Source organism: Falco cherrug, chromosome 12, assembly GCF_023634085.1.
Source record: "Falco cherrug isolate bFalChe1 chromosome 12, bFalChe1.pri, whole genome shotgun sequence".
NCBI lineage: Eukaryota > Metazoa > Chordata > Aves > Falconiformes > Falconidae > Falco > Falco cherrug.
In genome coordinates this window covers 1,582,804-1,726,982 of record NC_073708.1, presented here as the reverse complement: position 1 = coordinate 1,726,982, position 144,179 = coordinate 1,582,804, and the positions used below count along the sequence as shown (strand labels likewise).

At 39.7% G+C, this 144,179-nt stretch overlaps 3 protein-coding genes and 1 long non-coding RNA gene across 13 annotated transcripts; all 4 read right to left on the bottom strand.

The window, feature by feature from the left end:
- Window positions 1-55,722: 55,722 nt before the first annotated feature.
- Window positions 55,723-69,198, bottom strand: LOC114016086 (uncharacterized). Its single transcript, XR_003560368.2, has 3 exons — window positions 68,976-69,198; window positions 59,360-59,452; window positions 55,723-55,897 (listed from the first exon to the last, which is right to left on the bottom strand). It is a non-coding gene; the product is annotated as an uncharacterized LOC114016086 (long non-coding RNA).
- A 3,279-nt stretch (window positions 69,199-72,477) lies between these two features.
- Window positions 72,478-90,630, bottom strand: F13B (coagulation factor XIII B chain). 3 transcript variants are annotated; one of them, XM_027806586.2, is made up of 12 exons: window positions 89,595-90,630; window positions 87,673-87,873; window positions 86,973-87,158; window positions 86,368-86,544; window positions 86,058-86,234; window positions 84,193-84,372; window positions 83,762-83,860; window positions 81,854-82,036; window positions 79,813-80,016; window positions 79,116-79,298; window positions 78,164-78,405; window positions 72,478-72,496 (listed from the first exon to the last, which is right to left on the bottom strand). In XM_027806586.2, the coding sequence occupies exons 1-11, from the start codon at window positions 89,674-89,676 to the stop codon at window positions 78,194-78,196; spliced, it is 1,884 nt and encodes a 627-aa protein (XP_027662387.1). In that variant the 5' UTR covers window positions 89,677-90,630; the 3' UTR covers window positions 72,478-72,496; window positions 78,164-78,193. The 3 variants fall into 3 exon arrangements, with proteins under 3 accessions (XP_027662387.1, XP_027662385.1, XP_027662384.1); XM_027806584.2 differs by lacking the exon at window positions 72,478-72,496 and adding an exon at window positions 77,203-77,684; XM_027806583.2 differs by lacking the exon at window positions 72,478-72,496 and having other exon boundaries at window positions 77,203-78,405.
- Window positions 90,631-90,768: 138 nt separating this feature from the next.
- On the bottom strand, window positions 90,769-121,252 carry ASPM (assembly factor for spindle microtubules). Of its 7 annotated transcripts, none has more exons than XM_055724296.1 (29): window positions 120,879-121,252; window positions 119,304-119,447; window positions 117,616-118,927; window positions 115,603-115,704; window positions 114,742-114,888; window positions 113,638-113,883; window positions 113,413-113,480; window positions 112,732-112,873; window positions 112,523-112,653; window positions 111,663-111,838; window positions 111,417-111,562; window positions 111,251-111,336; window positions 109,818-110,033; window positions 108,721-108,937; window positions 108,489-108,634; window positions 108,250-108,378; window positions 106,680-106,874; window positions 101,261-105,886; window positions 99,669-99,818; window positions 99,178-99,344; window positions 98,095-98,254; window positions 97,364-97,573; window positions 96,687-96,836; window positions 94,640-94,831; window positions 94,010-94,202; window positions 93,393-93,547; window positions 92,325-92,501; window positions 91,179-91,351; window positions 90,769-91,099 (listed from the first exon to the last, which is right to left on the bottom strand). In XM_055724296.1, exons 1-29 carry the CDS (start codon window positions 121,173-121,175, stop codon window positions 90,994-90,996), a joined length of 10,359 nt encoding a protein of 3,452 aa, XP_055580271.1. In that variant the 5' UTR covers window positions 121,176-121,252; the 3' UTR covers window positions 90,769-90,993. The 7 variants fall into 7 exon arrangements, with proteins under 7 accessions (XP_055580271.1, XP_055580273.1, XP_055580274.1 ...); XM_055724298.1 differs by having other exon boundaries at window positions 97,397-97,573; XM_055724299.1 differs by having other exon boundaries at window positions 97,457-97,573.
- A 494-nt stretch (window positions 121,253-121,746) lies between these two features.
- Window positions 121,747-142,349, bottom strand: ZBTB41 (zinc finger and BTB domain containing 41). Of its 2 annotated transcripts, none has more exons than XM_055724697.1 (11): window positions 142,185-142,349; window positions 140,458-141,690; window positions 138,256-138,463; window positions 137,474-137,543; window positions 134,917-135,064; window positions 134,088-134,217; window positions 132,206-132,301; window positions 131,576-131,682; window positions 130,022-130,127; window positions 128,947-129,035; window positions 121,747-127,752 (listed from the first exon to the last, which is right to left on the bottom strand). In XM_055724697.1, the coding sequence occupies exons 2-11, from the start codon at window positions 141,575-141,577 to the stop codon at window positions 127,109-127,111; spliced, it is 2,718 nt and encodes a 905-aa protein (XP_055580672.1). In that variant the 5' UTR covers window positions 141,578-141,690; window positions 142,185-142,349; the 3' UTR covers window positions 121,747-127,108. The 2 variants fall into 2 exon arrangements, with proteins under 2 accessions (XP_055580672.1, XP_005440149.1); XM_005440092.4 differs by lacking the exon at window positions 142,185-142,349 and adding an exon at window positions 141,834-142,041.
- Window positions 142,350-144,179: the final 1,830 nt, after the last annotated feature.

Sequence of the window (144,179 nt, the reverse complement as noted above, 5' to 3'; positions counted from 1 at the left end):
GTCAGAATAAGACCATGATATTACACTTCATTGAATATGCTATTTTATTGATAGGGTTTACCATATATATTTGACATGAAATTTCCTTTTACATAAATGGGAGTCTCTTCCCCCTTTTGCTCTCATATTCTACAAATAGAGCACATATGAGAAACTACTAATTATAAATTTTAAAAAATACTTTCCCTCCATATTTTCAAAACCCAGAATAATCTCAATGGCTTGTATGAATTTGTCTTATCATCATTTGAAATTAATTTTTAATGTGATCTCTAAGGACAAGAAGCGACATAAGGTGATTTATTGCATACATTCTAAACTAACCGTCACATGAAAGGGAGGAGGGGGTGATTTTCTCAACCCCTAGTGTTTGATCTGTCTGTCGGCACCCCAGGAAAGTGGAGACCCTTGTGCCTGACCAGTCTGTCAGTGTCCAGTTATAGGGACCCTCCACTGAATAGTCCTGCTGGATCCGAGGGCGAGTCACAGACTTGTTCAGGGAAACGCACCAACAGCACAAGGGGGACCCCTCAGCGGTTCTTGGTTCCCATGTTCACGCTTGGTTCCCAAGCCCACTTGGTTCAGATATGTTACCTGCTGCCAGCGACTGCTAGTGCCCGCCAAGGACTAACACTAACAGTTTATGGAATAACACTCTTTATTAATATTATATCGTGACAGAATAAGGTTTGAAGATTGCCAGTGATAAATACATTGACTGCAAGCAAGCTTAAAACAATATATCTGATAACAGCTAGCATAAATTAGTCATAGAAATAGGTCATAGAACAGTCATAGAAAAAATTACCCAATAGGTGTCCCTATGCGGGAGAAGACAGGTTCAGCCCATCGACTGGTCCCAGAAGTTACTGTCGAATTTCCCCTAACTTCTCCCCTCATCTGTCCACTTCTTATACGTCATAGTACATTACATATTCATTTATCATGCACAAGATTAGTTACAAGTTTCTCGCTTCTAATGCAAATTAAGTGCATTATCCTCAGATAGCACTACTAAAGTTCTCTACTAACTATGTGTGCTCAGGTGGGGTTTTGCCCTCTTTTGGGTGGGCTATTTGAGTTGGAGGTCATGATCTCCCTCTACCACTATTTGTCCTATTTTCAACCAATTTTCTGTTGATGTCAGTGAACTGCAACACCTTGTCATCCTTTTCCTCTTATAGCCAGAACTTTCCTCACTTGAAGACTCCCGTCTGCCTAGAAATGGATGTTCATAGATAACGGTGTTCTTTTCACTATCTGTCCTTTGTTTCTCATCCTTTCCCAAGGCTGGCTACCTTGACCAGAAGTCCTTTCTAATTCATAACAATTTAGAGAGTGGGTCAGCTTGACCTGGCTTTGTGAACACTAAATCAGAGTTGGTTAATCTGGGAGTCTAGACAAGAACTGCCCCCCTTTGGACTTATTTCAGTCCAGAACTAGTCCGTTTCCACCACATTTAGGTGGAGCATCAGTCACACATGGAGGGAGATTCAGTTGGAATCTAGTCATACATATTGTTGTTGCTAACTGGTGTTGTGTACCCAGCAAGGTGTAGTAGTACTCTGGAGGCAGGTAACCGAGGTGGAGGTGTGCGTTAGTATTACAGTGAGATTATCTCATCTGCGGAAAGACATTTCACCACAATGGCTGGCTCAGCCACAGACATCTCATAGATTCTTCATGCGACAAGGGGTATGCAGCTTATCAGCTGTGGGGTGCCATCAAGTTCCCGTTCCTGCAGGGAGCATGACAGAGCCTGGCCGGCTCTCTCCACTCTGCTCCGTCCTCTGCTACTCCTATCAGTATGAGCTGAGCTGGCAGGGTGTGTGTTTCTTAGGGAGCTGTGGTGATGTAGATCCCATGCATACCAACCATCCTGAAAGCAATAGTTGTATTTTACCCTGAAAAAGGCTTTCTGCAATACTACATTTCTCTTAGGTTCCACTTTTCTCTAATTTGCCCCTCAAAATAATTTTCCCACACTAACCTTTCTGAGATTTATATTGACATATTCATTAATCATCATTTCAGGATGGCACTGAAGCAAAGTTGGATAACTCAAATAAAAAATACATTAAAATTCCCTATCTTAGGTGTTTAGTACTCTCAGTTCTAGTTGTCTTGTATTCAGCTTTCATTTTTTGAAACAATATCAAAACAATATTCTGCTAAGGTACCTCAAATGATTTGTATGGAAGACTGAATGATGGACTCAGCATAAATATCTGATTAAGTACCCTATTTCAAAGATATTTAAATACACCATAAATAATAATAAGGGGGAAATATTCATAAAAATATATAAGCATATAAACATAAATGTTTCTGAAAACATTTTTGTCATTTCTATTCTTAAGCTTAGGATTTCTTTTTTAAAAAAATTATTAATGTACATGTCTTTGCTCAGAAATTGAACTAGAGGGGAGAAAAAATAACCTACTTTTTTTTCAGGATATTAACAAAAGTTTATATTCAGTTACCATATGGGAAAAGATTGATGGATATTTTATTCTCGGAGGCAACATTTCAGTCAGACTTTCACCTGGAGTAGACCAGCATGTGTTGATTTCGATGAAGTTACATAAATTCTTCTTCTTCAGTATATAAATACTTAAAAAGACAAAGAAATCTGAAAGTTTTTATTCAGGGTTTCTGAATATGACAAAAATATCAGCATAGTGCAGAGGGCCAGCTTTCTGAGTAATACTTTGCAGACTAAATGTATGTGCATACCACAATAAAAATACGAGGCTGAGCTTCAATATTCTAATGAGTTGTTGGGGGGTTTTTCTTCAGTTTTCACATCAGTGACTTTCTGTATAATTGAGACATTGAAATGCATTTAGGAAAGGCACAAAGAGTCATGATGATTTTATTCTGTCAAGGCTAAAGAAATCCTGACTGAGCTCTTCTGACTGAATTGGTAAACAGCTCACTGAAACTCTACTTCTATGCTTGAGTGCTTTGTGTAAGAGTGGAAGGCTACTCATGAGGATACAGGTAGGCAGAAAGTAAGGCAGATGGCCTTGCAATGTGGTAGCTGGTTATGTTACCATTCCCAGCTCGTTTGCAATGCTTACTAGGGAAAGTAGACAAAATGATGCATCTTTAATGGGTAAATAATCTACAAATCTGCATCATGTGTCTTTACATTTTAAGTGTTTAACTATCCATAGTTTGTTACAAATAGAAAAAGAATGTAGTTTCATGAACAATACTCTTTTTTTTTTTTTTTGTCTGTGTGTACTTTTTTCCCTTAAAGGAACATGACGAGTACAGACTGGGTTTTTCTATTATTTAAGGAAGGAGAGTCAGAAGGAATGAGATAAAATCACTATTGCCTATTTCAAAATGATGGTTTTTTCTGCCTCAAAGGAGAATGTTCTCGAATATCCTTCAGTAGCTGGACAGTAGTTGGCATTGCTGAAGCACAAACATAGCTGTCTACTATCTGTTTATCAAAAAAGTGTACATATATGGTATGCATATCAGCATAAAATATCCTTTCTCTGTTATGTTGATACAGGAAGTAGAGTATCTATCCTGAAAAGTTATGCTCACTCACTTGTAAATCAATCATAATAATTATGCTGTGCCCATAGGCTAAGAGATTTTACTATAATACATCAAACTTTTCAGTTCTTTGTTCACTACTGAAGCTTTCTGGCTTCCATTTCCTTTCATATGTGCAGACAATATATTGCCCAGTTGAGATTTCAAGATCTCATGCGGTGAAAAGAAGTATGAAAATAAATATATATTATATCTGACATTCTATTGCAAGCACAACCCATATTGAATTACTCTAACAAAAATCCCACTCCATCCACAAATCCGAATTTTTAACTAGAGGTGAACTCCTACCATTTGATTGCATCAGAGCAGTCAAATCAGCTAGGATAAATAGCAGTTCACTTGGCACGTTGACAAGCAGAGGATGAATCTGTTGATATCCTTGGACAGCGTTGCCTGCCTCCTTGAGAAGAGGTCTGACTTAAGTCCAGTGGAAAAGATTCCATTCATAGGACAGGGAGACCATTCCACAAAGATGCCGATTCATAGCTGTCCTGAGTTTTTTACCTGCTGGCTGTCATCTCTGTTGTAAGAAGGACGGGTGAAGCTTTGTTGTTTACAGCCGCCTTATTCAATTCCTGTCAATCAGAACTGTTTGTTTCTTCAGACAATTTTGAAAACATAATTTTGGTGTCTGGATTGATGGATAAAGACTCAAAAATATTATTTACTTTTAGGTTGTTTCAGGTAATCTAGTATTTCAAGGGCAGAAGCACACAACAGAGTTATGTAATTCTAAATGTAAGTTAAGCATAACTATAAGATGTTCATAACTGTGAAGAATAATTAGTACTAATTTTACTTTAGCCTATCAAAACTTTTCACTAACTCTAAAAAAGTTTGTCCTACAATAATAGATCACTTATACTTCTTTGTCTTCTCTTATAGACCAAAACCAAGAAAGAATCCAGTTGAACAAAAGAAAGGTGCCACTATTTATTAGCAAGATATGCGACAGTTAAGCTGTCTGTTAAAGAAAAGTTATCATACGAAAGTGACTGTACATTGGTAGCAATTCTTGATTCACATTTTCAAATAGAAAACAAAAACTGGCTTTGTATGATAATGAACAGAACTATGAAATGATGTTCTTGAAAGCAAAGGCATATGTATCATGTCACAATCCTTCCCATTTTTCACAGAGATAGTGTAATGTGCACTGCAACTAATGATGAAAAGTTTAAAGGGACATACTGAGGCTAAAAAAGAGCAGCAAAATTGTTTGGACTTAGTCTGAACTAATAATGTATTCTGTGCTGCAAGTAGCAATGAAATTAATGAAAGAAATCTACTGACAACCTCCTATAATGAGTATCTCATTTTCTTGAACATGAATTTTGAAGTATTGCTTGGTTACCTAAATTCTTCAGCCTGTCTTCTGAAATTGAAGCATAAGGTGTAGAAGATTGAGATAGAGAGCAAACAACTGGAACCCCCTACACAGAATATAGGAGTTCCCAAAACAATTTAATAATATTTTGATGTATAAACAGTAGAAATTTCTCAGGGATGCATTACTTTTGTGTTTGGTAAGGAAAGCGTACTATAAATTGTGTGGCTTAAAGAAAAATTATATTAATTTTCAAAGGAAGAAATCAAACCTGCAAATACATTTTTTCCCTCTCGTGTTTTTTAGCTGTTACATTATAATAAGAGTACAGTATTTGTATCCAGGTACAGAAGCAACATCTTTGCAGATTACTTACAATGACATTTGAAAAGGCAAGGGAAGTAGAGGTAAAAATCTGTAGTGTTATAATTGCTTTAGTTTAGTTTTAGTACCCTTTTTATAAAACCTCTCTAACCTAAATATTGTCTTGTTTTAAGACAATTTAACAAGAAAAAACATATAACTGCTTTAAGGTAATGAATTCTGGTTTTAATCTGTGACTGGAAAAAATGTCCAGATTAAATTGATTCAACGCATTCAAATCTTTAAGATAGCCTCAGGTTCTAGCAAGCAAAACACTTGGAGACCATGCTGATCCACGCAAGACATTGTTAGAAGAACAAAACTGCAATAAACCAAAACTTCTCCTTAAAAGTAAGCCAGCAGAGGCAGAAGCTGTTCTCATGTTAATCTTGGTGCTTATTGTTAGTATGCCTTAGAATAATAGAAAAATTCAGGTTGGAAAGGACTTTTGGAGGTCATGTAGCCCAGATTCCTGCTCAAAGCAGAACTAACTCCATAGAGTGTGAAGCATTGCTCCACAAAAATGATGTATGGCGCTTCTGTAGCAGTTACATTTCAACATGAAAAGATGCTAAGCTGTATAAAACCTTTAAATTCAGTTGTATTTCAAAAGCCTATGGTCATATCCTTTGCCTCTGTATTATTCTATATCAAATATTCTCATTTTGCTGGTGTGATGCTGTGCTCACAAATTCCCCTTCAGTTCCTAAAATATTTTTCCTTTTTTAGATATTTTGAATAACAAAGATCCTGCAGGCAAAAACATGAGTTCAGCTATACTACCTCAACACAAGAACACTGCTACTGAGTTTCCAAGTAAATGTATGCCTGAAAATATTAAGATGTGTTCTCTAGGGAAATAAAATATAGCAAACCACATCTTAATAGCCACTGATTTTTTCTGAAAGTCTGTGCAGGATATGACTTTCACTGTTTTAGTGACATGCCTGAAGGATACTGGATTGAGGCAAGTGAAATAATTGCAGGTTGTTGTCTGTGCCCTCTTTAGCATAAAAAGGAAAGAAAGCAGGGAACAGTATAGGATGTCTGTGTAATGCCCAGTCTTTCTGCTCCTCCTGAAGGTAGCTACTGCAAGGTTCCCTTACTTTTCCCAGGACTGAATGTCCCTCCTTCCCTACTCTTAAGCTTTCCCCTCCTTTCAATAGGACCATGTTGGTGGCCAGTCCAACCATAAAATTCTGAAGCCATCCCTGTAACCCTATTTCTGCTTCAAAAGGAGAAAATCATGGAGAGTTGCTCAGTTTATTAAACCCCTTGCCAATTTCTGCTCTCCTCCTGTGCTGGTTGAAGGGGATACCAAGTCGAAGGTGCTGAGCAGGGTTTGCTGTATGGCCCGTGGCAGAACGTCTGACATTAATGGGGCTGGTTTCCCCCTCCCAGCAGCCTGCTCCTTGGGGCAGCTGCCTCGCCTGCATGTCAGCAGCCCTGGCTCTGCTGGCATGTGTTGGCAGCCTTGCAGAAGGCATTGTCTTCAAGGAGTTAGTGGCCTTAACAAGCCATGTCTGCTCAAGTACAAGCCACGTCTGCTCAAGTACAAGCCACGTTATGCCTTGCGCTTAGGGCTTGAGAAACCTGCATGTATATAATCTGTAATATATATCTTTTGGAGAGATAAACTGTATGTGGGTCAAGGGGGAGGACTGTACTGACCCTGACTGACTAACCATTGCACATTTAGGCGTCAATGATACACAAAACATCAATCTGAGCCGTCACAGGCCCATGCCATGCTGCTTGTCCATCGTGGCCTTCAGGCCGTGTTGTACCTCACAAATCCCACAGCCACGGGACTGGCCCAGCAGCTCGCTGCAAGAGGAGAGCTGCAGGCAGATCCCACCCAGTAGAGGCCCTTATGCCACTTGTGTGGCCCTGTATTTATTAACAGTGCAGCTGGAAGTTCTCTGTTCTCTGGAAGAACATTCCTTAGGAATAGCAGTGTTTTTGTAAGAAAATTGTATGATGGGTCCAATGACCAAAAAGGAGGAGGTTCCCTCTCCCATGGATGGGATCTGCACAGACTGCCATGGGAAAATCCATCTGGAGTCCATCTGATGTTGCACGAAAGCAGGATTGTCAGCATCTGGAGGGATGTAAAATTTACCCCCTATCTATATTCCTCTTCTAATTCTGCCTTATTAAAACAGCTATTTTACTGAGCCGTTTGTTGTCAGACCTTTTTATTGAGAGTCAGAAAGAACCCTGCACTGCCTCTCTCTCTCACCTCAAACCAGTCCTTCCCCTGTCCCCACCGCCCCCCCAAAGCAAACCAGCTTGTTAGCCGGGCTTGAAGTAAGTAATGCAAGCAAAATAATTTCAGATTTTAACAGTAAACAGTGTTTAAGCAACAAAAACATTTGAGTTTTTCATGAAGATCATCAGAGGGGAAAACAACAGATGCAATTCTTTGACAGTGTTTTGGAAAGATTTTTGTGTAGAAGTTCTTGTAATATTGAGACGTTGCAGAGTCAGTGATGTATTGAAAGTTTTGTTCTAAATATGTGAAGTGGCTCTATTTTCCTTTCTGGCTTCGCTGTTCCTTTCTACATAGGAGAATAAGTCTAACAGACTGAGACAAGATGGGAACGCTGAGACAGAGAAGTTGAAAGAAGGGAGTGCGAATGCTTCTTTCTTAACTGGGAGGGATTTACAGTCTCCATGTTGGATTTGCTGGAGGTTCCACACATGCATCTAAGAACATACTGTAGTTTACTTGTCATCGGATGTCACCATTTTGCTAGGTCGTACCCTTCATGGACAGTTCTAGTTTGGTCAGCACAGTGTGAATACTCATTCCAATGGCCATACAATAGGGCAGAATTCTGCTTCTGTGTAGGAAACGTGATGGTCCCCCTGTGCTCAGCACTGGTGAGGCCGCACCTCAAATACCATGTTCCATTGTGGGCCCCTCACTGCAGGAGGGACACTGAGGGGCTGGAGCGTGTCCAGGGAAGGGCAACGAGGCTGGGGAAGGGGCTGGAGCACAAGGTCTGTGAGGAGCAGCTGAGGGAACTGGGGGCGTTTAGTCTGGAGAGGAGGAGGCTCAGGGGGGACCTTCTCACTCTACAGCTGCCTGAAAGGAGGCTGTAGTGAGGTGGGGATCGGTCTCTTCTCCCAGATAACAAATGACAAGACAAGAGGAAATGGCCTCCAGTTGTGCCAGGGGAGGTTTAGATTGGATTTTAGGAAAAATTTCTTCACCAAAATTATTATCAAGCATTAGAACAGGCTGCCCAGGGAGCACTCTCCCTGGAGGTATTTAAAGACATGTAGATGTGGCGCTTGGGGACATGGTTTAGTAGTGGGTTTGGCAGTGTTAGTTTAACAGTTGGACTTGATGATCTCCATGGTCTTTTCCAAGCTGAATTATTCTATGATTGTATGAAATACATAACATTACCTAACTCTAGGTATTTTTATGAATGTTGCGTAATGATTTTGCTTCAGTAAATGTTCCGAGAATAAAGTAGAACAGTTTCAGCAGGTTAATTTGTGATTCATGCTAGAATACTGAACATAAAGTACTACAGATACTCCTTTGGAAAACTGCCCAAATAAAGCAATGTTTACTTGAAAAGAAATATTCTGTATTTCAGGAGGCTGGGCGACTTGGTAGGATTTTATACTAAGACATAATTATGGGATACCTACTCACTGGAAAAGTATCTCTTCCTGGAGACCTACCTTCCAAAAAACTAGTTTTAGTCCTCTTCTGTGTTCTGTCATGGGAAAATTTCTATTTTGAGAAACAAAACTATCCTTTTCATCTGATTTAAAAAAATATTAATAATTAAGAAATAATAACAGGAAAGATAGGAAACACCGAGGAATTTCCAAATGTTCTGTTTTCAGAATTGCACTCATGGGTATTGTTTTAAGTGATTAAAATATAAAAACAAAAGGAAGAAAAAGCAAACCCTCAGCAGCACGTTAACTTAAAAGTCAGCTTATTAAATTATTTATTTAAATGCAGCAAATGTGTACTCCTCTTGGCATTAAATGAACATTTGTTAGAAAGTTCATATTCCAGAGAACTGTTTTGTTCCTTTCTGGCTCTCATTTGCTTTCCACCGTCAACTGCTCAGTCTCTCACTTCCCATTTGTTGTTTTCTGTTGTTATTTTTTCCTATGCCTTGCATTCTACAAGCTTCTGTCCCTGCAGACATCTCCCCATATGCTTTGGTACATTCAGATCTGTTCCTTCTGGAGTGATATTTTTTTTCTTTTAATTACTTGTTATTTAGTAGCAACAAAGTGGACAACAGTAAATACTTCGAAATAAATTCTAAAAATTTTCATTAATATTAATGACCTAAAGAAGGTCTCACATCTTGGAATATTATAAATAGAACAGTGTTTTAGGAGAAGGCACATTCATATTTCATAGCTTCTCTCATTTTTATTGCTTTCTTTTCCTTTTCTGTTCTATTTATCTTTCACATTTTTTCACTCTTCTTTGCTGTTGATCTTTCTTCTTCTTTTTCTGTTTATGTCACCTTCAGGTTCTTTAACATTTTATTCAGCATTTCTTCTGCTACTTCTCTGTTTATTTGTTTCTTTTGAAATTTTCACTTTTCCCTGATTCTTTTAAATACTCATTTTTCTAGTTTCAGCCCTATCTTTTCTAACAGTCCTCTCCATAATTTTCTACTGCTTCCTTTTTTTTCCTCATTAGAGTACTTTGCTTTCGAAATATATATAAATTTGTAGTTTCCATTATAGTTCATTGCAGTTACTCTGGGCCTCATCATTTCCAGCGATACACTGGGATGTGGCTCCAAGTGCTGCAGCCAAAAAAGCAATGTTTCCACCTCTTCTTAGTTCTGCTACTTAGTACCTTACTGCAGCATGTCCCCTGTAGTATCCTGCAGCTTCTGCACATTTCGCTATAATGTGCCATATAATGATGGTAATCTTTCTCAAAGGCCAAGTCAGCTTAAATTAAGTCTTCTCTTGGACTGAACATTCACTGAAGTCTCTCTCATCTTCCTAGCAGTACCATTCTCTGTTGTGCCCAAATTCTTTGATTGTAGTTTTGATTAATGTTTGCCTGAAACTGCAGGAGACAATAGAACTTTAAGAGACAGATAAACAAGGACAGTTCACATGCAATCAAACTACATCAGGGTTTAACAGTGGAAAATTTAGGCACACATCCTTTAAAGTAAACCCCTGTTATCTTCAAATGGATCAACACAGCATCACAAAAAAGACTATTAAGAGTCCCTGAATTTTTATGCAGCCACTTCTGAGAAAGCATATGATATAGCTCTAATTGAACCAATTGAGAACAAATGCAAAGTAAATATAAGATAAAAGATGCATTACTTCATCAACACTACATTTGGAAAATAAGTCAACCTTAACTGTACAATGCTACATAGAAATAAGTTGTACATACATTATAAAACAAGATTTATTAGAATTCTAGATGTATTAAAAATCCGTATATAAATAATAATAGAGTAAAAAGTAGTAAAGAGCATTAGTTAATGAAATTGCATAGAAATTACTAGCTTTGCATATTTTATTTGTTGGTGTTTATATGATACACTGGCCAGACAAAAATAGCAATACCTATGAAAATAAATGATGCTAGGTGTAAGCACTATTAGAGTCCTTGAAGCTATTTGTTCATTTTCACAGCCTGAGAATCTAATCTTTATCTACCACTTTCATGTTTTGTTGTTGTTAAGCACATCTAATGCCACAGATTTGTGGATTTTTTAATAGTTTCTTTAAGATTAGTTTGAATTTTCATTGCACTATAAAGACATTCTGATTCCTTCCCTTTTCACCATGCATATGTGAACATACAAGTCAGGAAAAGTTTTTTGACTTCCATAATTTACACTAATGTAAAACTGTTACAAGCAGGAAAAGAAACAGCATCTGATCAGTTATCAGTCTATGTTTTAGCATATTGTCCCAGATTCATAACAGCTGCCTCTTAACTGGCCACCACAGCAAATTCTGTCACGCTGTAGACTCAATTCCACTGTTGGAAATTAGAAATAGTAACTCATGTCTGTCTATAAAATTCTCTCTCTTTTTTTTTTTAATTAAGAATACATTTACAGTGTTATCTATGTTGTTTTATCAGTAACAAGATGATGTAGGTTAGGAATCAATGGTTCGGAACAATGTATTGGGATTCTTTAAATATTTAGGAGCTATTACACACATAAAGTCTCATTTCCTTGATTTTCCAGGAACATTTTATTCTGATTTGCTTCTTTATTCTGTCTTTATTCTTTATATGAATTTATTTTCTAAGTCAGATAGTTACATAGTGCAACAAGGGGTATATGTCTTTAAAAAGACATGAAATTCTGGTATGTTTTATGTGTTAGTACACATCTTCATAGCTGGCAGTAACCTACTGTACACGCAGTTCAGGGCTGTGGGTTACAGCAGTTTGTATCAGTACTCAGTGACACGGCATTATATGCTCAGACTCTATCAACATGATACGAAAAGACAACTAAAATCTGACCCTAGACTAAATGATTTTTTAGCTCAAATGCTTCATTTCAGTAGATAAGATTACCCAGATGCACCATTGTATTGCAATCCTTTAACATATGCATTCTTTAAAAGAGGTATAGGTTTATTAGGTTTATAAAAGAACTGTTGTTTCAACTTCATGATAAATTTTGGAGACTACTCCTGCTCTGGGGAATTGTTCAAAATGTATTTTAAACTAAAAAAAGTAGAAGCAATGTATAATTTAAATTTACCTCCATGCACTCATTAACTTTGCTCCTTAAAAAGTGTGATTTTTTTTTTTTTTTATCTAACCGTCTTAGTCTTGTTTTTCTAACAATGCCTGGAGGCCTTCATCTAAAACAGTGTTTCTAATTTGCCAATGATGGGGATAACACACTATGATTCCTTCTCTGCTGCAATGAATTTACTAGAAAGAACAAAAAAAGCAAGCCACCTACCACAGAACAGCTTGGAGAGCTAACCCAGGAACAGAATTCATAATTCTTAAAAGTTACAAACACCCACCCTCTCGGGGTTCACACAGCTGTACTGTAAAGCGTCTGCTGGACATGCATGCCTTCTCCATACATTCAGTACTTGTTCAATTAGCATTCTTTTTTCAGGATCCTTGTGGAAATCTCATTGAAGAGAACTTGGAGTTTGTAATGACTTCCACAGAAGACAGATCACTGTGGATATGGATTTGAAATTGGTTTGCTTTTTCAAGCTGCTTCATCATTATTTCACATGAAAAGGAAAAGGAGAAGGTTTGCCCCAAATCCTCACATACAGAAGCTCCATTTTTTTCTCTATGGGGAGAGGCGTTCCAAATGTAATCTTGCATTTATTCACAAAAAATGCTCGCTTTGGAGGATTGGAACCAATGTTAATCATTTTTCTCTCTTTGGAATTCAATGTTTGACCTGTGAGCTTTGTGACTGGCAGGAAAAATGGACCCAGCAGCACTGAGCACTGAAAGCTTTAAGGATAAATACTGTATTTGTTTAATAAACCTTTTAACCTTTCAAACCCTAAGTTTATCAGGTGGTGACATGCTTTTTTATCTGCCAGCATAAACAATGTCACAGGAATTTAAGTCACTACTTGTGGTTGGGGGCTCATTTTACTTGCTATGAAGTACCTTGAGACTTATTAGAAGTCTCTTACCTTTTAAGGCATCTGCTATTTGATAGTGGTTCAAAATGTGCAAGTATATCTTATACATTCCTACATCATTTTGACATAATGATTTATTACTGTCTTATGTTAGTGCACACTCAACAAAGTATCATTATGGTTATCAAAAGATTAGAGTTAATTTTAAGAACAATGTGAATTTATGGAGAGGGTTATGTGCTAGAAACTGATCAAAGGATCGTCTGATGAGAGGAAATAAACATGAAGACCTCAGAATACTTTTGTATTAGAAACAACAGATTGCACCATTTTTCAGGTTTTGGCAAAATTTCACAGCTGGAATTTATCTTAGGTTTAGAAAAAGTAACAATATGTTTGTCTCTGGAATGGTGTTTTGTTTATTCAAGACTGCTGGACTGGGCTTGAAAGTAAATTTATCGATTTAGGAGAGTACAAGCAATCTTTTTTATTAGTATAAAAAGAATTAAGATTCTATAATTCTCTTCCTAATCTAAAAACATTTCAAGGCTTTTGAATCAGTCCAAATCATGGATCATGATAAATTTCTGCATGAACCACGAGTTACATCGAGTTGACCTTCACCATTAAATAAAGTCTTTTTAAAGATTTATCTTAAATAATTTTCCCTTTAAGCATCTACAATCAAGCATTTATTCTGAAATGTAGGCAGACTTTCAATTGATATTTTTATGAACTTTAAAAATGTTTTTAAGCTAATGTTAAGGGCATGTAGCAACAAAGTAATCACACCCTCCAAATCACAGAAATAATTACTTTTTTAAAGAGTACTTTGTCTTTTATAGCATAATGCCAATTATATAGTTGTGTGCACAAAGAATTAACATCAAAACTAGCTGTTAATGGAAAAAGTGAAAACTCAATATAATTAAAAGCAAATAGAGTGTGGCCTGGTGTATATAACCATAGCAAAACACACGTTTGTCAGCCTTACCCAGTTTGCAAGTTAGCAAATAGTTACCAGCCTATAAATAATGCAGGTAACAGAACTGGAAGGGAAGAAATGAATTGGTACTGATTTGAGTTCATTTTGTTACTCCTCATGTTTGTACATTTCCTTGTTTTCATAGGGATTATTAGAGAATCATAAAATCATTAACTGAATTTGCATACTCCATTAACCTAGCATTGAAACCAACATGACAGAAAGCCTTAACAGCCTTAACTGTTCAGAAATTCCATTGTCATTAAATCATATACATGTGATCCGCAGTATGGGTGGGGGAGCAAGTGAGAGACAGCAGGGCAAGATGGGAGGGGGAGAAGGGTGGTGGGGAAAGGGAGATGTCAGGTTGCCTTTGGCTCTTGTGGAGCTGGAGCACTCAAAAGCATTCATGTCTTATGCAGGACATCAGGCTGCCTCAGAAATGGCAAGGTTAAATAAAAATCAATCATTGCAATGGTATTCAATGCAAAAAATATGAATTACAAATAATCTTAATTTTTTCATGCCCATTGATATGTTGTGTGATTTGAGCATAAAGCCAATATTTGATTGCCTTAGTTTGTGACATTTGTGTATCCAGTATAAAACTGAATGTTCCTATTATTATGAGCGAGTCACCAGTGATAGCTTCTCTGCGCCTCACCTGTGAATTTCTGGTAAGCAAAAGTGCAGCTGGCAGTCAGAAAGACTCCCAAATGCTCTGGTTTGGTCCTTCCCTCAATTTAATTAACATCCAGAGAGAATGGATGATGCAAAAAGCATCACAGGCAGAGTGGAAGGCTGCAGTCCTTTGAGGTTCTCAAAGGCATTCTTATAAGAGATTTTTCAGCTGTGTAAATTGCTGTACTTTCAGGTACTTCATTAGTGCTGTGACTGCTTACAACAGCAAGAGCTGCTCTGCTTGCCTGACAGAGATTTCTTTACATGATTTATGGGCTAGTTTAATAACCACTGGCTCTTAGAATAGCATCCTCAGAATCAGAATTCTTCTGTTCCTGTAAGGAATAAAAGGTGTTTTCTAGGAGAGACAGAAACAAAAATGTTCTAACAAAAATGTATTTAGTGACACAAATAAGTCTTCTTGGCACAATTTAGGGTATTGTGATCTTTGTGAAAGCAACCCACAATAATATGGGTAAATACATATTGATTTTTTTCTGTTAATCCTACTTGCTCAATTTTACCCTATCCTTGCAAAGTAGTGTAATGTGCAATGAAAAAACATGAAATGCTACATTCACACATTCACATGCATGGTTTTTGTCAGTTAAAAGGATGAAGTATAGAGAGGATGATGATCTGCAGCTATTTCTCACAAATTTCAGATTTTCCGTTATGAAATCTAGCACCACTGAATTTTGCCAACATAGCATAACATATTCTATTCTCCTTGGGAACAGACTATGGGAAAAATTACCCAAATGAGAACAATAAGAAGCAAATTATAGCTATTCCCAAAGGAACTGTGTCAGCTGTAGGTTGTCTTCTCCCTGGTGAATACTCTGTCTCATTGGCCAGTCTCTGGATATTAGTAAATGAAAGTTTTAACATTTTTTTCCTTATTCTTCCAGTTGTTCTCTCTTTTCCCCAAAAAGCAGCTTTAAAAACCCAGGGAAAAGATCAGAAAAACACATTGCTGAGGTGTAGTAACCATATACATAGCTTTTTATTCCATATAATTTTCTAGGATCTGAGTTCAGCCAGCGCATTTTTCTTTGCCTACAAAAATCAAATGATATCAAATCAACTCTTTCTTGCAAAAATATTATTTTCCTTCTGGGTGGTTTAAATGATTGCTGAAATGACATGATGTAAAACTATTTCTATAAATAAATGGGGATAATTTATTTACTTCATATAGTAGTCAGCTTTATAGTCATGTGGAACAATGTACTTATCTCTTGGTTTAGTTCAGATATGACAGATTGATATTTACATGTAATTCTGTATGTATTTGACACATGGAGAATTTGTTGCTATGCCTAAAATTCAGTCCTGTTAGGGAGGTAACATGCATAGCATTTTGCATGCAATTGAAGTAAAAGAAAAAAGAATACATCATTAATCCTTCAGTTGGTGATAAATATTAAAAAAAAATAGCAAAAATAAATAACTCATAATCAATCATGATATACATATCAAATACACAGGATCTCTTGCCTGTGACTTCATAAATAGGAGCAAGCTAGTACGATTGCTTGTGCTAACATTGCATAAATACATAGAGAGCAACATGAGCACCATGAGCAAGTTTCTCATGCATGGAACTATCACACATTACTTTATCCCAGGAACCCAATGCTATTCATTTCATGTTTCTCACTTTTATGCATGTAACAAAGGTTATGCTCTTTTTTTATGTAACCTAAAAAATTATTACTCTTTATCAATTCTTTTCCTAAAATCACAATTCCCTGTATCACTGGGTCCTCAGAAAGTGCTAATTATTTCCACAGGTATTGCTCACGTGTGAAGATGTAGGAATGTCAGTCAGAATCAGCAGATTTGCAGTGTGGATAAGGCACTAACTGCACATACAGAAGATAGCGACGACTGAATACATTAGATTATTTTTGTGAATAGCCTGGGTAGCACATTAAAATGCATCTGTGCTGTAGAAATATATTGGACAATTGTCCTGGTTTTGGCTGGGACAGGGTTAATTTTCTGCCTAGCAGCTGGCTTGGTGCGGTGCTGGGATTTGGTGTGAGAGCCCTGCTGATAGCACACCGGTGGGTTTGGTTGTTGCCGGGTCGTGTTTATACCGAGTCAAGGACTTTTCAGTTCCTCTGGCCCTGCCAGCGAGGGGGCTGGGGGGGCACGAGGAGCTGGGAGGGGGCACAGCCAGGACAGCTGACCCGAGCTAGCCAGAGGGTGCTCCATACCATGGGACGTCATGCTGAGGGTGTGAGCTGGGGAAGAAGAAAGACGGGGGGACATCAGGCATTACGGTGTTTGTCTGCCCAAGCAACCGTTACCTGTGCTGGAGCGCTGCTTCCCTGGGGATGGCCGAACACCTGCCTGCCATGGGAAGTGGGGAATGAATCCCTTGTTTTGCTTTGCCTCTGTGTGCACAGCTTTTGCTTTACCTATTAAACCCTGACCTCAACCCACGAGTTTTCTCACTTTTACTCTTCCGTTCCTCTCCCCGTCCCACTGTGGGGGAGCGAGCTGCATGCTGCTTGGCTGCCTGCCGGGCTTAAATCACGACTACAATTCATAGATGAAAATGCCAGATTTTTATGAGCACAACATGTTTAGAAATACTTTTAAATTTCTTAGGTAATTTCATGTTAACTCACCAGGAGTGTATCCAACAGCATCTCAGTCTTGGCAGAGCTTTGTGTTGCCCTGATTGAGCCTAAAATCCCATTATGCTCATAATTATGCTTTTTTATGAGCTGTGTCTCTGATAACACTAATTACTTGCTTCCCTACAGACCAGGAAGAGGTCATAGATAGTGTCCTTCTTTGTACAGAGATGTACAGAGATGTCCATTTTTGTAAAGCAGAGCAATGGTTTTCAACATCTTCTACGCTCTAAGGCTCTTCACAATTTCTGAATAGAGGTGCCAGCTGTACAGGTATAGCAAGTTTTCTGACTGGTTTGTGGTTTCATTAGTTCTCTTTCACACACCTTTTATAAATAATCCGTGGTCCTTCTAACCCTGGGATCTAGAGATCAGAGGTGCTCTGCAGTAAGTGGCTGGCCTGCATGCTCTGTTGCAGTCGCCGCTCCTGCTTTCTTCAGAGTCACATCTATTTTGTCTTCAGCTGTATGTTCAAAGCACTACTCTAGAAAGCTGTGTTCACTCTTTTTGGTCTGCTACAATGAAATTTTAAGTACTCCAGCACTCCAAGAATAGTAGCTCGACAGAAAGGCACAAAGGCCTTCTGTTAGAACGGCATAAGGACAAACTAAACACAAGGCACTGCAGGCAGGACATCCTCCAAACACATGAGACTGGAAAAATCCCGCAAGATAAGCAATACCAAAAGGGAAGGAAACAACCCTTTTTGGGTGGGGGGCAACAGCATATAAATCCTACAGGCATGATTGAGGAAAATTGCAGAAATAAGAAGACATGCCCACTTCATTTCTGAGTTCTCTCGTCTAAGTGTCCTCCACCATGATCACCTTGACCAGTAACTAAGAACCATGAAGGATCACAGCCAAGATGGATCACTACATGGTATCAGCTCCGTGGAATTGTGCACTCACAGCTAATTGGGAACGGGACTGTTAAAGACTATTATCTTTATATACTTAACAATGACAATTAATACTGAGTAAGGCCATTTGAATGAGCTCTGCTGTAGATGCATTTAGTGAAGTTTGAAGTCTAAAGCTAGTTTTATTGGTCAGCCTTCCAAGCACACACATCACAGCTATCACTTTTTCACTGATGTATGTATATACATGCACACATATAGCATTCCAATATGGTCATAAGATATCAAATTTCTGCATGTCTTGAGAAATAAGATGCAAGGAGGAGCAAAGAACCTTTTGAATTTTTTCATCTATAAGGAAAATAAAGCATGAGTTCAAATCTGGCTAAATACTTGAGAATCTGTTTAAGAGAGATACAACGAATGCCTCTCAAAAGGCATTCATAACAAAACTTGTTATAATTTGTGGTTTGCTACAAAGCTCAGATTTTTTTTTTTACATATATTTCTCCCCCCACCCCCGATCTGGTAAGGTGGGAATGCTTATCTAAATACCAGAGTACAGCATAAATATTTCTAAAAATCCCAGTCAGATTCTGCTCTTGACCATAGATATTTGAAATTTCTGTTCTGGATGATATTTGTGGTCCTTGCAACTATGGGTACCAGTGCAATAAAATCTGCTCCTAATTAAGACACGATTACACACTTGTACAGTTGCATGCCATTTACTGCAAGTTTTTATGCAAATTTGTCAAAGGATGTTATGTGGCTGTCACCTCCAGCAGCTCCACGACCTGGGGATTCCTCTTGCCCAGCTGCTGGAGCCCAGCCCAGCATGCCTGGAGACCTACAGGTATCTCTGCCTCGGGCTGATGGATGTGGCTGTTGCTGTCCTGGTTGCAGGTTCATCCAGTAGCAAGGCTGAGCGTGCATCCCAGACACAAGCTCACACACACAGAGGACTGACCTGCTCAGCTACACAGACTGTCACAGACAAGGTGCTGCCTTCAGCAACACCCAGAAAAAACACTGCCAGGACTCATACAACGCTACATCTAAGCAGCCAAGTCCCCTTTCCCCTTCCAGATGGTCAGCACAGTGAAAGCTCACCTGTCCTCACTCCCTGGATCCCAAACCGCACGCGCGTTTGTGCATCTCCTGAGTACCAGCATGGCCTGGTACCCCTGCCTGGATCCCAGCACTCTGGCCCACAGGTCTCCTACTCACCTGTCAGCCCAGCCTGACACTCACTAGTACACAGATGAATGGGCTCACACACTTTTTTCATGGACACCCAGCTCCTGTGGGTTCTCTTGGGTACCAGCATGGACCCCTCTATCTGCCTGATACATCTTCCGGGACTCCCACACATATAAAACCTATCTCCATTTTAGGAACCCATTGAATCCCTACAGTCCTAAATCACTGACACCAGCCTAATTACTATATCTATAGTGCAGTTTCTCTCTTCAGTCTTAGGCTATTTAATACAAATTACTTAAACCAAGCAAGTAGGAAACTGGAAGTTGGGAAAATTCTAGTTACAAAATATGTGTAATTATTGCTCCTTGAAAAAAACAATTTTGAATATAGTATAGCTGCAAATAGTGATGGATGTGTTATTAACAACCATGATATTATCTGTTGTATACAGTATATGTGAAATTTTTAACTGAAGAGTTTCTGGCCAGGTATAAGAGACAGTAGGTCAAAATATTTCCTGAGAGGATGCAGACTCCCCTCCTTAGCAGCCCTCTTTGATTGCTGCCTCCTTAATGCTCCCTGAGGTTTTCTTGGAAGTTGTCAAATTTCTTAGAACTAGAGCAAAGAATTAATTTACTACATGGATATTAAAGGAACTTTTTCTTTCTGCTACACTGAGTGTTAAAACATTGAAAGGCAAGTAACTCCAGATGAAACTAATGTCTGGTAAAGGATCAACTCCTTTTTCAAGCTGACAACAAAAGGTGCTGACAGTGCTGTAGCAGCCTTTGAATAGCTTGTTCTACTGAAGATGGATTAAATCATTTGACTCAAAGAGACTATGCTGCTGGTAAATTTAGGCATAATGAAACTGCTAGAGACTTCTGGATTTAGTTTTGCTAATATAGATCTGGCTAATGCATTTGAAAGAAAAAAAAATGCAGAGCTGTTAAGTAGACAAGTGGGTTTCACTATAATGGGATTAAAAAGGAAACATTCTGATGATTTTCTGCTGGGTTGGTAGTTTCTGATCATTTAAAGAATTAGTGGAATCATATGTTTAAAATAGTGTTAGCTATGAATGCATATGGATTAATCTGAAATTATAAGTTGCACAAGAGACACATCTCACTTGTATTTAAAATGTGAATGTTTTAAAAACACTAGTGACGAAGCTTTTCCTGGAACTCAGACTCAGTAAAATGCAATTCCTAATTTTGCAGTGGAATCAGAAACCGTGAAAATAATTAGAGGACAGATTTACCAATTTAAAACACTGGAATCCTTCAAAAGAAGTATCAGCATTTATTTTCTTGACCCAAAATTTATCTAATATCATGTTTACATACTCATTTGCATCCTCATCAAATGCTCAGTAAAACTGTCATTAATGTGATCTGTGCCTTTAGTCATATTTCATTGAGTGTTTTCAACTTCATCCTGCAGAATGCCATTTCTTTCATTTCTGCAGCATGCACCTGCGTATTCACTGGGTGCCTCGTAGGAAAACTAAGGGAAATGCAGTCTCCTGGAAAAGCAGTTGCTGCTTGAGTTATAGCTTGCAGGAAAGAGATGTCAGTAAACTAAGTGATCAGCTGTGAATCTATGGCAGATGCGAGTCTGTGTTAGTTTGTGTTGCGATCTTTAGTTCTCACCTCTCTTTTGTGAACTGTGCTGATAAATATATAGGAAAAATAAGACAACTGGCCAGCACTTTGGTTTATTTATATGAGGTGAATGAAATAATATCAGATGAGATTCTAGATTACTCTATATTTAGCAAGGTGATTTTTACTAGTAGAAAGATGAAAACCAAGTACTTTTTAGTGTTGCAGTTCTATCTACAAAATATGATTTAATGAAAGAGTTCTGTATTTCTGTCCCTCTTGACTTGAGATTGATGTGACATCCTAAGTGAGATTAAAATTCAGACAGTGCCTATTACAAATAAGACCTCTTTTCAATCACTTTCAAACTTCTGGAAAGGTGAGATAATCCATTAGGGAAGAACACTTAAAATACTTTTAAAGTAATTTCATTTGGCAATTTCCTTGTATCTTAATCTGATTTTTCTCAATTTTCTATTGCACCCACCACTCCTGAAATGCTTAATTTTTTTTATATGAGCAGAGGAAAGCTCTGCTGATGAAAGACTTGAAGCTTTTAGGATACTATATTTTAATTAGAGAACCTTTATTAAATTTGATATATTGCAGAGATGATGGAATAGAATAGAATAGAATAGAATAAAAAGTTCAGTTGGAAGAGACTTATCATGACCATCTAGCCCAACCTCCTGACCACTTCAGGGCTGACCAAAAGTTAAAGCAAATTGTTAAGGGCACTGTCCAACTGTCTCTTAAACACTGACAGGCTGGGGCTACTGACCACCTCCCTGGGAGGCCGGTTCAGGGTCTGACCACCCTCTCAGTAAAGAAATGTTTCCTAACGGCCGGTCTGAACCTCAGCTGGCGCCGCTTTGAGCCATTCCCATGTGTCCTGTCGCTGGACCCCAGGGAGAAGAGCTCAGCACCTCCCTCTCCGCGCCCCCTCCTCAGGGAGCTGCAGGGAGCCAGGAGGTCGCCCCTCAGCCTCCTTCTCTCCAGCCTACACAAACACAGCGGCTGCAGCCGCTCCTCACGGGACATGCCTTCCAGCCCCTGCACCAGCTTAGTTCCCTCCTCTGGAGGCATTCAAGGACCTTCACATCCTTCTTCAACAGTGAGGCCAAGAACTGGACCCAGAGCTCAAGGTGAGGCCGCACCGATGCTAAATGCAGCGGGACAGTCACCTCCTTTGGCTGGCTGCTCATACCATGTGATGCACCCCAGGACGCAGTTTACCAGGCACCCTTCTGACTGCTATTGAGCCTGCTGTCAGCCAGCATGCCAGATCCATTTCTGCTCTCCAGCCATTCCTCTCCCAATCTATACTTGTGTCCAGCATTACGCCGTCAAAGGTCCAGAATCTGGCATTTGTTCTCATTAAATTTCAGTGACTGACAACTGCCCAATGCTTCAATTCCCCTAGATCCCTCTGCAAGATGTCTACTCCCTCAGAAGAGTTAACAGCACCTCTCAGTTTAGTATCATTAGCAAACTTGTTAGTGGTGCATTCAGCTCCTGCCTCCAGATCACTGGTAAAAATATTGAGCAGAACTGGCATTAGAATTCAGCCCTGAGGAACACTGCTGGTGGCCAGTCACCAGCCAGATGTAGCCCCATTTGCCTCTAAGCCCTGCTGTTCAGCCAGTTCTCCACGCAGCGCACTGAGTACCTGCTCATCTCACAGTTGGACAACTTGTCCAGAAGGATGCTGTGAGGAAGAGTGTCAAAACTTCCTTATTAAAATCCAGAAAAAATTACATCCATTGCCTTCCTTTCCTCTGCTAGGCAGATGACGTTATTGCAGAAGGATATCTAATTACTTCTCCTTTGTGAACCCATGTTGTCTGTGCCTGGTGGTTGCATTGTCTCTAAAATACCTTTCTGTATCACTCAGTACGACCTTTGCTATAAGTTTTCCAGGTGCTGAGGTTAAACTAACAGATCTGTAGTTACATGGCTTGTGCCTCGTGCCCTGCTTGTAACACTGACTAGCTTCCAGACAGCAGGGACCTCCCCAGACTCAAGACCTTTGGTAGATGATTGAGACAGGTCTTGCTGTAACATCCATTAGCTTATTCAGCCCTCTGGGATGAACCCCTTCAGCCTGCATGGACTGATGAACATTCAGCAGATACAGCAGGTCCCTTACAGTTTCGATGTCCACAAATGGAAAGTCACCATTCCCATACACGCGTTCCTCCAACCACTCAGAAGACCAGGCAGCCCAAGGTCTATCAGTATTACTAAAGATGCAGGCAAAAAAAGCATTGGATGTCTCCACTTTTCCTTGATAGCTGTTTGCCAAGTGGCCATCTCCATCTTCAACAAGTATCAGTCCAATGTTTTCCTTAGACCTCCTCTTGCTGTCACTGTTCTTAGAAAAGTCTTTTTTGTTGTCTGACACAACACTGGACAGTTTCAAACCTCATTGAGCTTTGGTCTTTTGTGTCTTCTTCCTGCATACGTGAACCACAGCTCTGTAACCTTCTTGTGAGGCCTGGCCTTGTGGTCAGTGGTCATAAAATTTCTTTTTCCCTCTGTGCTCCAAAAGGAGTTCTCTGTTCAGCCAAGCTTGTCTTCTCCACTGCCTGCTTCACTTGCAACAATGGTGTTTCATTACTTGGGGATTATAGAATTTAAATAAGTGGTCAGAGTTCCCAGGTCCATGACATTTGAGACAAAAATAGGATCTTGAAAATTAGATACATTACTTTCTGAGTCAATTCAGTATTTTCTGACTCATATTGGTTTATCACTGTAATACCTATTAATAATTGATTTTGTTACTCTCCAGTGTTTATGAATTTAATTAGTTTGTTAGTTAGTCATTGCAATGTAATTGGTATCAATTACAGAATGGAGTCATTAGAGCATGGAAACCTACATTGTATATTAAGTTCCTAGAGAATCCTATAGTCTCTGTTCACGACGGAACAGAAGTTCTGGCATATCTGTGGAGCTGCAAATTGAGAACCTGTGACAAACAGTACACATTTACTGTGTATATAATTTGATTATAGAACTCCATCTTTCTAAAGATAAGTAACGCATTCATAGTTTTTCCAACCACAATTTAAATAGGTAGGATTTTACTCTCAAATTAGGGCTACAGTTTGATAAAGAATTTAAGCCTGTGCCTAAATTGATCTCTATTTAGAAAAGCGTGTGGACAGATATGTAAAGAAGTTTTACATTAGTGTTAAACTTATACACTAAAATTATTTTATGCTTGGACGATTCCCACAGTAGTTTTTGCAAGGCTGAGGCTGCAACTTTGAACTTAGTCATAATTCATAGATTGAGAAACTGTTATGGTTTTGGTCATAATCATGAAATTCTTTATTATGCAGAAAAAAATTAAAAAGAGCTTTTAGTGTTATTTCATATTTCATATTGTTATATTCCCTATTCCTTTACAATCTAGGTCCATAGCAGTTCCGCCTCAAAATATCTTCCTATAGAAGAAACCACCTGAGAAATGAGATCCCACCTTGAAGGTACGTGACATAAACTGAGTGCATAAAACAGTAGGATAATAAATCCAAAGTGAGATCTCAGCAGATTCTGGGACACCAGACACTTCTTTACCTCAGATCCCTTTGTTTGGGATCAACAGTTAAGCAGATCGCTCTGTACTCTGTACACTTGCCAGACACCATTCTGGCGCTGCCTCTCCCTCTCTGAGCAGTTTAAGTGTGGTGCTCGTTTTATGACTGTATTTGCCAAGGCTGTAAAGAGCAAGTTAACTAACTGAGTCTCAGAAAGGCACAGTTAAGCCTCTGCCCTGTATTGCTGTACGCAGCTGTTAGCATGAGCTCTGTCTTTGGCTGATCTGGAAAGAAATAAAACCATTTGGTCATCTCTTTATCAGCACTGATACGCATTGGTTTGGGTGCTGTTAAAACACTTTTGCCACTGTTACTTCGTGCATAACAGCACTTCCACTTTTTGCATGTAATTCTGTAGAGATATTACTGTATTAAGGTTTGAGGTGAAAAGGCCACTCTGTATCAGATGCAGAAGGAATGCAGAAGAGTTGTGGTCAACAACTCAATGTCCAGGTGGAGATCAGCAGAAAGAAGTGTCTCTCAGGGGTCCATACTGGGACCAGTATTATTTAACATCTTTGCCAGGGACATGGATGGTGGGATTGAGTGCACCCTCAGCAAGCTTGCAGATGACACCAAGCTGAGTAGTGTGTTCAATACGCTGGAGGGATGAGATGCCATCCACTGGGATGTAGGATGGGCTGACTAAACAGCTTTTAAACAATTAGTGAAATTTAGCGCTGTTATGCATGTTTTACTTTTACTAGCTCCCAGGAGGAGGTGTGTGGGTTGAAGTGTACCAGAGAGTGTGAGAGAGAGACAAACTACTGGAACACACCCCTCCACCCCTGGGACAGGCCAAACAGGCAGGCAGGACACGTGACAAAAAATAAAGCCTTTGACACCGTTTCCCACAGCACCTCCTGGGGAAACTGGCTGCTCATGGCTTGGACGGGTGTGCTCTGTGCTGGGTTAGAAGCTGCTGGAGGGCTGAGCCCAGAGAGCGGTGGTGAAAGGAGTTAAATCCCACTGGCAGCCATTCAAGAGCGGTGTGCCCCAGGGCTCCGTACTGGGGACAGTCCTGTTCAATATCTTTATTGACAATCTGGAGGAGGGGACCGAGTGCACCCTCAGTGAGTTTGCAGAGGACACCAAGCTGGGGGGGAGTGCTGATCTGCTGGAGGTCAGGCTGGCTCTGCAGGGGGGTCTGGGCAGGCTGGCTCTGCAGGGGGGTTGGACTGATGGGCTGAGGCCAGCTGTATGAGGTTCAACAAGGAACATTGCTGGGTCCTGCACTTGGGGCACAACAGCCCCACACAACGCTACAGGCGGGGGGAGGGGCGGCTGGAAAGCTGCCTGGCCAAAAAGGACCTGAGCTTGTTGATCAACAGCCACCTGAACAGGAGCCAGCAGTGTGCCCAGGTGGCCAAGCAGCCCGACAGCACCCTGGCTTGTACCAGACACAGTGTGGCCAGCAGGGCTGGGGAAGCGATAGTCCCCCAGTACGCAGCACTGGTGAGGCCGCACCTGGAATCCTGTGGCTGGTTCTGGGCCCCTCACTGCAGGAGGGACACTGAGGGGCTGGAGCGTGTCCAGAGATGGGCAACGAGGCTGGGGAAGGGGCTGGAGCACAAGGTCTGTGAGGAGCAGCTGAGGGAACTGGGGGTGTTTAGTCTGGAGAGCAGGCAGCTCGGGGGGACCTTATCACTCCCTCAACTCCCTGGCAGGAGGCAGGAGGCAGGTGGGGGTCGGTCCCTTCTCCCAGATAACAAGCGACAGGACAAGAGGAAATCACTTCAAATTGTGCCAGGGGAGGTTTAGATTGGATATTAGGAAAAAAATCTTCACTGAAAGGGTTGTCAAACATTCGAACAGGCTGCCCAGGGAAGTGGTGAGACACTATCCCTGGAAGTATTTAAATGATATGTAGAAGAGGCACTCAGGGACACGGTTTAGTGATGGACTTGGCAGTGTTAGGTTTATGGTTGTACTGTGATCTTACAAGTGTTTTCCAACCTGAATGACTCTATGATACTATGATTCTATTCTATGATACCTAAAAACCCCCACAAAATAAACTAATGTAAGACTGAAAGAGCTTACTTGCTATGCTGCCTACAGTTTGACGCTCACTTAGTTTTCATAAAGCATCTGGAAGCATTTTACCTATTCAGATACACTACGAAAACAATTTCTTCCTGATTGTTCATTTTAAAGTAGATATCTCTCTTTCCAAAATAGCCAGAATGCTGTAATCAATACAATACCAAAATAAACAGAACAGATTAAAAATGGAAATGGATTTGAGTTCGTAAGCAGTTGTTGATACAAAAAGCAGCCATGTTAGACACATTTCTTAAGGTAGATGGGATACTAGGTCATTTTAAGACAAAAACTAAAATTAGAAAAGTGTAGGATGGGTATAAAATAGATCATGCTGTGATCTAAGTGTAAAGTTGCCAAAAACTTTTGATTTATAAAGTCATATTTGCATAGTATAAGTGCCCAAATAGAACTATAAAATGCATGTTAGATTCATCTGATGGAAGAATATTGTTGCTGAGTACTGTAATGAAATTATTTTATTACTATTTCTCTATTTTTTAGGGAAACCTACAATACCAATATCTGTTCACTAAGAAGTAATTTTACAGATATTACAGAATTAAATTCCATGCATTTCATCTGAATCAAAACTCATCAAGTCTCTAAAATCTGACTCAATATTAGTTTCTGCTACAGTTGAAGTTAGTTGCTTATTTCTTAACTGCAGAGACAACCACATTCAGAGTACTGTGCCACTTGATGTGTATTAGGGTATTGGAGGCCGTTCCTGAAACATTTGTGCTTCAGAGTTTTGAGGTTTGTGGAGAGAGGCAGCTATTAAATCATACACAGGAAATTCACATTGCAATATACATATAATTCCTAAGTGTACACATCCAAGGCATATGTATTTATTGAGATAAAATAGCTGCACGTATTTTTCAATGGAAATTACTGTTAAGGAAATAATATCAGAGTGTGATGGTGAATTTGGAGAGTTATTAGACCTGATGGCAACCTGGTGTTCCTGCTTCATAGGGTAACCCAGATATTTAGGAGATAAATACTTTCAGTGCTTCTGTGAAACAAAATAATAAATATTAGGACTTACTGTAAACTGGAAAGTTGAAAATTTTGGGTTTGTCCTTGAAAATATTTTCTCTTGAATTCCTAGTATTCTTCCATTTGGGATGCCAAATGGCTTATGAAATCCATTATCAGCTTCTCAAGTTTCTCAGCTGCCGGAAGAGTTCAGTCTAGAAAACATGTCATTGCTTGCAAACTGGCATTGAGGTTGAGATCTTTGTGAAGCCCTAGGGACCTTGGTCATTGAGCTGGCAAAACGTAGGAGTCCAGAATTCTTACCGTAGCATTTCAAATGCACTGCTTGGGAGTGAAGTGATGTAGAAAGGCATACAGAATTCTATAAGCAACCTGCTTAACTTGAACCTGGAATGTTCTCCCATTTTTGTAGAAAACTTAAGTTCAATCACTCAGAATTAACAGATAAAAAACTTCTTAGTAAATGGCTTACTGGTATTAGCCAATATGATTAATTTCTGCTTAAGGTTCTTTTATCAGACCATTATCCAAATAATTTGGCTTGGTGCATTTTACAATTGTTTCTTTCTGTGGCCTATTTTAGATAAGCATCCCAACACTAACAAGCATAAAAAGATTCAGACCTGAATTAAAAATATATCACATTTCAGAAACAATAATAATAATTAGAAAAGATAAAAATGTAGTAAAGTAAAACTTTAAAATTTATAATTCTACAATTACTTGGAGACTGAACTACAAGCAAAGAAGTAACATTTATTTATTGTTTTTGTACATAGGCTAGATCCCCTTAGCCTAAAATGTCTTAAAGTGAGTTTTCTTCTCAGAACATTAAAGAACTAATTAAAAAAAAAACAAACAATACGTGGAGATGGATAAATGGAGTGAAAAGTTTGAGAAGGTAAACTGTAAACATATATACTCTCATATTTCACCTTGGAGTTGTTGATGACTCAAAGGATCTGATATTAAATAGAATGACAAAATTATGAGTTCGGAAGGGGCCTCTGGGGATCATGTAGGCCAACCCCTGAATCAATCAGTTAGAGCAGGTATTTCAAGACTGATTTCAGTTGGGCTTTGAATATCTCTAGGGAAGGAGATTACAGAACCTCTCTGGCTGCCTGTTTGATCATCCCTGCGGTTAAAATGCATTTTCTTATATTTAAGTGGATATTTTATATGACAATTTTTGTCCAGTCTGTTATACTTCACAAGACTGTTATTGGTCCATTTACTCAGCCTGTTGAGGTCCCTCTGGATGGCAGCACAACCATCTACTCTATCAACCACTCTTCCCAGTTTTGTATCATGTACAAATGAGCTGAGGGTGCTCTGTCTCATAATCCAAGTCCTTAAAAAAATATGTAACTTAGTGTAATGTGGTATTAACATATCAGCCCTGGTGTACACCTCTAGTGACTGGCCTCGAGCTGGGTTTCATGCACTGATCACAACCCTTTTAGCCTGGCAGTTTGGCAATCCACCTCACTGTCCACTTATCTAGCCTATATTCCATCAGATTATTTATGAAATTGTAAGATAATGTGAAGCCAGGTGGCTTTTAAAGTCAGGCTTACTCCTCTCCCACCACCCACTGAGCCCGTCAGTTCATTGCAGAAGGCTACCATGTTGGTCAGACACGATTTCCATTTTTTAAATTCATGCTGAGTACTCCCATTGACCACCTTGTTCTTCATATGTTTCAGAATGGCTTCCAGAAGGATTTGCTGCAAACCTTCCCAGAGACTGAAGTGAGGTTGACCAGCCTGGAATTCCATGGATCCTTCTTTTCATCATTCTTGTGAGATAGGACTTACACTGTTCTCTTCATGACCCCAGGATATTCCCCCAGTCACCGTGGCCTCTCAAAGATAATCAGAGGTGGCCTCAGAGTGGCATCAGCCAGCTTGCTCAGCACTCACAGGTGCATATTATCAGGACCCAAGGATTTGTACATGCCCAGTCTGCTTCCTAACCGGATCCTCTTCCACGGAGAGTAAATCTTCCTTGCTCCAGACTTTCCCTCTGGTCTCAGGAAGCTAGGATTGCTGAAGGGAAATCTTAACCACTAAGGATCACGGCAACAAAAGGCCTGGAGCACCTCGGTCCCCATTCCCATTCAGCAGCAGTCCCACCTTTTCCCTAGTCTTCCTTTTGCATCTGTTGAGGTACCTGTAAAAACCTTACTTGTCCTTCATGTTCCTCACCAGGTTCAAATCCAGATGGGCTCTTGCTTTCCTAATTCTATCCCTGCATGCTCAGACAGTCTCTGTATATTCTTCCTGTGTCACCTGACTCTGCTTCCACCTCCTTTATGCTTCTTTTTTGTGTTTGGGTTTTGTGAGGAGATTCTTGTTCAGCCATGCAGGTTTCTGTCCTACCTTTCTTTGACTTCCTGATCATCAGGGTGGACGGTTCTTGAGCTTGGAGGTGATCCTTGAAAATCAACCAGCTTTCCCAGACCCCTCTTCAATTGGGAACAGTCGTCAATGGTGTTCTTCCAAACAGGTCCCTGACCATGCCGTTCTGCTCTCCTGAAGCCAAATGTTTTGGTCCTGCTATTTGTCTTGTTCCCTTTCCTCACAGCCCTGAAACCTGCCGTCTTGTGACGAGAGCATCCAAGGCTGCTGTTTTGCACAAGGAAGTGCTGGTCCGCTATGATACCAGTAGGAAAGGCATTCAGACTCTGTAAGGTGTGATTTAGAATGTTATTTATTACAGTTAACACTATGAGGAAGGACTAGAACACATAATCTTGTGTCCCTTTGGATGGTAGGAACCCCAGGTCACATAGTATCAGTTGGGCCTCTGATCCACATGAAGCCTGCTGGGCAGGCCCCTTCCATAGAAGGGATTCTCCCATTTCAGTCATTCAAGTTACTATAGGATTTTCTTACATGGAATCAACTTGATTCATAATTTCTACTATAGGATTTTCTTACATGGAATCAACTTTGTCATTTCTACTGTCAAACAGAAATGATGTTCTCATGAAAACTTCCTGCTGCACACTTTGGCAAAGGCTTTACAGGTACCTCATGGGAGCTGCCTTCCTGCTCCGGCTGAGTCTGTCCTGCAGCCAAGGGATTTGTGCAGGGCAACACAGGCCTGAACAGTGCAGCACGCTTAGGCAACATGAGTCACTCGCTTCTCAATGTACAATGGTGTTCTGGGCAGCTGCCCACCTCCCTGTGTGACAGGTCATGCCAGCCCCTGTACCCTGCAACAGGGAGTCTCCTACTACTGTGACTCATCGCTTCTTCCTGGTGCTCCCGCGTGGCTCAGGCTCAGCCAGCACGGACACTTTGATAGAGCTCCCAGTCCCTTTGCTGTACCTGTGAACTGAATCTATTCTGTAATTGCAGATCTGCAGGTGGGGCAGGAGCCAGAAGTCACAGTCTTCCAGCCTTTGTCATTGTGGGAGTCTCCATCTCCTAACCAGATAAACTCAGAACTTGCCTGCACCTCCTTCAGTACTACTGGGGGTTCAGACTCCTGAACTTGCAGTCTCAGAGAAGAACCGATCTCATTCTCATTGTCTATGATGATTCACAACACCTGAAGGAAAAGCAGCTCAGTGACATAGCACACTAATGTGAGATTAAAACTTCAGAGAGAGATATCTTCAATGCTATACACACCACAGACCATTTCTGATAATAGCAGAGTCAGAAAAATGCCCTCAGGATGAAAAATGTGATGACAGAAAAATAATTTGGAAAATTTACATTATAGTTAATTCCAGTATAAGCAGTTTTACCCTGTTTGGTCAGAAGGTAGCACTAGTATGTATTAAATGTGTTCATCCCCTGTTGAGACATAGCCTAATTAAAAGCAAAACTTTGCACTTGCATTTATTGTAATTTTGCTCTTTTAATCAATGTTACCATTATGAAAATGCCTGTTCAATGGAACATATGTTTATTTTTATTATTATAAAAAGTCAGTTTATTCCTTTTCTTATACTTCAATGTTCTTGTGAAAGTTCAGGTTTACATTAATAGAAGCAAGTGCAGTTCCACTTACTTCAGGATTTCTCCTATTTCTCCATCTAAAAAGATTTTTTTTTCCTTTTTCCCAGTGCGTAATCATATAGAAGCCAAGTGCATGGCTCCAGGTCTCCACATTTTCAGCCTAGTACAAAATGATGGAACATCATTAACCATGTTGATCAAAGGCCTCGTGACATCAGAAAATGACCACCTTTCAACTTCTGTTACTAGGCATCAAGAAACTCCACACTTCATAAAAGGGTATGACAAAAGTGCTGTACCACAATTTTACTTGCTGTTTGTATCAAAGAGATCTATTACTTAAGGTTTGGGTAACACCTTCTCTAACATTCTCTACCATTTTTATTCATTGTCACACTAAAACTACTTGTCACTGTTAAGGGCTGTTAAGGGCAGGGCCACCTCCTCCAGCTGCTGGAGCTCAGCCCAGTGCCCCAGGGTCTCTGCCCAGGCTGAGGAAGCAGCTCCTGCTTTCCCCTTTACAGGTTCAACCAGCAGCAAAGCGGAGCACGTGTCCCAGAGGCATGACAGACACACAGATGGGAACAGGGCTGACACACTCAGGACCCAGATCACACACCAGCATCAACAGCCACATCCCCTCCTCTTCTGGGGCTGGCACAGGCAGAGGGTCACCAGTGCAGGCACACACGGCACTCTCGGGGTTCACAAGCACAGGCACACCTGCGGGTCCCCTGAGTACTGGCACAGCCCCTCGGTCTGCCTGGTTCCCCCGCTCACTTCCCAGCCCTCCAACCTGCCCCGTGGGTCCCCAGCTTGCTCAGTGCTCACTACAAACACACAGCACTCACACTCATCCTACAGGTACCTCACAACCATGGACCCCTCCAGTTATCAGCACAGACCTCCCCACCCACCTGGTACCCCTGCCTGGACTCAAGCCCACCACACTTGCTGGCTGGTCCAGCCTGAAGTTTGTTGGTGAATGCACACACACCCTTCGCACACCTGGTTTGGGGGAGATACAGGCCCTCGCCCCCCAACAGCTGGCATCAGCTACACGGGCTGTGACTTGTGGTCCTGCTCCAGCTATGGGCACGGAGCCCTTCACTCCCCTCACTCACGCTGGTCCCCTCAGCAGCTGGTTGTGGTGGGACACATTGTTCCCACCCCTGTGGCTGGAGGTTAAAGACCACCATAAGCACCAGTAGCTGACACCACAGGCCAGAGGCACCTACAGACCCAGTCTGACTCCAGTAGCTGCAGCTGGGCCTTGGAGCATACACGTACACATGGGACAGAGAGTGACATTAACCAGAAAAAGATCTAAGAAAGAATGTAATAAGAATTTCTAGGATGACAGAACAGACTGCAGTGACCAGACGCAGGGCTCAGACAAGTGCACTGGCAGACCTTGTTTTACATGTGACCAGCCCCTCTTATACCCTTTTCTGTCTAGCCACTATTTGCTCGTCCCAGGTCCCTTCTGCACATTGCCTCATCAGTCTGCACAGTCCAACCCCCTCCAACCCCCTGGACCCTCAGTTTCAAATGACTATTCGCCAAGCCTGGGTTTGCAGCCATTTCTTGATAGACCATCAGTTAGTGTGCCTGACCAGGTTTGTTTCTGGTTATTGTCTTTGTTAATCGGTCAGGTTTTATGACTCTGTGTGTTTGTCTCTCTCCCTTTCCTTATCATTCAAACAGAAAAAATAAACATTTTCATACTCCGCATACCATTACCAACTAGTGCCACCAACCAGGTTTGCTCTTATCATGACTTCCCTTATCATCATTCCCTTATCATTCCCTCAGTCAGGTTTGTCCTTGTACATTCTTGCTTATGGCTCCTTTGGCCAGATACCCATAGAGGCAACATTCTCCTTCCACGCACCCTTCCAGTCACGGCCCTAATTTAGCATGAAGCTATTGGTGAAGTGTCTTATCATGTGTAACTTGTGAACTTCTAGACTTGTTTTTCATGATGTTACAGCTTTGGAAAAGAGGGAAAGTCATTCTTATTGAACAGGTTTAGAAGGTATTTTGAATCTTACTGATTCTGAGCTTGAAAAGTCTTGAAGAGTGCATTATCCCTTGAACAAGCACATAAAGAGACAGAGTCAGTGAGACCTTGCAGTGAATCAGGACTGTTTCACCCAACAGAGCTCATTGAAAAGGGAATGAGAAGGAAGGTGAAAAAATGTCTAGGATAGAATTTTTAAAAATATATAAAAGTTTTTCAAACCTCATTTTCTTCTGCACAGTGTGTATATGAAGGATATTTCTTCCAGTTTTGGTTCAGTTAGCTCAGAGGCTTTGTGCTTTCTGTGTTAGCAGTGTTCTTGGCTTTGTTTGCACTGGCAGTTCCTATACCCTTGCTAACAGTTTCTAAATAATCCTACGTCAGCCTTCACTTTGCCATACTCTCAGACAATTATGCCTAGTCACTCTCACAGAAGCTTATCTTCTCCATCTGGAGGGTTCCACCTACCCCAGACACTCTTCTCTCAGATGAACTTAATATACAGATCTAAAGAAAATCAAATTACATTGTCTGCCACAGACTAATTAAAGGTAGTCTTTCTCGGGTTACTGTTCCATCCCTGAAAAAATATAAATATGTTTTGGTTTAAGGCATTTTTTTTTAATTGTGTTGCTATCAAATCTCGATTGGGCAATTTCAGAGGAGGCTTAGAACTACTGTGCTTGGTTTGCTCAGTCATATTAACATTGCTGGAATCGGGAATATAATCTAAAGCTGTTCTTTCAGGGTGAAGCCAGGTTTCAGCTGCAACATGCTTGACAACAAGAAAACAGGCAGCATGTAGAAATAGAAACTGAGTTTTTGACGACAGACTCAAAGAGTGCCAAAAAGTACATTACTGCAGCTATTGCAGGATTCCTCTTGCAAAAGTACTTTGAAATACATGTGTTACATGAAGCTCATCACTCCACATGGATTCCAAGATAAAAGGCACAAGTATCTCCCATTTGTATTTTTTTTTTCCCCAGAGAAGTGTAAATCCTGCCATGGTTTCCTGTCTCAATATTTCTTTAATATCAGTTTATTGAAATGTACTGTGGTTAAAGGACCTGTTACCTATTTATAAAGTGCTATTCCTTACCCTATCTTTAGGGCTGTTGCATTGAGATTCAAATTATTCATAGACCTGCACCATTAACAAACGTCCACATGACAGGAATGCAGTCAAATAAAACACAATGTGGAAAAACCTTACAACTTCCAAAAATCCCTCTTTGGAAACCAAAAAGCTCTTTGAAATGTAAATAATAAGCATTTGGCTTGAGTTTCAGGAACAACATTTTATTAACCATAATGGGCCTTGAGTTCTTTGGGGACTTTGTGTTTATAAAGCTATAAACCTGGAAGTTTCATAGCAATATTTTCTAACTACAGGGAGATCCAGAAGGACAAATCAGTTTAGCAATGACAACTTTCTAGAAGGCTGATCCATGGAGAGGCAGAAACAACAAAATAGGTGAGCCTTCTTCTGCTAGGTCATTTCTCTAGCCCACTGAAAGATGATGAAAACCTGCAGTGACCCAATGGTTGCTTGCAGACTCTTCAGAAAGAGGCTGGAGACCAGACCCAAGTAAAATTCTAATGAAACGAATGACCTGATTCCATGGGGAAAAAAAATCCAAACCAACAAAAAAACCCAGGACCTAGTACCAACAAAAAAATCTCACAGGGAAGGCACTGTTTGGCACCTTTGTTTAAAGTCAAAGTTTGCTGCTTTCAGCTGAAGAAATTCAGTGCAACATCATTTACTACAGAGGAGATATGCCATGTTACCCATGCCAAGGGTGGGGCATGCTGCTCTTCCTGAAGCTGTGAGGACTTTGGGTTTTTCTGGTTTGAAGAAAAGGAGGACGAGGGGTGCCCTCATTGCTCTCTGTAGCCTCCTGAGGATGGGAAGTGGAGATCTGGAGATCTGAGATCCTGCCTGGGATCCACAGGGATCACGCGGGAAGGGCTCAGAGCTGCACCAGGAGAGGTTCAGCCTTGGCATAGGAAGCATTATCTTACTGAGAGGGTGGTCAAACCCTGGGACAGGCACTGTGACTGCTTCATTGCAGGCTGGTGGCACTGTGGCATGGGGGTGATGCAGCCCTCCCTGCTGCCCCTCTGCCCAGCATGCTTTGGAGGAAGGTCTTTGGGGTGCTGCCTCACTCCCTGGCTGTTGAGGGTCTGCCCTGCCAGCCCTGTCACCGTGCCCAGCTCCCTGTCCTCTAGAGAGTGGCCACCCCTCACTATGCCTTGGGAAAGAACTTAACAGAGAGATCCCACTTTTCCTTAAAATTCAAGATGCATGGCTTCCTCCGGCAGGAGGTTCCTCTTGCTGTTCCTCACTATTTTTCAGGCTGTTTTTCTGGTTGTATCACTACAGGCTCCATCAGCACAACCAAGTCATATCAGGTTTTTTTGTATATTCCAAACTATAGGGTCTACAGGGTGCATTCAAATTCTAAAGGATGCAAATCAATAAACGGTCATCTGTGTTTATAGCCTGAGGTACTCCGGTTTCTTTTTGTGCTGGTGCTTTCAAGCCACTGCTATCATGCTGTGATAGTTCATTTGATATTATTCAGATGGCCCCTCAGGGTGTTTCAGATGTCTTTCTTGAGAGCACCAGCACACTTAAGCATGCTTGGTATACATTTTTGATATAGAATTCCCAGGTTTTTCAGGGTCCCTGGAAATTTATGTTACTTAGCAATAGAAAAATAAAATTATATATATCCCAGCATTTGTACACTCAGCATCGATCACACGTATTTTTTACTACTTGTTAGTTAGTATCAAGTTAATTATGGCAATTACTGTAAGTTAGGGATTTGCTCTTTCCAGGAGGTAAGAGGGTGAATTAGACATGTCAGAATGAGCTCAGAAACAGACGGTGATATGGGAACCAGCAGAATCAGTCACTTCACACAAAATAAAAACAAACAGATTTCTTCTTTCATTCTTCCTGAGGGTCTGAATTTTTTATTCTTTTTTTGTACAGTGGCATAGCTTCAGTAGGATGCATAACTTGATTAACTTCCCAGAATGGCAGCTTGGCTGATGGCTTATAGGACAGACATTCCCTGAAGCAGAGGACAGGACTGTACTACAGTGTGTCATTGTCACAAGCCAATGTGACCAGTTCACATAGCTCAAACAAAATCAGGATTGAAACAGATGGGATCCATTACTGACATGTAATTAACTGGCATTCAGTAAACTATATATTCAGGATCAATATCAGCAATAGAGCAGTGAAACCAAGTACTATACATTTGAAAAATGCCGATAAACACCTTCAAGTTTCTAAAAACCCTTCTGTAGTCTTCAGAAGTTCCAATCACACACATTCACTACATGCACACAGGCATATACATAATGCACCTGGAATTGCAAATTCTCCTCCTTACTCACCCCTTCTATGTGTATATGTGGCTGCTCCAGGCTTGTGAGTATCACTTGATCCACACACTGGTGTGAAAGACCCACACACATTCAAACGCGCACTCCCAAGGTGGGGAATCATATTAGTTGCACCCCAAAGACAGAAGAGGTCTACTGCTAAACATCCTGTTCTTTTCATCAAGGATCAGACAGATAAGCAGAAATTAAAAAGAAGTTTCCATGTCCTGGGATAGCGCTGTAGTTACAGTATCAGCAAGCATCTTTAGCCATCACAGAATGCCCAGTTTTTCAAAAAACCCTTATGATGGAAGCATGTTATATCTGCATCCTATATTGCTAGTCTGTGTCTTGGAGAATTTTTCCTAGGCTACTACATAATTGCTGTAAAACAGTCTGAATCTCATAGATCTGAAAGAACTTTTGTCTCTTCACCTTCACTGCAAAACAGTAGAGGATGAAGCTTACAAGGAAAGGATGCTGCAGATCCTTACATCCGAAATTACAGACGTGGCACCACAAAACAGTCTTTTCTGAGAAATGTTATTAAATTTAGCTTGAGTGACCTATTAACATACTTAACTTGCACACGATGGTCAATCATTGCTCCATTATAAATTCCCTTAACAATAACAGATTAAATGATTATCCATTAAATGGTCTCTGGCTTTGTTTTTCACTTGGCGTATCATTAAGCATATTCTTATTGTGTAATCTTGTATGGCAAGAATAAGAGTCGGTGTTTCACAAACATTCAGCCCAAGAATACACTGTAAAAGAGGTGTCAGGGGATTGTGTTCTACTCCTTTTTTACGAAAATTCATCTCTAGATCTATTTAATTATAATGCGTTTTTTTAGATTACTGATTGCACTAAAAAATATCTCACACAAAGCCTTACATAACATATCTAGCTTTCTTTTTCTTTTCTTTCCTTTTTTTGCCTTTCAAGGGATATAATTAATTTTAAAATAACATAGTGTTATAGTTTACTGTAGTCAAAACATTAATTTTGCCTATTTTGTGTTAGGAAAAAATTATGTTTGCAGTTCCTCAGTTCTTTGCTTTCAATAGGAAAAACTAAGTCTTTGATTGTGAATATATATTTACTTGCAATCATTTTGATTTTTATATTTATTTAATACTTCATTTGCTTGGATGTGATGGGCAAGCTTAAAGTTCAAATTCTGCAACACATCATGAAAAAACAAACAAAACTAAACCAAACACAGAATTTGTATATAGGCTCAGTTACATATTTCCAAGATCTAAATCTGTTTGGCTGAACTTTTCAATACTTGTTTGCTGCACATCAGTATTTCCTGTTCTCTGCTTGAATACAATTGTGTCTGGTATTTTAGTTTCCACTAAAGGAAATGCTTGTAGCCTTTTAACAAAAAAAACCAGTCACTGAGTAACTGTTTCTCTTTCTGACAAGAAACTCATCTGCAGTGCTAGCTTGCTAATTCAAGACCTAAAGTTGGTTTATATGTTACAAGTTCATCTAAAAAGAAATATTACTTCTCCTTACAAATCTGGTATTATCTATGACCTTATTTATTTGTCAGCAAATAGCCCTGAGACCTACAGGTAGAAACAGAAATGTGAGTCCCCTTCTGCAGAAAAAAATATCATAGACAACAGCCCTTACTAGATACTTAATCTAATGAAATAGAGATTATTTTATTCAGATGAGCCCCCTTCCTTATTATCCCAAGGGCTTCAGAATAGTTCACTGTAGTCATTGGTTTTTTTATTGTTTAAAGTTATTTTAAAGCTCTGGAAAGTTATATTTGAAAAAGGTGTTCAAGAGATCATTAGGATTGCAAAGTCAAGCACTCAGAGTTTGGAAATGTCAGAATTAATGCTTCTGCAAATTCAACATGTTATTTTGTGCATTTGCATAAGAATTAATTAATCACAAGATCACACTTTTCTCATACACAAGGGGACACACAAGTCTTGCACAATTTTCTCCCCTTCTGCCATACTATAATCCATTAGTACCTCCTATCAACTTTAATTTTCTATTATCAGCTCTTCTTTAGCTTATCTGAATATATTGGCTTTGACAGGTACACAACCTGAGTTTGTTAAATTAGCTTTTATGTTATGGTTATGAATTTGCATGTCAGAGCAATTGTTTAAAGATTCTTTCAAATGGCAGGTTCCAATCCATTATTCCTAATGAGTTAGTTTGCTGAAGGAAAGGAGTGTGACTACACCAGATAGATCACACAATGCTCTATTAGTAATCCTAAAAAGATTTTGTATATAGCTTTAAGCATAAATTCTAGCAAGAAGAGTGACTACGTGAAGAGCAGGGCTCAAAGTGTTGTCATGCACAGGGCTACATCTCACTGGTGACCGGTGACAGCAGTGTTCCTCCCGGCTCAGTCAGGGCCAGCCCTGTTCGATGGTTTTGTCAATGACCTGGATGCAGGAGTCGAACACACCATTAGCGAGTTTGCTGATGGTACTGAACTGAGAGTTCTCTTGAAAGACAAGATGCATTGCAGAAGGATCTAGAAATACCAGCACACTGGGCAATTATCAGTGGCATGACATTTAACAAGACCAAGTGTGCGATTCTGCAGCTGGGATGGAATAACGTTGGACACAAATATAGATCGGGAGGGGAGGGCTGGGAGCAGCCCTGCAGGGGGGCTCTGGGGGTGCTGGCCGGCAGCGGGCTGGCAGGAGCCAGCAGTGTGCCCTGGCAGCCAAGGGGGCAAACCATGCTTATCATCACATGTGTATGTACAGCATCCATACTTTTCCTGGATGACAGGATAATCCGCATGCAACTATGAGATGGTCAGCTCTTCGAAGCAGTGTGTAGAACAAAAATGCAGTGAAGCAAATGAATTTAGTAGAGGGTATAGATCACATTCAGGCAAATTACTTCGTGAAATTGCTTTACTATTTAGATCAGCCACCACATCTTTTTTGGTATGCTGTATTGTGTACTCTATAGATACATAAAAGTCAAAGTCTATGTCCTTTCCAGGCAGAAAAGAGAAAAAAAGAATGAAGGACCTTTCTGATGTCACTGATGGAGTATCACATTTTATATGATTCATCCAAGTTCTTTAATGCTCTACTGTCTCCTAAAGAGAAATGGAACCCCAGACACTACTTGCAATCAATTCCACTAATAAGCTACTCCGTACAGATAATTTCATGCATAGTATATATCCTTCTTTGTGTATAGTTGGCAACGTGCAACCTTTGTGATGCCAGGCATTGAGAGCAGCCCTCCGGAGAAGGACCTGGGGTTACTGGTGGGTGAGAAATTGGACATGAGCTGGCAACATGCACTTGCCGCCTGAAAAGCCAAATGTGTCCTGGGCAGCATCAAAAGAAGCATGGCCAGCAGGTCAAGGCAGGTGGTTCTGCCCCCCTACTCCACTCTAGTGAGACCCTCCTGCAGTACTGCATCCAGCTCCGGGGTCCTCAGCACAGGAAAGACATGGACCTGTTGGAACGAGTCCGGAGGAAAGCCACAAAGATGATCAGAGGGCTGGAGCCCCTCTCCTGTGAGGGCAGGCTGAGAGAGTTGGGCTGTTCAGCCTGGAGGAGAGAAGGCTCCGGGGAGACCTTATTGTGACCCTTCAGTACTCAAAGTGGGCTCATAAGAAAGATGGGAAAAGACTTTTTAGTAGGGCCTGTAGCAATAGGACAAGGAATAATGGTTTTTAAATTAAAGTAAATTCAGGCTAGACATAAGACTTTTTTTTTTATGTGGAGGGTGGTGAAACTCTGAAACAGGTTTCCCAGAGAGGTGGTACGTGCCCCACCCCTGGGAGCATACAAGTTCGGGCTAGGCAGGGCTCCGAGCACCCTGCCCTGGCTGAAGGTGTCCCTGCTCATCACTCCGTGGTTTTACCAGACAGGCAGGAATTCGAAAGACCTGTCTGTGTTTACGGTAAGGGGTTATCTTCTAACAACCTCTTAGTTTAGAGATAAGCTGTTTATTTCACAATTCTAATAGCACCTTGGTCCTTGACCGGAGTCAAGAAGACACTCAATATGAGTTACACATCTTGCTCAACTTTATTAGTTTCTAACACTACTTATATAGAACCGATACACATGCATATTCGTAAAGCAGAAATATAATTGGTTAGTAGTCTCTAAACACGCGTGGTTCTCACACCCCTAATTATCATGACTGAAATAAGCATTCTATCCATGTAGCTAATTGTGTTGCTGTGCTTCAGCCTTGTAGTTTGTTACTCCCTATTTTCCCATACGGTCCCTATCTTTCTTGGCCCTGCACCTGCTTTCCCAGCAGCTGTAGCTTGTTACAGCCACGGCCTGTTGGCACAACATCATTACTTGGTCTCAGGATTCAAGAATAGCTCAGGGCTACTTTTCTTGTTAACTTCAGCACAGCAGCTTCAGTACAATTCTGATTACAGGCCTGTTCTAATACCAGGCCTGGATTGTGCAGATCTTCAGAGACCCTAAGGCCACACTTCTGCAGCCATTCTTCTACACTTGACAATAAACGTTTGGTCGTATACTATATTACTAAGTTATGCTTCGTCTTCTCCAGAAATAAAATGTTTCTTTTGTAACATCAGGTCCCAAACATAAAAAGATTTTCCTTTTGGGGAACATGTTGCTTTTTTTCCCTTGTTTTTACCCTTATAATCTGAGTCTTTTGTTGCATAATCTGTTTCTAGGATTTGTTCTTTACTTGTTGGCAATGTTTGGAGCTTTGGGCTTTTTTTCCTGTGTTGTATATTAATAGAAATGAACAAATTGAATAATGCTCCATTCATTCTATTGGTGATAGAACAATTATGAAGTGACATCTATATTTTACACCTGTACAATATGTTTTGCACATTAGCAAATATTTAATTGAGATATTATTTGTTAATGTGAGAAATCAAGAGTACAGTTCAACACATGATTAAAATAACTATTGTGGATTTAAAGGTACTGCATATCAACTTAGATTATGATTTGAAATAAAAATGTTTCTTTTTCTTCTCTAATGTCATTAAATATATTCATTTATAAATAACTCGTAAAGTAGTTGGCATTTGTGAGGCAGCAGAAAATGACTAATTAAGGATGACGAGTTGTCAGTTTTCTACTTGTCCTTTCAGACTCCCACCTGAAGTACCGTTGTAAGAACATGCCCACGATGTGATAATATGGTGAAAGTGTATTTAGTGTGTCAGAAATAGATAATACTAATAGTTACTATTCCTGCTGGTATCAGATGTATCCCTCACTCCTCGCATTCATATCCGTGCCTGCTCATCATGCTCTCAGAATAGAAGAATTTATGTTTGGCATTCCTGGACTCCTTGGTGGATCCATTATATTAAGTCACTGGGTGAAAATACATTAAAAAGTTAATGATCTGTTTCAAAAGAGCAACAGTGAAGGAATTTCATAGTTAAGTCAGAAATTTACTGCCTGTTGTTAATTCCCAGGCATGAGGGGACACATTAAGGATGTTTTCGATTGTTCACGTTGTACTTAGATACTGGAGCACAAAATAGAATTTTGCTCCACCTAACCAAAACACTCCTATATGGCTTTCTGTGTGATGTAAAATAATCGTGACTAAAGGCCAAAATAAATCCGTCCCGCCCCGCTCTGCGCGTATAAACCGCCGGCCTGGCTTGGCTTCTTTCCTCCCTCCCTCTGGGTGTCGTGCCCCTCCCCCACCCCTCTCAGTGCAGCTCTCCCCGCGGTCACTGCTCCCTCGCTGCCGTACCTCCCGGTCACTCCGCTCCTACCCCCGCCCTCAGCAGTGCGTTCCCCGACCGGGAGGGGGCGCTCAGGGACCGGCCGGGCTTACACCGGGGAGTAACGGGGTAGCAACCCACAACGCAGTCGGCTGCAGCTCTGGACTTCTCTTTGCTCTGTGTAATACCGTAGCAAAAGAAAAGAAGAGAGGAGATGTTGCCAGGAAGTCTCTGTTGTACTCACGTAAGGAGCAGTGATCACCTAATTCATACTGCTGAAGGGGGGCTTTGTTGGGTTTTTTTTCCTGTTGTGCTAATGTTTAAATGAAGATGTGAATTTTCAAGTAATTAGCGTTACCTAGGCTGGCTCTGGGAGGAGCTGCAGCTCTGAGTGTGCATTACCCCAGGTGGCATCCGATGAGGACTCTGCTGCTTTCTCTGTCTCAGCATATAGATAAGGGACATTGAATATGATGCTTCTTTCACTTCAGATTTTTAATAAAGGCAGGCCTTCTTAGGAAAGTCATAGACCCATTTTTATGTATCAGTGTTTATTTCTGATGCTCTCCATTGATCTTTACAAAATGCTAGTAAATTAAAGCAACCCCCTTCCCAAACCATTCTGAGAAGTCAGAAAAATAATTCAGTAAACCTAGGCAATACAGAAAACTTTTGAGCCATCTACTACAGGGTTTTAATATGAAAAAAGCCACTCAATGTTTTATTTATATGTAAATTTGATGCCTTTAATTGGCTAAGAGAAAATGATAATATCTTGTTACCATATGAAGGGGTTATAGCTCTGCTCAGTTTAGACCTATTGTGTTATGAGTTTAATGGTGTGCAGAATTTACCAGGGTGGAACTGGGGAATAACCAGCTGGGTATTAGTAACAGTAACTAATGGCAGAACAGGGAAAGGTTATCGTGGGCTTGCATGCACAGCTTTTAATCACCAGCAGCCCACTCAACCCCCTTTTTAAAATTACATATTAATTTTTCTTATCAAACGCATCACACATCTCTACCTTAATAGGGACTGGAAATCAGTTAGGTGCCATTGTCATCAGGGGTGTCACACACACAGAGGGCAGTGAGCTGTGTGGTAGAACAGTGGCTGCATTTTGCTTTCCAGGTAGTCTGGAAGAGGTTTAGATATGAATTAATATTAATGGTTGCACAAAATAAGGTAGTAAGTACTGATGCTGGCTTTCAGTACCCCAGTACATCAGAACCCTAACAGTCAGCCAGGTACTTTGGGGAATGTCAGTAGGTCTGTTAGAGAAAGCTGGGAATTGCTAGGAATCGGGCAAAAACTTTGTTAAACAACCATAAGAAGAAACATTTTCAGCTGAATTAAAACATATCACATGTATTAAGACATACATGGACTGAAATCAGTCTCTATGTTCCTAACACGTGATTTCTTCATTTGGCAGCAGTTTGTTCTGTGACCCTTTGAAGGTACACTTATCAAATAGGAATAATAATTGCCATAAAGATTTATGATACTTTATTTGAAATTAAATTACCTCTCCTGCTCCTTCTAATAATCTTCTCTCAGTTCCACACATCCTAATATTTATCTTCCATTGCTTCAGGTTTCTACTTATTTTATGTTTAACATCACTTCACAACCTCACTTGAATATTACTAATTTAAATTCACATCTTTGTGTGACCTTCAGCCTGCAAGCCACTTTCCTGCAGGCCCACTGACACTAATTTTACGTGGTGGTGTCCTTTATTGGAGAAATAATCCTGCTGAAAACAAACAATGTCTTTGCAGGTAAACATAAATTGTGATAAGAAAGGGGGCAGAGTCAGAAATGCCCAGAGAACCCTTCTCATTTCTTTCAGAGAGGAACTCAATGCCTCCGTCATTGTGTCCGTGTGACCTGGTCGTGACTACAAGCAGCATGTGGAGGACTTTCTTGTACTTTGGCCATAAATGACTGCTACCTTACGCTGGGTTTTGATGTTAACATCAATTACAGATAGAAGAAAGAGAATGGCTCAGTGTACAGTCCATGGAGGCAAGTGAGCAGGAGATGTTTCAGGCTGATGCTAACATGGTTTTGTATCAGAGACACCTGCTGCCTGAGTGTCCCCTCCCCAACAAAGGCAGTGCATAATTCTAGAATGCATGTTTGATGACAAGATTTTCCCCCTGCTGCTGCCTCAGATTATCTTCGCTACTACTGTGCTCTGGGCATTATAAGCTTTCAACTGCATATTTGGTTTGTTCTGGTATGTTCTGGTATAAAAAAAAATAAAATTGTTGAGGTTGGTCGCTTCTACAACCAAGCTTCAGTGTAACTTGAAATTAACTGAAGGCAATAGGGTATTTTAAATATATTTCTGATTTACTGACTGGCTTTTGGAGGAAGAGGTATTTCTGTTTGATGTTTAAGGGGTTTTTTTCTAGATGCCCTTCTGATTTTCTTCATTTACTATTTTTGCCATTGTTTAGGCTCTCTCTTTTGGACAAATAGCCGTTCCTACTGTGACTGGCCTCTTTTGTTAAAGACTAAGGACTTTTAATGGACAGAGTCACTGAATATTATTCATGTCTCTGTTGATATCTTACCTGTTAAGACCTTTCCAAACAAGAAAGATTTATGAAAGTACTAGATTCTAGTAGGATGATGGCATTTAGTATCAGCCATTCTCTTCTGAAATTCTTTTATTTCCTTTCTGCTGCTCATTATGTTCCTAGTGTCCCAAGTACTCAGGGATATCCCGACACTGCATGCTCTTAAACTCCTGGGAAAAGTAATAGTATTTGAATTGAAGACCGTGCTAGTCCAAAGACAGTGCTCCACTAGCTGGGATTGTCTCAGTATACTCAAGGAGCCAATCTCAAACTATTAGTCATTACATCAGTCATTGTCCTGCTATAATTAAAAGAATGGGTTTGAATGAGGAATTTTTTTCAGTTTCAAATTGTTGGTGAGCTTTAAAATGAATTGCTAGTATTGGAGGACAAATATAATGTGATCAATGTGATATAAAAAACAGGAGCATTATTTGTTTATAAATTTTTTTACAAGCTGAATTTATAGTTACTGATGTTTCACGGAGTCATGGAATAGTTGAGGTTGAAGTGACCTCTGGACATCATCTAGCCTGACCCCTTAAAGCAGGGTCAGCTAGAACAGGCTGTGAGTATCTTGAAGGATGAAGACCCCACAATCTCTGTTGATGACATGTTCCAGTGTCTGATCCCCGTCACCCTAAAAAGGCTTTTCTCATGTTTCAATGAAATTAATTTATTTTAGTTTGTGCTGATAACCTCTTGTCCTGCCACTGGGTACCACTGAGAAGGGTCTGGCTCCGTCTTCACTGTCCTCCATCACTTATTGATCTACATGGATGAGATATTCCCTGAACTTTCTCTTTTCCAGTCTGAACAGTCCCAGTTCTCTCAGCCTTTCCTCAAAGAAAAGACTGGACATTCCAGTATCTTCATCACGTTTGTGGTCCTTCACCAGACTTTGCCCATGCCCCCATTGTGCTGGTGAGCACAGAATGGACACGGAGCTACAGACGTGGCCTCAGCCAGGCTGAGCAGAGGGGGAGGGTCACCTCCCTGGGCCCGCTGGCCACGCTCTGCCGAGCGCAGCCCAGGATGCCCTTGGCCACCTTTGCTCTAAGGGCTCATTGCCGGCTCGGGTTCAACTTCCCACCCAACAGGACACCCAGGTCCTTCTCTGCAGAGCTGCTTCCCATTCAGTTAGCCCCCAGTGTGTACTGGTACAGGCAGTTACTCTTCCCCACCGGCAGGACTCCGCATTTCCCGCTGTTGAACTTTATCAGGTCATGTCTGTCCACTTACTTGGCTTGCTGAAGTCTCTTTGACTGGCAGCACACGTCTGGTGTGTACACCATTCCTCTCCATTTCATTGCAAGAACATGCTGCCCAAATACATCTTTTCTGTTTATTGTCTGGTATTGCAGTAAGTGATTCACTATATCACCCTCAGGGCCAAAACAGCCTTTGCATTTTGAACAGCCTCCTTAATACAAATGTGCCCTAACAGATGGAGATGTTGGATAATCCAGGAAAAATACTTACCCAAAGCCTGATTTCTATTCTATTCAAACAGCTTTTGACCAGTCAATGATCATTCCTAAGGACTACTGGCTGCCTCAGGATGGATACAGCTTGTCCAAATCCAGAGTTCACTGACTGTCTGAGCTAAATATGTGTCTCCATTCAGGTTTTTGTGAGGGTCCAATCCATTTTCCCCTGGAGGGACAGCAGGATGTTCCTAATCAAATAAGAGTATTACCCGTTCTTTTATCAAGTTTTCCACAGTACTTACCAGTGACAATTATTACTTTAATTAGGAAAGTTTATGGTTTACTTATCTGTTCATTCTGATACCCACAGCAATGCTTTAGAAGGTTTTTTTTCCCCCTTTAATAGCACACTCCATCATCTGTGCCATTATTTTTCAACATTAATTAGTCAGCCCCCCAAACAACTTGGTGAAAACACAGGGTCTTACATTTTCAAAATAAATCAAGTGGTCGCTGTTAGACAATCATGTTTTACTGTAACCCCAGAAGCACGTAGCATCTAGAAATTAAAAGAGCACAATTCAGGATTTAATCAATACTAGGTTGCCTTGTACCCAAATACAAGTATATTAAAACAGGGTATTTAACAGCTGTATACAGGTATTTTATATCATTCTAATGGCATAAAAAGATGAACTGTATAAGCATTTACATAAGTATTTGAACATTCCTAACAACTAAAATGGCAAACAAAGATGTGTCACTGAATGTAGGACACATCCAAGACAAAGAATAGGATAAGTACAAGGGACTACAAAAAGACAGAACATCCTGACAAATACGCAGAAAGGGTTCCTAGCAAAACCAATAGAACCCTATGAGAATCAGCCCTGCAAACTAGTTCTGCCTTTCAGGAGGCGATGAGTAGGATAAAAGGAAAAAGAGAGATAGAAAACAGCTGGCTTCATTTCTTACTTCTCACATGTAAGTGACTCATTATCTTGATCTCTGCAACTAAGAACCATGAAGGATAAGAGCCATCAGCACTAACTTCATTACACCAGCTTTGTGATACGGTACACTCACAGCTAATTTGGGCTGTGATGTTTTCAGGCTAACAGTTTTGTATATGTAGTGAAAATGATAGAAATGGTGCAAGAACTAACCATTATGCTATAAAGTTTAAAACCAGTTTAATTTTTGAGCCCTCTAAGCACATGATCACAGCGATGTAATACCCTACCTGGTGTATAACACACGTATCAGTTGCAATGGTTAGTATCACAGTGAAGTTGCAGTCGAAGCTAAAGGAAATCAACTTACCCCAGAGCCATTGTGATTATTTGAAAGTGGGAGCATGTCACTGAAGCCCATTACATTAAAGTCCAAGTGCTGTCTGAAAGGAATCTGTAATGAGGCTGTATTCTGCTGTGTTATGACACTAATTCACAAATTCCCGTAGAAATATGAATTAGAGGCCTTTTCACCACTGAGTCCTTCCAGTGTGTCACTGTCACCTTTGAGTCTGTAATTTTTCAATTATGATTGCATTTCTTTACTTCTGTTTGCAACTTGTACAAAGTAATTGCTTACTGTAAATTAATTGCATAGGTGGTCAGTATTCTGTCTGGACACATCAGAAATTTCGCTTTTGAAAGGCATAGAGACATTTTTTTGTTTGTAACGTATCTGTCTCAAAGTGAAGCCCTCTACCACAATTACATATATTTTCAAAATTCTTCAGATGTAGAACATTCCTTGGAAGAATATGAATTAGGGAGGAGACATATTAAAGCTTGTAATTATAAGGCCATTCTTTAATTTTATGCTGCCACATAATGTGAAGTATATCAGAAGAAGGCAGTCAAAGGAAGGCTGTCTTCCAATAACACTTTCAGGAACCAACCTCTTTTGCAAGGGGTCAGCTACTCTACCAGCTGATCAAAACAAGACGGTCACCAAGATGGCTTGGCTAAGCTGTGTGTCCTCACTGTATAGGCACTATTTCTTGATTTTTTTAAAAATACCTTTATTTTACCAGCATTACACTCCCACAGGAAGAAGCAGGGTCTGTGGTAGAGCTGCAGCGCTGTTAAAGACAGACATGCAATTCCATGGTGAGAGGCTGGAAGAAGCTGCAGAGCATCACGTATCTGAGCTCCAATCAGTGGAGAGCGTCGTAGTGACTGCGTCATACTGAAATGTACTATTCAGCACTTACACATCAACTAGTATGAATACTGTACAGCGATATTGTTATCTGGATATAGGTCAGGATCCGCTGTATCAGTGATCCCAGATCAAAGATCTCTGCACCGTCAGCTTCAACAACAGTCCCTTCAGCTCACCACCAAGCAGCCTTTGAGCAAAGGGAGCTTGAACACAATATAAGCTGCAAATGTGAAATGCTCAGGAGTAAGAGGTTATTACTACAGACTTCAAACCATAACCCCCTTTCCTCTTAGGCCCTGCGGAATGCTGCTGCAAAGAGCGAATGGCATTTGTTTGCACTGTAAAGCTTGCCCTGAGCTTGGCAGGAAAACCTTGCTTTCGTTTCTGTTGCATTCATAAACATTTCAACTATTTTTATGCAGAAAGTGATCCACTATCCCAGATATACTGGAAATTACTCTTAAAAAAAAAAATTATCAGCTAATTCTGGAAGTCTTCCATCTATCGTCTCAACACCAGTGATAGCTACAGAGGTGAGAACTGGGTGCTGTGCCGCAGTGTGGGGGTGCAGACCTGCTGCTCTGGAACAGTGCAATCTCTGGCCCATTCCAGGCTGTGTTGTGGTGGTGTGTTGTCACTGGTCACATGATATGACTTGTCTTCTGGCTAAGTTATTTTTATCAAATAATTGAGATGCTGGATTACCAATCATAGGAAGAGAATTTGGGGGGTGGGAGTGGGGGTGTCCCTTATGCAATTCAGTGTAGAGAACTGAAAATGAAAATCTATGAATGCATTTGGGGGAAGGATGGTGGGGTAATACAAAGTTAGCACAAATATTTTTAAAACTTACACACATTGATATGAACTTCCTTGCTGCCTTTTCCGTCTCAAAATATGAAAAATTTCTCTTTAGCAGCAAGCATTAGTATTTGCACTAACATTAACAGTTTCAATGTCCTGTTGACGCAAGAGCTTGGCCCCTCAGGATCAGTCTTTATTATCACCCCTGATACCCCTGTATCTCCTGATATTAAAGAAGATTGTTTATTAATCTCTAGATTCTGTTTTGATCTTTTCTTTTAAAACTCAAAAAAAAAGGAAAAATGTCATCTACAGAAATTGTTAGTTTATTTCTAAACTCTTTAAAAGTATTGATGGACCTACAAAGAAATTGACTTTAAGCAAGCCTTTTCCCAAGTCTAGACACTTGAGTTCATTTTAATAATGTCATAGCAGACAGTCAATATGTTGTTGCTATGTTAATGGATATAAAACTTGTTCATCTTCTGAAATGCATGGATAAGGCTTTATAGTTTTGGTTTTATTAAGAAAAACGTGGTCAAAGTATTGATGTTCCAAACACCCTGGGTTTCAGCCTGTAATTAATAGCTTGTTTCCTTCTTTTTAAATAGCAGCAATCAAATTCTAAGCTAATTAGATATGGGAAAACCATAAATTACATCTCGAGTTGAGAAAAAAATTTGGCTTTGAAGTAAATGGAATTCAGAAGTTTGCAAAAAAAATTAATGAAACTTAATGTCACATGCAAAGACCACTTTTGGTTTTCTTTCAAAGACTATTTTTTTTTTAAGCCAGCATACTGTGGAAGCCATGATTTAGCTGCAGTGAGACCTGCGCTTCTGTAACTACATTATTTTCTCAATAAGTGTGGCCAGCAGTTATAATAAATTGTCTTTTAAGATTCCCTGTACTCAACTTGGGGTTGCTGCAATCATAAAAATGTAATATTTTATTGCACTGACATCATAAAGGATATTTCTTTAATTTGCTGTGGTCAGCATTAATTAACAGGTTTCTCAGCTTCTAGGAAGAGTCTAGCAAATAAGCAATCTATTCCTTTTTGTGTATTTATTGATCAGTGCCATGCTGCTATATGGAAGGTTATTCTGTTTAAGATTAAATGATTCAACAGACATTGAGTGAACAGTGAAGCAAAAATAATTAAAAAAAAAAAAAAAAGTACAAAAAGGATGGAGAATAGCTTTGATCAAATCAGATATTCTCCTAACACTGAATGCAAGTTGTCAGTAAGTGAAATGGAAGACACAATATAAGCATGTGTCTTGTTTTGGGCATACCCAACAATAAGGAAATTCTGTTTTCACATAAGGCAAGAAAACGTTCACAAATGAGAGTGTTCATACACTGGAAAAGGTTCCAAGAATGTTTGTGTAACTACTGTTAGGAATCCTAGCTTTAGCAGTCCGTTCTGCCAAAGTAATAATGCACACGCTTAGTTTGGTCCGAGTGAAGTCTGAGACATTGTGGTAGGTACCAGGTGTGAGCAGCAAATTAAAAAAAGGGGAAAAAAAGAAAAAAAATGGGGAAAAAGAAAAAAAGAAATATCACAAAATGTCACCTGTTGTCTTTGGGTTTGTACTCTTTCAGTAGTTTGACAGGTGTTAAGCTTCTTGCAGATAAAGGTTTAATGAAGTTTTACTGCTGAATAAAAATACTTGGTGTCCTAATTGGGGTCATGTGATAAAGCTCCTCTGCACACTTGTCCTGGTTTCAGCTAGGACAGGGTTAATTTTCTCCCTAGCAGCTTGCACGGTGCTGGGCGCTGTGCTGGGATTTGGTGTGAGAGCCCTGCTGATAGCACACCGGTGTGTTTGGTTGTTGCCGGGTCGTGTTTATACCGAGTCAAGGACTTTTCAGTTCCTCTGGCCCTGCCAGCGAGGGGGCTGGGGGGGCACGAGGAGCTGGGAGGGGGCACAGCCAGGACAGCTGACCCGAGCTAGCCAGAGGGTGCTCCATACCATGGGACGTCATGCTGAGGGTGTGAGCTGGGGAAGAAGAAAGACGGGGGGACATCAGGCATTACGGTGTTTGTCTGCCCAAGCAACCGTTACCTGTGCTGGAGCGCTGCTTCCCTGGGGATGGCCGAACACCTGCCTGCCATGGGAAGTGGGGAATGAATCCCTTGTTTTGCTTTGCCTCTGTGTGCACAGCTTTTGCTTTGCCTATTAAATTGTTCTTATTTCAACCCTCAAGTTTTACATTCCTTTCTGATTCTCCTGTCCATCCCTCTGGGTGAGGAGGCAGTGAGCGAGCGGCTGCGTGGTGCTGAGTTACCAGCTGGGGGTTAAACCACAACAGCACCCACCGAGGAGCTCTGGGAGACAGTGGCATGAGGAGAAATCCAAATCACAGCCTGCCAGGCTACCCCCAGACCCATCACACGGGCCAGCAGCCCATCGAATACCCAACCCAGAGGAGTGCAGGGATGCACAGTGGAGGTGGGGAGCTAAATCAAGGACTCCCAGAGACCGAGCACCTTGTCCAAGCACCTCCCAGGGCTGTCCCAGCAAAGCCGTCAGCCCCAGTGTCCAGGTGGTGCCCACCACCAGGAGCCATGGGGAGCAGCTCCCTGGACTCCTCTCAGACCTGGGGCACTGCTGCCAAGGAGCGGGATACAGTCGCGGCTGCATGGGAAAGCAGTCCAGGGTGGCACGGGATCCTTTGGGATGTTTAGGGGAGGAAGCAAAGGCAGGACAAGAGAGAGGTGCAGGTGGTTTGGGGGGGCGCAGGGGCAGGGAAAAGCGAGGCCAGGGGCTGGGAAGGGCCGGTGGCGTGTCGGCAGCTGGCGGGTCAGTGTGCTGGCCTGGCCGTGCCTTGCGCCTGACCAGCGCGGTCTGTCCTCTGTCCCTGTGCGGGGCTGTGGGTGCAGGTGTGGGGTCAGAGCATGGGGCGGAGGACCCCCGCGGCCCTGGGGCAGCGACTGGCGCGGGCGGGTGTGCTGGTGAGCGTGGGCACCAGCAAAAATCAAGCTGCACCAGCTGATGATGTGTCCTGGGAGCCAGGGGGTGAGTGGGTCTCTGACAGCCAGCCCCCGTGGGAGAGTCCCCGGGTGTCACTAGGGGCGGGAGCATCGGGAGGTGGCTGTGGGACCGAGGGAGTCCCATCTAGCTTGGGGGGGTGATGGTCTGTACCAGCAGCCGGAGCAGGGCCATGGCTCAGGAGCTCCTGTGTCCAGGAACCAACGGCTGGGGAGGCTGGGATCCAGGGGCTGGCTCCTGCGCAGGCTGAGCGCCTGAGCCCGGCTGTGGGAGGGATCCACTTTGTCCACATGTGCACAAACAGTCTCACCAGTGGGCTTCTACCCTGCCCAGCCCGAGAAGGGAGTAGGCTGAGGCCATTGGTGATGTCTGTATCATACACGTATACGTAGTGTATACGTGTATACAAGCTTGAAAGGATAAGGATGGATTCTATATTTCTAGAGAAGTAGAATTTCATTCTAATAAATTGGTAAAATATGCCAAAAGTTTTAGATTTCTTTTCTACAGATTAAATCTTTCCCAGTGTTTTGAATTTCTCATAACTTGTCCTAACTGGCATGAAATAGTTTTAAATTAAGCGGCTTTTTCCAAGTTGTGGACGAGTTTCATGGTTTCTTAGTGTAAGTCATGAGCTACACTTTGCTTATAGATTTTGACTTCTGTAAAAGACTCACTAAATTCTCACTTTTGAATTCATCTTGACATTAAACATCACTGTTCATTTGCCAATATTCTATATTTTCTTCCCCTTTTTAAATACTGTTTCTCTGTAGGAGGCTTTTTCATTACAGCATTCAGGAACCTAACGAAGTATTAAATTTGCACTACAATTTTATTGATTTAATAATATATGCCAACTCTTCAGTAATTTTTGCCTATGAAGAAGAGAGATTTAGAATGTGTTTGGGATTGCCTTCTGTCATAAAAACAAGAACTCAAAAACCTTTTTTTCTGTTTTTCCCCCTTTCTTCTCCCTGTGGGTGCAATACTGATATCTTAGAGTCGCACTGAGGAAGATGCCTATGTAGATGTTGCTGCTTTTGCATGGTGAACAGATTTTGTCAGTGAGAATTTAATTTACTAAAGACTTGAAAATTAATCTAGGAAATGAATCTTCAGTAAGGATTTCTGGAAGCAAGTATATGGCATGTAGGATCTTCCATAACTGTTTTGTGATATTAGAAATGCTTCTGGTAGCTCTGGTTTTGTGTCCAATATCTCTGGTTACAGTTATTCTAGTGTTTATTATATCCTCTTCTATATTGTTGATAAAGCTATGTTTAAGAATTACATAAACCACCTATGTGAGGTTTTTTGTGGTACCACAGGAATTTATTAGGCAGCATGATATCATTATAGAGATTTAACAGTAGGGATGTAAGATTAAAACAAAAGTGGTAAAAGTAAAATGAAGCACTATTTTATGATAAGTCAAAGATCATAGAATCATAGAATGTTTGGAGTCGGAAGGGACTTTAGATATCATCTTGTTCCAACCCAAGCCCCATCCAACCTGGACTTGAACACACCCAGGGAGGGGGCAAACAATAATAATAACGTATTGCAAGCAAACATATTTTGTTATTATCCTGAGCCAATAACCCATGAAAATGTAATCTGTTTTAAGGTAGAAGGGATATTTTTGTTTTGGAGTATTTTAAATGGGATGGTTTCCTGTTTCTAATTTATGTTATTAGTAATTTTTATTCCCATAGAATGTGTGGCACAAGATTATTCACTAAATTAGAAGCTTCAGAAGTTTGCTTTTCTGTTCTTCTATGTGTCAGACTGATCTGAGATCCCAAATAATATTCTTCATTTTTCTGTCACTGGTACTTATGAAATTTAAACTGCAAATCTTTGGAACTGTATAGGTAATACTTAGTACTGCAGGAATTTCATAACATGCTGGCTCTCCTAAAGTCTGTGAGAAAGTTTCCAGTATCATTGGCAGGGATCTTGGCCACGGTTTATGTTACAAATGTAGAAATTATGTGCATGTGTTGAACCTTTGCTCTTCATTGGTCTGTTCTGAGTAAGTTTCTCTAGAGCAGCTCTATGTGATTCCTTATTTGTTTTGTTCAAAAACCTGTAAGACAAGTGTTGAAAATATAGAAAGTAGTAAATTACATGTGTTGATGCAGGTGAAGGTAGAAGCTCATTCTGTCTCTAGTTTGTGTGATGCCAAGCTTCAAGATGCTAGAGATGAAAGGGAGAACAACTGTACTTCAAACTGTAATTTTCTGGAAGAAGGGTTCCATCTTACCACTACCTGTGATTGTGTACTTGTTTGTTCATCCATGCAGAATAGCTTTAAGATGATATTTCATGATTTTTATGTCTGTTCATTGATGAGTCAGTTCTGTGTTGGAAGTTTTCTGTAAGAATACACGTAGTATATGATATGATAGAAATGTTGTTTCTGCAACACTAAGCCCATAAAGTGCCATCAATATCTCTTGGGACTTGCCAAGACCCAAGACTATAATTTTACGAAATCATAGAACATAATTGCTAAAAATAAATATATCAAAGTTTTGGAGCAAGGAAAGGGTTCAAGCACGTGAGGAAAAAGCAACATGAAATAAAACACAAGGTAATTCACTCAGTACAGCTGGACAGTGAACATGCATCTTTAACCTTCGCGCAGATTGTCCTGTTTTCTAGTTGGGGGCAAGCAAGAGAATTGGCCCAACAGATATTTTCCCTTTGCTGCTGCGGAGAATGAGTGAAGGGCTTGTTCCATCCCCTGCCCTCTTTTTATCAGTGATCTCAAACCTCTATGGGCCAAGAGCAGGTCAAAACAAGAATCCATGCCTCAAAGGCACCTTTAAAGTGTCTGCTGGAGCAACACAGAACCAGGAAAGGAACTGCATGTTTTGTCACCCATTTCTTCCCAGGAGCTGTTAAAATGTTTTATAGCAAACAGTGCAAGTTTTCCCATAAAATTAAAATATCAAAATATTAAACTGAACTTGCAATTCCAAATAGTATTCCTAATTTAATTTATATCATGACTTCCTTTCTCTTTTATTAAAATTTATGAGTTTCTGGTTTAAAATTTAAGATGCCTTCTTGTCACACCGAGTGCTCTAGAACAGACTGGGCCCTCAAACGTCTGTAAAATTCCGACTGAATTCAGCACTCCTACGACCTCTTCCCTGACAGCCACAGGAGATGGGCATCTTTCAAATTACATCCACATAAGGTTTGCTCATGGACTTAGATATGGAACTGTAAAAGATAGAATAAACATGGTTAGTAGCATCGGAACCATGTACTACTGCTACTGAGGACAGAGTTACAAAGGCATCTTTTCCCTCTAAATAAATAACGAAAACAAAACCTCATGATCTTTGATAAGACAGTGCTTCACAGATTGTGATGCTGTTCTGAGCACAACTGGGAATACATTCTCAACTCCCACACCATTTTAATTGTGAGGTATGTCAGAGGCATTTCCAGTGTTCCAGGCAGGAACTAAACCAGCAGCTTTTCCTATTCTGAAATATTTTCTGTATCCTATTTCTCTATATTTATTCTTAAAAAAAAAAAAAAAAAAAGTAATCCTCTTCTTATTTAATATATCTGTCAACATCCCTGATCAGTATAGTCTAGCTACAAGCAACCTTGTGACACTGGAGAAATTTTCTTCCAGAACTTTAAGACACATAGATGAAAACTTGATTTTGCCAGATGAGACTCAGGATAAAAGGCTGGAAAGGCTGAAGGATATGTGCAAGAACATTTTGCACGTTTAGAGATTAGTTTTTAATAAGGGTAGAAGTCCTCACTGGATTTCTGCATTCCCTCTTTGCCTTTTGCTATTTCAGCCTGAAACTGATGCTGGTATCTGGTTTTGTGATTTTGGTAGGATGAAAAGCCATGATAAAAAATGCATAAGGTGTTCCTTTCCTCCCACCCTTTTCCAGGGAAGACTACCCTGAAGAGGAGCTAAAAGTAGCCCACAGGTTCTATGAATACTGTTAACAAATAAGAATAGAAAAAAATTATCGTCAGTTACTTGGCATCAGGTGTTTCACATGTGTCTGCCTTCTCTCGGCAGCAGATTTCAAATCTTAAAAAAGCTTAGAGGGGTTGCCTGATGGTGAATTCTTCCCTTGGTGTTACCTTGATAGGAAACTTCATGCAAAATTAAATGGAGAGTAGTATTTTAAGTGTTTAGAATTTTGCCATTGTGCAGATTCTTGTGAACCTTCAATTCAAGCCTCTCCTATAGTTTTATAATAAAATCTTACTGCAATACTATACTTTAGGACTCAGTGGATCAGATACAGGATATTAGGATAAAGCCCTGTAGCAAGTTGAAACCCTTTTCTGTCAGATCTAAGCAGGTTTTGCAATCACTTAGTAATGCCTACAAGCACATTGGGGAAGAGAATATGCTTTTTTTTCTCCTAATATGGCTTTATCTCTATAGTTTGTGAACTTAGTTCTAAAGCATGAAGGACCCCTTATAAAGAAAATACATGTGAATGTTAGACTGGTCATACTGGACCAAAGCATCATGCCTAACTAATCTGTATTGTCTGACTAATGATGGCCTTCTACAATGCAATGACTGCACCAGCGGGCAAGGGAAGAGCTATGGACATCGCTTAGCTGGACATCTTTAAGGCCTTTCACGCTATTCTAGACACCATCCTTGTTGCTAAATCAGAGAGAGATAGATTTGATAGATGGCCTCTTCGATGGATAAAGAATTGGCTAAATGATGCCCTGGTTTCAGCTGAGATAGAGTTGTTTGGGGTTTTTTTTTCAGTAGCTGGTACAATGGTGTGTTTTGGATTTAGTACAAGAATAACGTTGATAATACACTGATGGTTTTAGTTGTTGCTGGGTATTGTTTGTGCTGTCCAGGACTTTTCAGTTTTTCAGGCTCTGCCAGCAAGAGGGCTGGAGGGGCACAAGAGACTGGGAAGGAACACTGCCAGGACCACTGGCCCAAACTAGCCAAGGGGATATTCCATAGCACAGAACGTCATGCAGAGTGTATAAACTGAGGGGGGGTGGCCAGGAGCTGCTGATAGCTGCTGGGGGGCTGGCTGGGCATCTGCCAGCTTGTGGTGAGCGGCTGTGTTGTGCATCACTTGGGGTTTTTTCTTTTGGATTTTATTCTTCTACCCCTCTCTCTCCTCTTCATGACAATTGTTATGGTTGGTTTTATTATATTTTATTGTATTGCAATTATTAAATTGTTCTTCTCTCAACCCACAAGTTTTACCTTTTTCCTAGTTCTCCTCCCCATCCCACTGAGGCAGAGTGGGATGTGAGCAAGTGGCTGCCTGGTACTTAGTTGCTGGCTGGGGTTAAACCATGACAGTCCTTTTTTTGCACCCAGCATGGGGCACGAAGGCTTGACATAACAACAGATCTGACTAGAACATGTTAAAACAAATTTGTTGTAAGTATTCATTTTATTGGTTTGATAATCACTTTCTACAATGCTGATTTCTTTGCTCTCAGAGTTGCTGCCTGTGATCTCAGGGTTACATTATTTACTTTACTTGCAATATGTGTTCCCTGTGGTGCTATTATTGTCCTTGGGGTCTGGGCTGAAGTTATCATTGTGTTGTACTTTATAGTGCTGGCTTCTGATATGATAGACTCGCTGGTTATGAAATTAATCTTGCCTGTGTACTCAGCATTGCCATCACCTCCGTACTTCGGGAGTCATCTAATGGGCACTATTAATAGTTACACCTTTTGCCTTTTCTCCTCAGTGAGCCAATCTGTGGAAGAGAGATCCTTCCACATCTTGCCCTTCCCCACCAGGTTAATTACAGTAGCGTTTGAGAACTCTGAAAATTTTTAATATCCTTGGGATGTTGAAACCAGCATGCTATTATTGCTAAGAATGCTGAATGTGTTCCTGGTCTTGTTTAAGGTTAATCAACTATTTAAGAATACCACCCAGAGTTCTGTCCCGAAGTTGGATAGTTATGAGCGGCAGTATGTATGGGATAGTATGGGCAAGTACCTAGAACAGTGGGCACCTCCAGTGTTTTGAAACTTCACCTCTGAACAAATGCAGAATCCAGAAAAACTAGTAAAATATTTGGAAAAAATATGCCGTCACCCTGGAAATTCCAGAAAGGCAGAAATTACTACAATGTGCTGGGGCCTGGCCCATGCCTACCAAGCTCTGCTACCAAGCAACTTCTGCTCACTTCTGCTTAAAATAATCCCAAGTTGTGGTGGTGGTATCAGTAAATTAGATGAGCAATGTAGACTGGATAACTCCCATTGACAATCATTGTCCACTGATTTGTCTTCCCCCAAGGCAGCCCACTTCCATGATTTCAAGTCCAATCAGGAAATTATTTCCTGTTTTGTCCACAGAAGAAGTCACCAGTCATCTCTGTCTTCCACTGTGAAGTTTGTAGGTTTTTCTATTTGCTGTCAAGAGACCAAACCTTTTGCCTGAACGCAACAGGTCACTGTATATGGCACAATAGTGCCCTCCCCAAACGCACTATCACCCTTCCCCAAGGGGTAATCAGCACCTTCCCCACCAGTACCCGTAAGGCTTGAAGGCTGGTCTTGTACAACCTCTTTGCCCTAATCTGCAGTCATCACGTCATCAGGGACCCTATAATCACAGGTTATTTTTAGCCTGATCACCTACTCCTGCAACATTCCTTGTTGCTCCCTAAGGGTAAAGCAAGTAAGTACCTTTTTTATTACACACAGTTTTGATTCTGGCCTTCTGTGCTGCTGCAGGTTCAGTCCGAGGATGGGATCATCATTTTCACACGCATCTCACAGCTGGAAGTAATCAAAAGAACTGAGAACATCAGTATCTCTTCCCCACCCTTTCAGTGCTGTGATTTTTATATAGTGTTCCTTATTACAGCTTCGTGAATTTCCTCATAAAATACCTATTTTCTGTCTGATCTGATAGCTGCAAGTTTCTAAATCTTCTGTTTTAGCTGAGCCATGCTTTGTTGTTTATAAGCAACAAATGCAGCTTTGGGCAATACTGTGATCAATACTGACAGCTATGCCTTTCAGTATTATACATTTTTAAGTGGGTACAAGGTAAGGATAAGCAATCCCTTCCCAGAGAAAGGTGTGTGTGACTGTCCCTGCTCTACGCTTCTTTCTATTTTGCCTCAAACAACGTATTGTTTAGTTTTAGATAGGTATACCCATTTTCCTATTCTGTAACTGGCTGCTTTGGCCCATTACGTTCAGTTTATGTGCTCTCTGTTTCTCACTCTTCTGCCAAACGTAGACGATGTGCTCTCTGTGTAAGACATCCCATTTTGTGCAGTGCAGTGCATTTTCTCCTGTAGCTAAAGCATGTGTAAGATCCCTCTTACAGCGGCACGTAAGAACTGAAAAGCTAACCTGCTGCGGAGTACCTTGAAACAGATCGCCAAATACTTTGTGTCTCCGTGTCTTTTTATCTTGTCCCAGCTACTCTGATTTCCTTGACAGTATATATTTTTTTCTCTTATTTTCCTTGGTTCTCAGATGCCTTTTATGAAATCTACTTCTCCATCAAACTGGGGGTTTTTTGGGTGTTCTGAATCTTATAGACCCATATCTTTAAGCTGTTTTCATGGATGGCATTTCATGGCCGATGTAAATAGGAAAATAAATCTGGATTAGTTTTGAAAATGAATTTAAAGCATTTCTGCTTTAATTTACTCTGAATTTTTCACATTCAAGACTAATAATATATATTACATTCTTACCACATCTAGTGAAACTTGTCCCTGCCCATGGCAGGAGAGTTGGTCTAGGGGATCTTTAAAGATCAAGCCAAACCATTCTATGACTCTATGATTATATTAAAGTGTACTTATTAGAATGGAGAAATTCTGTTTTGCCAAAATGTAAGCAAATGCCCATTGCTTCCAGAAAGTTTGCATCTTTAATCAGAGTTCTTTGGCTCTAAATAATGTAAGTGCCATGAGCAAATGCTGATACAGAAAATGAGGAAAATGTGAGCTGTGATGTTAAACCGACTTCCTTCCTCAGTTACCATGGCAATATAGTCTTCCTGGGGGGGGAAATTTCTCATGTTTCAGCTATATAATTGCTAGTCTTCTCTAGTATTAGAGCTATATTGAGCACACTCTGCCGGTTTTCTGTAGTATACTGCAAAGCTAAAGAATATTTTCTAAACTTAAGTGTACTTGATTGTCTGGTTGTTTAAAAAGAGCTGGTTTTGTGCTTTACCCCCAGCCAGTAACTAAGTGCCACGCAGCCACTCACCTCCTCCCACTCTGCCCCCCAGTAAGATGGGAAGGAGAATTGGGAAAAGGGTAAAACTCACAGGTTGAGATAAGAACAATTTAATAATTGCAATAAAATAAAATAACAGTAATAATAATATCAATTGTCATGAAAGGAGAGAGAGGAATAAAACCCAAAGGAAAAAAACAAAACCAGGTGATGAACAAAACAATTACTCACTACCCACAGACTGATGCCCAGCCAGTGCCCAAGCAGCAATCAGCGGCCACCAGCTGACTCCCCCCAGTTTGTCTACCAAGAATAATGTTCTATGGTATGGAACATCCTTTGGCTAGTTCTGGTCAGCTGTCCTGGCCCTGCTCCCTCCTAGATTCTTGTGCGCCTGCTCACTGGCAGAGCATGGGAAACGTGAAAAGTCCTTGGTTTAGAGTAAGTGCTACTTTGCAACAACTAAAACAGCAGTGTGTTACCAACATTATTCTCACACTAAATCCAAAACATAGCATAGTACCAGCTACTAAGAAAATTATCTCTGTCCGAGCCAAAATCTGGACAGCTGTGTATAAGGATGGGATTCGGCAGCTGTGGATAAAGCACACACTCAGACAGAGCATTGATTTCAGGAGCATTCATTGTTTCCTGATAGTAAGACCAAGGCAAGCTCTCAGTATTAAGAAAACAAACCAACAAGTAGCCTACTGAGAAACAGCGGTGTCTTCATTCTGCATTCGCTTGGTGCACCGAGTTTAATGTACAACATGAGATGATTTTTGGCTTGATACAAGAAGCAAACAAGTCTCTTGGATCTTGAGGTTTCTGAAAGACCTGTTAGTGTTCCAAGACTGTGAGGAAATTTGCTCTGTGCTGTAGCTTGAAGCACCTGAGCATTAGGGATGAACTCAGTATTGCTTTTATCCTTTCCTGACCTCTTGGTTGTCTGATGAATCTGTAGTCTCAGTCTCCGTCCTAGGCATTTTCTAACTCCAGGCACAACTGATGTAGTGACAGATGTCATCTTGTACATGAGAAACCCCTGAGCTCCATTTAGTCCAATTCTTTATTTCCCTTTCCCCACTTCCTCTCACTCTTCTTGATTACCCTCCTGTTTAGGTGTATTATTCAGACTAGGGACCACCTATTCTTATTCATTTGTAATGCCTGTAGCACGTCCTGGGGCATTTCATAAAGATCAAGTAATCCTAATCACATTGTTATTGATAGGATATGTTTCCAAGCTAATTCCAGTCTCATTATAGTGCACACTATCATGCAAAAGCATGATAGCAGTCTGCTATTTGCCTCAGTGATCCCGTTTTCATTTAGTTTGAAATGCTTACTTCTCTGTTGAAGGATATATTATTGCTTCTAAGTATTAAACTATTAAGGAACAGATTTTTTCTTCCTTTGTCAGCTATAGCAGCAATGATTTGTTGTGCTTGACAACCAGAAATAAATTATCCCCGTTTTCCCCTTTAACCTGTAAGATCTTGCAGGAATATGCCTAAATGTCAAGCCATTTTGGTAACATATACATGGAGTCACCTAGAATCATTTCAGCACCTTAGCATTCAGATGTAACATTACCCAGAGGAAATCTTTGGATTATACCTCATTTCTTGTCTTTAAAAGAAGGTGAGAAATTCTTCAGTTATAACTCAGTTTACTTATACTGGGCCACGGCTGAAATGCTCTGTTGCTCTTTTACATGTAAGCAAGAAATACCAGTTTCTTCTGGATGCATAACAATAAATACAGCTAGAAGCAGTACTACATTGACTTGCCATTTTAAAATTAATTAAAATTGTTTTTATTGTATCTGCCTAATGTCATAGATACCAGATAAAGGCAATGGAAGAAATACTCAGTCTGAACTATTTCCAACTGAAAGCAGCCACGGTATGTTTCTGTATTTCTTTCCTTGGGAAGAGACAAACATACCTCCATGCAGACCCATGGGCATCCTACCTCCAACAGATATGAGGCCAAATGGTGCAGAACTCTGAATCCACAATGGGTGAGGATATAGGACTGTGGTATGGCTACGTAGCAATGTTAGGACTCCACAGTTTACATAAACTGCCTGACCACATAACCGGTTAAATGTGTATTGTCCGTCTCTCCTGTATTTAATGAGTATGCTACCTGGAATTCCAGTTGCACTCAGTTTTACCTGCTGACTAAAGAAAGGCTTCCAGATTCATATTTTGAACATGTGAACAGTAATGTAGAAGAAATGTGAAGTCCCAAGGACATGATCTGCTTTGAATATTAAATAAGTGACTTATGATCTCAATTTTTGACAATGAATGCATTTGTTGAGGTTCTTATTGTGTATATAGGTTATTAAGAACCAAATGTTAAATAAGGACTGTAAAAACTTAAAATTCACAGGTATCTTCAAATTATAGGCTGTAGTTTACAGTGTAGTGTAGTGTAATGGTTTGGGGGAATGATGATTACAGATGGCTGATTAGTTTCAGAAATTTCAGAAACAGAAGATGCTTATTTTAAAGCTAACTTTCTCACCAGTTTTGTTAGGGTTGTGAATTGCACAACCACATGGGATTTTCTTTCTTTCTTTACATAAGATTAGGATCGAAAGCAGTAAGAACTGGAAATCCCAGAAGAATGCTAATCTTATGAGAATTCTATCCAACTCTTGTGAGTCTCAAAGGAGCACAAATCTTTCAGATAAGCAAACATTCAGGTGTTGCTTTTTTCTAGCTTCAAATATATCTTTTCAGGTTCTTTTACAAATATGTGCTGAAAAATATTTTGCCATTTTAGGACTTGTTATTTAATGTCGTGTTCTTAAGATTTGTAAGAAGATTTAACCTTCAGAAATACCTATCTTGCTCGTGCAATTTGCTTTCTAACAGCTAATACCTTTGAGTTCCTAAATATCTGTGTAGTTGTGGAGTTCCATTCTTCTTCACCTTCAAACTCTGTTCCAAAAACACCTAAACCAGAAAGTCCCAATTTTTCATAAGCTTTAATATGCCTTAATTGTAATCTTTATTTAGAGGCTTCTTCTGAAAAGAATAAATAATGAGCAGTAGGGGACACCATCACATTGCATCTTTCCTGGGGGCTGCCTGTCTTGCTCACTGAGAGCTTTCCCAGCCCTGTCTTTTCTCTGCCTTTCCTAGATCTTTGAGCATGTTGAGAATATTCTTTCACAACAGTTCTGTACCATTAAGCATGGGTTTTGTTTTGCTTGCAAGTTGACTTTGTCCTTTTGCCGACAGTTTGCTGAATGTGAACGGGACAGCATTAACATTGTGGATTTATTTGAGTTATGCTGTAAATGTTATCCTGTAATTGAGTTATGCTGTAAATTCTGCTTGCAAATATACCTTTATGCCAACTTTTAGTCAAAGGGTTGTCCCTAATCTGGGTTCTTCACCAGGTATGCGAGAGCCAGCACACACGGAGTCGAGATACTTGTTCCTTGCATGTCTGTGCAGCACTGGGTGCTAGGTGGGAAATCCACAACACTGGCACACCTTGTACCACATGGCAAAACATTTTATGCACTTTGAACTTGTTCATAATTACCTTTAGTCACAGTTAATTGTCATTGGTTCTCATGAGCATCATCCCCATTTAAACGTACAGCATCCTTTCTTTCCACCAGCATGATCTGTGGGGCTGGGGTTTTGTTAGGAGGCCACTTTCTTTGCTCGAGGGTGGGACTTTCAGTGTGCTAGTTAGGATAGTTCACACATAGTTGCAGTAATTTTCTGTTTAGTCTCATTAACGATTTGGTTCTCCTTGAGCTTATCTTGTTGTGCCCCATCTCCGCATATTTATGGTGTCTGTGCCTCCTCCTAAGGCCGTGTTTTGTTACCTGTTTGTAAACACTAACATCCCCTGTTTTACAAATTCTTGCATGTTTTTCACTGTAGATACATACATATTTCTTTTCTTTCTCTCTTTCTTTCCTACAGTAAATAATTCTTGTATCAAAAGGAATTTAGGAAAAGTTAGGGAAATACTCCTCTTAGATAAAAAGATGTACATTGGAGCAAACACTTGTGCCTCCTTTTGCAAAAAGCATCTAGCTATCTTTTTTCATCTGTTTATTTCCCTTGTCCCTTCAGCATTTCTGTGAGGAACAGATAATGACTAGTGAATCTGTTACTAACAGGCATATTGCAAACAAGACTGAACGACTTTCCTTCTCCTCTTTAGTTATTATCTTCAGAGTCACATCCTACAGCCTCATGAACCTACAAAAGCTGACTGTTCCAATGTCAAATATCACTCCTGGAAGAAATAAATCAGGTCCAAACTATATAAGGGGAGAAAGCATGGGAATTTAATAAAGGAATTTATTCTGAGCATGTCAACATGACCTCAGAAGTGTTTATCCCATACCTCAAGACACAGGGTTTCAATAAGAAGGTGTCCGAATTGCTAGCTTTAATGTCAGCAAAACTGGCTTAACAGAGAGATGCCGTCACCTTTTAAGCTGGAATATATCTCTTCAATAATGATGAGGACTTGTCATACCTTTTAGTTCACCAATGTATATTTCTTAGCTTATCCATTTATGATTTTTGAGGAAAAATATAAAGACCCTAGCTTTTTTCTCCATCAGATATATAAGTAATAAAAAGGATATATTGAATCTCAAAATCATGTTGAAATAAACGCCTTCTGTAGTAAACGGGAACATGAGGGTGGACATATCCAGTCTCACTAGAAATAAGCTTGCATTTATGAAAATATTCCTGAACAATTCCCTTCAGAAGCATTTTGTAAGCCTTTTCATTAGGTGTCACCATTTTCTTACAGCATCTGAACAACATTTTGTGTTGTGATTTCTCTCTCTTCTCTGAAACAGGAGTTCAGTAAAGCTTTTTTTATTGGCTGAGGCATAACAGAAGATAAACAGCAAGCAAGTGGGATGAACATCTTTCCCAGGATGCAGAAGAATAATTAAGAGGAGAGTAAAGCTTAGAAAAGTCTCTAGCAAAGGATGATTCATTTCAATACCACAGCCCTTTGAGTAGTCAAAAACATATATGATAAAGAAAAGAAACTAGGGAGCCTGCTTATCATTTTTACTCTTTAATTCCCTAATGCAGCTTCTGAGGTGGGACTGGTCCACAGAGAGCTTTTGCCTTCTCTTGTGTCCCCTTTGCACCAGGCAAGCAGCACAGAGCAGCTCTGGGAAGGAAACCTCGCTCCACTGCTTCTGCTTCTTGGCTTTTGACCTTTATGAAATCATGCTTTGAGTCCTTAAACCGAAGCCCCAGGACATTCCTCTGCTGTGGATGAAGAAGCTGCTACATCTATTATAGTTTCCAATATGTAAGTAATTGCTGTGGAATAACTTACGAGGGTATTTTAATTGGGCTGTAGTTTCCTGTTCCTTCTCCAGACTTCTCCCTCAATAAGATGATTTACATTATGTTTTGACAGCAAATGATTACTCACGTATAAATTCAAACTGGTGAGAAGGCATTAGGTGAGAGTGGCTAGATAAGTGAAACAAGAGTGACATCTAGTAGTCAACTCTGGCAAACACAGGTGTATTTATCCGGTAATTATATTTCATGTCCTGCAATGAAAAGCTGTAAATTTATCTTCCACTTAAAATGGAAAGCGCCATTCATTTGTAGAGGTAAAGTACACAAGAATTATTTAAATCTTGTAGCGCTCTTGTTAGGAATATTTAAAACCAATTCAATTTTACAGCTGGGTAAACAGAGCAACTATAAACTGGCTCGTCCAAAGTCCCCCCAAATTTCTAAGAAATAATTAAGAACATAACCTAATTTTGACTACAATTGACTTACTCTTTCCATAAGTTACATGCAGGAGGGGGCCTGGAAATCAGGGCCATAAGTACCAATCAGTTAGCTGAGGGGAATGTGCTCGGGCTTGTAGGCCACAAACCCTGGGAGGACAAGGAGGGTGAATAGATAACAATCAACAGGGTGGGTCAGGCTGAGGAAAGATAAGGGAGTGAGGAACAGATGACACCAAGGAGAAGTAACACCTCGCTGTTAACGGATGACTGTAAAAACTTACTTAAAGTGTCCTTTGTTTGTAGTTAACCAATCAGGGATGGCCTAGTATGTAACGCTTAGCTTAAAGAACCAATCTGTTTAAAGCGCGCAGCTTCTGAAAACGTATATAAACTCGTGATTGTGTACAGTAAATTGACATCTTGCTTGCATCAAGCAGCGTCCTGTCTCTTCATTCGCCACAGTTACATTATCTTGAATTCTCAGGAATGAAATAATTTCCACCATTGCTGGTGCAGTGCCACAAAGAACCATCTCCTGACGGCACTAGATTTAGTCTACAGCTGAAAATGAATAGCATGGGAATCCATAACATATGTACTGAAATCCATATGTAGGCAAGTACAACACCAGTCTGGCAGCACCTGCCTTTTCAGAGGAGTGCAAGGATTGCAATGACAACTGTAGTTTTCTGTGCCGTGAGATTCATTATTGCTGTAGCACTTGTGAGTGTCAGCTATGAATTCCAAGTATTTGCTTTTGATCCTTGGGATGAGAACAACTTTTTTTTTTTTTCTCCTTTTGTTCATTCAAACTACCTTTTGAAAATGTTTGTCTACATACTGACTCCTACACGCAGTAGCACTTAGAGTTTGACTATGATTAAGATCCTAAATTTTAGGAGAGCAAACTTTCAGTTGTCTAAGGTATTGGTGGATGTGACCCCCTGAGAAACTGCCCTGCGGTATAAAGGAGCTGAACAGAGCTGGCAGTTATTTAAAGGCATATTTCTTAGACCACAGTAACTCTCAATTCCTATTTGTAAGAAATCAGACAAGGAAGGCAGGAGATGACATTGGCTGAGTAAGGACCTTGTCCTGCTTTTGGCTGGGATAAAGTTCATTTTCTCCTTAGCAGCCGGTGCAGTGCTGTGTTTTGGATTTAGTATAGGAACAATGCTGATAGCAACAACTAAAACATCAGTGTGTTAAGTCGTGCTTACTCTAAACCAAGGACTTTTCATGTTCCCCATGCTCTGCTAGTGAGCAGGTGCACAAGGGGCTGGGAGGGAGCCGAGGCAGGACGGCTGACTGAGCTAGCCAAAGGGATGGTCCATACCACAGACTAGGGGTCCTCAAACTACAGCCCACGGGCTGGATACGGCCCCCCAGGGTCCTCAATCTGACCCCCGGTATTTACAGAACCCCCCTGCCCCACCCCCACCGGGGGTCGGGGGGGGAAACCAAGCAGCCGCAGATGACTGCCTGCCACTTCATCCACGCCGGCCCCCTGTGTAAAAAGTTTGAGGACCCCTGCCATAGGACATCATGCTCAGTGTATAAACTGGGGTGAGGTGGCCAGGGGCTGCCAATCACTGCCTGGGGACTGGCTGGGCATCAGTAAGCAAATGGCGAGCAATTGTATTGTGCATCACTTAGAGTTCGGGGGGGGGGGGGTGGGGGTGGGGGGTTTCCCTCAGGTTTTATTCTGCTCTCGCCCTCCCCTCTTCATTGCAATTATTGTTGTTGTTATTGTTACTTTATTTCAGTTATTAAACTGTTCTTATCTCAACCCCACAGGCTTTACCTTTCTCCGATTCTCCTCCCCATCCAACCCGCTGGCAGTGGGGTAGGAAGTGAGCAGCTGCGTGGTACTTAGTTACTGGCTGGGGTTAAACGACAACAACTCACAGTAGAGAACAGAAGCCCTCCTGCTTCAAGCAACTGAATATCCTAATACTTGTGGCATGTGTCAGTTAAAGGTCTAATTACTTGCTAAAAGTTAACAAATCTTACTTAATATTTTTAAAACCTTGTTATTAATCTTGTTAAAAGTTAGCAGAGCTGCCAGGATCTGAACATAGATTTCCTCTAGGCTATTTGTGGCCTCCAGCCAGACCCATAGATCTGCTTTTTTCCCCATCTATAGGGGAAATCTCAATTCTGAATACAAGTCTCTGAGAGGCCAGGAAACACTGACATAAGCCCTGGCCCCTTTCTGTAGTTTTAGTTCTATTTGCCCACACATTTGAAAGAGTATTTTAACTTCTCTGACATTCTTAAGGGTTTTTTGAAAGTGTTTAAAAAACAATACAGTTTACTTACTACTTCTCAGGCTTTGAGAAAAATGGTGTAGACCAGAATATGGAAATCACATTGTCTGCCTTTAAATCATTCCCACTTGCAGATCTGCACAGTCTTACGCTCCTGCGAACCCATGCTCACACGTGCTCTGTTAAGCCATCTGGGCTCGCTGCCAGTACCTGGTGCAATAGTTAAACATCCATGACTAAAGTGTTAAGACAGCAAAAATACTAGAGGTACAGGTTTCTTTTCATTCACTGCATATAGGTTTACCAGTAAACGTTTTGTGTTGGGAAGCAATTTTTATTTGGGTCGTTGTTTTTTTGCTGATTCCAATGGTAAAACCAAAGGCACCACTGTATGATACACAACCCTTAGAACTGCTTCCTACTTCCAGGACTCAGTTTAATTTTAGCACTGTTTTGGGTATTCCCTACACTTCACTTCCAAGATGCAGTGGAATGAGTCTATCCCACAGCCAAGATGCAGCAAGAAGCAGAGAAATGCATATAATATTCTTTTTATTATGAGTCACTCACTTTCACAAATGAATAGAACCTATAGATTAAATGCTTTTATAATCTAAAAAAGATAAAGAATTTTCACAGCCTATCATAACTTCAAAATATTTTGCATTAGTCAAGCCCAAGTAAGTTATTCACCCTGGAGTACAAAAATGATACATTTTAAAAAATTTAGAAAATAAGTGACTATAATTTTATTTTCCAGAACTGATAGTCAATTCTAGCTTTTCCAAAGTAGTGTTTATATTTGCCATGTAAATCATGTAGCAAGGGAGTATACAGTGTCTTTGCTGTCATTCAAATACTTCTTGTAATTCTCAGAATATTTTATCAATATTCACCTAAACAATGCTGATGAGTACAATAACAATAATTATAATTTCAAAAGGGTTATGGCAATCATCTTCAAGGAACAACATTCAAGAGGAAAACATTCTTGGAGCAATGATGGTTCGTACAATTATAATCTCTTCTACAAGGTTATGAAATTAACATTTATGTTAATTACAGCCTATGGCAACGATTATATTAACAAACTGTTCCACTAATTACATATTGCTATTTAGATTGCATTAGTTTGAGATATTTTACACAAAGATCTGAATATTGCCTATATCTTATAAATAATGAAGAATATTAACGGAGATAACTCATTTATCAACCCACAATTACAGCAATACATTTTAATTCAGTGGCTTAACACAGAAGTATAAGAATGGAATTAGGAACGATAGATACCAATCAGTACTATAAGATTCCTACCTGTTTATCTTTGAGCTCAAGTTTTCCTGTTTTTTTTCTTAAGGAAAGATGGAAATAGAGGAAATGGAATATCTTGCCCTTTCAAAACAAAGGGTTTGTCTAAACAGCTCGTTGACCCTACCGCTGAGCAGACCAGCCTCAGTGCCCGGAAACCTGTCGCCAGCGGTGTTGCCACCATGCCCACACCCTTGCCTGGCCCCGGCTTGTGGCCGACCCCTTTGCTGCCCCAGCCGCCCAGCCTGGTTTGCTCAGGCGCAGGGCAGAGGCCTGGCTGCGCGGCATGGCCACGCTCCGCGCCCCGGCCCGCCTGGAGCAGCCAGCCCTCCCCGCGCCTGGCAGAGCTTGAACCGCCTTGAGCCGCGAGCTCAGTGGAGCCAGGCCCAGGTAGCCCTGTGCCTACACCTTGCTCTGGGCAATGGGCCTGATCCCCCTGACACACACAGACTCCCGAGCCAGCCCAGACCCTCAGAGCTGGCCCAGGCCCACCACCTCACACCCACCCTGGGGGCTTGGACCTTCCCTCTCATCCCCTCAACCAGGCCAGGACCCCGAGGGGCAGCCTGAATTCTTCCCACTTCCCCCAAGCCCGCCTGGCCTTCACAGGCAACCCAAAACACCTCCCAGCTGCTCTCCAGCCCCAGGCCTCTCACGGCATACCCCTTCCCCAGTTCCCTGTCCCTACCCTGGCCCTGTATCCCCCGAAATAGCCTGTTCACACCCCAGAGCGACTAAATCGCTCTACAGCAAGACCCTCTGAACAACGAGCTCGGTGAAGTGTGCAGGCTCATCTTGCTAGGAAGGGGGGCTGCTGTGGGGGCACTGATGAGTCTCCATGGCCTTGACCATCCCCACCGGGGGTCTCCACCCACGTGCCTTCCCAGGGGCTCCGGGGCTCCATCCAACACATCTGGGCAGCTCAGCAGGGCTGGTTCTGCGTGCAGGTTTGTCTGTACACAGCTCAGCCCCACCAGGGCCTGCCTGTGTACTATCGATCCTGACAGGATCCTGCACAGGCCAAGTTCCTTTCCTTGAACAGTTCCTTTCCTTCCTTATCCTTGAATAAGTCGTTTCCTTTAATAGCTCCTTTCCTTGAACAAGTCTTTTCCTTTAATAACTCCTTTCATTTATGTCGGGGTTTACCCCAGCTGGTGGCTAACCACCATGCAGCTACTCCCTCACTCCCCCCACAGTGGGATGGGGGAGAGCATCAGAGGAGTAAACGTGAGAAAACTCCTGGGCTGAGGCAAAGACAGTTTAATAGGCAAAGCAAAAGCTGTGCACACAGAGGCAAAGCAAAACAAGGGATTCATTCCCCACTTCCCGTGGCAGGCAGGTGTTCGGCCATCCCCAGGGAAGCAGCGCTCCAGCACAGGTAACGGTTGCTTGGGCAGACAAACACCGTAATGCCTGATGTCCCCCCGTCTTTCTTCTTCCCCAGCTCACACCCTCAGCATGACGTCCCATGGTATGGAGCACCCTCTGGCTAGCTCGGGTCAGCTGTCCTGGCTGTGCCCCCTCCCAGCTCCTCGTGCCCCCCCAGCCCCCTCGCTGGCAGGGCCAGAGGAACTGAAAAGTCCTTGACTCGGTATAAACACGACCCGGCAACAACCAAACACACCGGTGTGCTATCAGCAGGGCTCTCACACCAAATCCCAGCACCGCACCAAGCCAGCTGCTAGGCAGAAAATTAACCCTGTCCCAGCCAAAACCAGGAGATGCATTTTTAATAGTATGTATTCAGAATAATAGTAGCATAATTGAAATACAAAGGAATTATGGTTTAATGTATTTTGAGTGAGTTAGGGCTTGTAGTAATCTCAATGAGAGCCATTAAATTCAGGCACAAGCCAAAGAAGCAAGCTCATACAAGAAAATACAAAGCAAATATTCTCAAATACGTAGTTCTGAATTGAAACTCTCATTCCAAACTTCTGAAAGGAAATCTATAAGTAGAAAATGGTATAGTTTAATATTTTTTTTGCAGTTCATTTTGCTTTATTGTCACCAGCTACATCAGTTGAAAGCATAGACTTCCATTTAATAACTTACCTGTACGTGTAGTACAACCCATCCACAGCAGAAGCACTGTGGTGTGGCTCAGCAGTGCCATTTGCAAGCTTTAGAAGTTAAAGATGACCCCTGCAACAGACTTGGTATTTTCTGCACTCCAAATTGCATGCACTTGTATTAACTTCCATGATTCCTGAGACTGTCCGTGCAATCTCCTCCCAATTTTCTTGCAAGACAGTATCCAATCTGTACAGATAAAATTATGCAGTTGTTGCAAAAAGACTTCAATACTTTCACAAAACATTTCAGACTGAACTGACACAGAAGCATTACGAAACCCATGACCAAAACCTCACGGTGTGTTTATAATGTACAGTATAATGCACTTCGCTTTCCAAGTGTTATGACTTCAGATTTTATTATGGTCAAAACCACCTTGCATGTGAAACCCGTAATTTATTATCAGTTTGCTTAAGATTTTAACAGCCTAATAAAAATACAAGTTATGTTAGTCCTATTCCAATAATGCTAAAATTCATAGTCCAAGTTAATGCAAGAAAGCCTCAGCAATGCAAATTTTTAAGTGTTTTACAGAAAAACTGTACTAGTACGTTACACGCATCCTTCCACTGCTCCTCTGGTTGACAGCACCAGTCTTTCTCAAGGAGGCCAGCAAGGCAGGAGGGGAACACCACAGTGAACCACAGCTGGACTGGACGGGGCTTTGAGCAACCCGAGCTAGTGGAAAGTGCCCCTGCCTGGGGCAGGGCGTTAGACTAGGTGATCTTTAAGGGTCCCTTCCAACTCAAACTATTCTACGATCCTACAAATTAAAGATAAACTAAAACATGCTTAGACAGCTAAGGGGGTGATTGCTATCACAGCTGAACAAGCTAAAATGAGCCTAAGACAAACACAGGCAAGCTCAGAGATCCCATGCCGTCAAGTCAATGCAGAGCCTGTGTTTTTCATTAGCCATGGCAAAAAATTATATTTACTGGGTTGCACCAGTGGGACAACTGTGACTGAATTGAGTTCCACCCTCACACGACAAAGATCATTCTCAAGATGATTTTCTGTGGAGTTTCTTACACAAGCTTCTTTCTCAAGACATTCTCTTTTTTCTCTCCCCCACCCACCCCACACCCCACCCCCTCCACCCCGCCCCCATGCACTTGCTGCTAGGAACTAACGTGAAATACAATATTAACTAACATAGCAATTGACTTTGTTTTTCCTACCTTCAAAAACAGACATGGCATTGTTTTGTTTACTGAATGATAACATCCATCTGAGGACCAACAGACATTGCTATGACTACATACACCAAATGAATTTCATCATCACTGATATGCCACATCATACAACTAGCAGAACTTCAAAGCACCTTGCAGACTGGCTTTTTTGTAAATATAAGTCCACAAAGGTCTCAGTGACAAGTATGCAATATTAACAACCTATATTAACAATTTTTTAAAGGAACTAAGCACATTCCTTAGAGAAAACCAGGAATATAAGCATGCAAGTAGTATTTCTAGAGGCATATAGCATTTATTTGTATTTTAGATTCTTACATACTAGTCCAACATGACCTTAAGCACTATTGTTTATGGAATCCTGGCAGTTTTGCAATATAAAACAAACCCCACAAAGAGTATATAACAAAGCTTTTTGGATTTCACTCTGAGTCCAATCTTTGTCTCACTTCTTCCCCACTTTCTAATCCTGTGATTTCAGGAAGACTGGTCCCTCACTTAGGAATGTTCACTTTTAGCATAGCACTAAGAACAACAAAAAAGGGGGGAAAATTATTAAATTATACACCACTGAGTCATGTAGCACTGCTTTTGTATCCACTCTACCCAAAATCCCCCAAGACAACTATCTTCCCCCTCTGATAGCAGATATTGTGTCAGAGGCTATTGATACCTGTGTGACTTTATAACCCAGAAACTTCCTAACAGGACTCCAGAAAGTAAAGTACCACTTATTAAAACACAGGAAATTGCTGTGAATTCTACTCCCAAATGTTCTGGAGACTGACTTTTAACTCCTTTCCATCCATATTCCCCAGTCGTGCCCTTTAGAGAGAAGGGTCTTCTTACATTTACCAAATATTCTCATGCTTCATTCAGAGCTCCCCAAAGGCAACAGGTGTGGGCCACAAGCCCACCAGCTTCAGTACATCAAACATTTTAAAGCCAATATAAGTTGTTGAAACTTTACTGGGCAACAGGTTCAGCTTGGTTAAATCGTGCCAGTCCGAACCAGTGTGCAGAGCACCGAAAACAGGCTGCTGCAGGAAGCGCCCCAACTGCAACTTCACATCCAGATCAAAGCCTATATACAATGTACTACATAGTATTATGTACTACAGAGGTGAGAACTTAACTGGAAAACAGAAATTACAGTCTGCAAAAATAAATCCAAATGCCTTTTCAGCTGATGTTTGCAAAAAACACAAGAATGCGAGGTTGTAAGGCAAGAGGAAAGGCCTCTCTGTTGTGACGGAAGAATGGTTTTAACTGAGAGTGGATTTAGACTGAATATAAGGAAGAAATTTTTTTACAGTGAGGGTGGTGAGACACTGGCACAGGCTGCCCAGAGCAGCTGTGGATGCTCCATCCCTGGCAGTGTTCCAGGCCAGGCTGGATGGGGCTCTGAGCAGCCTGGTCTGGTGGAAGGTGTCCCTGCCCATGGCAGCAGGGTTGGAACTAGATGATCTTTAAAGGTCCCCAAAGTATTCTGCGATAACACATAAAGGGCTGATCTTGAAGAAATGTGCACAATCCAATCTTGCTGCAGAAATGTTATAACATCTACCTACCCCCAAGCCACCGCTGTCACTGTGAAACGTCAGAGTTGAGATCTATTGCCATTCTGAGGGTACTGGAAGGCTCTGCTACACAAGGAGAGGCACCAACAGAAGCATAAAATAATGATTTTTATTATGCCTCATATGACCAAAAAAACCCCACGTTCTTTTCTGAATATTTCTTAAAAAGAGAAGGCTGAGAGGAGACCTTGTTTCTGGTTTTGGTTTCCTAATGGGAGAATACAGAGAAGATGGAGCCATACTCTTCCCAGAGATGCATAGTAACAGGATGAAAGACAACAGAGACAAATGCACAGCAAAAGAAGTTCCAGTTAGATATTAATATCTATTATCTAATATCAGTTAGATATTAGAAAAAAAGATTCACCACTAGGGTAGACAGTCATTTGAATAGGTTAGAAAACATCTCCCTGAAGATATTAAAAACTCAGGCAGAGTCCTGAGCAACCTGATTCTTATTCTGCAGTTCCATTACTACCTAGGCAGAAAGCCAGCAAAAGTTCAAGACTGTTAAAGGTTGAAATTAAGGTCTTTGGTATGTTGATGGTTATTCTGAAAGTTATTCTAGCACCACTGTTTGGTAAGTATAAGAAAATACTGTCAAAGATAAAAGTTCTGTCTCTGCTTCCAAATACACTTTGGAGGTCAGAAACGTTCCTGGGCTTGTACATCACTGGCCCTCACTCACACTGTACATTCCAGACGCGGGGAGCACAGAGTTTTGGCAGATGCGCTTTCAGCTTCCTAGCCCCCCCAGGACAACAGCATGCCCGAGCTGTGAGCCTGCAGCAGCTTCCCCGCTAGCACAGCAGCGCGTGTAGCTGATCTGTACCTTCCCACACGGCCTTTGGCGTGAACTTATTCTGCGAAAATTAAGGTAGTAGAAAAGAAGCAGAAAAGAAATTAACAAAGCTTCCCTACCTTCCAAAAAGCAACTTCATTGTTTACTGTGTTTTCATTAACTTCTTTAAGAATTCCGTGTTCAGTTGGTTTTGCAATGTTCACATTGTAAATCTTTTTTTTGATCTTTCATACAGATATTTGAGATTTTTCAGATTTTGAAACCCAAGCTATAACTCTCATTTTTTCCCCACTTAATTCTGTTGTGCTAATTAACAGAAATAACATAGCCTGAGATTTCAAACTGCAAGCAACAAAGTTTGTTTTCAAATAATTCATGCAAGAAAATTGAGAAGGGGAAAATGAAAGAAACCCACGTTCTTTTTACCAGAGAAGATACCTGGATGCTGTTCTGAACATGCTGCAAAAAAAACCAAGAACAAAATAATTAAATACACTAGCACAGGGTAGTGTTACGAAACAACTGAGAAGATGCTGACACCATCAGGTCTGGAAGGGCACCAAGGCTAAAGAGCACGCCCCCATCCCTGCTCTGAACAGAGCTTCCAGATCATGGAAACCGGTTTGATCTCTGTGGTATGGTCAAGGCTACAGATTTAGGGTCTCAGCCTGATCTAACCAAAGGTGATCAAGCACAGAGCTCCTTGACTAGTATACCTGGAGAGCTTCAATTATATCACGTGCATACCTTACCACACCCTTCACGTTCAAAGGAAATAGAGGGGGGTTTCTATCTTTCACAGACACAGAAATGATTAAGATGTAAAAACTCAAGAGACTGAGATGAATTCCTATGTATTTGGCTCAGAACAAATAGTTTCTGGATGCACAGCAAGCCTAAATGGCAGCTATTAAGGTAACAACACTCAATACACCAAAACTTACTGGTTAAAAACTTTTCACCAATCATTTTGTTTAACTGCTTTCTTACATTATTTCTTAACTGAGAAAGACTCACCAACTCACATTACAAGTGCTTCTCATAACATAACCTAGAAATAAAAGCGGTAGTGAACATCTAGTTCAGATCTACAAGTCACACACTGAAAGTTCGTTATGTTAAATTACTAAATCTCATTGTTATTTGTCTTCATTTTTAAATACCACTTTACAAAGCAATGACTTTTTAATCTTTTGAAAGCATTTTGGAGGGCTATTGTAAATAGCATGTAAAATGCTATTTTTATCAACCTCTTTTTTCCCCCACGAAATGGTTGACTGGGTTTTGATTAAATAAGCAGAAGTTTTGTATTCCTTTAATGCTTTAATTTCTTTTTTTATTTATTCATGTAGCACTCACCAAAGCCTTGGAAAACCATACAGAACACAGTACATGCAACAATATCACAGAAAGATGTGATTTAGACATAAAATACAGAAGAAATCCTTATAGTGATTTTTTTATTAAAATATACTAACATGGATGCAAGGCAAACTGTCCATTTTCCTGGATTATCTTCATATCTTCAGTCACACACGTTCACAGACAGAGCTCCAAAAGTACCAATGTTTAAGTGTCATAGGAAATCATCCACAGTAGCTGGACTAGATATTTTAATAATTTCAGTGTTCTCAATTAGCAAAAGATGTTTTCTTGAATATTTTTCTTCCAATAATAAAAACCTACTCAGTAGATTTTGCATATTTTTCAATTTTAAATGTTTTCACCAATCCCTTAAACTTTTCTTTTTACATGTTTTTTTTCTTTCAAAGCCTTGTCCTATAGAGGCTTCTTATCTGCAAAAGGAGACACGAGTGCTGTTAAGATGTACAAAATAATAGGCCTCTCCTTTCCCACTGTAAAATTAGGAGTTTAACATCCATTTGAAGGGCATGAAATTAAATCGCAATTTAGCTATATTCTGTAGTCACTAAAGCACTCATAGTATCAAAATCACAAATATCCTCACAAAGGTCATTACTTGCTCAGCAGCTTCTCCTTGTGGTGCTTTGTTCAAGTCCTCCAGATTGTGATGCATCTCAAGTTTATCACTGTAAACCTTACAAAGTTATTTCATCCTATTTTTTCCACCCGTATGCCAATTCACATCCTTCTGCTGCATTCCCAGTCCTCATACCACAAAGAACTTTCACTTCCCTCCCCCTTCAGCTCAGACCCAACAATGCCACTGAACACTCATTTCTCAAAGCTGACTGTAGTGGTCTTGAAAATACAAGGTTCAGCTGTTAATACTAGATTGAGAACGTGTACATACCTTTCCTATAGGCTTTCCTAAAGTCCATACTTATTTTGCTCTTTCAATACACCTCGGATATGTCAGCTGTCCTCTCTTACACTGCACTTGAAATAAAGTTGTACCAGATTCTGCTCCAAAATGGTTCTGCTTACAGTAAAATCCAACATAATCTCCATGATAAAAATAAACTTGATTCTTATAGAACTCTTGCAGCAGCACATTATTTTTCTCCATTTCATTTTTTGACAACGTACATGGCTCTAAAGAAGAGAGATTTGATCAGTGTTAATAAATCGATTATTTTTGAAATAGCATAATTTTGAGTAGTCTACAGTAAGACTAAATTATTTGCCATTCTCTTAATATAGCATAAATTATATCGCTGTATTTTTGCATGCTGCAGGTATGCCATATTTAAGAAAATAGCCAAACTTACACTTGCTTCTATTAAAACTTTCATCTCTACCTGAAAAAAAATGAAGGTGAGATCAAGTCCTAGTTGACAATACTCGATTTATAAATTGTAACTATGTGAATATAGTGAGTTGGGGTTGTTCAGCCTGGAGAAGAGAAGGCTCAGGGGAGACCTTACGGCAGCCTTTCAATACTTAATAGGGGCTTGTAAGAAAGATGGGGGCAGATGTTTTGCTAGGGCCTGTAGCGATAGGACAAGGAGTAATGGTTTTAAACTAAAAGAGGGTGAATTTAGAATTAATATAAGGAACAATTTTTTTACAATGAGGGTGGTGAAGCACTGGCACAGGTTGCCCAGAGAGGTGGTAGATGCCCCATCTCTGGAAATATTTGAGGTCAGTTTGGACAGGGCTCTGAGGAACCTGACGCAGTTGAAGATGTCCCTGTTTATTGCAGGGGGTTGGACTAGATGACCTTTAAAGGTCACTTCCAAACTATTCTATGATTCTATGAATTACAGAGAGAAATAAACACTTATTTATCTTATCACACCTACCTATACAAACTGGTGGTGAAGTCCACTGTCCTTCAGAACAGTAGATTCTCTCAGATCCTTCCAAAAAGTGATAGTCAGAGCAACTATACTGAACTGAAGAACCATTGTCATACTGGGTCAGAGGTGGGCGAGTAAGAGCTCCGTTCACAATAGAAGGGGGAGAGTCACATTTTTCTGTAGGAGCTGGAATAACATTAAAAACATCTGAGAAATATTCAGCTCAAGCAACTAACAAATCAGCAGTTTGAAATGCCTGTCAACACTAGATATTTAGCAGCTCTGTGTACTTTCTTACTACTTTATTATGTTTCAGATCAGGATGCAATCTCCAGCTTTATGCCAGCCATAAGAAATGCAGAATGCAATCTCCTGCTTAAGTGTAACCATAAGACATCCTTGGGCACATTGAATTGTTTATAGCTGTCTTTCTGCAGAGCTTTGAGTTCCCTGGGCTTGAAGAAGAGCTCCTGCCTCCTTCCTACAGCCTTCACCGTCAAAGGAAGGTGTACTGGTTTTCCATGCTTGGATATATTTAATAATACAGCTGTCTTGTGCAAGGGTAGCTGTGTTGTTGATTCCTAAACATCTATTATTCACAACAGATTCTAGGCCCACACTGCCAAAGGAAGTTGTTTCTAGATATGTTTGAGATGGATCAATTTAAAAAGGAATATAAAAAAAAAAAGTATTGTTTTACCTTGCATAATGCATTTTGGGTATTTTAGTCTGCCATGGTTACACTGTGTCCGTCCAGGAGAGGGAATGGTAGTCTGGAGAAAACTGTATCCCTGTTTACATTCAAACTCTATGAGATCGCCATGTAGGAAAATTAATTCTTCCTGTCTCCATTTCAATTCTATATTGCTGCTGTTCATATCAGTTACGTTAAGACTGCACGGTTCTAGGAAATAAAAGTGTACTTCAATAAAACGCAACCTTACATGATTTCTTAGCTCCCTTTTGTAGGGGTCAAGAAAGAGGAGTCTGTATCAATAATTCTAAAATATTTTCAAATATTGCAAGAACTATAGATGCATAAAAAAGAATGCAAATGTAAAAAAAATGACCCAAAGTAACAAAAATAACATGATAACATGTTAAAAAAAAAAAAAAAGCCTAAACTGGGAAGAGTAAACCCCAGAACACACACACTTCTGAACAAACCTGGTTTCTACAAGTATTTGTAAACATATGGCAGCCTAGGTTTACCATTCAAGAAGAAAATAACTTCCTTACTGTAACTTGAAAGGATTTTTTATAATTAAAGTAGTCATCCATCAAAATTGACCCATCAGATCTGGCTGACAGATTTGGTAAGCCCTTTGAAGGCAGTAGTAGTTAACATACAGTAAAATTTAAACTACTACCTAAGGAAGTGTTTTGACAATTTCATTTTCTTTGCTTTTTTGCTTTGTTTTGCCATTGTTAAAAGAATTCACCGACCTTCCAAAAACCTTCTGGAAGTTTTGTATACTTCTCTGGGCTTTTTCAGGTTATTCAATATTGGTTTCATTGTTTTCTGAGACTTTTCTTAAAATTTAGTGCCAGGATCACATCAGGTAGCCTAGCTTTCCATTAGACAGTTAACCTCATTAACTTTTGAAACCATTGTTCAACTTCAGTAAAGCCTGACAGGGGGACAGTTATAAAAATGCATTTCTACAAGTTCACAAGAATCACTGCCTGATCGAGGCCTTATTAATGCTCTGCTGAGGATCAGCTGTCATCAAATTATCCATCCTGATGACAGCACCATGAAAACAAATTGGTATGGATATTTTCCTGAAATTAACTACAGTATGTGCTTGCTCTGGTCTGATTAGCTAAGGGTTCAAAAGAAATCTATGAAAGCATGGAAAGGATATTGTGGTTATTTGGATGCTTAGGAGACAAATAACACTCATAGGAAATGAGTTCTCATTATTTCACAGGATTTGTTGAATTTGAGTATTCAGATCCAAGAATGTTGATCTGGATGTTTCAATCCAGACAAGGCACGTTTTATTCATTTTAAAATAAGTAATTAAAACTGAACTGGTTGTTTATCTGCATTTTCAGAGAAGATTACAAACTTAAAGTGAGTCAATTTAACAAAGGAGGCTAGTAAACCAGAATTATTTCATTACAGGAAGGAAAGAAAGGCAAACAAACAACTCTTGTAGAGCATCAGAAATTGTATTCCTGCTAGTATTGATAAATTCCTAATGGAAGTTTTATACATCGTTTTGAACAGCATACTTAAGAGCAACATGGAGAAATTAGAAAGTCCAGAATGAAATGATAGATATAAAGACACATAATAAAAACAAAGGTTGAAGGTTTAAAAATGTAAGTCCAAGAAATCATTGTGTTCCTTGTTACTTGTATCTAAAAGCCATTTTGGCAATGGCTACAGTCATTCCTTCTAAACATCTATGAAGGGTAGGAAGGAATTCACTGAAAGAACATGGGAGCAGAAATTAGCTATCCCTGTTACCTAGGAGGATTCTTTATGTTCTAAATAGCTCGCTCAGGAAAACAGAGGAATCTGTTTAACTGGGTGTTTGTAAGAACAGGCCAGAGGACACCCAGCAGGAGTGGCCTAGGCGTGTTTGATTTTGGTTCATCTTCATGTTTCTGGAATCTTTATTAACTCAACTGAAAGAGAAAAGGCAGTTATGAAAGGATTATCTAGAAGTCCTTTCCAGTTTTACCTTTCTAGATTACATATGACACTTTCTTTTTCTTACAAGACATACCCAAGCAAGCTGGTGGTTCCGTCCAGTTTCCTTGCTCACAGTAAACAGTACTAGGTCCATCCAAAAAATGCAAATGCTGACAAACATATTCTACTGAGGAACCATTTTTGTAACTTGTCAGTAACGGACCGAGTACACCACCATTTTTAATCCCAGGTGGAGAGGTACAGTCTTGCTGCATTTCTGACACGAGGTAAGGAGATAGGTAATTAGATCTTTAAAACAACGTTAACACTGGCAAATGTATCAGACTTATAATAGATGGAGCAAAAAAGTTACGTACAAAGAAAACGTAAACCAATATTGTTTCTTTTTCAAATTTCATTTTCAGAAACACTACACTTGCCTTACTGAATTGCAAACAGGCATTCTATTTCATAGAATCATAGGACCGGTTAGGTCAGAAAAGCCATTTGAGATCATCAGGTCCAACCGTTAACCCAGGCCTGCCAAGCCCATCACTAAACCATGTCCTTAAGCACCACATCCATGAGGTTTTTTAAACACCTCCAGGGATGGTGATTCCACCGCCTCCCTGGGCAGCCTGTTCCAATGCATCACCTCCCTGTCTGTGAAGACATTTTTCCTAATATCCGATCTAAACCTCCCCTGGCACAACCGGAGGCTGTTTCCTCTTGTCTTGTTGCTTGCTGTCTGGGAAAGACCAACCCCCACCTGCCTACAGCCTCCTGCCAGGGAGCTGCGGAGAGCAGCAAGATCCTCTCTTCTCCAGACTAAACACCCCCAGTTCCCTCAGCTGCTCCTCACAGACCTTGTGCTCCAGCCCCTTCCCCAGCCTCGTTGCCCATCTCTGGACACGCTCCAGCCCCTCAGTGTCCCTCCTGCAGTGAGGGGCCCAGAACCAGCCACAGGATTCCAGGTGCGGCCTCACCAGTGCTGCGTACTGGGGGACTATCGCTTCCCCAGCCCTGCTGGCCACACTGTGTCTGGTACAAGCCAGGGTGCTGTCGGGCTGCTTGGCCACCTGGGCACACTGCTGGCTCCTGTTCAGGTGGCTGTTGATCAACAAGCTCAGGTCCTTTTTGGCCAGGCAGCTTTCCAGCCGCCCCTCCCCCCGCCTGTAGCGTTGTGTGGGGCTGTTGTGCCCCAAGTGCAGGACCCAGCAATGTTCCTTGTTGAACCTCATACAGCTGGCCTCAGCCCATCAGTCCAACCCCCCTGCAGAGCCAGCCTGCCCAGACCCCCCTGCAGAGCCAGCCTGACCTCCAGCAGATCAGCACTCCCCCCCAGCTTGGTGTCCTCTGCAAACTCACTGAGGGTGCACTCGGTCCCCTCCTCCAGATTGTCAATAAAGATATTGAACAGGACTGTCCCCAGTACGGAGCCCTGGGGCACACCGCTCTTGAATGGCTGCCAGTGGGATTTAACTCCTTTCACCACCGCTCTCTGGGCTCAGCCCTCCAGCAGCTTTTAACCCAGCACAGAGCACACCCGTCCAAGCCACGAGCAGCCAGTTTCCCCAGGAGGTGCTGCGGGAAACGGTGCCAAAGGTCCAGGTAGACAACATCCACAGCCTTTCCTCCTTCTGCTAGTCAGGTCATCTTGATGCAGGAGGTCAGGAGATCAATATACTCATGAATTTGCATGTTCAAACAACATTAACAGAAAGGGTACAAAATGACTGAAGGTAAATGCTAAGGTATGAAATAAAATTACAAATACAGAATAAGCTTATAGGTGTAGTTTACAATCACCAGGAACAAGCAACAAGGCCACTGCCTTTCATTCATTCAGACTGCTACACTGACATCTGTAGCACATGCAAACATTTTCAAGAATAAGGAAACATACTATAGCAAAAAAGTAGTAAGAGTAGTCATAAAAAACCTATAATAGCATTGGAGAGTAGTGAAGTCCCTTTTAAACAGAAAGGCAATGTTCTCCTACCTGTATCTTCATTGCGATATGTTTTGTTTGCTCTCATTTCTGCATCTGCCTCAATTGATGGTGGTGCCTCAGATGCCCACTTATCCATCATTCCTATAACTATAGCAGAAACTTAGAACCAGTTTTCTCAGAAATAACTCATTTTCAAATACCAAAACAGACACTGATGCGTTGTAAGATGTAATAAAATCAGTATTCCAGGGGAAAAATAGACAATACTGGTGTCAGCTGAATTCACCTAGCTCATACTTTCTCTTTAAACTGTGAACACAGATTGTCTGCAAATTATGCAACACTTTACCTCTCAAGCATTTGAACAGAGGAGAGCATACACAGTTTTGCAGATATGGATACTGAGGCTCTCCAGAAAATTAAAGCATTGTTTGAAGAATCTTTTCAGTTCAGTTGTCAGTCTTCACAAAGGTACTAACCAATACAAATAGGGGGTGATGTCCATTTTCCTTTTTCACACTGGATTTCCTCAGATCCTCTTATTTTAAAGGTCCTTTGACACTGTATAGTAACTTTGTCTCCATTACGATATGTTCTTCTAACTGCAATGGTACGGGCATGAGGAGGAAGTGGTGGTGGAGGACATTTATTTTTTACATCTGAAAATAAAAGCAGCATATTTTTTTCTCACTAATCAAAACCATGTACACAGTTCATTTTACTATATAGCATGCAAGCCTGTCACTCAAAAAACATTTTTTGTTGATCCAGAAGAAATGCTCTCATTTTCTTTAAAATAATAGGAAACCAGAACAAAAAAGTGATTTTTGCATTCAAGAAATATAGAAGTATTACGCTACTGCACTGCTATAAAAAAATCTGTCATTTCTCCACAGAGACTTAATAAAGTGTTCTTTAAAGGACTTCAGGAAATAGAGATTTCCCATACCCTCCATTGATATAATATTTAAAGCAGCTTATGTATTAATTCTAATGCTACAAAAGCAGCAATAAAAATAACCCATTTCCTATCCTGAAATTAAGTTTGTGATTACTGTATTCTTAAAACAAGATTTAGGCCTTGTTTTCATACTCCTGAGCACCCCACCTTCTCTGCACTCACTCAGGAAAAAATCCTGCTGTGTCATCAGAATAAATACAGGGCTGGGGTCCCAACATGTGCCATTTAATTGGGAGATTCCGGTGCATTTTAAATACTACTGTGCCTGCTAGGAAGGGAAGATGAATTTCACCTTTGTACTCAATCACATATTCTTCTACAAGATTAGCTATAAAGGAATTATAAAACACTGATTTTACTGAAAACTGTGCTTAACACACCTATAAATTTTAAAGGCTAAATATAACTTTTTTAATCTCAATCGTTAATCAATCACACACAATGATTATTAAATTTTGTTTAGAAAACATACTTCATGGGAAAAAATCCTGAGAAAAATATATTGGAGAAGAGATTATCTTAGATTTAGCTTAAACCAATAAAAATGATTGATTGTCCCACCCTCCGTCATCATCAGCTGGCATACCTTACACATAAAGCAGAGATTTTGTTACCATGAGGCAGTGAGATCTCCTAAAGCTCAGATGAAGGGAACAACATTAAGATAAAATAATGACCTACAACAATCAAGGTATGTTGAACAATATTGTAAGTTCTCTATTAGCCTAATTATTGATTTATACTGATTTCTGCTGTATACTGTATTTCACCTGGCTCAGTAGACCTTTCATTCTTTTGAAAGTCTCTTTTCTGAGAATGTCCGTTATCCCTCAATGATTGGGGAAGCGACAGTGATTGCTAAAGGTGTGGTTCAGTCCTCAGAATGACCTTTCTAGTTAATTCTGTTGAAAACATACATAGTTTGGTGAGGCTGTACTCTGAAAAGTACCACAATCCCCAAGAATTCAAGAGAAACTTGTTACAAATTTTATTTTTAATGCCTTTCAAGAGGCAGGTTCCCAGCTCACAAGGCAGGATTAAACATGCTTCATTAAACCTTCATGTAACCTGAACATGGTTAAACTCGAGCTCCAGGGGCTGAACAACTTCTGCATAATTGTTGATTCTTGCTTCTCCAGAAGACAATGTCCAGAGGAACAACAGCAACAGACAGTATCTGCTCTATTGTTAGATGAAAATTAATTCCTATTCTCATTGCTTCCTCCTCTGCTCCATACCTGTCAGCTAACACTTGATTTCTATTTAGGTGGTAAACTAGTACAAAAAACATATTTTTATGTTGTATTGATAAAGCATTTCATGAAAGAAGTTGCTCATCTTTCACTAAGAATTTGACATGATAAAACTATAAAAATAAGGTACCTTCACACACCGGAGGCTCTGGATACCATCCAAAATAATAACATTGAATTAAGTCAAATTCACTGACAGAATAATTTTCCTCACAGAAAAAGTGAACTACGTCTCCCTCTTCATAGATTTTCTTCACAGGATAGAAACCTCCATGTGCTATTGCACTCAAAGAGGAGCAAGTTATTCCTAGGAAGAACACACACAGCGGTGAAAAGGCTTCCCCCCCTCCAGCTTTAAAACAAGCCTTTTTGCAAAATTTTTGTTCATTTGTGGAATAAATCACATTTTAAGGAGAATTATTTTCCAGCCCATTACGTACTAGTGCAGTTTGGAGTAAGGGACCACCCATATGATAGACACACTGCTTCTTCTGTAGTGTTTCCTCCTGCAGTGTGATACCCCTCATCACATTTATATAGCAGCCTCTCATTCAGTCGAAGCTCTTGTTGGGCTGTGAAGTAGCTGCCGTGCTGCAAATTGGGAACTTGACATGACTCTTAAATAAGTAAAGCATATGCATATTAATAACTTCAAACAAAAGGATCAATTACTGTAAAATTTTCATTATATATACCTTAACAGTGATCATATCCAAGGCAAAAACTTTGCAAATAAGATATAATTACAAATGCAGTAGTTTACACAAGTTACACAAGCCATCATTTGGGAAGAAAGTTTGAATGGCAATGGTTTTATTTGAAACAACATGATTTCATCTATAGCGATTCCTTCTACGTATAATTTTATGTATACAATTTCACAAAACTAGCAGCATGTGGAATTTGGCAACTTCTTCCCAGGAGTTACAGCTGAGAACCCACATTAGTACTCCTCAGACAGGCAGTCTGGCCCTACAGGTACAGCAAAAACAGTAGAATTCGATACATGTAAGACTTTACGAAGGAGAAAAATGCAGAACCCTACCAAACGTTTTAGCACAGCTTGGCTGGGAGGACCATCCTTCTGGTCGACATTGTACAGTAGCTTCAGTACCACCACCTGGAGTGTGGTAGCCTGGATAGCATTTGTATCGCAGTTCATCGTGTATTTTGAAGTACATTTCTGTACCATAAAAAAAACCATTTTCCAAAAGAGGCTTGTTACATTTTTCTAAATGAAAGGAGACAGTTTGGTTAGAAAGAATGAATTAATGGAATATTTTTGTTCTCTAACAAGCAAAAGAAGGGTTTTTTTAGCTGTTCTGATCTAATTTGTTTCTTGGACCTTTTGAAGGAATCTACTACAATCATCAAATATACCAAACCAATAGTAATAACACTGAGCATGACAACCAAGGAACCTAGAGCTAGGGAGGCTCTAGAGGATACACATCTGAGAGGAAACTATTCATTAGTTTTCCCCAAAATAAGGAAACTGGGCAGCTTTCTTGGGGTTCTTACAAAAATATATATGGTAAACCCTTTAAAATGTGTTTTACTATAAAAATTATTCCACATATAAACATATGTAGTTTATATACCTAAAGGATTAATTTCACTTTGTTGTCCTAACTTGCACGTTTAATCCCTCCTATTAGGCAATTTCTGTTCCCGTATGTTCCAGGAAATCCAGCCAGAAAAGTTTCCTGCTAGAAGTAATGACGAGATTAATAAAGCTAACTCACTGTAGCACCGTGGCACTGGAGACCATCCCTTTGCTGTACAAGTTATTCTTCCATCTTGGGTCCCAGTTTCTGTTGTATAACCAACCATACAAGAATAGGAAAGTTTTTTTTCCTTATGCATAGGGAAATAGTAACTTTTGAAATTATAATAGTACTGGGCAATCTTTCCATTTTCTATGTGTGGCAAATCACAAGGTTTTTCTGCAAAAAGACAAATATATTTCTCACTAAAAATCTCAGACCAGATATGAACTTTTTTGCATTAATTTATTTACTATCAGTTGGATTGACCAGGCTTTCAAACAGCTGAATGACTACTTACAAGCATGGAGGGTCTTGTAAGACTCACTGAAGTTAAGACATGTTACAATTATATCAGCATTTGTTCTTCAGATTCACAGGAGTATCAGCTGCAGAACAAAACTTCCTAACGTGAACTGGCAAAACTGATGTATTTGAGCATTTAGCCCAGAAGGTGTAAGCATAAGCACCCCTTTGCTGCGTAAGCATACCGATGCCTGCTCAGAGATCCAATGGCAACAGTGTCAAGATTAGCTATGCCATCGCGCCTCAGTTCAGCAAACGTTACCAGAGCAGCGAGACAAGCTGCCAGGAGGCAATACAACGGTTAAACACACTGAAGAAAGAGAATTTAAGAACAGTCACCAGAAAAGAAGAAATGGAGGTTAAGGAAAGAACAAATAGAACTGTAATTAAAAAAAAAACACAAACCAATAATAGGAGAAAACCTTTAAGGGGAGTTGTGCTGAATATGGTATTAAGTCAAAAAACCCCAAAACCAAAACCCACCACAAAGAAACAATACTTATGTTCAGATTTCTTATAAAATTATCCTTTGGGTCTCAAAAATTGTCTTCATAGCATTACGAGAATACTGAAGAATCAAGTTTTACGAACTTAATCACCATCTATGAATCTCATTATAATTGGGCAGAATTATCCCACAAGTTGGCACTGCTGCATTCACCCTACACATTTTAGAACCGAAATAACAAACTATTGCTCCTTCACGCAATAATGTGACTAGAATTTACTGCATTTACTAGAATTCTCTGCAAATTTAGTGTTTTTAATAAATAAAAAATGCCAAGATAATTTTTTTTTTTTAAATAATTCCCTTCCTCACACAGCTGCTGTATCACATCTAAATAAAGCAAACAAACCTGGGGGTACTGAAGATTTTTAGGTAATTAAGACAGAAATGGTTGCTACCTACATACCTTTCATTTGACTTTCCAAAGGGTATCAGTGTAATTTCAACTGCTTTGCATAAGGACAAAACTCTAGTGAAGACAGAAGTAGTTGCAACAAATATGCTGGAGTTGAATATACATTAGTAGATACAAAATGAAATGCAAAAAAAAGGACACCTTTTCAATTAATGGATGTACCTTCATATACAGTCCACAGCTTTGTGAACTTGCAGTTCAAGTGGTGGAACTATATAAACCCAATAATTAAGTGCCGATGAAAAAAGGGATAGGAAATGCAAACCCACCCTAGATTAGCTTCTGCAGGTTCCATTTAACTTCCACTCCCTTGCTTCATGGTAAAGCCAAAACACTTCAACCACCAAGACACTTCAATACATAAAATGTTTTCATAGTACAAAATGCAATTTGTATAAGTGCCTCAATACCACTTAAATACATCCTAAAATAATTTTCTTCTGAACAAAAGTCTGAACCTTTCAATACTACTTTGAAGTTTAGACATGAATCTGTAGCCCTGAGCTACAGCGACAATTGAACCATGATCATCAGCCATCTCACAATAAAAATGTATTTCAAAAGCAGTGTTTACCCTTGGTAAAGATATGAAAGACATTGCACTTCAGTTACTTAGACCACAAGTTCTAGATCCAATGTACATTGATTAACAATAGAATCTGGTGTATTTACCTTCTGCAAAGAGTTTGCCTGAATACATCATAACTAGGAAGAAAAAACAGCTTTTAAATCTCATCTTCATTACCGTCTCCATGAACAGTTTCCACCACTTGTGAAAACTCCCCGAAGTATTACTTTTGTAAATAATTAACTGGATTTTTAAAGGAATTCACAAATGCCTTAGTGTCCGCAGTATTTTCTAACAACTTATTTCACTGAAAACACTTCCATTCATTTTAGTTTTCCAAATACCCTAACACCAGACTTGCAGAATTCAACTTCCATTCGGTATATTTTACACCAGTAAAGAGGACAACATATCTTTTTACAGTGAAACCAGGCAACAAGCTTATGGAACAATTTAAATTAACTGAATACTGTTCCCCTCAGAACCTCCTCAGTTGCAAGTTTAAAGGGCATTCTGTTATCAGATTATTTACCTTGGCCAAAATAAGAGGAAACTGAAAACTCTTCCCTCCTCCAGCCTACCCCTATCAGTTGCATTCTGTATGTTATTCATTCTGGGGGCTCTTCCATGAAGAACACAGCCACTACTATTATCTGCCTGTTGCATTTTGTTGTCTACAGCTAGCCCATTTTGTGTCTTTTTTTAAACAAAACCAAACAAAGAAGAACCTCTTGACAATGCATTACCACCTAACTGGCTAATGGCTACCAGTTGATTTAGCATCGTATTCCACCCTTGGAAAGCATAGTCTTTAAATCTGGGGGTATTTTCTTGGCCTTGCTCCAAGAAAACACAATTCCAAGGCACAAGAGAACAGAATTTAAGGGAGCTGCTGTGATGAGCACCATCTATTCAGCCAGATGAGATGCACGCTTGTATGCCCTGCTCACTTGATAGGAAGAAAGCACTCACAAATCACCAAATTCACCCTTACAACACCCTGCTGTAATTTTGTGGTGTTTAAAAGAAGTAGGAATTATAACAATTTTTTTCCTGCAGTCACACACAATCCCTCAAAACCTAAGAAAGTAAACTCGAGCTCCCCCCAAAAGTAGCCAGTTTTGAAAACCAGACTATCCCTCTCCAGATCACAGATCAACATGACTGTCCCACACAAACAACTGTTTTTAATAGAATTGTACAGTATTTAATCAGTGAGGAATACCATGCTCTTTGTAAGATCCACAGTTGTGTAATACCAATACATTACTGCACAAGTGAAATTTCCAAGGCTTATAATTTATTGTAAGAGTGCTTTTGGTAACAGTATGAAATAGGATTTTAAAAGCTCTATGCAATACAAAAAAGGTTACAAAATATAAAATGCAATCCAGAAAAAAATTTCAAAGGGTAGTTTGACACTAACTTGCTTTCTTTCAAAATCGTTTATCTGTCTACTACATACATGCTGTACAATACATTTTCATATACATCATTTACATTTCAGTAGCAGACAATACCAAGTGTATCCATCACCATCAGAATTGCTTGCAGAGGATCCACAATTTCTTGCATGTTATCTTTCCTCAAAACCCAGTCCGGTTTAATTCTGTGAAAATATTAGTGGCTTGTTAGTAAAATACAACATCGCCACAGCAAAAACAGCAGAGTCATTTTTAAGCTCTTACCTTGAAACTGTTTTTATTCTTAGAGGAGTTACTGGAACAAAGTTGGTTCCACTTAAGTGTGTGTTTATTTTCTGCCTCACAAGTGTTCTCTCTGCATCCATTTTGTGTTTACGGGCTGTCAGTTTGTACAGGCTTTGAATGCAAGGAACAACTCTTGGCATGCTTCGGATTTCCTGAGAGAAGTTGAAAACAGTACAGAGTCAATACTAGAAGGTGGAAAGCAACTTAACAAATCAAGAAAACTGTTTTAGTCAATAAAATCTGAATGTTTATAATTTAAGCTGAACTTTTATCCACAAGTACAGTGAAACCATCTTAAAGTACACCTACAAGTCAGTGGCCTAATGCTTTCAAAATACTTAATTGATATGCAACTTCGTATCTCAGAAAATCCAAGTTCTTACAAGTCAGATTTTAATAATTTCTCATTAAAACAAAATTTCACATGTCATTGGCATATGCCTCCAATGATTGGACAGAGACATAAATTAGTGTTTGTACCTGTCTTCATACCAATGAAAGAACAATGCAGTGGTCAGAGGTGACTTGATAACTTAAATACTGATATCTGATGGATACACGGTTAGTAAATTTATAGCATAGAACCCAGACTACCCTAATAATCTCATGAGGGATTCTAGCAATAGATATGAACAAAGGAAATTTCTTTCAGAAACAGGCAATGTCTCTGTTAGAATAGAGTACACAAACAGCAAGTCACGGACAATTGTACGGCCAGTTTTTACTGACAATAAAGATCTCAACTTCATTTGAAAAACAACGATAAACTTTCAGAAATAGAATAAAAATTAAGTGGCAACTAAACTATGTCTAATGCTAAGCAATTAATAGAAAGTAATCAAAACCCAGTGGAAAGTAGGGATTGCAATATCATAATCTTGCAAGGATCGCAGGATCAGATATTATTCAATAGATCTGGGTGACCAGGACACACAAAGCACAGAATAATCAGTGTTTTCACCATCTTGTAAATGCATTTTTTTAATCAGAGTTTAGTCCTAATTAACATTACAGCCCTAATAGGTATGGTACAAAGGGAGAAAAAAATAATTTACAAACACCACCAAAACATGCAAGAAAAGCATATTAAATCATATTATTAAACCCCAAAAAATTAAATCTTACCAAAGCTCTTTTTGAGTCCTTTGAAAGGATGGCCAGCAAGCAACAGGTCTTTGTGAAAATGCTTTCTCCTTTCTCTGAAATTTTGTCCCCAGCCTTCCCTCTGTACGTTTGCAGTAGGTCTAGTAATGTATCTATAGAATTTTCTACTTCATAAACTGCCTGAGTAGTTCTTTCATACTGTTATACAAGAATGAGACAGGAGAGGTTATATAGACAGATCTTTAAAATATCTTTCAGGTTAGAGGAAAAAGCAAAATATTCTACCCTAGATTAAATTTGTAGCTGATCTGGAATCCAAGCAATAAAAATCACTTCTGTACATTACATCATTGTAACAGGTTACGAAAAGCTACCATTTGTGCTTCCCCCCTTGCTTAGAAACCCACAGAATTGGATTTTACATTTAAAATAAAAGAACAAATTAGAATAAGTTTAGAGAAATTAAAAATAAGTTTAGCCTGAGTGTTAATTTTTTGTCCTGAAATAAAAGGAATTTGAATGTAAATGCCTGTAGGATGGCTAAAATCCAAAACTGTGTTTAGCAAGCATTTTTGAAATTTCAAAGTAAAAATCTGTAGAGCAATGGATCCGTAGTTAATAACTACAGTACTGAAGCAGCTTTAAGTATTTGTGAACATGAGTTCTCTAAGAAATTGAAAGTGTAAATACAGTCTATTCTATGACATGAATTTGGAAAAGTAGACTGTCTTCTCAAACACATACATTTCTACCTTAAAAAAACTTCACAGCTTACCATAACTATTAGTGTTTTGCATTTCTACAGTTTCATGCAATACTTGGGACACCTTGCAATGTAATCAGTTAAAAGTAAAATTATTACTTTAAGCCCATGAAATCATTTTCTTTTGCCAAAACAAAACTAAATCATAATTATTGCAAAGTAGATAATTGGTTCCAAAATAACAGTTAAAATTCAGAAACTGTTTTTTTTATTCAAAAATATTACTTTTGTTGTTACAAATTGATTCAGAAATTTTGTGAATAAATAAATACTACAATAAAGTAGTATCCAGCTTATAAATGTGCAAAAGAAAATATTAAAGTTACCTTTGAAACATTAAGTAGAACCTGAATTGAATATCTGATCACTTCCATGCATGGAACACTCCGGTTGCAACTTTGAATCAGAACAAAAATACTGAAGATCGCTCTGCTCTGGGCCATGTTTTCACAACAGAGTGGGGACAGCCTGGTAGCCACCTCTATGATAATTAAAAGGGAAAAAAACCCACAACCTGTGAAGCTCAAACATTGCAAACCAGGGTTTAATCTTATTTTTAAAGTAGGACTGCAAAGAAAAAACCCAGAATTACTGATTTGAAGTTGTATTACTAAAAAAAATTAAGCAGTCAAAACAATCCACAGAGAACGTGTACTGATAGGCAAACATAAGTGACTTATGTAAGCCATAGTATTACCAGAACTTCCAGGAAAATAGAGCAATCATATAGCATCTCCTTTCTCTACATAACCATTTTAATAGTGTTCTTAAATCAATATGCTAACTTTAGTCTGGAAAGAAACCCTCCATCGTACTCTCCAACATGTTTCCATTTCACAATCATACAGAAAGCCCAAATATTATTATAGAGTATTCTTGGCTGAAAAATTCCATTTTCTGTCATCCTGGAAATCTATCAGTTATAATAAAACAAAATACTCACCAAGATGTTTTAATGCTGCCAGAATGTAAGAGAGATGTTTGAATTTTAGAAGGTATTTAATAGCAACTGCAGTTCTGTTGCTCAGTTTGTTTTCTTCTCTGCTCTTTTCATTAGCCTTTACTAAACGATATCTTAAAGCTTTAGTTTTTGCTGTGTCGTTACTCTTTCTCCAAGAATATCCTCTCCACAATGCCTACAGAAAAGGAATTTCACAAAGAGAAAAAAGTTGTGAACAACAGAAAATAGAACTTCCATTACCGTTCCAAAACAATTTTACACAAGTCTGACAAAGTATTTAATTACCTTGGTGATTAATTTTAAAGTAATTACCATTCAGTGTTTCATCTTCCAAATACTGGACTTTCAAGACAAAAGACCAAACCAAACATGCATACATACTCCACACACGCTCCCAGTCACCCCAGCCAGTATCTGCTTAATACTGCTTCCTGATCTGCTTGCATTTAGCTTTGATGTCTACACTTAAGATGACCTGGCTTGCAATTTAATTGATGAATTTACCAACCAAAATAAACATCTTTCTTCTCCCCCAAAAAACATCAGAAAAATCAAGAATTAAAAACAAAATTAGAAAAAAAATACTGTAGTTTTCTTATAAGAGGTATTTACCTGAAATTTAATTATTCCAACTGCAAATTTTCTCCTACGTCTGCAGGCAAGGAATCTTCGTACATTTCTCTGGATTATGGTTGCTGCATTATTTCTGTGGTTCAGCCAGCCGCGAATCACACATTGTAATTGAATAATTCTTTCATAATCTCTTAGGTATCTCTTTCGTTGCATTTTGGCTCGGAACCACCTCTGTTTAAAATTAAAGTACCTGTTTATTTATATAGGACTTTTCCCTAAAGTCCCTCTTCCCCATCATAAATGAGCATCGGTAAAAACTGAAGAACTATTTTAACAAGAAGTTTGACAGATGCAGTAGGCACTATAAACATCACTAGTGCTCACATAAACCACCACGACACAGCCCTGATTGGCCTTGGGGTAGCTGAAATGCCAGACTGCAAAATGAAATCTTAGGCAGGAGCAGTTAGGAAGCGTTCTGTGTAGAACAGAATATTTTCAGTGAGAACTGACCTGCAATGATCGTGCAGTCCAACCTCCTGACCACTTCAGGGCTGACCAAAAGTTAAAGCAAATTGTTAAGGGCACTGTCCAACTGTCTCTTAAACACTGACAGGCTGGGGCTACTGACCACCTCCCTGGGAGGCCGGTTCAGGGCCTGACCACCCTCTCAGTAAAGAAATGTTTCCTAACGGCCGGTCTGAACCTCAGCTGGCGCCGCTTTGAGCCACTCCCATGTGTCCTGTCGCTGGACCCCAGGGAGAAGAGCTCAGCACCTCCCTCTCCGCGCCCCCTCCTCAGGGAGCTGCAGGGAGCCAGGAGGTCGCCCCTCAGCCTCCTTCTCTCCAGCCTACACAAACACAGCGGCTGCAGCCGCTCCTCACGGGACATGCCTTCCAGCCCCTGCACCAGCTTAGTTCCCTCCTCTGGAGGCATTCAAGGACCTTCACACCCTTCAACAGGAGGCCCAGCACTGCACAGAGTACTCGAGCTGAGGCCGCTCCAACACTGCGCACAGCAGGACAATCACCGCCTCTGACCAGCGGGTCACGCCGTGTCTGATGCCCCCCCATGGGGTTTGCCCCCTTGGTTGCCAGGGCACACTGCTGGCTCCTGCCAGCCAGCACCCCCAGAGCCCCCCTGCAGGGCTGCTCCCAGCCGTCCCCTCCCAATTTATATTGGGTCTGCCATTGCTCTGCCCGAGCTTTCTTTCTCTTGTCTGGCTTTTAAGGAGAATCATCACTCCACTTTTCTCATTTCCCAGCTCTGTTTCTTCCCATTTATATACAGAAAAGGGAGACAGGGAGACAAATCCAAGCAAAAAATCTCTTCCACCCATTCGCTCTTGCCTTAAGGGGAAAGCATAACCTATGGGGACAAATAACAGATTTGTATATATGGAGACTTAGCAGAGCAAATTTTGCCATAAATCCTTGACTAGAAAACAGCTGTTTCAGGGTTCCCTCCATTTCGGTCTCTACGTTTCTCTAATGCTGACCTTCCATTATCGGCACTAAGCTAGCGGTCAGTTTAGAGACCTGCAGATGATTTTTTCTCATAAGCAGTGCTGCAATACAGACCTGATTTTCAATCTCTCTTTTAGAGAAGTAAAACAGGATTACTTTAAAAATGCTGCACCTTAACAGGCTCTGGTACCACTGGCAGGTTAGAAACATAGAACGAAATAAATCACTGTATCCCATGCTCGTGTAAATAAATGCTCTTCATTTCATAAGCCTTACAGGGTTTCATGTCTAACCTTTCCTGCTTCCACTAGGATGTAAAGATACAGGCTAAGACAGCACCTCAAGATTCCTTTAGCAAGCTTGAGAATCTGAAGGAAACAAACTTTCCCAACCATCCTTGTCTTTACAGTGCTTAAGCCTCCAGAGCCTACTGAGATCCACTCTTATGCTTAGCAGGGTATAAGCAGTATTATTTAATAAATTACAGTCTCTGTAACCTAGCTTTATTTTCATATGTGAAGGAACTACAGTGTCTTAGTTGACACTTAGTTGACAGCTTAGCTGACAGAAAAGAAATTGTGTAACATAGTCTGAAGTCATTTGTCCTTGGGTAGACTAACCTGTATTACATGAACAGACGAGATCTGGTTTTGTGCGAGTTTTAAGATGAGGTGAATCCTATATGCCCTTTGAATTTTAATTGCAGAGATATGATGATATGCAGCTGCTGCAAAATAAAGCAGTCTCTTCTTTTGTTTCTGTTCTGAAATCTGTATAAGGAAAACCAAACAAGGAGCATCATTAATTCTGATGCTCAGAGGTAGCTGATTGTGTATCCAAAGACCATAGCTCATAGCAACACACTATTAGATTCTGACGTATCGCCTCAGAAATCATTACCTCAGAACCAAAGCAAGATACCTTTCCTCAGTATTAGCTCTCTAATCTAAACAATAACACAGAAGTGATTGTAAGCAACAACATTAATATATAGCAGAGAATTGTTTCATTTTAAGTATGTGTATGTGCAGAAGTATCAGTTACAGGTAAGCCACAAAGATCTCAAAAGCTAAAAAAAACCACTCAACAATGAAAACTTATTTTAGTACTAAAGGATTGTGAAAAAAGGGTCAAACTCTATTTTCATCTATTCTGACCCACCCAATTCTCAAAGCACTCAACAAGAATTTGAGTTCAACAACAAATGATTAGGTTTTCCTTTTCTTGCCAGCCAGAATTTATGTTAAAACAGCTCTAGAGACAGTACACAAATAGTTTTAATTTCAGGTATACCAACCTTTTTCCTGACTAAATAACCCCATATAAATACCTGCAGTTTAATGACAACTTTTCTAGTTTTATTGTATTTCATAAATTGAAGCCTGCCTGCCTGCCAGGCCCTCGGATGTTTTTGGATAATTACAGCTGCAGCTTTTTGTTGAACAAATTCCTTTCTTGCCTTGAAACTTCTGTATGCTTTTTGGATCAAACACGCAGCTTGAAGCTTCTGAAAAAGATGTTTAAAGAATGCATTGATAACTAAACTTTTGTTCATTTGTGTCACGGATCAATATACATTTGTATCTGAGTTCTAGATTCCCTCCCCCCCATCATAAGAACAAACAAAAATAAAATAGGAAACACATGCAAACTCGTGCAATACTAGCTTATATAAAATGCACTTTCACAACTTGGAAAGTCTTTTCACTTACCTAAACGGGGTCTAAAATATGGGCAATTTAACTTAATCCTTTGTAAGCAATAAAAGCCAGCAGAAAATTTTACGTTTTATCTGTTATCAGTACAGACAGGGGTAACTCAACAATTGGAACTGTTTGAAAACAAGAATCAACCTTGTTGCTCAAAGCAAATAGAAAGTTAATACTTTGAAGATTGAACAGTTTTGATTTGAACAACCTTTGTTCTAGCTCTTCTTTCTTTTCTATGCTTCTGCACATTGATGACAAAAAACACTCACATTGAAAACTTTAAAAACCATGTTATAGCAGAGCACCAGTGAAAACATACCTTTCTCAAAAGTCTCCTAGCCCTGTACCGTCTATATGCCAACTGAATCTTAACTGCAGCGTTCTTGGTTGCCAGAAACTGATGTCGAATCCTTTGTGCAGTAAGGGTTGCTCTCCATCTTCTTTGAATGGTAAGTGCACTGAACTTCATTTTCAAAAACCTAAGAGGAAAATGCATTCTAGTTTTTTTTTTTGGAAACTTGAGACACTTGCATTTTTAATCTAAGGAAACAGTGACAGTTTACAAAATTCTTAAGGTAAATATTGTAAGAGCAGAGCTGTTATCAACCAAATCTTGGAACACTAAAACAAGGGAATAGTCAGCAGTGCTGGCAGAAAGATTGGTTTAAAATAGAAGATACTTTCTGTTTTCCCACAGCAGGTACTTAAAGAACTTGTGGCCATAGAAGGCTGGGGAGGAAAACAGCAGTTTAAAAGACACTAAATGGATTGACATACAACAGGTCCATAAAAGGATAATAAAAGGGAATCAGCAAGGATGCAAGTTCTAACATCCATAATCTAACAAGCATGGATCCTGAGGGAGGACCTTAGAAAGCGGTCAGGTTAACACACTCGCTAACATACAGCACCTCCTACTGCTACTGGCAGAGGACACAGTTCTGAATGAGATATCAGGCTGATCTAGAGCAGCATTTATTGTAAAACCAACTCACAGCAAAACAAACACAAAGTAGTTTAACTATTCCATTATGCATTATAACAAAGTAGCTTTTCATCCTGTTAATTTCATGCTGGAATTTTAACAATATCCAGAACATCTTTCCTGTAAAAAAATGTAGGTGAAGAAAAGATCAAGGCCTACTCTTTCTAGATCCCCAATACACAAAATTTAAGTCCGTAAGGTAGCTTCCACTCCAGAAAAATATTTAAACATGAAATATCTTCTGCAACAGAATAATCCCACCTGCATTAACAGGACTATGTTCACGCACATTACATGCATGCTACAGGGTCAGAACCTGAGAATCTATAAGCATCTGCCTGAGTGCAAAGGAGCACTAAATAATTATGTAATAAAAGCTTTGAAAATTAGACAAATTTATACCAAATTCAGTATTACCAGGTCCGCTGCTGTTTTGTTTTGAAGTGACTCTGAATAACACATACAGCTTTCACCACAGACGCATATTCTTTTTGTGCTCTGCAGCCTCGAAACCAGGCTTGAATTATTCGTGCTGCTTTTGTTCTGTTAACCCACTGCCTGGCTTTATATCCTCTATATGATGCCTATTAAATATATAAAAATAAAAAAATCAGAATTTGATTTTTTTTGTTTGTTTAATGGAACAAGCAAAATTAAAAGGAAGAAAAGTTAAAATTAGCATGAAAGGCTTTTAGGATTCCTATCTCTACAGTTATCACAAATATGTAACTTCTCACATCTAGAAGATGTTTTCTAAAGCAAGTGAAATGCATTAAGGGAAACACCACAAATGCCACTCTCTTTATTGCCTGTAAAAATAATTATGTCATCAAGAAACAAATACAGGAGATAAAAAAAAAACAAAAACCAAACAACAAAACCCAACAAAAAACACCTTCTGGGAGTACCTGAATTCTAATGGCAGCTCTTTTCATTTGATGGTATCTTTGTTGTTCAGTATTCCGCATCTGGTGGGCTCTGTAGCGCTGCTGTATTAACACAGCAGAAAACTTGCACTGAAGGTACTTCTGTCTCTGAATAAATCCACGGAAAAAAGCCTTAAAAGAAAAAGACATAATCTTAGAATATTTTCCCACTTGCACTGGCAGTATTGACTGGGAAGATGCTTCTGTATTTTTAAGTACAGCTGTAGTCACTGGCTTGTTAGAATAACAACGGTCTAAGTAAATATATTTCAAACTTCCCAATTAATTTTTTTTCCCTACCTTTTAAGCAATCATATTTACATCCATCAGAAATAACTAAGAAGCTGCCAGTTCCCCCCAGAACATGGAGGTGAGGAAGGCACACTTGTTTTCTTATCTGTTAAGTAGACCATGTGCTCTCCAACAAGATAGTAATAGCAATCTAAGAAATTATTATGAGAGATCATTTATTTCCAAAAATCCTTTCATCCCAATACTACACTGAAGAGAAACTCCTTCCCTTAGGGTAAACTAAGCCCACCACAGAAAATCACTTAGAGCTTTTCCCAGAAAGAAAAAAAAACACCAAAAACAAAAAAAAAAAAAAAAAAAAAAAAAAAAAACACCCAAAAAATGTACTTCCACTACTTCCAAATCAAATTAATATAAAGGAAATACACTTTCCTCCCTCATCCTCACAAAAAAAAAAAAAAATAAAAATTGAAAAAGCAATTCAAAGTAACTCTTCTAAGCTTCTCTGAGACTCACATTGGATGGATATTTAGCTTGCGACATGGAGATGAAGAACAATTTTCATTACTTCTTGCTCACCATGTTTTTATTGCATCAGTGATGGAAGAAAGAAACAACAAACTAAATACTTCCCACTTTTAAAAAGTGCCCCTGAGAAAACACAGATACAGTTTCACACTAAGTTTCATGTGGGGCCACTCAAGGTACCACCTGAAACATACAATAAGAACGTAATTTCTCTCTTTACATTTCTCTTCAAAATGTAAGCTAGGTACTCAAATTAGTCTACAGCCATTTAATAAATCTAAGAGAACTAACATGACTGATCTACTCGCACCTTCCTAAATGTGTCCTGAAGAATGTAGCAGTCATGCCTTTTTTGCCAGTTATGTCATACCCAGCACCAGTGCCCACTCACTTCACCATGTCAAGACAGCTTTCATTCACGTTTGAATCAAAGAAAACATTCATTAAGCTACTATTCATATAGGTGAAAGCCAGTTAGAACAAAAATAGTCCTAAGAGAACCACAGAAACACACACACAAGTATCAGAACTCATTTGTAGTAGTAAAATTCTAGGGGAAAAACAAGGAAAAGGGAATGTTAATTTTTAAGATGAGTACCTCAACAGTCACACAAAACAGAGCTGAACTGAGACTCACTTCAGTACACTGTGGTAGTGTTACACATCTCCCATACAGGATACTTCAGAAATTGATTCTGCTTTAACATATACCTTTAAACTGTTCCTTGCAAAGGCAGTAATCTTAAGCACAAAAACCCAACACCCAAAACGCACGACTATACAATCAAAAGTACCTGAATTTTTATTGTGCTTTCTTTAATCTTGCAAAACCTCTTCTTTTCAATGAATCCTCTGACTCTAGCCTGCACAATGATAATGTTCCTCTGGGTTTGCAAGTAAGTTGTTCTTCGGTATTTCACAGTCAAGTGGGACCGGTAGCATCGTTGTAAAACAACTGCTGCTTTTTTATAGCTTGTATACTGTGATTTAGCTTTATGCATTAAGTAATAGGCTTGTAATGTAATAGCTGCTGTTTTAAGTTGAATAAATCTTTTACGCTGCACAGCCATCTGAAGAAAAGACTGAATCTTTCTTGCAGCTCTTATCTGTCTTGCTTTTTTTCTTGCTTTCATACCACGGAAGGCAGACTGAATAATTACTATTGCTTGTCTTTGAGCACAATACTCTGCTTTCTGTAAACGAGCCTTGCAACATGCTCTGTACCATCTCTGAATAGCAACTGCTGAACTCTGAATCAATTTATAGCGACTCCTTGTTCTTTGGCATCGGAACACAGACTGGATCATTATTGCTGCTGCTTTCTTTTCAAGAAAACGCCTCCTCTCTACGTGCATTTTGAAGAAAGATTGTATGTAACATGCAGCAACATTGGTTTTATACAACTGCCTAGCTTTTTTAGCATGAAAAGAGGACTGAAGGCAAATGACAGCCTTTTTTATTTTTGCATAGTTTTCCATGTCAGCGTCTTTTGCCCTTTTGGCTCTGAACCTGTGCTGTGTAACTCTGACAGCCCAGCACAACTGTTTGTAGTATCTATGTTGTATATGCATGCGATAAGTGGACTGTATTACAATTGTTGCGGCATGCATGGCTTTCAGTTTCTGTCGTTCCTTCATGCCTCTGTATGATGCTTGAATAACAATAGCAGAATTCTTCATTGTCAGATATTTCTTTCGTTGATTCTTGCCTTTAATATAGGATCGATAGTAGCTCTGTATAACAATAGCTGCAATTCTCAAATTTTGATAGGACCTTCTATTTCTGTGCATTTTGTAGGCTGATTGTATTGTACTAGCAGCTAAGTGCATATGCTCAATACTCTTCCGCACCCTGGTACCTCTGTACACAGCCTGCATATGAATAGTTGCTCGGCGAAGAGAAAGATACTCCCAAGTTTGCTGTCTTGACAGAATCAAGGCTCTGTATCTTCTCTGAAAGACAAGAGTAGCTGCTTTGAGAGAGAGATACCTTTGACGTTCTCTAAAAGCTTTAAAATTTTTCTGAACAACAATAGCAGCACAGTGCATTTCTTGCTGCTGTTTTTTTGCTCTCAGATGTCGAAAAGCCTTCTGAACACAAGTTGTTGCTTTCTTTAATGAAGAGTAATGCTGTACTGCAATTTCCATTAGGTTATTGGCTCTGTATCTCGTCTGTATTAGCTGAGCTGCCCACTGAACTTTTTTGTAATGGTGGTACTGCCTATACATTCGGTAGTTTTTCTGTATTGTAAGTGCTGCCTCATTTCTTTTCCTCAAGAAGCATCTTGTTTTCATTCCTCTATAGGCAGCCTGAAGAACTAGCACAGACTTGTACAGTTTTAAGTACATTTCCCTCACATGCCTCGCTTCCCTGTAAGCACGATAATGTCGCTGTATGATTACTGAAGCAAGCCTGACAGCTTGATAAGAAATGTAAATTTTACGCATTCTTAACATTGCTTGAATAACTGTAGCAGCTTGATGCATCTGTTTTATTTTCTTTCTTACTATGAAGCCTCTATAAGCAGATTGTATGATAACAGCAGCATTAAGGAAAGAGAGGTATTTTTGACGTTGAATTATTGCTAATTTTGTTGCTCTGTATTTTCTCTGAATTACAATAGCAGCTGTCTTAATGGAAAGAAAATGTTTTCTTTTGAGAAAAGTTCTAAATCTTCTTTGAATAAGCTCAGCTGATTCGCTCATAGTTCTTATAAGTCTTCTTGTTTTCATACCACGGAACGCAGCCTGAATACAAAGTGCAGCTCTCTTCATAATCATATAGTTGTGAAATTGAGTATTTCGCTCCTTACAAGCACGGAGCCACTGCTGAATTCGCCTAGTGGCCAGCAACAATTTTCTGAAATCCCTCTGTTGTTTGTACATTCGATAATAAGACTGTATTATTGCTGCTGACTGATCCATAGTTTTTAAATCTTGTCGGACCTTCATGCCTCTACAGGCAGCCTGAAGGATGATGACAGACTTCTTTAGTTCCAAGTACTTTTTACGTTGTATTCTGCCTAAAAAAAATGCTCTGTATTGTCTTTGAATTATAATTGCTGCCATTCTCATTGCCTGATATTTTATGTTCATACGATGCATCTTAAATGTGGCTTGGATACAAATAGCTGCTTGATGCATACAGTGAACTCGTCGTCTAACTCTTACACCTCTATAAATCGCCTGCATTTGGACTGTGGCTTTTTTTAAAAACAAGTATTTCTGCTTTTGATATTTACCATGAATAATTGCACGATAATGCCTTTGAACTACTATAGCTGCAGATCTAAGCCTTTCATAGTCCTTTTTGACCAGGTAAGATTTGAAGGCAGCTTGTACAGTTGTAGCAGCTTTGTTTAGTTCATTCAACTGTTTCCTCACAATCATCCCACGGTAAGCAGACTGCAAGACTAACACAGCTGCCTTTGTTCTTAGATAAACTGCACGCTGGGTTTTTTTCATACAGTAAGCTCTGAAGTATTTCTGAATCACTAGAGTGGCTTGTTTTAGTTTCTTATATTTTTGTTGATTTACATGCATTCTGTAATAGGACTGAATAATTGTTGCAAAATGATGTTTCTTCTGAATTGTTTTTCTCGCAGTTTTCCCCCTCCATATTGCCTGAAGACGCACTACAGAGTTACGCAGCTGAACATATTCTTGCCGTTGCTTCTGGCCTATAACACTGGCTCTGTAATGCTTTTGGAGAGTTAGTGCAGCACGGTTCATAAGTCTGAATTTTTGCAGAGCCATGAATCTTCTGAAGACAGACTGTATCTTAGTAGCAGCAACACATTGTCTTCGAATATGCTTTCGTGCCTTCCAGCCACGAAAAGCTGCTTGCAAAGAAAGCACTGCCACTCTTGTCATTAAGAAGTTCAGTCTTTGCCTGTTACCAATCTTACAAGTTCTGTACCACCTCTGAATCACAATGGAGGCCTGAACCATTGCCTTGTATTTCACTCTGGCAGCATGAGCTCTAAAAGTAGTCTGAATTTTAATAGCAGCTCTATATTCAAGTTTAAGTTTTTTACGTGCTTTATAGCCCCTGTAGGCTGCCTGCAAGCACACAGCTGCTTTTTTAACTTGCAAGAACTCCTGCCTCTGACGCAGTTGCTTTTCATATGCACAATAATATTTTTGAATGACAACAGCAGCACTACAGATGCTTAAATAACGTTGCCTGTCCCTTCTCATTCTGTAGCATGCCTGGAGAAATACTGCAGCCTCTTTCCATCTTTGCACTTGTTTCCTGACAAGGTGGCCTCGAACTACAGCTTGAATTCTTATGCAAGCTCCCTTCAATTTCCTATAATCTTCTTTAAGTTGAAGAGTGTATCTGTGAGACCGATACCTTCGCTGGACATAAAGCGTTGCCTCCCTTAACGCACAATAACGCTTACGTGCCTGCCTCATCTTTACAAAAGCTTGAATCTTCACTGTTGCTTCTTTCAAGTTTTTAAATATCTTCCGGATAATATAAGCACGATAACTTGACTGAATTTTTATCACGGATCTCAATATGCGAGCCTTTTTCCTAGCTTCCATTCCTCTGTAGGCAGACTGTAGGACAACAGCAGCCAGATGCATCCTCTGCAAAGCAGCAGCTGCTGTTTTAGAAGCGACACATGCCCTATACCAAGTTTGAATTACAGAAGCAGCCTTTTTAACCTCCTTGTATCTTCTTACTTGTTGGCATTTTCTCACATGTGACTGCAATGTAATAACAGATTTTTTAAGTTGTAGAAATCTTAGTCTCTCTTTTTTCATTCTCCACAGTGATTGAACAACACAAACTGCTTTTGTTTGTCTGTATAGTTTATGTGCCTTCATGCTTCTAAAGGCAGCTTGGAGAACTATCACTGCTGCGCGCTTTTGCAAATAGCACTCTCTTTCAATTTTTCCTAGTTTATAAGCTCTGTAATACCGCTGAATTGTCATTATTTTTGCCCTGTGTTCCTGGTAAATACATCTAGCCAGATGACATCTGTACCAAGCCTGAATCTTGATAACACTTTGCTTAATACATAGATACTGCTTCCGATCTCTGTGCATCCTATACCAAGACTGTATGACAAGGGCAGCCCTCTTTCTTTTAGCCAGTTTTGTAGATTGCCATTTTCGGAAATAAGTCTGAAGGACTAAAGCTGCTTTAATTTTCTGTTGCATTTTGTATTTTCTCCATCTTCTGAATGCATACTGAATAGTAAGTGCTGAAGACTTTAAGATTTCATATCTTTGCTGATCCTTTTTTGCCAACTTGGATGCACGGAGACGAGACTGAATTGTTACAGTAGCCCAAACAATTTGTTTGTATGCAGCAACAGACTTCACCATCCTTATCCTTGCTTGTACAAAAATAACGTAGTATCTTAGCTGTAAGTATCTTCTCCTAGCAGAGTATCTCCTCCAGTAAGCCTTCAGGAAAAAACAGAAAATTTACTATTTCCTTCATGGTATCTCAAGTTAAGCCTAAATTTAGGACTACCAGCTTCAGACTTTTTAAGATTTCTTTATTCCTACTTAATCCCCAGGAAGAAGAGCCCAGTATCTATGTTAAAAAAAACCCAGAAGCCAAATGCTTGAATCATTGCTTTTTTAAATTCTGGGACAAAGTTAAATTTGCCCTGGCAACAAAAGATTCCCTTTTAACCTGTTTGATAATCCAATGATTCTTTACTCTCCATTCCAAAAACTCTTAAGAATATAACATTTAGCTTTGGTTAATAGGGGGAAAAGTATCTTGAGAAACAATTAAATGCCCAACTACCAACCAGTAACTAATGTCTGCCATTCTGAACATGGCTACTGCACGTGTCATTAACACTAGGAGGGTAATTTATGGGTTTTTTTAAAGCTTAAGTAGTGTTCAGTAGCTGCAAAAAGACAAGCCAACACAATCTGATCAGTCCTTACATTGACTGGTTTAAGGTCCAATGTTTTAATGTTTATGGTATACCAAAATATTCACTAAGAAGGAACAACTGGTAATTTAGTAGTGCATTACCAATTCTCTCTGAAGAGAGAAAGTTACCAAAATATCTCAACGGGCTGGGGGGTGGGGGTAGGGGTGGGGGCAGACGGGAGGAATTGTATTACATTTTCATGAAGACACCAATTGCTGTAAGCAGAACACATGACCCCACATAAGCCTTTTTCTTGTAGGTTTCAGAGTTTCCTTACAGTGTAATCTCAATTTAGATCATGTTACCTGAATGACTGTGGCAGATTTATTTCTGGCTTCCTCCAGTTTTTTCTTTTTCAGATTTAAAAAAATCATCCTGGCTAAGTATCTTCTCCAGTGCTTCTGAATGGAAACTGCTGCATTCACTTTCCTCAGTGTGCGTTGACGAGACAGGAAATTTAATGCAGATTTTTGAATTATCTGAGCAGCTCTGTCTCTTTCCTACAAAGAGTGAATTTCCACTGAACTATCAGGATTAGAATCGTCACTCAAGTTTTTTGCTGTACTAAAATAAAAACCTAAAACAATCTCATAAAAATTAGGCTTGTTGATAACACAGCTTTTCTTTATTCTAGTAAAATAACTTTTCAGAGACAGAACACTTATTTCAGCACCGAGTTCTTTGTAAAAGGGTTGTATCACTTAAATCTGCATCCTCCCACCTTCACAGTTCTTTCTCTTTGATACTCGATTCTTCCGCACTCCTAAGAAACCCATTATTAAGCCTCAATTTTAAGAATTCTCATAAGATTTTTAAATACCCTTACTAATAGAGCATTCTAGAATGCTTTCCAGCTATATTTAAATAATACAAGAGTATAAAGAGAGCCATACAAGCTCATGTCCATCTAGCCTAGAGTTTTGTTCGCACATACCATCCAGCGTTTTTGTAGTAACCCAGAGAGTATAATAACAAAATTATGTACATCAAAGTAAAAAGAAAGAGCAGCAAACAAATGTAAACAGTCAATATTTAGATCATCTTATCAGAACCCTACTGTCTATCCTACCATAGGGCAAAGTACACATACGCACATTGAAAGATTAAATAAAAAACAATGGTGCAATGCTTAGGCTTTGATTCCCCCTCCACCTACCAGCATCTTTACAAATATTTAAAAACATTTATGAAGGGAATGTTTTGTCATCATTATGACAGCTGTATAGTTTTTATACGGTAAAGAAACTGGAGATGAAAAAAACTACATAAATATAACCTCTGCCCCCTTCTAGACCACAGATTCTTAGATATTTCACTTGAACACTGCTCCAACATAGAATAATATGTGTCTCAGACACAGTGGTAGCATTTATAAACCTTAATGGTGCCATAGTTTTAAAATCATCACAAGATCTGGTGTAACTAGAAAAGCAAGAAACAAAACACCAGAACTCAAGAGATTCAACTCAAAACACTGGTGCAGTTTAGTTCCTGAACAAAAAGAGTAAATTCATGCAGAAGCTTAATTACTCTTCATCTTGTAGACATTAATAGGAATTAAAAATTAACTGCTCCCTTTTTAAGGAAGCAGTGCAACTATTTTATGTTTGATATACTAGTAAAAGGCCTTAAGAACACAGAAGAAAGAATAGCAGCCTTTAAACAAATGTAGTTACTTCAGAAAAGTCTTAAATGAAAGTGGGTTTTAGTAGATTACACTATCAAAATATACGTCCTTGGTACTAAAAATGGAACTTACTAATTTAAATGCCAATATTATTCTAATAAACCTGTATACTCCAAACAATACATTTATATTCTTTATTTAGTATTTCTCAAACCAGAATCTATAAACATTGCGCAGACAAAGAGTACCTGAGAAAGTCTCAGTTCCCTTTTCAGCCTGTAATTCCTCCAAGCAGACTGAATTAATTGTGCAGCTCTAGCTTCTTGCTGAAGATCTAGAAGCCGCGAACACAGAAATGATAGGTAGGTAATAACAACCTATATAAACACAGAACACAACAAGTTAAGGGCTATACAGAAGAGCAGCCCACACTGACAAGCGAGCAGAACAGTTGGATGTTTACATCCAACTTGAAAAAAAATCTTACCTTCTCATCAGGAATTGTATTTGACATGTCTGAGTGATGAATCATTGCTGGTATTCCACCTAGGTCAGAAACTGCAGCATTGATCAGCTGGAAGTTTTTCCTTTCATTGTCCAAGAGTTCCTTGTATAGGACTGCAGCAGTTGTAGCTTTGTACAGAGAAAGTGTTTGTCAAATCAGATTGTGCCCAAAATAAATAGATTTATCATGAACTTCTGTGCATCAAATAACTCACCTTGGTCAAACATTTCTTCCATAACATTTACAGAAGTATCTGACTCTGAAGAGGATGAGGAGGAAGAGTTTAATCCCACCGTAACAGTTCTGGAGCATTCTACTGTTTGAGTTGTACGTTGGCACACAGCTTCCAAAGGCACGTAACATGGATGATAATGATGAATCAAATGACATAATACTCTACCATCCGAGAAAGACACTGTGAAATTTTCCACCTGTTCAATAAAATACAGTAAGATACAAGTTCCTTGAATTTTTGTTACCAGTCAATTGCTAGAAAGCGGATACAGAATTTGTTATCTTGTACCTTTGAAAGTGACCAAGTGCAAAATTTTTTAATTAAAAATTTATGCAGCTAGTGAACATTCACTATATAGTGACATATAGCTGTGAGAAACCAGAAATCACCAGAAATTAGTGTGAATCACTAAGACTGAATCTCCAAGGGAAACATTTAAGAAACCAAAAAGAAAGCAATCTTTCTACAGAAGAAACTTCTTTAGATACCTTTACAGTAGGAAGATAGTGCATAATAAGACTGATGCAAGTTCAGAAATTAAGTGCTTTATTTTACCCTTCAGAAAAACTAGCAGGTGTGACTGTATTCTGACCAGAGACAAGTCTCTGAACAGGGCTTCTCTTTTTGGAAGGAACAAACATGTCCCAAACACCTCTCTTGAGGACAAGAATTCCCCTTATCCGAAATAGTAGTTTAACTCTCACAGATCATATAAATGGTGAAAATTTTATGTACAAATACTTTTAGGAGAAATGTTTGTTAAAAAAAACCCAACACTCAAACAACCTCATATTCCACAAAAAATGTTCCACTTTAAAAAGGCATTTTTATGTGTAAGACTAACTGCAAGGGGAGATCCTTTCGCTAAAATTTGTTTAAAAAGAGAGCTGCAGCTAAACCCACAAAAAGACGGTTATTTCAAATCAGATTAAACAAAGTCCAGAAGGATATTTAAAACAAATTACCGTTGGCTGCTACTAGATATTTGATAGCTTGAAGAATTCTGCTCTATAACGAGTAAGTATTCTTTAGACAGTAAAGGATGCATTTACTGAAGTGTACACAAAACTAGTTACCTTGATATTGTAAAATCCACAAACAGCATTAACCCATGCCATCAGCAGCTTCACATTTTCACTATATCTTTGAGGTGAGAAGTTACTACTATTATCTGGTACTCTACAGCAATTTGGAAAAGTCTTGAGAGCACCCAGTTTTGTTTTCTTCTTGTGTACATTCTTTAAAAACTCAATTTCTTCTTTTAACTGTTCCACATTAAGAAAAACGTCCACCTATTAGGAAGAAAGAAAAAAAAAGATTTTATTTATGTCACCAACAGTCTGACATGTCATGCATTACAGCAGCTGGACACTGAGGCTTTAGATATGGCATTTTAAAGAGAAACTACTATCAATACTCAGCAGGACCGGCCACATTGAATCAGTAGTGGATAATCTGGATCTTCCAGCATAGATAGCAGTGTCTGCTACCAACTGCTTCAGATAAAAGAACACTCCTGCTGTTCTGTGTAGAACAGTTCATTAGTTAATAGTTGGGGAAAACAGAGAAAATCTCTGTAACAGCCTGTGTAAGTTCACCATACTTTCAGAAGAAACAATTTCAGAGTCTCGCCTGCATTTTGACTGAGTCCATGCACCACTCCTCATTTAAGGGACTCAAGGGGACTCGAGCTGTGATGGTCTAAGAAGATCTGGAGAACAATTAGCATATCCACAGGGCTTGGATAAAGCTCACTGAAATTATTTCTTTAATCAAAATAATGCAACTGTGACCCACACATGCATCAGGAGAACTAACCAGAGGAAGGCAACTACTCAATACTGTGACAGTAGTTAAGAAAGAAAACAATTCATTTGATTTTTACTATGTTCTTATGGCTCTCTGATAGTTCTGTGGATACTTATTTTCAAAAGACTACCTGACTCAGTTAACTCTTAAAACAGTCTTAAGAAAACTGTTTTTGCCTCCTCTACTAATTTTTTCCAGTAGCTTTGAAATGCCATTGCATAAATGCTTAAGAAGTCTTCATTCTTATTTCAAGAATGTTTCTTCAAACTGACTGTTTCAGACAGATGGAAAAAAGTAGAAGAGCTATAGCTTCAGAGCTTACTCTGTAACTGTCTGTCAGCGCAACCTCAAAACGTCTTTTCAGTTAGTAAGGGCTTACACCAGCAGTCTGAGACCAACATTATTTCACTTTGAATTATCAGTTCTGTTGGCATACAGCATAAACTCAGAAGTTACGTTTTTTCCAGAATCTTCTATGAAATTACATAAGAAAAAGCACGTTATCTAAACGGTATCGTTAGAGAACAGTTAGCACATACAGGTGAAGTTTGCATGGCACTTTGAACATATAAAGCTGAGCACCTCTCAGTCTAAAATTTGATTAGTAGAGGCTTTCACAGACAACAAACATTCCTGAAAGACTGGTGTCTTCATTATCGCTCATTTGTAACTAGTAACAAACAAAGTAATTGAATAGTACCTGGAAGGCAAAGGCAATTTTCCACAGGAGTGCTAATGTTCGTTCTCTATGTCTATCTACAATATCCCTGGAGTCAATTGAAGCACCTATCAAATAAAACAAGGAATTTAAAGTGTGCACTAGACCTCCAACACACTTAGAATAACCCTGGACTTCTAGGCCTTACCACTTTCATCTTTCAAGTGAATTCCTCGCTCTTTAAGGACATTAAGAACAATGTCAACATTATGCATCTTCTGTAGACGACTTATTGCAGGAACTCTCAGTTGTTTTGAAAGATTCCAGTTTTTGGTGAGAAGTTCCATTGTTCTCCTATCAAAGGGAATTTCACAGGTTAATGCCTTGGCTGAGCCCATATGAAGTATTATATAAAAGAGAATAAATAGTTCAAAGTAATTCTGTATCAACGCACACAAGACGAATGCCACACTGTAAGTCCACAGCCAGATTTGTTACAGCAAAATCAAATTCATCCAGTGGAGTTTGAACATGACTGACAGGTAGTCCTAAGAAACCAAGATGGCGGGAAAGGTCACCTTCGCCACTCAGGAAGTCCCGAGAAAATGCAAGCAGAAGGTCTTTGCTAGCCTAAAGGGGGAAAAAAAAAAAAAAAGAAAAAAAAAAGAAAAAAAAAAAAGAGATAAATCTTAACAATATTTGTCAAGCAGAATATAATTCTCATCTTGTCCTCCAAACTACGTTCCACATTTCCTTGCCTAATATTTAAAATGATAAATTTTATTTATTTTTAGCCAGTTCACACAGCTTTAATTTTCATCATACCCGACTACCGTGTCACTGAAATCACCGTCAAATTCAGGAATGCTTTTTTCTCAGTCTGTCTACACACTACAAACCAAAGAAAAATGATTTTATTTGAACATAGCATATTTCTCCGTAAAAGCCTTTGTATGACGAACATTCCATAATCTTTCTTATCACAGCAAAATAACAGAAAACACCAAACTTACAGTTAAGATCAGCTGCAGTACGCTAGAGCAATATTTAAAAATAACGCAGAAGCTTAGCTTTAGAGAAGGAACCCAGATAACACAAGATAACGGAGTCCTTCCTACAGGATCAACACCTCAGCATTTCCTTGGGAATTCCTTTGCATGACTGCGAGATGTGTTGAGAATGTTCATGTAAAAGGCTGAACAGCCAAGATTTGTTTAAGAAAAGTACATGGTCAGATAAAAAAAATACAATAAAAATTCTACTTTGAGTCTTAGGACAATATTGGAGGGAGACATCAAATCACAGCTCTCTTACCTTGAACTCTGCATCCTTACAGAACAGGCAAGGGTCATGATCAATCACTCTGGACCGTTTGGCATAATCCAGAAAGCAAACTAACAGCAGTAATTTTTTCAGTGTGAACTCTGACAGAGCTTCTTCATGACCTAAAACAACAGAACCCATTAAGAGTGTGTTCAAAAATAAAGTGCCAAAAATAACCTATTTTTGGAAGTAGTAGTTACCTTCTCGGTAAAGGTGAGGCACAGTGGGGTGTCTGTATTCAGCTGCAATGTCAGGATTCCAAAGCAAGCGATTAAGGATAAAAATTGCTAAACCCCTAACATCACTATTACTCTCCAAAGCTATCAGTTCTCCATAAACAGTCTGATGTGAAAGGAGGGAAAAAAAAAAAAAAAAAAAAGCAGAACAGTTAAAAAATTACCTTAAATACTAAGAGGTTTTTTTTGAATACCATACATTACTGAAATTCTGAAGTAGTAAATGGTAACTGATCACTAAGAACCCATCCATTTTTCAAACCAGTCATTGAAGGATAAAACCAAAGCAAATTTCTGAAGTCTCATTTCAAAACCTGTATGATCATCCTGATTGATGGCATCTTCAGATGCAGAACTTTCAAACAATTGCATTTTTCTCCAGCTTAGTAAAGAAAAGTGAAACTACTAGGAAACTGCTGTTGTGTTTTTGCTCAGGGAGTTAACTTCCATTTTCCTTTAGTAAGTATTTTCCTATTTAATAAGGTAAAGCAAGTCTTTTGTAATAATTTAAAAGTGACGTAAACATGCTACAACTAAATTGAACCTACCTGAATTAGTAACACAGAAAATATAAAACATCCCCTACTAAAAAAATATGCTAATGTCCTTTAAACTTTGATTATAGACCATAAATTCTGCACTTACCTCCAGACCTATGCGCAGCCACAAAGGGTTGTAAGATAAAAGCCAGTTAAGGATTTTCTGTCTCTCTCCTGCAAGAGAGCAGCTTATAATATTATATTCAGCAAACACTTTGTATTTATAGCAAAGATTTCTATCAACCAACTTTAGATTATATCAACTTAGCATGTGAATAATCCTTTTTCTACTTACAAGAAAAGAGAGGATGCAAAGTTCTAGTATTCTTACCTACATCTTTCCAGAGGTGTCTGTCTCTACGAACTAGCAAACGTCTACTTTCAATCTCAATTTCCAGTTTCTTGATTGCTTTAGCCATTGTTTCAGATGTAAACAAACGGCAAGCAGCACGTCGCAATTGATTCAGCTTACGCTGAGCCGTATAAGCTCTTAGAGATGCTTCATCCTTTGTCGGTGCTTTAGGAATACTGGTTTTATGGAGTTTCTCTTGTCCCAAGACAAGAGAAGCTGCGTTTACTGTTTAAACACACACAAAAGTATACATTTACATCCCAAATAAAGGTCACTTTGTCCAACTCATTTTTTTTCCTCTCTAAGTTCACATTTTGTTCTTTTCTTCTGACTAATGATTTTATCCCTCAGGAAGCTTATCACCTGTTGCACTAAACATGTATTGTCAAGTACATACATATTAGTCAAATATTTAATATAACAATGCTTATTTCATAAGTGAGCAGTGCAAGGAATTCGGTTTTAAGATCAGTTGTACCATCTTCAGATTTTTAGACTGAAACTAAAAGACAGAGGAAAAAGTACATTACCATTATTTTAGTAAAGTGACAGCTATAGGGTTTCTCAGTAAGTAGGGATTCCCCACTCAACACCCACTGAGAATTGCCACAGCCACATGCTCCAATGCGTATTTTCTTGCTGCAGAGCACACTCCCCATTCAGGTGTGTGGGATGCTGTGCTTGGCGTGAACAGTGCACCATCCACACTTATCACAAGGGGAATATAGGGCTCTGAAAAGGGTTATAAAACTCTACTGGGATGGACTGCCCTTCTCCAATGGAAGAACAGCTTTTGGTTTACCATATTCCATATTTTCTAGCATAACTGCTACTGAAGCATTACCAAACATTTGTTTTGTGATTACCATAGTATTAAGTCAAATACTAAAAAGGGAAACACAGGTGATACGTAAGAATTAAACACTAAAAATCTAGTCTTCCCTAAGAGCTTGATGTTACACAAACTAAAGTAACAAGCTGGGACTAGTCTTAAGCTAGTACTACTATTCACTAATATTATAAAGTACATTATATAATGTTTAAGAACATTAAGAGACAAAGTGAAAATTCTTGTACTCTTACCTTGTGAGGTGTTTGTTTTTACACTGAAGTCATCAGGAGTGAGTACAAAATTTAACCACCAGGTGAAACCTCGTTGCTGCTTCTCCTTCCAACGTTCATCATAAAACATGTTTTTAGCAGCAAAAGGCATTGGGTGCCTAGGAATAGCTGAAAAAAAAAAAAAAAGTCTCTGTAGTTCTTGAAATGTTTGATAACCAATATACATTTCATTGTGGAAAGGATTAACATTTGGCACTCCATATAGCACTACAGCAGAAAAAAAGCAGATTATTAGCATCTTCAGTGATTTGCAGATCAGCCACCATTAAATAAATTTCAGCAACAAAACACAGATTGAGTTTTTAAAGCACTAGAACAAAGACAAGATTTCTAGAACCCAGGCCATTTGCATTGCACATCTCAGGGTAAAACCAAGTTGAGCTGGATTATATCCAGGAAAAACCTTTTTATAGATGCATTTTTCTGATCAGATCAACTTAGTATTATTAGCTCTGCAAAACTAGTATCTTTTTGGTAAGAAGTTTTCTCTTCTTAGATATTCTGTGTATCAGATATGGAAGAGGCATTTCACTGATAACCATCAGTCAGCTGGGAACACATCTGTACTGTAGCTTTTACGCTTAACAGGTAAAAATGGAGGAAAGTGGTATTTACCTTCAGCTGGTCACGCGTAGCAACCAATTTTATTACGAGCAGTCAAAACGGAACACAAAAGGTTACATATGTTCTTCTACTAGATACTGATTCATTGTAGGTACAAATCTCAACTCTAACCAGTTGGGTCTTACCAGCTACCAGTAGTACAACTGCAACCTTCAGCTCAGTGTATGCTGTTTTACTGACCCCCAGAAGCCTGCCTACCTGTTTTCAGTGGTTTCACAAATGTCAGGTGAGATTGGGCCAATCCAGGGATGGGTTTACTAATTCTTTTGGTAGTTTTAGATGCTTTCTGAAGTGAAGAACCTACAAGCATTAACACACACATATCAACGGTGTCAGTGAAAGTAAGTGTATTCAGGTTCTCTCGCCTACAAAGCATGGAACTAGAGCAATTCCCCATGAACCCACACAAAATACCAACAATCTCCTCTTGATGGAAGAAGTTAAGCAAACCAGTCTAACTACAATTAAAAGTGAAAAACAGTTAAGTAAATAAGTGCTACTGTATTTCACAGTTCTTCCATACTATGGAAATGTACTGTTTGCAACTCATTATCCTATGGCTAGAAACACTAAGCTAATTGGTAAAAACATTTATTAGAACATGTGAAAGTGTATTCTATAAACATCTGGGGTAAGAGGTATGAATTTTAGGGCTTGACCCACCTCTTCCCACAGTTTGATAGCATATTGCATGAATATTCATTTCTGGGCAGCCTGACTTGCGTTAGTTTAGGCATCGAGGCACTAGCTAATTAAGTTTTATCCACTACATGCTGGTAGAAGGACTTAAAACACAAGGAAAAAGTGCAGATCCAGGCTGTCTGAACTCTCGACATGTAAAAGTTTACACTTTTAGCACAGTAACTTTTTATGTTGACACCAAATGAAGGACTAAAATAGTGTGCTGTTGCAGATGGACTACGGTGGCTGCCTGATACCCCCTGACAAGATGATACTTCAGAAAGAAAAAAGGTAAGATCGTAAATTACAGCCTGCACCCTCCTGCTTAGCCAAAGCAGTGCTTTTCATGGAATTGTCACTTCTAGAGAAGTGAAGAAGTCACTCCAATCTCTCAAGCACTTCTAATAGATTTTAGATACATCCTAATAATAAAGATTTCAGTAAAGACCTCAAATGGATTAAATTAATGATTGGCATTTCAAAGTTAACCTCTAGTAGTGAAATATGATTTTTCTCTGTGAAGCCTAGAGACAATGCCTGTGCAATTAAAACAATAACAAGTTGTATTTCTTGAGAAAAATTGTCAAGAACATAACTCAAAGCTGGCATCATTTCACAACTAGGATTAAAAGTCACCTAAGTAATTTTGGGCTCACAGAACACTCCCTTGTCCGGCCCATATACCCTTACCCTAATGGATGAATAGAAATAACCTGGTGGATAACTCAGCTTTTCCTGCTGCACACTAACACTGTTAGCATGTTATGCTTGTACATAGACTATCTTAAAAAGCCTGAAACCAAAGCATGTTACTGAAAGCCCCAGATCAAATCTAAGTAACAGAAGAGATAATCTGAACTGAAGAAAGCAGCATATGTTATTCTCATCTAAAAGCCATGAAGATTTTTTCCTGTTAAATTGCAGGGACTGCATGAAGATTCTGCAAATTAAATGCACAGACCCTCATCCTTTTTGTATTCCAGAGCATATGTGGGAATGGAACATTTTAAAAAACCAAAATACGCTGAAATAGAAGAAGTCAGCTTCTGATCTTCAAGCAACAAAGTACTGGCAAACTACAAAGGCAGAAAGATCTACACATGACCTGCCAACAAGATACCCACAGATAGCAAAAAGCAGGCAGGTTTGGGAACTGCCTATTTGAAAACATGTGACCACAGCAATGGAGTCAAATATTCACAGTGGTAAGCATACATATGACAAATCTCATGCAGTTTCTAATAAATTCAAATTACATAACAAGGGCTCTGCTCGAGAACTGTCAGATACTTTTCATGTTACTGTCATTAACAAGGTTCACAAAAGAATAAAGTAAATTTAAAGTCAATTACATAACCAAAACTCTGACCTAGTTTACAAATTTTTAAAATGCAAATAACGTCTAACAAACTGCAAAGGCCCACATTTCAGATATGGAGTATACCTGACTACTGCTAGATAGTTCAGTTTGTTACACAAATCTCAGAAGGCATCTTTCAGTAAGTGGTAAATGAAGGAAACGGTGCTCACCACCTTTCTTCCTCTGCCCTACTCGCTCTCGGTTTGTGGGTTTGAACGCTGATGGTCTCATAGTAACATGCATTTTATTGTCTGCACTAGATGTATGAGTTCTTTTTCTTTCCACTTCTTCCACGTGCACTGGAGCTGTAAGTCTACTATTTTCTGCATAAAAATCACTCTTCCTCTTACGACACAAAGAAGTTGATCCAGTAGGAGATGAATTTACTTTGTCATTGTGACACTTCTTTTCAGCTGAAACGGGACCTATAACTGGAAGGCATTTAGATATTTCTGCTTTTGTATGTACAGGCACCACATTAGCACATTCTGTTATCACTTTACTAAGGCATTTTTTAGATTTTGGCTGGAGAGTTTTCATGCTTTTTTCTTCAGCGGCATCAGAAGTCTTTTTTATCACAGTGGCAGAAAGAACTGGACGCTTTTTTGGTTGTTCTTTCCGAGAATTGTGAGTCTGAAGTTCCTCTGTAGAAGGAAAATTGAAGTGATTTTCTTTGGGTTTTTCATCATTAAGTACCTGTGATTCTACATTATGCACTTCAAAGACTTCATTTAAGTTGTGTTCTATATGAACATATGGTTTTGTCTCTACATCTCCATCTTCTTTCCATCTTGAGGGCAGGAATTCCTTTACAATGTAAGTCTCTGCAGCAGACGATATTAAAGCTCCCTCGATCTCAGGAGTCTTTGACTGCTTATCTGACAAGCTGTCTTTCACAAACTGATCAGGTGACAGAATTGGAACAGGCTGCTCTATTGTATCTATATCCGCTTGAAAACTGCCATTTAAAAAAGAATCTGGACTTAAAATTCTCCTTGTACTTACAACAGGCACAGATGGTGAGTGTTCTGGACTGCAAAACAGTGAGGATATACAGTTAAGTTGTGCTAATCCAGCAGAATTGTAGGCACTTTCAGATTTTAATTCATTGTGCTCGTTACAGTTGTCTATTTCAGGCAGTAACTTCTCATTTACAGCAGTAGCAATATCCGAGAACGCAGTAGATCTTCTCATTTCAAGTGGCGTGCGAACAGTACTACAATGTTCTTCTAGCACTGGTGCAATAGGAGATATAGGCAATTTATTTTCTGAGCCAAGAAAAGAGTCATTTCCTGGGGATATATTATTTTGCACTGTGTTCTGATTTTCACATGGCTGAAGTGGGCTTCTATGTCTATCCACCTTCTGGAAAACCTGAAAGGTTTTATTAACATTTTTAACTTCTGAAGTACTTCTTTTAACTTTTATTGAAGCAGATGTTTCTGAAGACCTTTTCTTTTTTATAGCATCCCAAAGACTCTTCTGAAAAAGAGCCATAAATAGAAATTAGTATGCTGACTTTCCAAGTAGTTGTCTGCAAAAGTGAACGTTACCAGTGTATTCATTCAAAGTCTAAAAACACCGTAAAAATAACACGTAGTCCAAAATCCACCATTAAGTTATTTCTAGGCTTGAAAACAGCTTTTTTGGTCACGTTTTAGTTTTATTCTCTAAGCTGTAATGTACCAGTATCTACTTTCCAACCCAGCTGAAAAAATTTGAAGACATTGGGTGATCCCATAGACAGTATCATTTCTCAGTGTTCAGTTCGCCTTCACTGAATCTTCTACTAATAAAGGAAAACATGTCAGCTACACCAAAGTAATAGAATTAAGACACATAACAAACACACACTCACCTTTTTCTTCAGAGGCTGCTCAGCAACACCCAGAAGCACAGCCTGATGCTTTACAATGCCATTAATAACAAAAGTTACCAGTTCTCTGACTTTTCCTTCTTCTAATGGTGTCCATGTTACAGAAACAAAGATTCTTTGTCCTGACTATTGGAGAAAAGGAAACGTTTAATACCTAGCACTTAGGTATGCTTATGTAACATTGCAGATAAAGCAATCAAATCAAATGAGAAGCAGTATACAGAAGTAACACATATTCCCACAACACTAAATGATAAACAACTGTTAAACATTTAAATGTCATTTTTTTCCCCTCTGATGTGAATTTAAACAGCCTCTATCAAAAATGTCTTACTAAAAGGGCATATACCTCTTAATGAAACAATAACACAAAACAAGCAAGAACACACAGAACAGCAGAAAGGACAAGAGTTGAGTAAAGGTAAGTAGAAGAAACTACACACATTTTTGCATATTAACCAGATATGCCCTCTAAAGTAATTTTGAGAGAATTACAGTTGTCAGAGGTTAATTTTTAGGACTTTAGCTGAATCTAAATACATGTGTCCATTTTTTTAGTCAATTGACCTTCAAAGATGAAATTTGACATGCAAGTTCATTGAATGAAAGTAAAGACACTGCAAATGAGTAAGAAAGTCAGGAGCTTTGCACAACCTACATGAAGATTTTTTGTGCACAGTGATACTCAACCAAATCATTTTGGTGCTCTGCTGGTACCAATACTAACAGAACAAAAAACTGCTATACCTCAGACAAGATCAAAACAGAGAGTGTGAAAACAACCAGTGTCTCTGGAGCACTTGAGCAAGGAGTTCCATCACCCAGGGCAGGTGCATTTAGTGGAAACGCACTAACTAATTCAGTAGGTGCTTACACAGTACAGCTCGTTGGCAATAGTATTCTTTAATGCAGGAAGTTGTTATTCAAATATTTCACAGCAAGACTCCAGCTTATTTTTATAAGCACACCGTTTCAAGAGATCTCCAGTTTCTTCCTCTCTCACAACGACCGGAGACTCTACATGACCACATATATGTTGGTCTAAGTGGGCCTTTTAAAAATTGGAATTGCTGGGATTAACCACAGTTTACATTTCCTTGGGAACTGTAAACATTTACCCCTTGATTTAGCCTGCTTTGCTCTCTATTGAGTTATTAATTAACGTACGGAACAGTGGAATTAGCATCCTTCTCACGACGAGCTCCCTCGGCCCCTTCCCGACACACGCCCGGAGGTCGCTGTTCGAACCCCACCCCCACCCCCACCCCCCTGCCTCTGGAGCCCCACGGCGCTGCGGCTTGGCTGGGTGGGTGCTGTGCGCCCTCCTTCGGGACGCCGCGCAGCGCCAGGACCCCCCGCCTCGGCAGCCCCCACCGCCGGGAGGCTCACCCCGCCACCCCCGGCCCCGCTGCGACACCCCCCAGGCCGGCGGCGGGGCTTTCCCAGCCGAGGCGGGCAGCGGCCCGGCCCCCGCCGCCCCCCCCCCCGCCGGCAGCGCACGGCTCGGGGTCCCGTCGCTCGCAGGCAGCCCCCGCCCAGCCCCGCTCCCCGCCGTACCGGCACGAAAAAGCGGCGACGCTCGATGCCGAAGCCCCTGGCGGACGGCGGGAAGCGGTCGACGACCACCTCGACGTCCTCCGCGTTGGGGTTCTCGACGGCCAGGAGACGCGCGCGGGCGGCGCCCACTCGCAGGCGGCCGAAGCTGAGGAAGGGCGGCCGGCAGAAGTGGCTCAGCACCAGCACGGCGTGGGCCTCGTCCGCGGCCTCGGCGCCCCCCGGCGCGGCCCAGCACCGCCTCCCGCTGGGGCTGGAGCCCAGCTCCCGCACCGCCGCGCCGGAGAAGGCATCGGCCATGGTCGGGGCAGCACCGGGGACGGGGACCGGGACCGGCCCCGCTGCGCTCAGCGCCCAACTGCCGCGCCGCCGCCCGGCCGCTCAAACGCGCCCGGCCCCGCCCCGCCCCGCGCCGCCCCGCCAATGAGCGCCGGGCGCTTTATTTAAACGGCCCGGCCGCGCCCGGCACGGGCGGAGGGAGCGGCGCTCGCAGTGCGGCAAAGCTCGAGTCGCGCTTCGAAATTATAAAAAAACAAACCACGAATAATTAAAGAAAAAAAAAGGGGGGGGGGGGATTTAGCAAACCTCCACGCTATAAAGCTCTTCCCATGTTATAAATAAATAAATGGAGCAAAGCCCAATATTTTTCTAAATAAATTTTAATTTACAAAATATTTTAAAGTAAGAAGCAGAATGAGACATGAACAGATTTCATGAAAAAATTTGCCGCCTCTGCTTATCTTTCATGAGCTTTAAAACTGAAAGACATACAGCATACCGTGTTTCCATGCTGTTTAAACAAAAAAACGGAGGGCAGAAATCAAATCATGGCGCAAGCATCCCTGCAAAAAATCCTGTGAAGCAAGCTATGTTAAGACAAAAGAACTTTACTTTTCCATAACAAACAAAATTACACATAGGACTGAGTACTTCTACATTTACAGTATACTTCCTAACTTCTCCTTACAGTGAAGGATTTCCACTAAAAAGACAACTTTACTTAAAGACCTCCATCTAAAATACCAACCTATACAGATCACACTTAAAACACATTATCTCATATACCAGTGACAAAATACTGAGTTTATCTCACCTTATTCTTTTATATAAAAGACCAACATTTAAACATTATCAAAATGGGTATGGGATTAAAAGAATATGGGGGGATTCAAAGAATCTTGCCATTGTCACCCTTAATCCATCAAATCCTGTAAAACAAAACATTTCTTACAAACCCTGAAAAAGATCCTTCTGGGCTTAAGCAAAGTGACTGCCCTGCATTACATCCTGCCAGTGTCACTCTTCAATGCATACGATGAAACAACCGAAACCACCGTGAGATGACGCGGTAGAAGACGCCCACACGTGCCAGCGGTCCCACGGCCTTGCAGGTAGACGCACTCTATTTCCCTCACGCTTCCATCACACAGAGAACATGCAATCCGGGTCAGTTATGCGTGGATGCTCAATACAGAACACTCTCACATCTATTTACTGTTTTCAGGGGGCATAAAAACTATTCATCCACAACTGCCTTCGCAGAATCCATTCATAATTCTACATTCATGAACTTCTACACAGAAACTATTTTAAATTTAAAAACTTGAGGGTCATTTATTCCTTAGCACTACGTAACACATTTCAGGTTCAACCAAACACCTTACAAGGCAATTCCTTTGAAGTATTCTTCAGAGTTCTGGATGCTCGTTCACATTTGTTACTAGGGAAACAAACTTGGCTCTTTGATGATAACAAATAAATCTTTTGTCACTGTGTTCTGGCATGACCCATCAAATAACTAAAATAGCAGTAGATTTTTAAGGAAACCACAGCCTTACAGAAATACATCATCACCATTACAATTACTGATGTTCAGCATCAAAAGAACCCATGAGAGCCATACTCTGTAGGGAAAGTGTCAGTGCTTAAAGAGGAAATACCAATATAAATAAATAAACTGAACATAAAATCCACTTAAAAGAATTACGGGCAGTAACCCAGTCAGCAACCAGAAATTTGTTTAGCAAAACCCACAGAATTCCATGTTTACACAGAACGAGTGCAGTAAGTTCTCAGACCCACGTAGCAGTTTAGAGTACCAACACGGACTCCACTCGTCTCCCTAAAGGTCAGCATGTGGAAAAGACCAATTTTTTGCAGTGCGCCACTGATTGTTCCTTAGAGATATTTTCACGAGACACCTGCTTCTGCCTTCTTTAGCAAGAAACGGTCACCCAAGTCTACGACTGCCAGATAAAACATAGCCTTTACTGTAAAAGCGCCCTCCAGACCAGCAGGACGTGCACTTGGGGATGAGCACGTACACATACTAAAATGGAGGCATGAGACACCCAAGGAGTTTCGACGCACGCAGCTGTGAGTGCAGATCTCTGCCCTCCAACTCCAGCCCTCTCAGGAGGAGCTGCCCTCCGTCACGCAGAGATCACCTGCTTCCACCCCACTGTTACAGATTTGCTAATGGTTAGAATTAATTAACTTTATTTGATTTTATAAAATCATTTTAATAGAAATATAGAAGAATAAGAAATATATTTTTAATGAAACTAGTATTTGCACAACAAAAGCTGCTATGAAATCCTCTGTACAGCCCTGTACCAAGGCCAAGAACTGAGAGCAACCGAATGAAACAACTCGTAGTTACCTGCCAAGAAATTGTGAACTTTAATAATTGATATAAAGAAATTGTATGGAATAGGGACAATAAGTTAAGTGTAAATATATTTACTCAAAAAATGTAGGTATAGTAATTAGGGCATGTAACCATAGTTTGAAAGAAATAATTAATGAAATAACTAATGAAAGGAGGAGTCTGTTTCTCCAACTTTCTCTAACAAGGGGCCTGTTTATAAGTTATCTAGAGGGAGCGACTAAAAGAAACAAGCAGAAGGACCAGATGGTCGACAAGGACATAAATTAGTTCAGACCGATAAGAACACTGCAAACTTGCAAGACCATCACATTCCAGGCAAAGGGTGAGAAGTACACCATGAGGAAGACCTACGGCCTTCCTCCCAAAGACCACTGCCCATGTCCCGGGGACCCCTGCCCACAATTCTTGTAAGAATTTGTGGAAGCGCGAAGGACTGCTAAGCTAATTAACATACGAAGCGAGAGTACGTTAATGATTTTGGGGAAATACTATGTTTATGCATGAATACTTAATGAATATGCATGAATACGTTCTATATGAGGTGTATGATTTTGAAGCCTGGTGTGCATTGATCGTGAGGAGCCTCACTCTCGCACCCGGCCGTCAATAAAGAAGTGTCTGCTTACCTACATCGCATTGGTGTTGATGAGTTTTTCATTCCGAGATTTCGGTAACACCACCACATGAAGTACCAGTCCACAAAAATTCACTTTGCTCATATATGAATCTTAAATAGATGTAAAGCCGTAAGAATTATAGCTTATGATATTAAAAAAATAAAAACTATGTATCTAGCACTTAAGCTTTCCTATTTTCTTTCACTGTCAACTGGCAATGATCCAGCCTGACCAGCAGGTAAAAATACTAACTAGTAGGGTTATCTGCAAACAAAAGAACGCCAAAGAACTAGTAGGTCATTTTTTCCAGGAATGACTAGCAATTCTGGTCACCCAAACAGCCAAGATAGCGCTTGTTTTTCAGAAAAACAAGTCCTTTTACAGTCTGTTTCTTATTGGGCACCCAAAACCATGAAGCCCTTTGGATGATAATTGACCTTAATGTTTTTTGAATAACCAACTGAACTATAGAACAAGCCATTATTCAGAATATATATATAAAAGGCACAATCATGAAAGAATCTTAAAAAGGACATTATCAAGTAAATATGCTCCAAATTCCATTTTAGTTCTTTTCCTAGAGTGCCTTCTGAAAAGACTGGATTTTAAAAGAAAAATTTAGTTACCAACTATTTTTAAGCCACTTCTTTGTAAAAATCCTACAACACTTTCTTCTACTGTAGGACAGAAAAGACAAGAAATAAAAAAAATAGGCTTTTTAGTCTGAGAACTGCACTGACACCACCAATGTCAGGTATTTTTGACAGTACAATTACAAATGCTGGAAATCATGATTCACGTCCACACGTGGTAATACGAATATGATACATGCATGCCGATTTGAAAGTTACACATAAACCAGCTGTTTTCAAGCCACGGAGTGTAAAGATGACAAAGAGTTTTATTTTGAAAGGAGATGAAGGTGGAGTCAGAAAGCAGGAAGGGTAGTACTTGATAGTGTCCTTTCAGAAGGTGGCATTCAACGGCCTCGTTATTGCTGCGGATTTGCTAGTATTCAGCTTCTTACCAGATCTATTTACACCATGTCAGTCTGAACATTCCCAGAGCACAGCTCTAAATTTCACTTTAGAGTACAAACATAGAACAGTTAAACATATGCAGTCCTGTTTTAGAAACTGAACTTTTAAAGTTTAGGACTTCTATTGTGCTTCTTTGGCTAAGTCCTATTTAAATATCGATAACACTTAAAATTCTATAACTCTGCCACTATTTAACAGCTAACAGAAATCTTTGGTGTGTTTATGTTAAGAATCCATTAGGGTACAAACTTCAAAATATGAACATTCAGGCAGCTCTGGCACCTCTCCTGCAAACTGCTCAATGCTGAAGTAGCATGGGGATTAACAGAATCTAACACCAAAGTATTTGAATAGGATTTAAAAAGATCCGTGCCACATAGGAGTTTACAGAACTGTGATGATAAAAGAGCTTTTCACCACAGATCGTTTGTGCTCAGGTCATTGGATAAATTTAACAGTTACAATAATACACATACATCCAGTTTCCCATTTTAAAGTTTCTTTAAGATAATAATTTAAGAATAGGGAGAACTGGGGACAATTTTGCCTTAATACGTAACTCTTATGAGGAATCATTTGGATTGTAAAATTACTTCAGGTACTTTCTTTGGCATAATATCCACCAAACACAAAATAGTCATTTTTAAAATAGCCTTAAAATAGAAAGCTTGATGAGGTTAAGTTACACTAGATTTCATGGTGAGTTACACTAGACTTGTAGCTCAAAACGGTTCTTTTGGGAAAAAAACTCTTAAGCCTAATAAAGAAAAAAGCTAAAATAATTAAAGACATAAAATACTCTCAAGAGGTTGACTTTGTTTTATAAACATAGTACAAGAAAGTGAGAAACAAAACAATTCCATTAGCAACTCACAAAAGATTTATAATTACTGATTTTTTTGTTTTTTTTTTTTTTAAATAGAAGTTGGGTACTGTTCTGGAAATAATAGCCTTAAAATTTCTCCTCTATCACAGGTAACCTGAAAATGGGGATACTATGTGGGGCCCTGGTATAACTTATGCTCTAACACGGATAAACCGTGCCAATCCTTTATGACTATTCATAGATTAAAATGACGTCACAAATACTCCCATTTCTTTCAAAGTTAGAGTGTGGGGCACACTTTAGAAGACAAGATTGAAAGAGCAAGGAAAAAAGCATATTAAAATTATATAGGACTAACTGTAGAAAATTAGACAACACCATTGTCTAAATTGTCCCACATTATTCATTATTAGAGATCAAGGAAGAATTAAAAGGCCAAATTTAGGCAGCCTAATTATACTCAGGGGGATCACCAAACACCCTGTTTAGTGTCTTCATAGACTATATGAATCACTTTTCAGAATAATTTAGTTCCTGCGTCCATTGGCTAGGCTCCAGAGCCTGCCAGACTTTAAAACCCTCCAAAAATGCCTGAGGGCTCAAGTAAAATTATATTTTAATTTGTGCGAAACACAATTAGAAGTTTGAGTTTTATATCCCTGCCTGCTCTTACAACTTTTAATGAATTTGATATAGTCCTTATTCTTCCAGAATGCTTCCTATTACACTTACAACATTAACTCAAAGTGAGATGCAGAAAGGCAAAATATTTTTTTAAATTAATAACCAGATATGTAATTACATTTTTCAGCCACTATCCTTAAAAGATATTTCAGAGCATAATTTTTTAAAAGACCATCTATAAGATTTTTAAAAACTCTTAAAATCACAAGAAACACACTTTCAGTATGCATCAAAATGTGCCTAAATGTTCAAATATTATGTAAACAAACCTGGTTTTCCAAAACTATGCAGAAGACTCATGAGTCCAAATAAAATATAAAATATAAATCTCAATTGCCATATCAGCCTTCTGTTGGCTAATGGCTTAGTAAATTAGGTGGAATGTTATGGTCTGATCATGAATGTTCATTGTTTGAAATATTCTGTACAGTAGGAGCTGTATCTAGCCCCAGTAAAGTTCCAAGATAGGACTGGTCTCTGGGATCCAACATTTGCTCAGGCCTTACAGGATGAACAATATTTGCAGGTTGTGGAGTGAGAGTGTATTTCTCTAGAAACGACAGATCCGTGGCTCGCTGATAATCTGCCTGCTCGGGCTGCGGCGGGAGAATGCCATGTGACGGAGCAGTATGCTGCACCAGCTCAGCCTGCGGATCAGACATCTGAACGGGCACCAGAGTCACAGGCACACACACCTCCGTAGACACATTCGGTAGCAAACTTTTGGCTTCTGATTGATACGCTTTGGACTGTTCCACATATTGTTTAGCCTCAGTCTGGTAAACTTTGTCATCAGAGGTGTACTGCACTGGTAAGGAGACTAGCTTTTCCTCTGAAGAAGATGTCAATGTCTCTTCTGCAGCCTTTGATCCATGGACATGATCAATATGGTATTTCAGCTTGTCTTTTCGTTTAAATGTTGCATTGCAGTGTTGGCAATTAAAAGGTCGAGCATCTGAATGAATAACCATGTGTTTTGTTAATGTCTTCTTAATTCTAAAAGACTGATTACAGATTTGACATTTGTAGGGTTTCTCACCTGTAAAGACAGAGGAGTGAGAATTAGACATTCTGAGTAACACCATGTCACACATAAATATGCAAATATGTACATGGATTATGGCATATATATATATATATAAACATATAATGTATAAAACAATTTTACTAAAAAGAAAAAGCATATGTTCAGCATCAGTTTTAGAATCAAGAGAGCCACTGAATGTTTCCAGAAGTTATCTTAGCATACTCTTCTTACAGACAATTCTCTCAGTACTTGGGCTCTCTGTCAGGTACACACAGAGATAATAAGAATATAAACCAAGTAAAAAAGTGTAATTTTTAAAGGACCGAGGACATATGTTGCCATTGTCAGGGTTGGACAACCCAGGCCTGTTAGTTGCAACTGCAGAGCAGCTTTAAATTGTCCTGGGAACAAGCAGGGTGAGAAAGAAAACAAGCTATGCAGGAACAAGAAGCCAGGTGCGGAGCAAGTCCTGGGAACCACGAAATCAGCACACTCTCATTGGCACACTCTGATCCGGCGCCTGCAGCATGCTCACTGATCAGCGACATGGATGCCCGCGTGACCAGAGACCTTTATCCAATCACCTGTGTGTAAAGTCGGGGGAGCGGCTGGTTTAAGTTATAAATATGACCTGTTTGTTTAATAAAGTGAGCACAGCATGTAGCCATATTGGTGTGACTGTTGTGACTTGGCCGACTCTCCACAGGGGACCCTCTTCGAAAAAGAACATTCTTTAAACTGTTATGATACTGATAATAAATGAGCTCAAATTTTACTTCTATGTATTTTGAAAGGATAATGATTTTCCTAAACATAAAGCAGGAAAAACGAAGTCAAGGAGAGAAGGGCATAACCCTTTCCAAAGACATTTCAAATCCTTGTTTAGATTCCCACTTGAAATGCAGTATTCTCTGCACCACAAAAACGATTAGAAGGTCTGGGAAAATTTGGCAAGAACATACACCAGTAACCTAGAGGAAGAGGTGAAAAGATTATCACAAACCTATGCTGAGGATTATGAATATTTCAACTGATACATTCAGAGGGTAGCATTTGGGAATGACCAATATATAAGAATAAAAAGTCTTGCTGCTTCCTGCTACTCTTGCCCTGAATGCTGTACAACCTTAATGCATTAAATAATTCCATCAATGCTGATACATAAAAACGCATTCCTACACGTTTTGGGGTTTATTTTATTTTTACCTGAATGTGTCCTAAAATGCATTTCCAAACTTGATTTCCCTTTAAAAACTTTCTTACAGACTTCACACTGGTGAAATGTTGCTTTATATCTTTAAAGAAGAAAAGACATTTCATGTTAGATAGTTTTATTGTTAGTTGGTTTAAGAAAAAAAAAGTATGTGCACAGTCCTTTCTAAAATCTTCAACTGCAAAATAGCTGAATATCAAAGCTTCCAAATTTCCTCATTTCTGTTCATCTCTCCTGGCATATGCATACCAATAAGGTCCATCCGATTCTTTTTGATATTCAATTTTATTCTCTGCTGGGATCGGCACTTAGTATTTAAAGAGCAAATGCCACTACAGCTTCTTTTCTGACAACAAAAATAGCCTCAAATAATAGTTTTTGCCCGGCATCCACAAAAGGCTTTCACTCTGGCAGAGTTACGTTAAATAAAGTACTAGGAATGGTTTAGGCTACTGGCTACCAAGAGAAAAACCGACAGAATAAGCAGACAATATACTATAGTTTCAACACAGATGTCTATAACTACTTCTACGCAACGCTAGTGAGTACAAGCAGTTAGAACACATCATTTGAAAAACAACTAGGTCTCAGTTTATTCGAAATCTCTGAAAGGCTTATTTTTTGAACTCAAGAATTTAAAACTCAGATCTCAAAGCTTTTACCTACTTTCAGAGTCACTAATCTGCTACCAGCTTCTAAAATATCCAAGTGTGGGATAGTTCTGACAGTGCTTACATGATGTCTAATAATGCAGTTTTAACTGGTCTGCAATGACAATGTCACAACAAACCATCAATTTAGAACAACATTAAGACAGCTGACAGATCAAAATTTGATCCTTTTTTACATATTTTTTTATTTACTCAATTATGCTACAAAGCAAACGTCTTACTTAAATTATGAAGGCAATTTTCTGACATCCACTTCATAAAAATGTTTCTATCAAGAACTAAGGCAATGGGCATGACAAACACACAGATTACTAGAATTCTGCACAAACATGCAAGTCCCAACAAAATCAGTTACAGTACACAACTATTTACGCAGTTGTAAAAAAACCACACTTACTTCTGCCACACTTTTTCTCCCAGATGAACACTTTTATAATGAACAGTAAGGTGATCTCTGCGGCCAAAACATTTTCCACATTCCTCACACTGATGTGCTTTTTCACCTACAAGGGCAAAATTTAATAAATCTTGGTTAAATCTTCTGGAACTTATGAAATGTCTAAGAGCTATAATTGTAAAACATACAGTACAGACCCATGTTCACAAAGTTCAGCCAATCAAGCTCTTCCATACCTTAGTCAGAGAAGGATTCTCTGGTATCCAAGAACAAAATTCAGGATTGTATAATAGGCATTTGGTTCTATCAGAGTAAAGATTTTTACCACTTGTTATATATGACTATTACTGATCATTTGTCATTTCTACAAAGAAATCCACATTCATGAGTTGAGATACTTCCCAAACATCCACTGCATGAGAGGTACAAGGGAATAACTAAGAATCTGCTCTCTTCATTATGACCCAAAATGTGGTATCTTCAATAATCTGGGACTTTAAAAGAGAAGCTTATTTAAACATACCAATTATTTTCAGCTACCAATATTTACAACTTAAAATTACATCACAGTATTTATCTTTTTCATTACCCTGATTCACATAGTTACCTTTTTCTTTTATGCTGCTGTTTAAAAGTATCTTGATTCTTTTTAGTCATCTTGGTATCTTCCACAAAATGGCAGAATATTTCTTCTCATGTAAGTAGGAGTGTGGACAGTCAAAGAATGTAACTTTCTAGAGGAGGAAAAGCAAATAGAGTAGAAAAGAGGATTTTTTTTTCCTTTTTGTACTTGAGTTTTCAAAGATTTCTTTATTTTATAGCAGACATGATTTCAAACACCAAAAAAAGAAGCTGTCCTTCAGAATAAAGGCTCAGGAAGTTTAGAGACTGATCACTTTCATATTTTCATGCTGCCTAGAAAGTATTTTGCCTCCTAGAAGTCCACATTCTCTTTGGATCCTGCTCTGAAAAAGGAAAAGTCCCTAGTGAATCTTCAGTCTTCCTATACATTTGGTAACCTTTCTGCTCTCAGTGCAATTGATCTTTTTTTCCTTCCTCCTGATTGTCTCCATCTGGCTGTTCTCAGGGTCGACTCCCACCAACTTCCTTCCTTCCCTCTGCCCCGTAACAGAGACTTCAGGTTCTTACATTAAAGTGATCAGTGTAAAAACTCTGAGAGACTGCGACAGCTTCTTCTGTGTTGTCGTAATAATGTTTTACACAATTGCTATTAAAAAAAGAAATCTGAACTCAAAAAAAAAATCCTCCTTTTTCACTTTTGCTTTTTTAATTCTTTTTAAAGCAATTCATTGTTACATGTTTTTGACTGTCCCTTGGCTTTCTACGTTAACGTGGTGGAAACACTTGGCTTTTAAACCTTGACAACATGTAAGATTAACCCTACTTTAGTGGACCTTAAAAACAGTGACAGGAACTTTTATCAGGCCTAAAATATTGCAAATACTGGGGGGAAAAAAATTCCATAATTAATTTTTTATTTGATCATATTTCAAAATAGTAACGTCAAAGCCAGTTTTCAAAGAAAATGCCTACCTGAGTGTATTTTTTTATGTTTTGTCAGATGGTCATGCCGAATAAATGTTTTTCCGCATTCTTCACATTCATACCTCTTGTCATCATGGTGGACTCTTAGATGAAGTCTGCATATTTATAGTCATAAATATAACCATAAAATGCAATTTTGTTAACATAATCTGTACCGCTAATTCAATGCAAAATACCAGAAAACACAGTCTTTAATGCTTCACACAAATACCAGGAAGTAACTTGCAGCTGAGGTATGGTTAAACTGCTCTTAGAAAGCAAGAGAACAGAGCTAAACTCGTATGTGACACTAATTTAGTAGGGTATTTTAGTCCTCCACTTCTTTTGTCTCTGAATAACAAAGATGCAGAAGTTTTAGATGTGCAAGAAAGTCAGCTTTGAGACAAGATTTGTATGGGATTCTGTCTGTGTTTAAACCACCAATGTATTAAATAAATGACTTCTCACAGATCATTAATATATTTGCAATATTTAAGCACGTATAAAGCATTTACTAATGCTCTGAGTTGGAATAAATAAAAACTTATACATTATGAAGAATTATGTTGATAACACCAAGGCACATATATTATCAAATAAGTGAGATAGTTTAGCAGCTTATTTAATAAAAATCTGTACCTGTAAGAGCTTCCATGACGAAAACTCTGCCCACAAATACTGCAAAGGTGAGGCTTCTCTCCACTGTGAATTCTCAGATGTTCTTTCAAAGTCGTTCTGTTTAACCAAGTCAGTAAAATTTAATTTTAAGCAATGTCACTGCCACTTTAAAGTGAAACAGACCACTTTCTCAATTTCTTTAACTCTGATGGATCATAATATATCCAGATAACTGCATCAATTCATTCAGATACACACACACATACATCAAAAGGCAGTACAGCAATCTACTACCTACCCAACCAGCTGCATCTACGACAAATCTAAAGCAAACAAAATACTGTCCCAACATATATTTGGACAATGTACATTAAAGAAAGTATCAATTTCAACACTATTTTCTATGTAATAATTTCCTTGTTACTATATGTATATCTAAGTTACAGCTTTAAAGTTAGACGTGAAGTAAATTTAGATCAGACTTGAAGGAAACCAATCTAGAAAAGGTAATTTAACTTAACTCTACACAGAACTTATTTAAATATATATATTTATACACACACACATATACATACACATATGTGTCTACATTTACTACTGCCTTTCCAGTGTAAAAAAAAAAAATATTACATGCAGATGAAAATTCCTCTTAAGCAAAGGAATTAGACAATAAAATTTACTGTACACAGAGCTGGTTAAGTGTGTGAACTAAAAAGAGGAAGTCCTTTGATCTCCTCCCAGTACAGATTATAAATATTATTTTTCAAGTGTGTAAACATATTGCATTTTTTAAAATAGAAATTACTCTTGCAGTTCAAAGTGAGCTTTATAGAATTGGAAGACTATCTGTGCTTTATAGCTTGTTTACTACTTCACTACCACATTAATACAATTTCTTTTAACACATGCATACCTATTGACCAAACTACTAGAAAATACACACCACCACCAAAACCCACTAGGGACAAATCTTCCCCTTACAATATTTCTGGGGTTTTTTTAATAGTAATTGAAAAAAACCTAAAAATCAAGAATACTGCAGTACACAAAATCGGATCTTTTCATATTCGCCAATTAGAACATAACTAGAATCTTAGTTACAGTTACTGCGATGAAGCTGTATTCTGTCAAAATAAAAAAAGAAAATACAAGGCTTATTTTTTCAGAACCTAAACATAAATCACTATTTGGAAAACTTAAAAAGGTCTCCTTTACAGAGCAGTGTAAGTAAGACACCTGCACTGATGCTATGTTGACAGGTTTTTTAAATTCACATTTTTTCCCCTGTGTAAACAGAAATGAACAGAAATGGGGGGGGGGGGGGGGGGCCAGATACCTTATTCCTTCGGCCTTGTTATGCTCTTTTTCTATATACTAGAATTTATGAGCCAACTTTTATAGTTTCCATTTTTCAAAACAGCAAAATAACATTTTTTCCTCCGTTTAGAGAAGCAGCAGCAAAGGTTGTACAGTGTTATTCAGTCTTCCATGAAACTGTCTTTTTAGAAGTCAATTTCTTCCTAGTCATTCTGTGTTGGCAAGTGTTCCTGATCTTCCTGTCCTCATCTAAGAAAACATCTATGGCAGAAAACGCTTTCCCAAACAAATGCAAGATGTTCTTGCACAACACAGGAACTCCAAATGAAGTGAATTAGAGGTAAGACTTTTCTAAATACAGTTCCACCTCACAACTAATTACCTACAGCTGTCAACCTTAATTTTAGAGGTCATCAAAAAATCACATGCTACCTGTGGCTCCGATGCTACCTCTTAATACAGTAGCCCTCTAAAATGGTCTCAACTTATGTTGAAAACTCAAAGCCAAAACATACTCAGAATCGAACAAAGCACGGTATATACTCCTCTGTTCTGCTGAAGTTCAAGTAGTCACGCAACTCCTTACCGTTCCCTCACAGATTTTCCACAGATGAAACATGTCCATTTTCTCTTTCCTCCATGAGTACATTCTATATGGCGTTTCAGATTTCCTGTATCATTAAACTGGCGGCCACAAATATCACAAGGAAAAGGCCCTACAAGGAGACAGACACACACAGTAATATTAACTGTCAGTTAAACCAAACAAGATGCACAGACTGGTTATTTGTGAAACCCCTCACCAATTTACAAAGCAAAAGCTTTGTATAACAAATGATTCACGTTTACTACAGTCAGCATACTGTAATTAGACTTTGTGCACTTTCTGCTCAGGTAAATTATTTCTAGTACCTTGTATTTTGGCAAGTTTCATGATTGTAAAGCAAAAATTTAGAATTGATCATCAAAAGTAATTAAGCCCAGTTAAAACTGAAAAACAAAATTCCCATTACTATCACCAATCTAATTCCTACCTGGCATAAATAACCAGTAGTAATAAAAAACTCCTTGGAATACTTCAGAGGGAAAGAAAAAAGGCATTTGGAAAACTTCAGGATGAATCTGACTTAGTTGAGAATCAATTTAATGCAAAAGAGCTTTAAACCAAAACTAACATTAACTCTTCCTCCCCTCACCAAATTTTGCATTTATTTAGGTACAATACAATGCCTCCAAAAGACAGCTGAGCAAAAAATTAAAAAAACAGCCAACAAAAAAACCCAAAAATCAACTTGCCCGCCCTAAACAGGAAAGAGACAACTGCAAAAAGAAACCAGACTGATCAGGACATACAATGGTGGAGGAAGGTTTTACTTTAAATCTATTGTTTACATGCCAGAAGAAGGTTTCTATACCAAGATGGAATTTTTCTTGATGTTTCAGTCTTGCAAATCGGGATTTAAAATGCTCTTCACAGTATGTACACTTAAACGGTTTATCCTGAGAGTGGAGGATCATATGCTCTTCTAAGTGAGGTCTTCGAGTGAAAGATTTCTTACAAATCTAAAAAGATAACACACTTAGTCAAAGATACAATAGTTATGACCAGATTTTTTTTTCCTATTCATACACTCTGACAGTTTAATTCATCTGCCCTCTGCAGATTAAACATGTATTCTTCCAAAGCATATTCTATCCCAACTTGGAAAGCCTTGCAGTCAACATCAAAACCCCTGTGTTCTACAGAACCCCTAGTGGATCGCACTCTGTAAATTAGGATGCTGATCCATGGCAGCCTAAATCAAGCTACTGGCAACTCCTGCAGTTACGTGCTCCACCCCACTTCTTTCCACTGACTCCAGTACTTACCAGACTCTTTTCCTAGGGTGTTTCAACATAGTAACCAGGCAGAAAACAACCCAATGGAAAAAAAGCAAATAGCTTTGGCTTGGTTTGGGATGCTGAAACAGCTCAGTTGGACTGCGGTAAAAGCTGTTGTTGTATAAGCTACTGTAGAACTAGAGTCATACCTGTTCTTTTATTTCCTCTGTGAAATTCTCTTGACAGCATGTATTAAAGAGAAAATGCCAATACCAACAAATAAACGTAACTCAAAATACATTTCAGAGATACAGAACTTTTGCAATAAAATTATGGCAGTTTTTTTAGTATTATTTTCAGATTAATCAAAACCTAAATGTACAAGAATTAGTAGTAGTCATTAAAGCAAGCATGCAGTTCAATTACAGAATTGAAGTCACAGTTCAAATTTAGGCACTTAAACTAAGTATTACAATTTAACATCAGGGTCCTATACTTTAACCTAAATCAATGCAGTACTCACTGATTTCACGTGACTGTTGCCATTGTGTACATTAGCTGAACCTAGTTCTACCTAACTCCCAGACATTAAATCGTGCAATCACTCTCTCAGAGCACACATGAATAACACTCTTAGCCTCAGGAAATCAGACTGAACAGCTTTATTTGTTTAAAAACTCATTAACTTTAAATATAAGTGTAAGAAAATCCCATACCTGTAAAAAGTATAATAGCCTTCTTGCTTTTCTTTACTATTTATACTCTACTGTTTCTGTGAATTTGCTCACATTCCTCAAGGGTTAAAGTATGGTCACCAAATCCTGGTGTTCACACACGGACTACAGCATAAACCAACAACCTGAAGAAATCCTGCAGCTTACATCTGTGGCACCTCAGCCCTCAGAACATACTAAACAACCTGAAAACAAAGTCACAGTTCCTAAGGGTCTGTTCATTTTCCAGCTGCTATTAAAAGCTAAGATTCTACCCCTGCTTTCAATTCGTGTCATTAAAAAAAAATCACGAGCAGTACAAAAGCAGCAGCTCACTGTTTAAAAATTTCTACTTAACATAAATTCAAAATTTTCAAGAAAAAAAACCCAAACCAAAACCCAAACCACAAAGTGGTGTTTACCAAATCATTCATCTGTTAAGAGTACTTTCTGAGAAATGAACATGAACAATGTTGCATGATTGTTTCCCCACTATTGAAATGTTTATCTCGTAACAAACAGAATCTGTAACATCTTCACAGAATATATCTTTATCTGGAAGATAAGACCCTTTGGTCAACCATGTAATGCCTCCAGCCATGGTACTATCGCCAGCAGAATGAACAGTACAAATCCCTACAGCTGGCATCTCCCAACCTCCTACTGTATGTTAAAAATTGAAAGTTCACAAACAGAGCAAGGTTAGTAATTATGTTACCGCACCTAATATTAGGACATACAGAAGCATACAGCAGTTTGCATAAAGAGCTGCCCTGGAAAAAAAAAGTAAATAGATTCCCTTCAGAAAAAACAACAAAACCCCACATCTGAAACTTTAAAGCATTATTTGGCAGCAGATAGATAGAGAATGGAAGTTCTACAAACTCCTTTTTACAGCTCTTTATACCGCTTCTGGGGAAAATCAAGGAAAGAATTCTATGATTTTTCAGCTAGATATAAATTCAATACAAATTTACAACTTTGTTGGTAAGTGTATGCAGCTTAAATGAGAAAGTGTTTCATATTTAACATACATTTGCCTCACTATTGACAGAGCCAAAGTAGTATACTTCATGGTCAAGTGTTTGATGTGCATAATCAATGGAAGAGCAAATACTCTGTTTTTAAAGTATCTGCACCACTCCAGTCTAATAATCGGTAAATTAATGTATTTTAACAACAGTAATAACTGACCACATTAAAAAAATACTGCCTTCATCTATTTTAGAATTCAATTTGGTATTATCCACCTGGTCACAAGCTGTACATACAGAAAAAAGTCAGTCTTTAAATCAGCACATAAAGAGGAAATTTATAGCATCGCTTATGAAGCTTACTGAGATTTCACAGAAACGCATACTATATTTTCACTTAAGTGCTCAAGTCACAAAGCATAGTACCTATATGAAAAAAAGGAAAGTACTGAGGTATTACTTACATCACATTTCCAACCTTCACTCTTTGTCTTCTTGATAGAAAGAAATTCTTGTACGTTCTCTGGATGAAACCTAGAAGACAGACAGAAGCTGAAAGCAGTTAAAACTTTCTAAGATGAAGATCACCCAAACGCTAAACAGCCATTCCTAACTTTATGCATCATGAAAGTTGATCACCAAACCAGAATACTCTAAAGGCAAAAGTAACTGGAAACCAGTGTTGACTACAGACTGCTGTAGAATTTCATACGACATATTGGTAAGACAGGGGACAGTTTCAATTATAATGATTTATGGATATTTACAAAGAAATAAAAGTGGTGTGTAAATAAAAATACCTTATAATTGGACCTGTCATAAACAAATTATTCACCTAAAAGAATCTGCATGGAAATGGTTTATCCACCTATTATTAACAGTATAGCAACAACATCTAAAACCAAAGAAGATATTTTATTCTTCCTCCAAATTAAAAGCAACACAGATAATTATTAAGACTGTTGTGTTCCGACTGTGATAGCTGATCTGAACATTCTAAAATTTACAGTAAAAATGTATGGCAGAATTCCTACAGAACCACTACTGCTATTTAGTCAGTCCCTATGCACTCCGTATGGCAGGTTAGTAGACACCGCTAATCCCCATGCCCTTTGAAAAGATACTTATTTGAAAAAAACAGTTCTATAAAAAATGCAGAATACACTGTGTGCATACAAACATTTATCTTTGCTTTGAACATAAAAAATGATTCTTTAGAAACGTGAGACAAATTTGTCATACTTGCCTCTTCACATGCTTTGCTAAAGTCTTTTTGCTTGCATGCAGCTTACTGCAGTAGGGACATTTGTGTTCCTTTTTATGAAAGTCAGTGTCACTAGAGTGTTTCTTTCTGTGCACTGTCAGGTTGGACTTTGTTGAATAGCGCTGGTGACATATATCGCACTCAAAAGGCTTCTCACCCGTGTGTACACGTGTATGGCTCTCATATTTGCCTGTAAAACAGCAGCAAAAAAACCCCTGTAACAGGTATCACCTACAATATACATATCTGGGGTTTGTTCTACAATCTCTTTCAAACGTGGTCAGGACCTAAGTACCTTCGACACTTATTTGAAGATTTCTACTGGTTTACACCACTGAAAACTGTACAGTGATCACATGCGTTCGATCCACGGGTCCTCCACGCAATTCCATTATAACTATTTTTAAGATAAAGAGCAAAAGTAAAAGGGCTTTGTAGTACTATTAAATATGTGTGAGGGTTACGAATCCCTCTTGTTCAACCCCATAGTATACTCTGTTCTTAAGTACTGAAACTTACATTACTACTTTTTCATTACACTGATTGTGAAGCATGTTTTCAAAACAGGCAATAGCCTTGCAACAAACTGGTATTTTCAAGGTACTTTGCAATAACAAAACACTAAATGAATGATACAGACCCTTGAAAATTTTCTACATTTGGGACCCAAGATATTACCATAAACGAAAATACTACTGTCTCATTTCTTTCACACCGCTTGTATTCGCTCTCCTGTTTGCCAGTTTTTTTCCAAGGACAGAATTCCTACCTACCTCAAGTCAACAATAGCAGGCTCTCTGCTTTGTACTAGGTAATTTTTTTTTCTCTGTAGAATATGCATCATACTTCTGGGAGTCAGATAAAGAAAAAAAAAAAAAAGTACTATAGTTGATGAATCTAAAATACACATCGATTATCTACTGTAATAGAAGCTTCTAAGGAAACAACTTATGTATCGCTTGTTTTAATGCAATTTCTCATTTATTTTTTGAGCACAAACCTAGAATTTTCTGAAAGTGCAGAGAAAAATTTCTAATGTGTATAAAACTAAAATGTACCATTACAACCCTAAATACTCACAAGCCATTTATTTCTGCACAGTAGCCTTTCAATATTAGTAACAAGCTCCCTAATTCAGAGTATTTCCTTCGTTAATTTTAAGACATGGCATTACAAGTACAGTTAAGTTCACATTTTTAATGTTAACTAGCTTCTGTGATACAACTTGTGACCCCATAAAACTCATTTCATGTCAGCAAGCTAAATACACTGTGTGCGAGTAGGAATTAACACGCACAGCAGCCCCAGTCCATTTTCATGAACTCCTAAAATTTCAAAATAAGACAGAGCCAACACATCTCCTGTAAGAACATCAAAAAAAATGCCTAACACTATGAGGAACCGTTTCTTTCCTAACTCCCATGATCGAAAGGCAGTGAATACCTTAAGTGACCATAATTCAATATTTATCCCAGCTGAAAGAACGCAAAAATTCTGGAGTACAGTAGAAATTTACTTCTAATGTGGGAAAGGCGGACAGGAAGGCACTGGATGGGTCAGTACTGGAATGTTTACTCTTCTGATACCTCAAGTAACCAGATACCTAGATTTGGCTGTAACATAAATGATCCTGACAGAACAGATTAAGCTGACAAAGCATTACTTGGTGCTGCTCACAGACCAGAAAAATCAAGCTAGCAGTCAGTAGGGACTAGGTCCTAGGCATCTACACATCAAGTAGAGTAATTTTAGGCTGTTTGACAATGGTGCTGTTTTACTACAGCAGTGACAGCTTTGTATTTAAAATTAATTTGGCAGAAAATACAGTAGAGGTCTTAGACTTCATCCAAGATATTTCCACAGGCTTAGTATCTTGATATATTTCCCTCCTTTTTCAAGGCTGCTTTTGCATACCATTCTAACAACCAGAATTCAAAGCAGTGAAATAAATAAATTTAGCATTTGCAGATTTTTCAAATAACATACTCCGTTCATTTACTGAAACTGTTTAGCACCACAGACATAACTTCACACACTTAGAAAAATTAGCAGCACACTGGATCAATGAGACAATCCAGAAATCCTGATCTTCACTCTCTGGGACAGAGAAAATGCTGTTTATTTCCCATACAAATAGCACCACCGTATGGTAAAAAGGGAAGAGATCAACCTAACTGCTCTTACCTATTCGATCAAATTTTTTGTCACACTTGGGACACTGTAGTAGTTTTTTGCTACTGCTTTGAATGATGACTGGAGCTAAGCCTTCAGGAATATTTCCCACTGAATCAACTGCCTCAGAACCCTCTTCAGTATCATTCTGTTCTTTTTCACTTTGTTCTTCAGACTCTGAATCTTCAGCTGACATTTCCTCTTCCTGTCCCTCTTCATCAGCGTTGCATTCACTTTCACTATCCTCAAATTCACTTCTGTCAGATGTTTCCTTGTCAGAACTGACTTTTTCCAAATTGCTGTCAGAGGCATCACCACTTTCATTGTCACTGTTTTCAAATTTAGCTGGACATTTACGGTTTCTCGTAGAACGTCTAGTGGAAAAGCTGGCCTTCTCAACCATTTTTAACCCATGTTTTCTTTCCAGTGAAAGGGATCTGTGGGCTTTAGCCAAATGATTTTCTAAGGACTTCTTGTAACAGAAACTTCGACCACAAAAAGTGCACTGATGACTATTTAATAGTTTACCTGTCAGTTCATTTAGTGTTTCTACCGGTGTAGGTGCATCAGTTACATCGGTCTGTATGTTAGAAACACTTTCGTTATTTAGTAACTTCACTGCATCTATGATATCTAAAAATTTTGCCGCTTCCAGCACCAGCGGAATTTCATTTTTATATACAAAAAACTCAGAGGTGTATAGAAACTCAAGCAAATGCTGAAAAACAGAATGAGTTACATGATCTAACGTGACAACATCAGTGCTTGGATTTTTGCTCAAACAGGCATGAAAATAACTACTCCCAACAGCCACTACAACCTTGTGAGCACTAAATTCTTTTCCTTCTACAATTATGAGTAAATCACAAAATGAAGGATGTTTCTGTCTATCGTCATTTAAGTATTTAAGTAGATTTCTGTTATACTGTAATGAGCTTAGAAGCTTTCTTTGTTCCGAAGATGGTGAAAGTTCTTGGGAAGCTTCAAGCTGATCTGCAGAAGCTATTTCCGCAGACTTTGAGACAATCTCTTGCGCACAGTCTACTACAAGAATCTGTTCTGAAGTATCTTTCTCATGGCCAAGACGAACCTTTTCGTTTAGATTTGCAGCGAGCCGTCTCCTTTTCTTCATTGCAGAAGTGCAACTTCAAAACCAGGAGCTTCATAGGTGATTGGCCAAAAATTCTTGCGAAGACTTGGTTCTGCTCCAGACCATGAGAAAACGCACAACGGTAATTTCATAATCTGCAAAAGAACGATGATAAAAATTACTCTTTAACACTTAACTGTGATTTCCTTTGTTATTAACCTATAGCTTTTATTAGGTCACTAACAGCTCGCCCCTGCCCGCTGCAGGCCGCGGCGCTGCTGGGGGCGTGTGAACCGACCTGCCCGTTCCCAGGCCCGAGGCGGCCCAGGCCGCGGTGCCGTCCCCCGGCCGCGTACAGCCCGTCAAACACCCGGGACGCCCGGACGCGGCGGCTACGACCCCGCCGGAGAGCGCTCGCCTTGTCCCCGGCCCGCCCGGCCGCGCCGCTGTCCCCGGCGCCGATGGGCCCGAGGGCCGGCCTGAGAGCGCCCCGCGGCACCGAGCTCGGGGGCAAAGAGGGCGCCCGGGACGCGGACCCTCCGCCTGCTGGGGGCGGCCGCGAGGCCCCCCCGCCCCTGCCGCCCGGGACATAAAATGGCCGCGCCCCCCCCCCCCCCGCTCCCCGCCCCGGCGGGGCGGCCTCACGCACCTGCACGGCGCTGGGCGCTCCCCGGGGCCCGCTCGGCCGCTAATCGCCGCTGCACCCCGCACCGCGCCCGCTTCCGCCGCTTCCGGGTCCCGGCGCCGCGCGCAGCCGCGCTCCGTGCGCCGGCGTGAGGGGAGATGGCGTCACTTCTGAGCAGGCGCGGCGGGTGGGGCGCCCGCCACCGGCCCCCAGAGCCCCCAGAGCCCCTCCCGTGCCCCTCCGGCCCTCAGCTGCGGGCGGGCGGGGAAGGGGGCGCGGCGGCCGCCTGCGGGGTGGCGCCGGCAAGTGGCCGTCAGCGGCAGCCGCCGGGGGCGGGGGCGTTTCCGAGCGGGCGGCGCCTGCGCGCGGGAGAGGCGGGCGGCGGGGCCGGGCTGCCCGGGGCGGGCTGGGCGCTCCCAGCGCGGGGAGGCGCGGTGTGGCAGCGGGAGCGCTGTGCGGGAGCAGCGGCCCGGCAGGCATGGCTCCGAATTGCCAAGCTGCCCGCCGTGCTCCTCAGCAGCGCTGCCTCGCGTTTGAGTTCTGCTTGAGTATTTGGAAGCACTTCACATACGAGCTTGGGAAGTGCCCAGCTGCCGTCCTGCCCGGCGAGGAAAGGGCAGCAGGCCCACGCGTGGCCCGGCCGCGCCGGGAGTCGCTCGCCCTCGCTCCGCCGGGTGCGGCCGCCCCAAGGTACCGGCCGCCCCAAGGTACCGGCCGCCCCAAGGTACCGGCCGCCCCAAGGTACCGGCTGCCGGGGCCGGTGTCGGACACCTCGAGGAGCCGTCACCCGGCGCAGGGCTGCGCGTCGCCCGGCGGCAGCGGCGGCAGCTGCTCGGTGTCCCTGAGCGGGAGCTGTGCGTGGGCAGCCACTTGGCACAACCCACCTCCAGGCATTGCGTTTTCCCACAAAAATACTGAAAAGTCTCAAAGCATTTGTCACCTCCTTTTTGCAGGGTTGTGACTGCACTGGCTGTGCTTGCAGCGCTCTTACACTTTTTAATTGAAGCCTACAACTGGCTTAATTTTTTTCACTGTAACAGTACATTAAAATCAAATTATATTTTAATATCCCACTATTTCAAATAATACCTTAATTAGTGTCAATTTCTCCATTCTTTTCTTACTTCCGAGGCGAAATGATGGCACCAATCAGCAGCAATAGCAATCCGTATTGCTATGTTTTTCTTGCACTGAAGGCAAAGATCTGCTTACCTTCAGGGCATCTGCTCTTTTAGGATGCTGTTTGTGCCTGCTTGACTTACTTTTCCATACAGTGATAGTTAAGCTGTATGTAAACTGTAAAAATAAGTTTCTCTTTTGATTTTGCATGAAAAAATGAGGTTTTGAGAGCAAGGAACTCTTAAGTTTTAAGCTGACCCTTACATTTCACTCTCATCTGAATAATACATACATAAAACATCTAGCCGGTAACTGGCTTCTTGGGTATTACTGTTTCCATAGCAAATATCATCAGTTCAGAAGTATAAATCTACGTGCTTCATGAGTTTTCATGAATGAAATATGCAAGAAAAACACAACCTTGATGAGAACTATTTTGCCAGCAAGTGTATCCAAACTAGGAAACTGTTCTGTGGAACAGGCTTGAGACTTGCTTTGTTGTCACTTGTCGCTGCACTGTAGTGGGATTCAGGTGCTTCTCAGTCTGTAACTGCTAGATTGCCATGGACCAGCATTTCCATACCTGTTCCCTGGCGTAGAAAAATTAACGCAGATTCAATTTTTTTCTTGAGATTTTGTATTTCTGCATCTACTTCGGAGACGCTTCAAATGCAGAAAGTTGAATTGCTAGTAGAAGGCATTTATTCCCATTTGAAAACAAACTTGGTGCCTGTCCTTAGATACAAATAAGTGATGAATTATACCCAAACAAAAATATTCTGGGCATAACTACTTCCATCAGCATCTAGTCTTCCCACAAAAAAAGTAGAAGTTGCATCTCTGCATTATAGCATGGACTTTGGCCCGGTCATAATTTTCTTCCCACTGCTCATTAAAAGG

Coding starts and splice junctions, on each gene's coding strand:
- F13B (XM_027806586.2), bottom strand. CDS start 89,676: ATGGAGACGGTAATGAAGATGAGATTTAAAAGCTGTTTTTTCTTCCTA. Junction 86,235..86,367: donor CCTTACTCCAAACTGCACTA/GTACGTAATGGG, acceptor TGTTCTTCCTAG/GAATAACTTGCTCCTCTTTG. Junction 82,037..83,761: donor ATATCGCAATGAAGATACAG/GTAGGAGAACAT, acceptor ACCTCGTGTCAG/AAATGCAGCAAGACTGTACC.
- ASPM (XM_055724296.1), bottom strand. CDS start 121,175: ATGGCCGATGCCTTCTCCGGCGCGGCGGTGCGGGAGCTGGGCTCCAGC. Junction 96,837..97,363: donor GTTATTTAGTCAGGAAAAAG/GTTGGTATACCT, acceptor TTCCTTATACAG/ATTTCAGAACAGAAACAAAA. Junction 94,203..94,639: donor TTGGAATAATTAAATTTCAG/GTAAATACCTCT, acceptor CCTTTTCTGTAG/GCATTGTGGAGAGGATATTC.
- ZBTB41 (XM_055724697.1), bottom strand. CDS start 141,577: ATGAAGAAAAGGAGACGGCTCGCTGCAAATCTAAACGAAAAGGTTCGT. Junction 135,065..137,473: donor GTGAAGGTTGGAAATGTGAT/GTAAGTAATACC, acceptor TTATCTTTTTAG/ATTTGTAAGAAATCTTTCAC. Junction 129,036..130,021: donor GGAGAAAAAGTGTGGCAGAA/GTAAGTGTGGTT, acceptor TCTTCTTTAAAG/ATATAAAGCAACATTTCACC.